Raw genomic sequence first — 113,566 nt, 5'->3', positions numbered from 1 at the left:
CTATCCGCACATCGCGTTCTGCATATCTCCCTTCAGGTTCCAGTCGGTGCAGCGTGTGTAGGCGAAAGCCCTGCTGTGAATTTTGAAAATAGTTATTTTTGTCACTGGCAAAGGAGGCCTGTTAGGACTCGTCAGCTTGTGGATGAGCAGGACGGGTGGGGCGGGGTGGGCTGGGTGCGGTGCAATGGAGGAGGTTTGGGGACAGGTTCCAGAGTGCATCCCCTCTGCAGAGCTAGCTGAGCCCAGCAGCAAGCGTCTGGCCTGGGGCTGCAGGGCCGAGGTGACTGACCATAGCCTGGGCCCCTTCCTCTGCCCCCAGCGGGATCTTTCTCTGTCTCTAGGAGGTTGATGCCTGCACTGTGCGGGGCAGAGCACAAGGGCTGGAACTGGCTGAGGCCTCTGGGTTCCAGCTACCACCAACGCCTCTGCCTCCTCAGCGGGGAGACTGAAGAAGTCGTCCACTGGGATGGTGTCCTGGGCCCAGCATATCCCACAGATGGGTTGTTCAGAGTCTGCCTGTTCTTCAGGACATACCAGCTCCACTGGGTGCTTCCCCAGCTGTAGGGCTGTGCCCTTCCAGAATGGCGTGGCCCCAGGGCTCTCCTGCAGCTCCCGGCTCCCACCAGTTCGCTGGAGGCCTCTCCCAAGACTACCCTTAGGTGGCCTAACTTTGAGCTCCAACCCTGCTTCTCTTCCTGGGCCCCTGCCCTTTGGGGCCATGAGAGCAGGACCATAAAAGACCCTTCCTGCACCTCCCTGGACACCACAACCTACCCCCTCCTGCTAACCTGGCCTTCAACAGAGTCCAGCTGGGCCCTGGGGCTGCCCCTGGGAGGAAGCTCTGCAGCATCTCAAACCCAGCCTAGAGCTGGCCTGGCCCAGAGTCCTGCATAACCCAGAACCCAGCAGACAGCCCAGGAGCCCCACTGAAGCTTCAGCCTGCAACCTGGTCCACAGTCCGGCTGTCCCCAAGCCTGCTACCCAGGGCCGAGACAGGTGGAAGGGACTGGGATAAGGAGCCGCCAGGATTAGGGCTTTGGGAGGAGAGGCTCAGCCTCCTTGTTGTGGTTTCTGTTCTGTCCAGCGGACAGTGTGGCTCCTGCCCACCTCCTCCTGTCTCCCATGGCCCCTGAGATTCTTCCCCAGCCAGAGCACCTGGCTCTGGACTCTGCATCAGGCCCCTGACTGCTACTGCTGAACAGATGCTCATACACCTATGGTGGGGAGGAGTGGGGGGAAGGGCGGACCAGAGGCAGCTCTGGCCCCTTGGGTCACTGATCTGGGGGAATGGAGTCTAGAGATGCCAGACAGACCCTCGGTTTCCCCCTTGGCTGGATCAGATGGCAGCACATCTCCCAGCAAGCCAGGTTAGAGCCAGGGGTGTCCCTATCCTAGCTAGGCCCTGCCTGTGGAGTCTTGAGCCGACGTGACAGTCCCCCAGGAACCAGGAGGGAGCTCCGGACCTGGCTAGAGGGCAGGGCTCTGAGCCCCACCCTGGACCTTGGCAGTGTTTCTTCCTCTCACTTGGTACCGACTGGCTACCCTGGGCCTCAGGCAAGCAACCCGGCAGTGGCAGGAAGGGGGTAGGCAGAGCAGGGTAAGGGAAGGAGCACTGTTCCGGGAGTCAGGAATTCTGGATTATGTCCTGACTCTGGTCCTGACTTCTGCTACTGAGGGAGGGCTGTTTCCTGTCTCTTGGCCTTGGCCTCCATCTGGGCTCTGTCAGGGCCCCTCCAGCCCTCATGCAGGCCAAAGAACATAGGGCGGAGGTGCAGAAGTCACCCAGACCCTACACCGGCAAGTCCTGTCGCATCTCTGCAAAATAGGCGGTGACCGAACCCATCCCACAGATATGTGTTGTGAGGCATAAATTGTGCAGTATGCTTAGCACTGGGCCTGGCTCTAAACAGAAATAACTATTTTTCATATTTTTGGAGTCAGCGAGGGAACATCTTGTCCCCATATTTCTTAGGAGGAAATGGAGGCCCCAGTGGGAAAAAGACCTGCCATAAGCATTCCTAACCAACAGTCGGACTTGAACTTGGGTCCTCTAACTGCAGGCTGTGTCTTCTAACTGCCATGGCCCTCTGTCCCCTGGCTCCCTGCTTCCCTCTGCTCTGCAAGCAGTGCCTCCTACGGGGGACCCCTCAGGGGACAGTGCTGGCCCCTGCCCCCCGACTTCTCTCCCAAGTGTAAGCCTGGCGTTACTTGCGGCCATTCATTAACCAAATGGCCCTCCACCTAGACAGACCCCCTGCAGGATCATTTCTCCCTCGGCCCACTTTCCACCAATTCTGCCCCCCACGCTCACTGCCCTTAGTGGGACAGGCCTCGTGGGGACCCTTCCTATGGCACGTTCTCTGTGGTACCCTGCCCAGGCCCTGTAGGACCCTGAGGCACTTGGGTGTGTGTGTGTGTGAGTGTGTGCATGTGGGCTGTGCAAGGTGGGATGTGAGCAGCTGGCACAATGCTTCCCAAGCTCTGATTCCCCCTGCACCCCCCACCGCTGCCATGGCCCAGGAACTTGGCCCTGGCCCTAGTTCTTTTCCTTCCCATCCCATCGACATGGGGTATAGCTTGTGTTCCCGTTCCCTCTCTTAGCATGCTGGGGCTGTGCTCAGTGACCTCTGGGGCTCCCGCCCCCAGCCACCAGCCTGTGGCGGGCAGGCCAGCTCTCGAGTACCACAGGCGTGTTGCAGATGGGCACACACGTGCTGGCTCGCATGCCTGCCATGGCCCTGGGGAGTGGGCAGTCTGGCAGGAGCGGTCCCCCCCGTGCAATCATCGGCTCATTCTCTCCACATCCCAGAGGCAGGCCTGGCTCCTCACTGCCCGCCACCACCAGGCATAGCTGCCAGACTTGTGGCACAGGGGAGGCAGTGAATTAGCTGTCGTGGGGGACAACAGTCAAATCCAGGATGGGGCAGGGGGCCCATCCAAGGCAGTGCCCATACCCTGAGCTAAGCTCTCCAAGATTCCAAGTGGGTGTGTGCGTAAGAGAGAGTTGCCAAGGAGACCTTTGGGTCTTCTCCCTCCTCTCCAGCCATCTCTCTGGCACCAGGTCCTGCGTGTCGTGCCGTGTCCCAGTCTCCTGCACAGGGTCTGGGCTGGGGAGGGCAAGAGGAGGCAGGAGGGAGAGAGGTAGAAATAGAAGAGGGGGGGAAGGCACTGGAAGAATAGGGAGGATTGAGAAGAAAGCACTTCGGGGAAGCAGGAAAGTGGGGAAAAGGTGGGAAAGAGAAAGGAGAGGAGAAAGAGGAGTGAAAAAGAAGACAGAGGTAGGGAAGGATGACCAACAGGGGTGGGGGATGGGACGGAGTGGTACAGGGCTAGGTTGCCCTTGCTCTCTGAAGTCACACAGGTCACCTCCATGGTCGCTGTCAGAAACAGGGAGGGAGCTGGCCATGAGCCTCTGACCCTCTTGTTCCCCTAGATTTTCCAGTGACCTGAGGGCACGACCTCCAGACAGGTGTTCTGCTTTCTACCTGCTTCTCTTCACCAGTCGGGGTCTGGGGATGGGGCCGGAGCCCAGGAACAGGATGGTCAGGCCAGCTCCCAGCTGAGCAGGACTTTCACCTCCTTTGTCCGGAACTTCAGACTCCCATTCATATAGCCTCAGGGGCCCGTTTGCCATTTGTTTTATGTATTAACTTCTAAAGCCTCATTAAGTGAGCTAAGAGGTCTCTGAGCCCTCTCATCCCAGCCCGGGTCCTTTGTCCTACAGGCATTGCTTGGACCTGGCTGGGGCCAGGTGATACTCAAACCAGGAACTCAACTCCAGTGGGGCTGCAAAGTGCTAGGAGCAAAGACATGATACATGCTTCCACGATTCAGACAGAGCAGAGTGAGGAGAGAAGGTTTCTTTCTGAGTCTCTTAATAGTAATAATTTCCCATCTCTGAGCATTTACAGTGTGTCAGCAGCTGTGCTCATCTGCTCATCTCCTTCTTCCTTAAACAGCCCGGGAGGTAGGGAATATTAGTAACTCTGTTTTGCAGATGAGGAAACTGAGGCACAGAGAAGTTAGGCAACTCATCTAAAATCCCACAGCCTATAAATGGTGGAGTCCCTCTCCTCTCCCCTGGACAGTGACCGAGGTGGCCTCAGAGATCACTGAGGGCTGTTGCAACACCTTCACGAATGGATGCCCTCTCCCAGGAAGGGCTAGAGGGTCTGGGCCGGGTGGTGGCCATGTGGCCCTTCCCCCACTTCCCCTGCATCTGCCTCTCGCCCCTGGCGGCCTCAGCTTTGCATGCCCAGCCCGCTCCCACCAGCTGTGCGGCCCGAGCAAAGGCCTCTCTTCTCTGCCTCTGAATTGCAACGTTGGTGGCAGAAGCAGGAAGCATATTGTGCGCAGAAACAAAACTGAGTGGTTTTCCCTTTTCTGAAGGTGGTAATGGTGCAATTAGTGGCTAAGCCATTACCCCTCCTCCCTGGCTCGCCTCCTCTCCCTCCCCTCAGCCTCCCTCCTGTTTCTCTCCTGGGAAGAAGTGGCTACGTCCTGTGTTGGAGAGCCAATCCCATCATTCTCCCCCACCCCTGATGCCCAGGGAGAGGGGCAGAATTGTGGGAGAGGGTACCCAGATGTCTCCAGGGGCCCCGGGACCCAAGGTAGTGAGTCAGGGACCTGCTAGGGTTGGGGATTACCAAGAAGTGGACAATATGTTCAGCAAGTTAGGTGACCAGTAAGGCAATTGGAAGGTTCAGAGGGGTGGGTTAGCAGCTCAGAAGGTTGGGATCTTGGACCCTTTTATCTCACCTGGGCTCCTTGTGGGCAAATGCTGGCAAGAGACCTCAGCCTGGTGGGCTGTGAAATGAGCTTGAGTGGAGGAGGTGGGTATGAAATTCTGAGTCCAAGCTAGAGTGATGGGGGTGGTCATGGTCCAGCTTTAGACCTTCCTTTTCCTCTTCCAGAAACTAAAAAGAGGCCTCATGTTTACATACTTCCCAAAGGCTTCCACAGCCCTTAACCCACTCCCTCTTCACAGCCTTCCTCTGCAGTAGCAACTTTGTTCTGTTTTGCAGAAAAGGACGCTGGAAGATCAGAGAGGGGCAGTGACTTTCCCAGGGTCACACAGCTCACAAACGGCAGAACTGGAGCTGAACTCAGATCCTTAAACTCCAACCATTTTCCTTCCAAACCACACCCCCCCACCCCCAGGCTTGAGTGAGATCTTGGGGCCATGGATCTGGCTGCTGCCCTGAAGAGTTGAACTTGGCAGGGAAAAAGGGGAATGAGGATTTCAGGGCAGGCCCATGGCCACTCCCCTCCATGGCAGGCCATGCTTCCCTCCCCACTGCCGCCTCCGCCTCTTTCACCTTGACTTGAAGCACAAGCAGAAACTGGGACACGAGTCCCAGGAGACCAGATCTCCATGGTCCCTCTGGGGGCATGGAATGGAGGAGAGGGGTGGGGGTGAGCGGGCCGGCAGGGCTGTTCCCTCCAGAATCCCAATGTCTCCTCTGCACTTGTCCCTCAAACTAGAGCGCCAGTGGGGTGGACAAGGTGGCAGAGAACGAGAGCACAATAAGGAAGCAGAGGCAGAGGCAAAAAACAAAATACAGAGGGGAGCAGAGAGACAGTTACAGACTACAGTGATCCACTGGGAGAGAGATCCCAATGAATTAGCCATCGCTTCCTGTAAACCTTGGAACCCGGCTGTTGCCAGGGCAACGGGGCAATACCTGTCTCTCCAGAGGAGATGAAGTTGCCAGGGTAACTGCATCCTGTCTTTCCTGGGGACCATCCCAGAATGTGGCACCCACTGGACGTTACCATGGCAACTGCCTTTTTGCCCCACTTAATCCCATCCCGTCTGCTACAAGGGACCCACAGTTGGAGGTGGGGGAGGTGGGGAGAGAGACGATCACTTGTGGATTAAGTTTGTTCTTCTCCCCCTCCCCAGACTCCTTGGTCAGTCCACCACCGTGGGGGTGCCGGGTCCACCCGCCCCTGGGCCCACACAGGCCTGCAGCATTGTGTGCGGTTAGGGCCAGGGCGTCCGGGAGCAGGTTTTGCTGTGGAAGGCAGGCAGGTGTTGGGGAGGCAGTTACCCGGGCAACGGGAACAGGGCGTTTCGGAGGTGGTTGCCATGGGGACCTGGATGCTGACGAAGGCTCGCGAGGCTGTGAGCAGCCACAGTGCCCTGCTCAGAAGCCCGGGGCTCGTCAGTCAAGCTGGTTCTCGGCTCTCACTCGGCAGCACAGGCAGGCGAGTGGCCCTTAGTTCCAGGAGCAGAGCAGCAGAGCCCCAGTCCTGGTCCTCCAGCCCCAAGCCTCGCCTGCCCGCCCAGCACCAGGATGGCCACCATCACCTGCACCCGCTTCACGGAAGAGTACCAGCTCTTCGAGGAACTGGGAAAGTGAGTTGCACCTCAGAGAGTTCTGGAGGGTGCAGGGGGTCAGTGTCACGGGCTGGGAGTGTGCACCTGCATGCTTCCTGTGCATGCACAGGGAGGAAGTCTGCATGTTTGAGGGGACACTTGCCCAGAGCTGGGTGTAGGCATGTTCATGGGTGCAAAGAGGTGCCAAGGCCAGCCAGCTGACTGTGTGTGTAGGGGTGAAGGGCTAGTGGTGCATGCCAGTATGCACGCACGCACACACACATACACACACAGACACATGCACCCGAGTGCACACTAGGGGCACGCACAGATTTCTAGACACTCAGGGTTAAAAAGGGATCTTCCCAGGCAGCTAAGTCCGGGGCCAGAACCCCCTGCTGACTTTCTCTGGAGGTGTTCATCTGGCCTCAACTTGGACACCTCTGATGGGAGAGAGTTCGCCATCTCCCAGGTAGACCCTCCTGACTTTAGGTACCACCAGCAACTGTGCAGAGTGGCCAACTTCTTTGTGAAAGCACATCCCCTCCCTCCCTCCCTCCTCCCAGGTCCTCTTAGAGGGAGGGTATCAGTACAGCAGGGGTGAATAACTAAGGGCCTGTGGGGCTCCCGGGGTGTGGAGAGGCAGGGAGGGGCACTCGGGCAAGTTGGGGGGAGCACTACCATTTCAGGGGCTAGTGGTATACCAGCTCTGGTTCCTTGGCAGTGTTGTCCGGCCCCAGAGCTCATTTTATGCCCCCTGATGACTGGTGTGGAGAGAAGGGTGGGAGGATGGGGGAGAGGAGAGCCTCTTGGGGTCGTGAAGTGTTAGGAAAGCATCCTGGACTCTCCCAGCTCGGTCCAGGGAGGCCCCAGGGATGGCTCAGAGGAGGGGTACAGCTCGGAGGCAGAGTTCGCCCCTTGGGCAAAGCAGCTCCCCTGCCCGGGGTGGTCTTTGCCAGGGCAGCAGGAGTGCCAGGGAAAGGGGCGCGGGAGCAAATCTGCACCAGTGTGCCTTTTGATTTGTGCTGTGTAAGGACTGACTCTGGGGTACACTTATGTGCTCCAACAGAGTATGCAAATGTTCACACGGGTGCACCGGCAGGAGGTGCTGGCATGAGCCACATGTGGAAGGCCTGCAACCGTGATGGCGTGCAAGGGGCCCATGGGGTACCGTGGGCCGGTTTGCACGGGGGTGCGGGCGTGAATGTGCGTCACCGTGTGTGCACACGTAAGGCAGGTCAGAGCTGTGTGCACGTCAGCCGGAGATGTGTTTGAGGTCTGGGGCTGTGCAAATATGTGTCTGTGTAAGGATGTGTGTGTGGGACTTGGACATAGTGGTATCCCTTTGAGGTCCGGACATGCACATTTGTGTGGGGATGGGGGGGCATACACATGGGAAGGTTTATATGCGTGCGTGTGAGGCCTGGGCCAAAGGCTTGGGTGGGAGTGTGGGTGTTGAAGGCATGTGTGAGCTCATGCTGGTGTCTGCATATGTGTGGGAGGTGGGCCTGTGGCTGTGTACAAGTAGGCTGCCTGCACACACACACACACACACACACACTCTCACACTCACATACCAGGCTATCCTGGCACTCCCAGGTACACACCAGGTCCCTTGTACAGGTACACACCCACGTGCAGACGTGTAGTCACTCTTGCCTGCAGACTCACTGTGCTTCGGAGTGTGTTTCTGTGCTGAGGGCAGGGGCGGGCTGTAGGCACGAGATTCTCTGGAGGACTGATATTGTCTGCTGTAGGGCGCAGGACCCCTGCCTGGTGGGGTTCCCGCACCCCCCCACAGAACGCCAGGGTTCCTCCATTAGCTGGGAGCTGCCTTTCAGGGGATGACCAAGGCTCAGTGCTGGGAGGGCTGCGTCACAGAGTGCAGGGAAATGGAGTTGAGATGTGACTCAGGCCCTTCAAGCGAAAATAAAAGTGATGTTTTGCCCCAAGAGGAGATGGATATCATGAAGACCGGATGCTTGGTGGAGGGGAGAGGGGGTGACTTGGTGCAGAGAGCCTTCGAGAGTCTTCTCGACCCCACTGCCTGCCAGGACCGGGGCAGGGGCAGAATTCCAGAGGACGGGGAGTCCTGGTGTAGCCATGGCAGGCAAAGCAAGGGTGGCAGGTACGGCTAGTCCGTGTCAGATCGATTTCAGACCTCTTCCTTTCGGAACCATAAGGGCTCCTAACCTTTTTTAGGTCGCGTATTCCTCCAGGAATCTGATGAAAGTCCAAGTCTACATTCTCCGGAGAAACGCATAGATCTACGAAATGTTGCGTACAATGTCAGGAGCTTGCAGGACCTTAGGAAGGCTGGGGATGGGCCTGGGCTGAAGGATGCTTGTACTGGGAGGGAGTGAGGCTCCCCGCCTCTGATGCAGGGGTTAAAAAAGCCAGGCTACCTCAGGGAGCAGCTGGGACTCGTGCTCTGCACGCCAGGCACCCAGTGGGGCGGGTAGGGGCAGTGCCCAGCCCATGGCCCAGGCCCTGGAGCTCATCACCCATAGCTCTGTGACACTTGCCACATGACGCACCCCTTTCCCCCTGTAGTTGCTGTGAGGATGCAGTAAGATGGCACGTGTGAAGACCTAGTGACAAGCCTGGCACACAGTGGGCCTTCAGCAGGGATCACTGTCGGGATCACTGTTGTCCAAGGAGAGGCAGGCTGAAGCCCAAGGCTGGGGCCTGCCACAGGTTTACCTTTTGTCTGGACTTGGCCCAGCTTGGGGAAAGAGCCTGACCCAGCTCCCCTTCTGCGGGAAGAAGCCAGGAAGACGTCTGCAGGGCCCAGCCTTCCCCTGTGGACCCACAGTCCCCGCCGGCTGGGACACTGTGGTCACCACCCAGAAGCTGAGTCCCCATTCCAAGAGCCCACTCCAGATCACTGGCAGGGTGACTTGCCAAGGCAGCTGGCGCCGTCCTGCAAGGGAGCAGGGGAGGCACTGGACGTCCTTCTGCAGGGCCCTGGGCTGCCCGGCTGGAGAGGAGGGCACATGCCTCGAGAGCTTCCTGGCATCCCACTCAGTGAGCCCAGGCTTGTGACTGCAGGCCTTCTGGGAGCCCAAGGTAGGGCTGGCTACGGAACAGCTGCTGCTCTCTCACCTGTGGGCAGCCAGCTGGGTGGGGAGTGGTCCTGAGTCCCCAGGGCCCTCGGCAGTGGCTTCTGAGGCCCCTCGGTGCTCCTGGACAAAGGTCCCACTCTGCATAGGGTGCATATAAGTAGGATCTTGATTCCAGGTCCCCTAGAAGGTTAAGGTGGAATCCAGAGACTGGTTCACTCACTCCTCCCTGACCCCCACCCTTCTTCCTCCCAGAAGATGCAAGAAATAAAAGCCCACAGGAGCACGGGAGCTTGTTGGGAAGCCGGCAGTGGTAAGGGCAGCTTCGTGGCCAGAGCGGGTCTGGGCAGCTGAGCCAGAGCTCTGGGCAGAACCCAGGATATGGGCGGAAGGGGTCTGGTTCTAGGAGGCAGAGAAGGAGGATGCCTCCTCCAGCCTTTGACATTCTCTGGGCTTTGGATCCCACTTCCAGGAGAGGTGAGGGAGGCAGAGAATTGCTCTGCAGCCTGTGTAATCACTGAGTGGTCCAGAAGGAGGTTTTACTTGAGAGAGGGAGAGCGAGGGAGGGAGACCAGATAGAGGGCAGCCCGCTCTTCCTCTAGAAACTGGGATATGAAATCAACTGGAGGGCAGTGTTGGGCTGGGGGAAGGGCCAGCCAGGTGGGCAGAGGGACGGGCGAGAGCTGGTTCTGGAGCTTTCTGCCCCTTTTACCCTCATGGTGTGTGTCAGGAACTGGGCCTGGGCCGGGGTACCTGGGGCCCAGAGGCTGCTCCCCACACTGAGGTACCAGGAACCCAGATGCTGCGGTTCCCTCACGGGAGACAAGCTCTAACACCCACCAAGCCTGTTCAGCAATCCCTCCCTCCCTGGCTGAGCTGTCAGGAGGCTCCATAGGGTAACGCTGGAGAGAGAGAACCCCTGAAGATGGGGGTATGCGGTATGCTTTCATTTTGCTTCTAGTAGCCTCTCACATTCACAGAGCTCTGGGGCCACTGAGGCAGCTCTCCATCCATTAGCTCTGAGGGAGGCAGAGGGCTTATGCGCCGTCAGACAGAGGAACAGACTGAGGCTTGAGGAGGGGGAGGCCCAGTGTGCGAGCGTCCAGCATGCGGCGGGGGGACAGTTCATGAGAGGGACCCCTCTTGCTGTTGTGTCCAAGGAACACTATTAGGGCAGAGGGGCCGCCGGCTTCTGGGCAAGAGAATTCTGAGCTGAGGCTTATTTTCCAGTCATGACTCTGCCTGGGAGTTACTGGATCACCTGGTGTGGCTCCCCTGTCCTTTGTGAACCCCAGCTTTACCATCTTTGAAATGGGGATCAGAATAACTCTGCAGATGCTGAAATGTCCCAGTAGAGGTGCTGCCCTCTTTAGCTTCCCTCTGTGGAAGGCACACTTGGGAAATTTCCGACTCCCAGAACATCAAACTGGGAGGACCCATACACTGTCTATTTATAGCCTAGATGGTGGAACCAACACCCAGAGAGAAATAGCCCAAGGCCATAGGAAGAGGCTGTCCTAAAGTCAAAGTAGGGGACCAGATCCTGTGCAGGAGCCGAAGACCAAGGATGGGATGCTGGGTTAGGGGTGAGGGGCAGGGAGGTCCTCAAGGTGGGGGGTGCAGGAACAGGGAAGGGGACAGACTTTCCTTCCTCCCTCTCCAAGCCACCCGAGCGGCAGGCACGCACGCACATGTTCTGGTGCGTGCCGCAGCCCTCCGCCCCCGCACAGCCGCCCCCACACAGCCCGAGACACACTGACACTCCGCCGAGCCTCCCTCCTGCCCGCCCGCCTCCCCACACAAGCACACAGTGACACCGCTGCCAGCACCCCTGCAGTCTGGGACCCCGGCCTTCCCTGGGTAGGGAGGGTGAGCCTTGGAGCCCAAAGCCTGCCTCCTGTTGCGCATGCGCGCAGGTTCCGACAGAGAGTCCGGCACGAGTGTCCCTCCCAGCGCAGGGAGAACAAGACCATGCTGGCTGGGCTTCTGAGTGTCCCTCAGGGTGGGACCAGCACAGGACCTGCTCCCTGACCCTGCCCTCCCCCATTTGTACACCTCTCCCTGTGCCAGAGTCCACCTTCTTCTGCACGCAGGCTACCCATATTGCCTTCTCTTTGGAGCTTCTCTGGGGCACAGTAGGAAGCTTGCCCCTTCCCCGCCCCAGGCCAGGCCAGCGCAGCCCCCAGGGTAGGTCCCCACCAGCTGAGGCCTAGCCCAGGCCTTCCAGGGTATTACTGCCCCCAAGATGTCTGTGCTGGAGAAAGTAGAGGGCCTTGGGGATCACATAAAAGGAGGAATATGTCTGTGCCTCTTGGATCCACACAACAAGTGTTTCCTGAGCACACGCTCTGTTCCCAGCTCTGGGCCGAGCCCAGGACGTCCCATAGGCAAGGCTTATGCAGTCCCTGCCCCTTGGGGCTCACAGCCTAGTGGGAAGTGGGCATGAGCTGAGAGGAAGGGTCGGATGCTTAACTGATTAGGTCACCCAGGCGCCCCCAGAAGTTGTTACTTAAATGCAACTAGGTAAGGAACACGAGCACAAACACGGAGCTATGAGATGCACAGACCACAACTGTTGGGATGAGGAAAGTATCAGGGAAAGCTCCCTCGAGGAGGTGACACTGGGGAGCTGGAGGTTGAATCAGAGTTAGTCAGAAGGAAGAAGATGGAAGAGTGTGCCTCAGAGTGGGAACAGAACAGGCAAAGGCTCTGAGGTGTGTACTTAGTCCCAGGGAGGTTGGAGATCCTACTCTTCTTAGGCCGGCTCAGTCTGCCTCCAACTTTTGGGTGCTTAGGGCCCAGAGCGAATTGTAAAAGCCTTTCCTAGATGATCTTGAAGAGGGAGCCCGGCAGGGTGGGGCAGTTCTGGAAGCCAAGCCAAGAGAGGGAAAGCTGAGGAGCAGGAGGACTTGAGCAGGAAGAAAGGACCCCTCTGAGTGGGCTTGGGGGGGGCGTGTCCTCTCTTCTCCTCTCCTTCCCCCTCTCCCCTCCCCTCCCCTCCCCTCTCAGCTGGTATCTTCTCCTGTGCAGAGCCAAAGTGGAGAGGAACACAGAGGTGGAGCTCAGCTCAGCATAGGCAGGACTTCTGAATTATGAGAACCGCTCGTCTCCCACCGCCACTCCCCACCCAACTCCAGGCCCCCAGACGGACACGGCCTCAGGAGGTAGGGAACAGTGTGTCCCCAGACAGGCACACACTCACAGCCCTCCCCACCCCTTGCCTCCATCTTCCTCCTGCCTTGGCTGGTGAGATGCCACAAGCATGAAGTGGGAGATGGTTTAGGGGCCAGAATATCCTCAGGCTCACTCGGAATGAGGAGTGCTCCTTTGTCTTTCAGATGGAGAACTCAGGCCCAGAAAGGGCCAGGGTCCTGGGCAAAGTCACGCAAGCCAAAGACACACAAAAGTAGGGCACTCCAGCCTCTTTCCAGTCTGGCGCTTGGCCCCCTTAGCCCTTGGAGCCTCTCTCTCTGAACCTCTGGAAGCCTTCAGGGTGTGCAGGTGGATGTAGCCTGGGGAGAAAGCAGACCTTCCTCATCGCCCCCTGCTCTGTCTGCTCTGGTCCCATCTCCAAGGTCTGAGAATATTTTTCAAGTTCCCTTTTTGTAACCCATTCAAGAAAACCCAGGCACAGCCAAAACAAGAAATATGTTGGGACTTCTGTTGGTTCAATGTTCCCCGCAGCAAACAGAATCTTCCGGTTCCCAGGCCTTCTGTGTCCCCCACGAGACTTCTGCTGGGTTGGCATGGGGCAGGTCTGTGGGGTAGGGGACAGCTCAAAGACACCGAGTCCCTGCCGCATCTTCTGGAGCCTGGCTGTGGGTGGCTGCAGCCTGGGATGGGAGGAGGGAGACGTGTGGCTTCAGTAATAAGGTCCTAGAATTTTCTGGCTATAAAATGCTGTCTTCTGTGGAGTTCTGGGCAGAGCTGCTATGGTGAACTGGGGAGGAGAGAGAGAAAAACCAAACAAATGGGGTCTCCAGCCCCCACAGGCCCTCTCTTCTCTGATCTATTTGCCATTTGGGGACCTGAATAGCTGTGTTTTGTTTGTTATTTTAAAAGGGCATCACCGCTTGAAAAGAAATAAGTAAGGGAGAGTGGGTTTAAAATTGACCCACAGCTGATTTCACAGATAGGCAAACTGAGGCCCAGAAAGGTGAAGGGATTTGCTTAAAGCTCTCAAAGGTAGGTGTTGTGGAAACAGAGTATCCCTTCTATTTCTCAGCAAACTTGACCCCAGCTTTTTAACTTTTCGGGAAATCTAGGACCCCTCAGAGAATCTCATCTGACCCACAGGCACTTTTCCTAGAAAAATGCACACTCATGACAACCTATAGAATGTGTGTATTATTTCCCGTAGATCCCTCTGCCCTAAAGCCCACAGACCCCGGGTGAGGGCCCCTCTGAGCTGAGAGGATGGGGTATTGGAGAGAGCAATGGACGATGAGTCGGGAGTCCTGGGTTCAAGGTCTTGGCCTCAGTTTCCTCATCTGTGAAATGGGGAAAGGGTGGACCTCAATGGGAAGATATCACTGGGCACGGCAGCTCCTCCTGCAGCCACATGTGGCCCACATCCTGGCCCCTCGGTGGAGCTGCTCTGGTGGCCGGCCCCAGCTCTGTCCCTTCCCCCAACATTTTGCCTCCATCTGCTCTGGCTTCCACACCCCTAGGCCTTGCTCTCTGCTGAGTGATCAGATCAGCTAACCTGGGCTGTGAGTTACTGACCACCAAGGGGTTCAGGATACTAATCCTCTCACAGATAACAGGTCTGCCTGCATTTAACTGGGAACTTTCTGGAATCACCCCAGCTCACATCAGAGAGGTAGAATGCTTAGGTGTCTTAACTGAGAGTGGGAAGACTTTCCTGGGGAGACCAGATTTTGGTTCTGAGCTGCCTGTCACGTAGCATCCAGACAAGATGATGAGTGGCTAGAAACTCTGGACTGGAATTCTGGAAAGAGGGGTTGTAGAGACGCAGGTTTCAATTTTGTATGGCAGTCAGTGGCTTTTGCCATTTGCAGGGGTGGTGGGGTCACAGAAAGCTTTGTGAAGCTGATGAACAGAATAATGAACAGATACAGAACCATTTTATTGACAATTTAAGTGTGTTCATGACCACCCAGGGCCTCCCCAGGGATTCCCAGCTAAACCCTGGCTGGAGGAGATGGAGGAGATGGAGGGAAGTGATAAGAGGGCAGGGGAGAGAGAACAGAGGGTAGTGATTTTGGGGGAGAAGAGGCGGGGTGCCAGAGAGAATGCAGCCACCTAGAAACGAAAGGGAAGCTGGGCCTCCAAGCCTGAGGTCAGTGAGGCCAGATGTCGCCTCGTGTGGGGCAGGCAAAGTGGATCAGGCCCACTGTGGCTGCAGGGGCTTGGGGGGGCATTGGGTGGGCGGGCCTGGCACAGCTTCCTTCCAGGGAGCCCGGGGGTGGGCACCAGATTGTGGTGGGTTCATGAAGTGTGGGAGGTGGAAAGAGGAGGCAGCGGATGTCGGACACTTGTTCTGGAAGTTTGGCAGCAAAGAGGGAGGAAGGAAGTGGCCCAAGCTGTTGGGTCGAGAGAAAGGTTCGTGGTTTTTAATTTAAAAACTTTGGGGGAGCAGGATGATGATTTTTCCAGAATAAGGGAGACATGTGTGTGTTTGAGGAAGCAGCCAGTGAAGAGAAGACCCTATAATTATCAGGACCCCTGACCATTCAAGGGTCCAGTGTGGAGGGGGGTTATCTCCAAAAGGCCACCATAAACAGTCTTCTACCTGCTGAGACCCAGGGGTCTGCGCTGAGCTCTGGGCAGCTCAGAGTAAAGGTGGGAAGGTTTACTTTAGAGGAAATTGGCAGGAAGCAGTCTTGGGTAGTAGGAACCTCTTCCCATCCCTGTGTAGGAGAGACTTCTCACAAATGGCCCAGGAAGAAGTGTGGCTGAGGGTCCTCATCCCTATCTTGCAAATGGGGAAACTGAGGCCCAGAGGATAAGCAAGCTGGTAGCCACGCTGGGTGAGGACCCAGCTCTTCCAGCTCCCCGTTGATTGCTCCCAGGCTCACCTGGCTTCCACGTCAGCATTTTGGGCTGTTTTAGGCCAGCAAGAGTGGTGAGCCCCCTGCGGGCTGACAGCCAGCAACTCCCAGGACACTGAGCCTGCCAGGCAGCCAGAAAGCAATTTCCCAGTGTGAATCTTGCTTTTCACGGCCCATTAGCACATTCCCTATGTTCTTAGCCGCGCTGGACCCACTCTCAGAGCGCCCTCTCCATCTGTCTATTGGAGAGCAGGGCGGGGCCTCCCTGCCTGCTCGTGTCCACACCCATGGGGCAGGGTGCTCTACCCTGGGGAGCAGCCCCTCCCCCTCCTCACTGTGGCCACCGCAACCTCCTCTCCTGGCTTTCCTCTTCCCCGAGCTTGGCAAACAAGGTCCATTTTGTTTCTGATGATGCCAGCTGTTCTCATCACTTCGTAGATAATGATGCCTATAAAAGGCATTTCTTGGGCATTTACTAGACCCCAGGGGCTGTGCTAAACCCATCGCATGCCTTATTGTATCTCACTGAATCCTTGGAACAACTGCACAGGACCGGTACTGTTCTCATGTACATTTCACAGGGGAGGAAACAGATTTACGGAGGTTAAGTAGCTTCAGGTAAGTGGCTACCCCATGATTTGAACTCTGGTTGGCCTGGCTCAGGAATCCCTGTTCTTATCCCCATAGAACTTCCCTCTCCAATATGGTAGTCACTAGCCACATACATCTGCTCAAATGAAATAAAATTAAAAATTCAGTTCTTCATTCCTACTAGCCAGCTTTCAAGTTCTCTATAACCATATGAAGCTAGCGGCTGTCACATTGGACAACACGGAATATTTTCACCGTCACAGGATATTCTGGTAGAGAATATTACAGATGGAAAAGGCTCTGTCCTATTTAGCCTCATTCCCACCCAAACTCCCATGTGGCAGATGAAAGAAAGTGAGGCCTGTGTTGGGGCAGGCCCCTGCCCAGGACCTCCCAGCGGGACTGAGAGCTGAGATTCTGTCCCTCCTTCTGTCTGTCTCACACACATGCCTCCCCGCCCACGTTCTGTGCTTACTGATGTGGATGTATATTTCATACCCAGGGTGAGATACGTGCGCCTTGTCACACCCAGAGCCCCGTGGAATCTCACACACAGGGCATTGCCCAGGCTGGCCGCCCACAGCTAGGGGCAGACAGGCTCCCCTTGACCCCTTGTCACCCGGGAACACCTTCACAGACCCTCCCCGGACCGTCTGTGGACACTCACACTGGGTTCTCACACGCAGGCCTCATCCCTTCCTCTCAGGACTCCCGGTCTCAGCCTTCCACCCTGAGCTCCCGACCTTGGCCTCCTCCCCTCCCTGCCCTGCGCAGTTTCCAAGCTCCTGCCCCACCCCATGCTGCCCACCTGCTCGGCTCAGGGCCTCAGGGCCGTGGGAGGACTGGGCTGGCTTTTTTGTTGTTTGCCAAGGCTGCTGGGCTGTGGCCACTTGCTCATGCAGGACGGGAATGCAGAAATAGGCCTTTTTAAAGCAAAAGATACCAGAGAGGAAGTTAGTCTCATTTCTGCTGCAGATTCTCCTCTGCCCCTTGTCTCCCGGACCCCCAGCACCGTGGTGAGCAGGGTGGATAGAGACCCGAGGCTGCATAGGTCGGGGTGAATTGCCTAGTTCAATATCACGTTGAGGAAAAGTCTGGGCTCACACCTTTGTGAGCCCAGAGCCCCTGCTCTAGAGGGTCACACGTTCCTGCCTTTGGTGGAGTCAGAAGAGCAAGTGCAGGTGGCCGGGATCCTCTTCACAGAGGCACTAGGAATATGACTGTTCACTTGAGGCCTCAGTTTCCCCATCTGTTAAATGGGGATCCTAATGCCAACTCCACAGTTCTGCTATGGTCAAGAAGGAGCTTAAAGGTGCACGTGCATTTAAAAGGAAGATACCATCTGGGTGTGGGAGAGGCTAGTACCCTCTGCATCAGTAGCTCTGAACTGGTTTTGATAAGCTCCTCCCTCTGAACAGCTGCTAAAAGCTATGCATCCTTGCCCCAGAAAAAAATGCACATACCTATTCTCAGAGGCACAGGATGTCCTTCTGTGGGTACACGGGCCCTGTGGCTGCCCTCCCTAGTCAGTTCCCCTAACTAGAACCTAGTTAGGACCCCCCAGTTAGGGGCGCCTGGGTGGCTCCATTGGTTAAGCAGCTGCCTTCGGCTCAGGTCATGATCTTGGGGTCCTGGGATCAAATCCCATGCCAGGCTCCCTACTTAGCGGAGAGTCTGCTTCTCCCTCTTCCTCTGTGCTCTCGCTCTCTTGCTCTCTCTCAAGAAAATAAATAAAATCTTTAAAAAAAAAAAAAAAGGACCCCTAGTTAGAAGCTGGGATTTACACAAAAGCTTGGCACTGTGTTCTGAGAAGGAAGTTTAGCAAATGTACCTTCTCTTGTCTTACAGATGCAGCTCTAAGGTCCTCAGCTCCTAAGGCAGAGCCTAGGTTCATAGGGCTGCCAAGCTCCCCTGCAGAGAGTTGTATGTGACAGTCCCAGTCAGTGCCGGCGTCAGAGCCTCTAGCAGGAGACCCCCAGAGGGCAGGCAGGAGACAGTGCCCTGGACCGCGTGTTAAATGAAAATACAGATCCCTTGTGCCCCCACCTAGAAGCTCTGGTTTGGTTAAGTCTGGATAGGGCCTTGGTATATGTGTTTTTAAAATATCCCCAGGGGATTCCAAAGCAGCCAGTTTGATAAGCACGGGTCTAAGATCTTTGCTTGGAATGGAATTTTTCATTTCGTTTTTTACTTTTCACTTAGAATTTGTTTCTTTAGTGGAGAAATTATATCCATCCCTCCTTCCTTGCTTTCTCCCCCCTACTCCTCCCCTCCATCCCTCCAGCCCACATTATTTGAAAGCTCTGGACCAAACACCGGCTGGATGCTGGTGAGTGAGGCAGGACCCAGCCCCTGCACTCAGGAGCTTATAGCCCCTCTCTGCCTGTGCCCCTGCTCTCCCTGGAGCTCTCCAACCTTTCCCGGATGAGGCCACTTTAAACACTCTCACCTGGGGCCTTTGGGGATTGTGGTCTCCAGCTGGGCAGGGACCTGAAGGTCTTTGGGTCCATCCCCACTGTCTGGGTAGGGTGGGCACCTTTGAGAGACCAGTCGTGCCCTACCTTCTTCAGATGCCTGTTCCTGTTCCTAACACCCTGACATAATGTCCACTCCCCTGCCTCGTTCAGTCTCTCTCACTTCGAATTCAATCCACTTCTTGTTTCTGCAAAGTAACATTTATGGAGGCCCCGTGTGTAGAAGACACTAGGGCATGGGGACGTGGGAAAGAAAGTTAAAGTCCTGTCTCTCAGGAAATTACCATCAGGTGGGAGGGACAAACAGGACAAACAACAGAGCAACTGTGAACTTGGGCTAGGTGGGGAGGGGCCGAGTGCTCTGGGAACACAGATGAAGGCGTCCTTAACAGGGAGGCTTCCCTGGGAAGGAAACTCAGGTGTTGCTGCTGTCCTGGGGTGGGAGGAGCAGGGGGTTGGGGGGAAGGACAGCAAGGGTGCACCCCGCCCAGGGAGGGTCCACTGTTACATGAGACGAACCACTTGCTGAGGAATTCTAGTGTAAGTGCATAGCCTAGTGCTTTCCAGTGCTTTCTTACAAGGTCACATTTCCTGGTCTCATGCTCCCTCCTGGCTGGCTCTTCCCCATCCCTTTCCAGTTTTCCATTGACTCCATTCATGGGGCTCAGACATGAAACCAGAGACACTATGCCCAGGGTGTGTGCAGAGACGGCAGGCTTCCTGGGCTTGGACCCGCCCTTGTGCTGAGGATAGGGCATCAAAGTCTGGAGAATGTGATGAGGGGTGGCCAGATCAGGAAGCTGGGGGTGGCAGGCTCCCTTGGGCAGGGTGGGGGTGGGGGTGGTGGCGGGGGCAGTGTGTATGCAAATACCCGAGTTCTAGACCTGGCCCTCTCTACAGCTAGCTACATGAGCCGTCTACACTGAGCTACACTGGGGCTCAGAGTCTTCAGCTCCACTGCTGACGTCAGGAATCAAAACCTGCATTTTAATAAGACACCCTGGTGACTCATATACACATTAAAATTGAGGAAACCTGCCTATAGACCTGTTTCTTGCCATTAGTCTGTGGTTAGGGAGTTAATGACGGTGACAATCATCAGGGTCTGGCTGTTTAGGGGCCTCCTCTGGAACATGACAGAATGCACTAGATGACCTTCGTGGTAGGGGGTATGAGTTCGTTCCTACATGTACCACCTGACCCTCCTTATACTAGGTTTGTTTTTCCAGGCACTATGTTTACTTTTTTTTTTTTTTTAGAATAAAGGGCCAGTATTTAAAAATTGGGAAATTTCACATAAATATCCAGGCTGCAGGCTTTTATCAAAATATTGAACAATTTGGGAAACGGGCCACCTTCCACATGGCAATAATCAGCGTCCCCATGCAAAGCACAGACACAGCCCTCGCTCTAAGTGTTTCCCTACCGCTGGTGATATGAGGATTACAAATCAAACCCAGCTGCTGTTTCCCACCTGTCTCACTAGCAAAGATAAGAAAGTTTGATAACACACTGGGACAAGGGTGGAGGAAAATGGTCCCCTGGCATACCGGGGAAAGTAAGTCGGTACGATCTCTAAGATGGATAATCTCCTATCATCTATCACAATCACTAATAACACCTACCCTTTGACCAAGTAATACCAGTTCTCGAAGTGGGTCCACAGACACCTGCACACGTGGAAAACATAATTCTAAGGCACATGTAGAAGGTTAGTCATTGTAGGGCTGTTTGTAATATGCATGGAACTATGGACTGAACTAACCTAATTGCCCATTGATAGGGGATTGGCTAGATAAATTATAGGACAGCCATTTGATGAAATAATGAGGAGCTCTGTATGTTCCAATATGGAAGGAGTGTCTCCAAAATATTTCCTGGAAAAAGGAGGGTGCAGAACAGCATGCGGGGTCCAAAGCCCTTTATGTGGTGGAGAGTATTTGCGAAAAGATGCTCAAGGAATGGAACACTGGCTGTTCCCGGGGACGGGACCTCGGAGACTGCTGTACAGGGGTGGGAGGGAGCCTTCTTACTACCTACATTTTTATATCTTTTGAACTTTGAGTCATGTTGATGTACTCAAAGCCCGAAAAACTAAAATCTTTTGGAGACAAGATTCTGTGATTCTGACCCTACATGATTCTAATGTTTTACAACCTGGTGGACCCAACTTCTTACACTTCTGGAAGGCTCATCCTGCACGAGGCCAAGGCCTCATAACCTGCGGGCGGGCATTCTCCTGGGTCTCCAGCCCTGCCCTGTCCCTGAGTCAGGCTACTCACTCCCGTGAGCTGAGCAGCCCTGCAGGAGGTCTCCCTAGCCAACGAGGTACAGATGCATGAACTTTGGCATGTCCTAGCGAAGCATCCCATGGGCCCTTCCTTCCCTCCTTCACCTTCTCTGTCCTCCTAGGGGAGCGTTCTCAGTGGTGCGCAGGTGCGTGAAGGTGCTGGCTGGCCAGGAGTATGCTGCTAAGATCATCAACACCAAGAAGCTCTCGGCCAGAGGTAGGTGGCAGATCCATGCCTTGCTCGCCCTCTGGGGCTCTTCTCCCCTCTACGCTTTGGGTTAGAAGCAGGACCTGGGTCTGACCGCCTGGGTGATGCTGCAGGGGGAGATTCTTCTTCCTATGGGTATTATGAGAACAGACCCCTCCATTCTCCTTCCTCATGAGATCTAGACTAGAGGACACAGCCTCTCGGCCTCCTACCCAGGGTGAAGGCTAAGGTGCCAGGCGGGACTTCCTTTCCCTGCCCTTCTGCCACTTGCTTCGTTCTCATCTCCAGACCTGTGCACCCACCATTCCCTTATCTGGCTCCTTGCAAGGCTGACCCTCTTTCAACCTTCACGTCTCAACTCAATGTCACACCCTTTGAGTGACTTCCCAGACCCCTACATCTGAGGCCGTCTCCCCCATCTTATATCGGTTATTACTGTTTACCTTCTTTGTGGTTTTCCCCCAGTCTGCGCTCGTCCCATTTGCTGGCTTGGTCCCTTACTTAACATGCATCTTGGCTATAAGCTCCAGCGGGTGGGGATGGCTCTCATTCCCTGCTATACCCAGTACCTAGGACAGCACCCAGCACATCCTAGCACTCTACCAGTGTCCAGTGAACTCTAGGGGCATCCCGCTTCAGCCACACTGGTCCACCCTCTCATCCCTAACTAGTCCCTAGAACAGGGGCTCCCCAGCCTGTCCTCACCCTGGAACCCCTAGAGAGCTTTAAGAACTCTTGATGCTTTCCTCCCCACCAAGGGGTTGTAACTTCATCCGTGTGGGGTGTGACCAGGATTTGAAAAAAAAAAAAAAATCCCCAGGTAATTCTGGTTTGGAAATGGTCCTAGACCAGCAGAGTCAGCATTACCAGGAGATCGCTAGAAATGCACATTCTTGTTTCCAGGCTTAAGGAATCAGGATCTGCATTTTAGCAAGATACCCCGGGTGGTCCATGTGGATACTGGAACTTGGAAAGCCTGCCCAGGAGCCTGGCTTCTTGCCTTTAGCGTGTGGTTAGAGCAGTAATGGTAGCATCCATGGTCAGTGTGTCGGGGAAGGTTATCTTCAAAAATCTAGTGCCTGCTCTGAATGGTGTCTAAGCTGCCTTGGGGACCCCTGGTGATGGAGGGGGTCCTGCCGGGTGCGGCGGGTACAGGTGCAGCGCAGGAGACATCATTTGAGGAGCTGGCGTCATGGCCAGGTGTTGATCTGGCATAGTGGCATCTGTGTGGGGGCTGGTGCCCAGCAGGTGTGGGGTTCACAAAGTCTGGTACAGGATGTTCACATGGCCCCCCGCAGGCCTCCCAGCAGGCCCCATGTTGGACCGCGCATTGCTGTCTTTCATCTCTCTGGCTCAGTGCTGCTGGGAGCCCAGCACTTTCTCCTAGTTACTGAACTCCCCCGTGGGCAGCCAGTATCCTGTGGGGAGAAGAGGCTGGGTGTGTGGAGGGTGGTTCTCTAAGGGTCGGGGGCCGAGATGGCACAAATTCGGTATGGAAGCTGGTGTGGACGGACGACACCCGTGGAAAGTCTGGAGCTGGAGCCAGGGGCAGGGAGCCAGGGTGGGTAGGGCGGCTGTGGGAGCGTGGCCTCACGTCCAGATGCTGGGACCTGCCTGGCTTCCTGTGGCGCCTTTTGTGTGCTTTGGGTCTCTCGTGATCAAAGGAGATGTTCCAATCCCTGAGATACAGGGCGGGGGCGGGGCAGGGGCAAGATTAGCGCCATGGCTTGGGGTGACTGGTTGATGTTACTACAAAGTGAGGGAGGGTCAGGGTTCAAGGTCCTCCCTGGGCACTGGACCTCTTAAGCCACTTCACAGTATTCTCAGAGCGACACCTCTCCCTGCCTCCTGGTTCTCAGTCTCTCTCTCTCTGTCTCTCTGTCTCTTTCTCTCTCTCTCTCTCTCTCTCTCACACACACACACACACACACACACACACACACACACACACACACTCTGACAGGAAGAGACAGATGTGTATGGGAGGCAGTGGAAGGGGCACTGTCCCTTTTCTGGAAGGTGACTAAGCATTCCTTGGGCAGTGGGGACTCTGGGCAGCGCCAAGGGGAAATCAGCAAGTCCCCTGTCTTTGGCCATTTGTTGAGACTTTGACATCCTTACAGGAAGGCAGCCCAGGCCTAGCTGAGTGTGGAGGGTGCGAGAGGGGAGGTTCTCAGGGGAACCATCTCAAAGAAGTCTGCCAACTGCAAGGCTTCTCTCCCCAGCGGGAGAGGAGGAGGAGAGCTGCTTCTAGCAGGTTCCTTTGTTTGCCACTCATGGTGCCTGGGGAGGGGAGAAGTTTGATGCTGAAGATTTGGCAACATACCCTAAGCTTCCCCTGCTGGCACTCCTGGGGACTTTGGCAGCTCTCTGCAGGGGGGCCTGGCCCACCCGGGGTGTCCGTCCCTCCCCTCACCCCAGGGAGCTTTGGCTTCCCCTTCCCCACCCGGGTCAGCCTCCTGTTCTGTTGAATGGCTCCCCAACCCAGGAGATTATTTTTTTCATATGTATTTTAAAAATACTCTTTTAGATAAAATGCTCATAGTATAAACAATTTCAAGAAGTCTTAAGGAATGGAAAGTGAAAATTTTGCCTGTCTCAGGCCCTGCCAGATCCCCTCACGAGCCTTTCAAAAAAAGTGGCTGCTTTAGTTCCATCCTGGAGGGCTGGAGTCAGTAGGTGAGGCCCAAGCTCCTGCAATGAAAAAACCTCGTCCGCAGCGACCATAGCTCGCTCACTCAATGATAACTCCCTGGCGGGGGCTCCGTAGGCTTCCCAGCCACAGTCTTAGCCAGCGCAGAGAAGAAACTCCTTAATATGTTAGGGGTCGCTGGGCACATGGATGTGGCTGGTGCAGCCAGGAGTGACTGGCAGGGGTACGGAGACCTCCATAGTAACCCTTGGCCATTTGAGCGCTGAGGGATCACCTCCTTGGCTCCCTGGCAACCAGTCCCAGGACACGGGGTGATAAGCGTGGCATGGGCTCATTCATGCTGCCCCTCAGCTTCAGGTTCATGCTCTAAGGATCCGAAGACAGATCCTTCTCGTCTTCCTCAGCTTACTCCCCACCCCTGCCTGGCAACCTTGGCCCTTGGGATTATTCTTCCAACCTCCCAGGAGCAGAAGCCTGGTTGAGGCCCTCTAGAGGGTGGGAGCATTTCCTCTTCCAAGACTTGGAGGTCTATTTTTTTCCCCCTGGTTTCTATTCCTCTGGCCAGAGTCCCACCTGCCCGCTGGAGCCCCCCTCCCCCACCTCACTCTGTAGGTAGAGCCTTCCAGGCTGCCTGATTGTACTTCCCCCAATGCTCTGCCCTGCTGGCACTATCTGGCCCCAGGAACTTCACCTTGAACCTTACTTTCACTTACTCTTGCCTGCTAAGTTCTTGGGCAGGGCAGGGCCCCTTAGCCCCAACACCCTGGAGGTCTGCCCCTAGGGAGGGAGGGAGAAGGTTCACAAGGTATCATGGTGAGCATTAGGGACAATCCTTCCAGGTACTTGGGCAGGAGGAGTCCCTCAGGCCTTTCACCATTGGGAGGCTGTTATCTATCTAGCTGAATGGATTGATTTGTCAATTAATTAATTATGAGAATGGGAGGCAATATGGTACAGTAATTTTGAACATGGATTGAAATCCCAGTTCTGCCATCTCTTAGCTATGAGACCTTGGACACGCTGCTTAGTGGCTCTGGGCCCTGGGGCATGGCTGTGACTGACAGATAACGTCTTGCTCTCATCGCACCTGTTCTCTAGGGAGGAAGACTGTAAAGAACATTAAACATATAAACAAGCGAGGTAATTTTAGGTAACAACGAGTTATCAAGAAAATGAGACCGGGTAGTAGGGAAGTGATGGGGCAGGAGGGACCCTCGGAAAAGGCAGCCGGGGGAGCTCTTTGAAGAGGTGATATTGTGCTGGACCAGCCTGAGGAGAAGGAGGCAGCCATGAGAAGACCCAGGGGAAAAGCCTCCTAGGCAAAATGTCCAGCAAGTGCAAAGGTCCTGAGGTGGGAAGGGGCTTAGTGTGCCTGAGGCCAGAAAGGTGGCCACTGTGGCTGAAGCTCCAAGGCCAAGATGAGGCAGGACCAGTGGGGTCTGCCTGGCCATGGTGAGGAGTTTGGGTTACAAGTACAATGGGGATTCTGAAGGGTTGTTGGAGAGTTTGAAGCCAGAGAGAGATAGAATCTAATTCATATTTTAATAAGAGGTCCCTGGCTACCAAAGACTATTGGCTGGAGTGCGGAAAGCATCCAGGAGTGGTTCCTCAGAGCTGTGGGTTCTAAAGAGGCTTGACCACCTTATTGAGTGACTTTGATAACGGGACTGCTCCTTATCACTGGGCCTCAGTTTCCTTACCTACAGAACGGGGCAAGGCCTCAGAGGTCAAAAGAAACGCAGTCCCTACTTCCTTTGAGGAATGTTAGAAAATAGAAACATGTCAGAGATACAAAAACTGGTGAATAATATATATGTTTACATAACTTCAACAAATTCATGCTAAAAGCCCAGAGAGTGGCAATGTGGCGTGATTGGACAATGCACGAGATGATTGCCAGGTTTACAGAAACAGTTCCTGGCATTTCTGGCAGTGAGGGCTGGCCATCAGGCCCCAGTGTGAGGCTGTGACCTGCGTGTCCTTTCAGTGCCACTCCTGGGTGACGTGATGTGGTGGTGAAACATCAGAATTCTGCGCTTGGGTCCCTCATCCCCTAAATGTACAGGCTGGACCAACCTTGTTCCCTGACCCTATAGCCCCCAGCCCCCTCTGATAGGCCCCACTTGACTGGCCTGGTTTCCGGTTCTGCAGGGGATGGGTGGGGTGGGGGAGACGGTTGTAGGGCTGGTCGGGGGGAGGGTGTCCAGCCGTCCTCAGTCCACTGAGGGCCCTCAGCAGCTCGGGAGGGAGAGGCCCCTCCTTTGTGCGGAATCGGTCTCCTACCATCCTGGAGGCTGCGGAAGGAGGCTGGGTGGGGGGGCAGCGGGAGGGAGGGGGGACCAGGGGGAGGTCGCCTCCCCCAGTGTAGGCAGCCTCCCTTCCCCTAGCCCATAGTCCACCTCCAGCTGGGGAGTTGAGCTTAGGCTCGATGGAGACAGGCGTGGACTTAATTGCTTTGCTGATGAAAAAGCCGCATTTCAGTATTACTCTTGATCTGTGCAGCCCATGGAGGGAGGGCAGGGGTTGCTCTAATGAAGGGACAAGGGAAAGGGGAGCTGCCCTGCCTGGGGACAAGGGCTGGGACTTTCTTCGTCCTTACTGCCTTCCTTGGGGGCTGCGTGCTCTGAAGGGGCCAGTCAGAGACTGGAGTTTGAATCCGGGCTCTGCCTCTGAGTGTCTGCGTGGGGTCCCTCCTATGCACCCTGATTTTCCCATTCAGAAATTGGGGGCTGGTGGAGGTGGGGGGCGATGAGTCAGGGTGCAGAGAGTGCTGCAGCACAGTAAATCTCACGCCTGGAGTCTGACTGCCTGGGTACAGTGTGTGGCTCTGCTGATCACCACGGATCAGGTGAGGCTGTGAGCCCGGTACTCAGTTTCTAGGAACCTCTGTTTCCTCCTCTGTAAGGTCGGAGCATGAAGGGTTGTTGTGAGGGCTTGAGATGGGGTCGAGGTGCTCTGCCCGGTGCCTGGCACGTAGTAAATATTCTACTCGTTCCCTTTGTGTTCTGGTTCTTTAAATTAAGGCGTTAACTATGGAATTGTGAGAAAAGCACCAGAAAGGAAATTGAGAAGTGCCTAAAATGGGGACAGTGATGCCCACAGAGCAGGATGGTTGGGAGGACTGAAGAGAGTCACGGGTAGGATTGTTCCCGGCAGCCCCAGGGCGGGAGACCACAGGACAGATTCTGAACAAGTCCTCCTCCCTGGGGGTCTGGACAGAAATCCTGGAGAGCAGGGGTGAGAGATCCAGGTAAAGCCCAGAGGCTGCCATATTCGGGCTCTACCCTGCAGATTCTCTGGGGTGTCCCTGGCCCGGAGTCCTCTGGAAGGGAGGCGGCCTCTGTGAATTAATACAGCTCTTCTGCTGCAGAGAAATATACACTCCCCTAGAAAGTTGATCAGTCCATGGTTTATTCTATAATTCAATGACTTCTTGAGCACCTACTATGTGCCAGGCATTTGAGTAGATGCCAGGGGTACAACAGGGACCAAGCACTTGCCTTTAAGGGTAAAGGTCCCCATGAGCCAAAGTGAGATGTGTTGTCCTGAGGCCCTGAGAACACAGAGGAGGGGCCCCCTCCTGTCCTGGCAGGACAGGCTGCCAGGAGAGGGCATATCGAAGGACAGGTGGGCATGAAGGAGTGATGGCCAGTGAAGGACAGTGGGAGGTTGAGAGGGAAAAGTTCCAAGCTGAGAGAACCACATGGGTGAAAGCCCCCAAGCCTGAGTGCAAGGACTAAGCAGGGGGGCTCAGGGGAAATGCCATTTAGCAGTTCAGTCTGGCTGGAATGCCCTGCCAGGAGGGGCAAGCCTGGAGACGGGGTAGCAGGAGTTCCTACCCTGGGGTGGGGTAGGGGGTGTTCCAGGCTCTGCAGATGGGACTTGGAGATGCACCTCATTTGAGAACCCCAGAAACAAAGGCCCAGAGAGAAGAAGGGACTTCCAAGGCCCTGCAACCCCTCCCCCCATCCCCCCTTCTCTGCTGCCTCCCACCGCCTTCCTTCCTGGAGAACCCAGAGGCTCTGCCAGAAATGCAAGCTTATCCAGACGGGGTGGGGGGGGGGGTGGGGGGGTGGGGGTGTGTGTGTGGTGGGGTGGAAGAGGCTACCTTGGGGGCGCAGACCATAAGAGGCCATGAAGAGGCGGAGACAGAGTAGGTGAGGTTTCCTCCCTCACCTGGGACTCAGCTGGGTGTCTGTGTTTCAGATCATCAGAAGCTGGAGCGCGAAGCCCGCATCTGCCGCCTGCTGAAGCACCCCAACATCGGTGAGCTGGCGGGGGTGTGTGTGAGGGGGGTGGGTGGAGCCTGACCCCGTGCCCCGGCCAAGCCAGTGGGTCTTCTGGGCAGGGAGGGCAGCTTTTCTCTTCCCTGTGAATGGTGGCAGTAGGGATGGGAAAGGGGGTGCCTTTAATGGTCTCCACATTTCTCAGAGACCAGCTTGGTTGGGGGGAAGGTGAAGAAGGGGCCCTCCCTCCTAGCCCACGCTGCCGGCAGCCTCCTTCAGAAAAGCTGTTTCAGGAAAACTCCCGAAGCTCCGAAGCTCCGGGAGAGACCAAAAATAGGCCAGGCGTGGCCTTGACCATAACGGCCCACTCCCCAAACCTACCCCAAGCTGAGTCAGCCTGGCACTGTGGCCTGCCCACCTACCTAGACCAGCAGCCTGCCTGCCCCCCAGAGGCAAGCTCCAAGGTCCTGCCCCAGGGGCAGACTGAGCACAGACTGCAGGGGAGAGGCTGGGCCTAGACCACGCTTCACGGCCTGACCTCCCCTCCTCCCCCATGCAGGACTGGGGGTCTGCATCCCTGCCCATCAGTGTTCTGAGTTGGGGTGGTGTGGCCAGGGGGTTGGGGAGGGGAGGAAGAGCAGATTCTAGATATAGTCCTGTCAGGGAATGGCTGTGTGACCTTGGGTGGGAGCCCTGTCCTCTCTGAGCCATTTCTCCCATCTCCACAAGGAGACACTCTCTGCATCACGTGGGCTTCCTGTTTAAAGGTGGATTCTGGTTCAGTGGCTTTGGGTGGGGTCCGGGATTCTGCATTTCTGGCACGCTCCAAGGCAATGCCAAGGCTGCTGCGTCAGACCACACTTTGAGGAACAAGGCCTAGGTGCTCTCTAAGGAATATTCCCACTCAGGCAGCCACCACGCCTTTGCCCTTGGGAAGGAAGCATAGCTCAGTGCCCAGAGCCCCAAGGGTTAACCCTCCTGCCAGAGAGAAGCGTCTCAGTCTGCTATTTATACCCCCAAAGGCACCTCCCCTTCCCCGTGCCCAAGGAATGGGAGCAGAACTGCGCAAACAGCAGCCAGAGGCTCCAGGACCAGAATGAGAGGAGGGGCAGCAAGGCGGCAGGTGGGGGGCAGGCCTGCTTGTACCCCGATCCTGACCACCGGCTGACGGACTCACTGTGTGGCCTCAGGCAGCTCCTGCCCTGCTCAGGGCGTCCAGCTGTCCAGCAGTATGACGGACGGGTTGAGAGGGAGCTCTGACTCCGAAGTCCCATGGTTCTTAGAAAGGCGATCAGCGCCAGGGGAAGGAGGCGGGGAGTGTGCGTGCGTGTGTGTGTGTGTGTGTGTGTGTGTGTTGCTGCACACTACAACTGTCTCAGGTCAACCCTGCCTCCTTCTCCCTCTCAGCCTCCCCCCTCCTCGCCCCACTGTACATGGGGAGCAGTACCTTATGGGCTCTGGGGCTGACAGTCTGCAGCTCTGATCCTCTGCTTGATGGCTGTGTGACCCTGGACCCATTGCTGAACTGCTCTGAAGCTCGGTTTTCTCATCTGGGAAATGGCAATGATACCCACCTCGTAGAGTTGTGATGATTAATTAAAGCATAGCCCCAGGACAATCCCGAGGTAGGGGCTGCTCCCCCTTGTCCTCAGTCTACACCTTCGCACAAGACAACCTCTCCCGAAACCTTAACCTCCGTGCAATTCTCACTCTTCTGAGGTGTCATGATGTTTGGTCACCAGATCAGGGCGCTATGTTTAACGTGCTAGTTAAGAGAATGCGGTTTGCTCCCCGGGTCCAATCCCAGCTCTGCTGCTCGCTAGGTGTTGGGGCGCACAGGTTCGTGAGGGCAAGCACAGTAGCCATCTTTTACAATTGCTGGGCAGGTTAAATGAGAAATTGCAAGGAAAGCACTTAGCACAAGTCTGGCCTGTGGCAAAGTCTCAGAAATGGTGCTTCACCATCATCATCATCACTGAGGCCTTTTCTCCTTCCTTCCTCCCCTCCCCTCCCCTTCCCTCCCCCTCCTTCTCCCCTCTTCCTTCTTTCCTTCTTTCCTTCACCTGACGGCAAGGGTATCTGGGACCCAACCATGTGCCAAGGATGAGGATGGGCTGCAGGAGTGAGGATGACATTGGGATGGGATAGCTAACGCACAGAGACGTGGAGAGCAGAGCTGAGCCCCAGATCAGGAGGATTTGGGGAAGAACCCCGAAACTATCTCAGGGATGGAAAGGCCCTGCTTCCTAAACCTCCAAGCATCTCACTTCTATGTAGATTATAATCTCCCAGAAGAAGTGGAGACAGGTGCAGCTGTGGCTGCAGAACCCCAGAGGCAAGCCTGTGGCTGGAGGAGCTGGACTGAGCCCTAGTCAGCCTGCTGGGTGACTCTAGCCATGCTTACTGGCTGCTGTCCACGTGGGGCTGGTGCCCAACCCTGGGGGGGGACCGGGTCAGGGAGGCCCTGGCTCAGCACAGGGGGTCCAGCTGTGCTGCGCACACGGGACAGAAACAATGCCCCACACTGTACCATCACCACCTGCTGATGGGGCCGACACTGAGGCCACCCCAGGGAGCAGGGAACACCCTGAGAGTTTAGCAGGGGATTTGGGGGTAGGCAAGAGGAGTGAAGCTGGTCGGTGAGGTAGACGACAGTGTCCTCATTTGTCAAGTTCTCCCGGTGCCGGGCCCTGAGTTGAGGGCTTTACAAGCATCATCAATTATCCCCCCGCAGCAGGCCAGTAGTGTTAGCACTATGGGTAAGAAAGGAAGCTCAGAGAGGTTACCTAATTTGCCCAAAGTTACACAGCTTACAGGAAGCAGAGCTGGGAGGTGAGCCCAGCAAGACTGACTCCAGAGCCCAGATTCTCACCATTCCATCGAACCTCCCAAGGGGACACCAGGAAGTGTGCGTCAGAGGGCAGAGGCTAGGGCAGCAAGCACTGCCCTTCAATTTCCAAGAAAAAAAAACATCCCTGTTGGAAATATGAAAAGAATGTCAGAAATTCGTGAGTCCAGCTATACAAATGAAAACTAGGTTACAGATTTGTTGGATCTATGGAAATATTTTAAAAAGTCAAAAGCTGGCAACATAGCTCAGTGACCACAGACATGTCAATCTCTACCACGTGGTGAGACCCTTTCATACCCCGTGGTGGCGCTTGAATCTTCCTTTTCCTCTTTGGCTTTGGACTGTTCTTTCTCAGGGCAGCCTTCCCTGATGGGAGGGGAGGTTTTATGTGTCCTGTCTCCTGGGTTCTCAGCTGTGCTGGTGCCCCCTCTCAGGGACGAAAGCCTATCCCAGTGCCCTTATGCAGGTGGCGGCTGGAATCCAGCCTGTGTTCCCCTTGCTGGCTGCTTAGACGGGCAGCCTTCTTTTCCTTTTTTATAAAGATTTATTTATTTATTTGAGAGAGAGAGATCACAGGCAGGGGGAAGGGATAGAGGGAGAGGGAGAAGCAGGCTCCCTGCTAAGCAGGGAGCATGATGTGGGACTAGATCCCAGGACCCTGGGATCACGACCGGAGCCAAAAGCAGATGCTTAACCAACTGAGGCACCCAGGCATCCGGAAAGGGTTTTGTTTTTGTTTTTGTTTTTAACTTTTTCTGGCTACACTAATAATGCAAGTTTATGATAGATCAATGAGAAGACAATTTTTAAAGTATATTCTACAGCCTTGGGACATAGAGGTTATACTGTACGATACATGTTTTCATATGATATGTGATGTTTGTACCTTCTCGGGTGTTTCTATACGCGTTGTGCTCCCAAGGTGCCTGGTCGGTTCAGTCCTGGTGGAGTATGACTCTGGGTCTCAGGGCTGTGAGTTCTAGCCCTGCATTCAGTGCAGAGATTACTTAAATAAATAAATCTTTAAAAATATTTGTGTTCCTGTTCTCCTCCATCTCTAGCCACCTTTTCCCCTGCCCCCATAGTAGATGCCTACTCTGATGTATTTGACACCTGCTTCTCCAAACTTTATGTGCAGATAAGAGGGCCATAAGCCATTGGGGGGACTCGATACTGAGTCAGAAACATGTGCATATGGCCAGAATTCGGATGGCACTAGGACCGCAGATAAAGCAGAGAGTCTCACCCACCCGCCACTCCTGCCCTCCTGATTCCCCTCCCCAAGGTCCCCCAATGCCCACTTTTTTTTTATCCTTCCAAAGACACTTATGCCACAAACAGGCCTAAATACATCTTTTTAAGTACCACACACACTGTTTTGCACTTTGCTTTTTTGCCAAACAACATAATTCAGAGATGATTCGGAACCAGGGGAAACGTAACTGCTGTATTATCTTAACAGCTGTGTGATCTTCCGTTGGGCGACGTATCCTGATTCTCTGAGCATGCACCCCGCTCTGTGGATGTTTTTAGGCTGTGGCTCAGGGAAAGGATGTGAATCTGTCCTGGGAGAAAATGCAGTTGGCTGGCAGGGTACAGCCCCTGAGTCAGCTCTGGGCCTCGGGTCCTGCCCTCCAGAATATCAGGGGGTAATTTTGGGAGCTCTGGGCTCCTGGGAGTCTTGCCCCTGTTCTTGGTAAGTGAGGTGTGAAGAGATGACAGTTTCTCAGCAGGCCTAACCCAGGGACCCCGGTCCTCCCACCAACACCGGCTCTCTTATCTCTCATCTGGTTGCCCAGCATGGATCTTCCCCAGGGTTGGCCCTGGGCGAACACCGCCTGTGTGCCTCATGGAGTTCTCACAAGGAGGCTGCAGGTCCAGGAGTTTCATTCTCATTGTCCAGGCAAGAAAAAAGAGGCTCAGAAAGGTGGAGCAACTTGCGTGGGGTCACACAGCTAGCAAGTGGCAGAGATCTGAGCAATTTCCGTGATGCCAGACTGCCCAGCCAGGAAGCTAAGGATTGGAGGAAGGAAGAGGCCAGACTTTGACCAAAGCCGGGAGGGGTCTTTCATCTTTAAACCTGGGCTTCTTTTGACGATGCCCGAGGTCAGTCATCATCGTTCACTGGCATTTGTCAAGGCACCTGTTACCTGGCTTGTGCTCAGTGACTGAGAAGTTGGTATGTTGGCCATTGGAGGGGTGAGGTGAGAGGGCGGGAGGAGGTGGAAGCAGTGCTTCCGGGTTAACTGGTTGCTTGGGCCCTTCCCACAGTCCGGCTCCACGACAGCATCTCCGAGGAGGGACACCATTACCTGATCTTCGACCTGTGAGTCTGGGCCCACCCTGGGTCGTGCAGGGGCTCAAGGGGCAGCCTGAGCAGGGAAGACCTAGGTGGGTCCCTTGGCCTGAGTCCCAAATGCTGCCAGGCTGGGCTGAATTCCCTTTTAAGACGGAAGTTTCCCGAACATGATAGGCCTGCCACCCAGACAAGGCGGGTGGGTCATCCTGAAACGCCAACTCACACTTGTTACTTCTGCTGTCTTACTGCTTTGTTTCTATTTGTGGCCGGCGGTGCTGGCTTCCCATGTCCAGTGGCAATATAAAGTTTCCTTTTGGAGTAATTTTCAAGTTTTGAAAGCCACTCAATCGAATGACAAACAATAATGAAATGATAGGTTCTCGGGTTGGCAGAGAAACTCAGCGAAGACACTGGCCCCATCTGCCAAAAACAGTTAATCATGGGGAAGGCTCTGCATGTGTGGGTACAGGAGAGCTCTCTGTGCCTTCAGCTCAGTTTTGCTGTGTGCCTCACGTTACTCTAAAAACTAAAGTTTATGAAACAAACAACAACAACAACAAAAACCCCAGCCCCTGGGCTTCCTGATGAACCTGAGTGATACCCTCTGAGTGTCCCACCCCCTGACCTAACTCCAGCGTGGACCCAGTGGGAGAGAAGGGCAAGTGGGGGAGGGGAGGGGAGTCCGTGGAAGGGTGGGATGGGAGCCAGGAAGAGGGCTGCAGCGGGAGGCACCCCGGGGCCCCAGGGATTCCTCCCTTTGGACTGAGATTCTGAGGTCCCTGGGTCACACCCTTAGCTTCCCAGAGACTCTTCCAGAAGAGGCAACCCCAGAGGCCTTCATGGGAGGGTGACTCTGTGCCTGTCTCCACCAGGGTTACCGGTGGGGAACTGTTTGAGGACATCGTGGCCCGGGAGTATTACAGTGAGGCGGATGCTAGGTGAGCACCATGTGCCTGGAGGCAGGGCATCTCCCCCACCAGCTTCCCAGCTCCCCAGGGGATGTCCGCCTTCACAGGGGGACCCTGTCCTCTCTCTCCGCAGTCACTGTATCCAGCAGATCCTGGAGGCCGTTCTCCACTGCCATCAGATGGGTGTGGTGCACCGGGACCTGAAGGTGAGTGATGCACCCAAGGGGGCGGCTCCCCTACAAAGCCAGGGGGATCATCAGAATCCCTTCAATTGCCCTGAGTTGGGCTGGGCCGGGGAATACCTACCCCATGGTTCCGATGAGGAAACAGGGTACAGGGAGGAGTAGCCAAGCTTCGGATCCAGTCTCCTGATGCCCAGGCCCATGTGCTCTGGGCCAGACCAGGTAAGCTGTTGTAAGGTTGCTCCAGGCTGGCTCTGGTAGGGTCCAGGTCCCAGCCAGGCCACTCTCCAGCTACAGGGCCTCAGCTGCCTTGTGGTGGGGTTGCCATGGCAACCTCTGCTGAGGGTTGCTGGTTCTGTCAAAGGAGACAGCACAGTACCCAGGGACACCGAAGTTCTTGTTTCTGGATCCCTGGCAGGTACAGGGAGAAGAAGCACAGGTCTTGGGGCCCCCAGAGTCCTTCCTCTTCCCAATGAAGGAGAAGAACGGCTTGGGCAGATGTGCAATCTAGGGTGGGCAGTAGCCGCATAGCCTTGCCTGGTCGGCACAGACTCCTCACTCCCCTCTGTCGAGCCTCAAGGTCCCCCGATTTTCAGAGCAGCAAACAGAGGCCTACAGAGTCTAAGGGACTTGCCCAAGACTCTACCATTCAGTTGTGCCTGAGCTAGGATGGAGCCCTGGCCTTCTGACCCCAGCCTCTGGGCCTGTGGGGGTCGGGGCCAAAAAGCCACTCAGCGTAGCTCCTGCTCCTGCAGTGGTCCCTTCTAGGTGCCTGTGAACCTCTGCTGTTTGGCCTTCAGCGACTCTGAACTCACTTCTCTCTCTCTTTTTTTTAAAGATTTTATTTATTTATTTGACAGAGAGAAATCACAAGTAGGCAGATCAGCAGGCAGAGAGAGAGAAGGGGAAGCAGACTCCCCGCTGAGCAGAGAGCCCGATGTGGGGCTCGATCCCAGGACCCTGGAATCATGACCTGAGCTGAAGGCAGAGGTTGAACCCACTGAGCCACCCAGGCGCCTCTCTGAACTCACTTTTTGAGAGGCAGCCCCCTCGAACCACTGGGAAAGTCTCTTTTCATCTTTCCTACTCTGGCCTATGAGCCCCGGTGCTGCCCTTGGAGGTCACCCAGATCAGGCCTCCAGCTCAGGCCTGAGGTCCTTGGGCAGCTTCATGGTACCTCCTCCCTCTTGTGCAGGCTGTTCTTCCCCATCCCCACCCAGGACAGGACCCCCCAGGCCCTCCTCAGCCGGACCCCCTCTCTGGACACTCTCCCTGGGCGTCCTCCACCAGGCCTGGGCCCCTCGCTGGGATCCAGCGTTCTGCCCAGAAGCCCTGCCCAGCCCCGACTCTCACAGCAGAGCTCCATGGGGCTCAGTCTGGACCCACAGGCAAGTGTGCAGTCCAGGAGGGTCCTGGCCAGACGGCAGGGCCATTCTCCCAGAGGGCCTGTTCCTATTATAGCAACAGCCCCTGCATGGGAGGAGAAAGGAGGAGAAGCAGCACAAATTTAGGCCACTCTGGATAGATTAATTAGTGGCATATTCATCAAATCAGGGCAGGACGGCTACCAAGACCCAGGACACATTGGGAGCGCAGTCCCTGAAGGATAAAAGAGGGCTTCATGAGGGGCAGATGGAGCTATATTTGTTTGGGTCCCGCCTAGCTTTGGGCAGCAAAAGGTCAGAGGTGGGACCCCGTCAGAAGTCCCAGTGGGGAAGGGGGTCAGGGGAAACTGGCTGTCTCCGGGCATGTGGAGCCCAAGCCCGGGCCCCAGCCCCAGCAGTGATTCTGAGTGCTAATGCTCACCGCGCATGTGCCGTGGGCCACTGCCAAGGGCTCTGCCCGGATTATCACGACTAATCTGTACGCCAGCCCATGAGGTGGGCTCTGTCCATTTTTCTGAGAGGAGACCAAAGCTCAGAGAAGTGAAATGGCTTGTCTAAGTTCCATAGCACAGAAATGTCGGAGCTGGGGCGCCTGGGTGGCTCAGTGGATTAAGCCGCTGCCTTCGGCTCGGATCGTGATCTCAGGGTCCTGGGATCGAGTCCCGCATCAGGCTCTCTGCTCAGCAGGGTGCCTGCTTCCCTCTCTCTCTCTCTCTCTCTGCCTGCCTCTCCATCTACTTGTGATCTCTCTCTGTCAAATAAATAAATAAAAATCTTAAAAAAAAAAAAAATGTCGGAGCTGGGTCAGAGGCCAGGGCTACCCAACTGCAGAATTTATTTCAGCTCCTCTCTGGGGTGAGGGTGGGGGAGATATCCTGTCCTTTACTCCCAGCGGAAGACAGCAGTCTCGGGGCCCCAGAAGCCAGGCGGCATGTACAAGGGCCCCCGTCTCTCAGTCCTGCGTGGTTGAGAACGTGGCTCTTGAGCCAGACTTTGCCTCAATTCTGATTCTGTGCTTTATCAGCTGTGTGACCTGGGTCATGCCACTTAACTTCTCTGAGCCTCGGTTTCCTCATCTTTATACATATGACAAATATGTATGAAGTACCCACTACGTGCTGCCCCCTGCCTTGGGTGTTGGCAATAGAGTGGTGGACAGACAGGGAATTCACTGTCTGTAGAGGTGACAGATAATGAACAAACACAGAGACAGATGGGGGGAAAATTACAAATTGTGATATCTATGAAGGTAACAAGTTACTAAGACAGAAGATACCTGGAGGGTCCTCCTTTCGATAGTCATGGAGGGATTCTTTGAGGGGACGACATGAAGGTGAGAGCAGATGAAGAGAAGACACCAGCTCTGTGAAGCTCAGAGAAGGAGCAAATCAGGCAGGGGGAACAGGAAGTGCAAAGGCCCTGAGGTGGGACCAAGTGTGATTGTTTCAGGGAACATAGGAAGGCTGCTGTGGAAAAACGGAATAATAATGCCCATCCCAAAGGTTGTTGAAGTGATAAGTGAGATGATATATGTAAACACTTAGCTTGGTGGCTGGCACATAGTAGGGGCACAATAAATGTCACTCGTTTTTCCTTATTGTGGTGGTAGCTGTCCCCCACAACTCCCTGACCCCATGTCAGCCTCAGCCCCAAACCCTGAGGAGAGGCAAAGGAGGGGATGGGTGGTGGAGAAAGGGTCTTCCTGTTGCCAAAGACAGAGGTCTTACCCTAGGGTAGTCCCCTCACTGGAGGCTGGAGCTCAGGGTCCTGTGGCTGGGATTGGAGGTGGGGGCAAGGCACCTCAAGATTGTCTAGCTACTCATCCTGTGGGCTCAGGCCACCGGACGTGAGGTTCAGAATCTGCTCACTGCCCTCTGGCTCTTTCTTCCCCCATTTCACTCTTCTCTCTGGTCCTGGGAAGCCGGAGAATCTGTTGCTGGCCTCCAAGCTCAAGGGCGCCGCAGTGAAGCTGGCAGACTTTGGCCTGGCCATAGAAGTGGAAGGGGAGCAGCAGGCATGGTTCGGTGAGTGGGGACGGGGATGGCAGGGGTGTGGGGGGTCCAGGCTTGTGTTGACACATTGGTCCCTAGAAGTCCCAGGCCCAAGCAGGGGCAGGTAAGAGATGGCTGGGGTACCAGCCAGAGCTCCCGGAGCAGAGGTCCCACTGCACAGCCTCTGGTCAGTGGATGTGGCCCATCTTATCTCCACAGGGGTCAGGCTCAGGGACACGGTTATCTTTAAAACAGTACATGTCCTCTCCACATGCACACGCACCACCACGGCTGGCTGGGGGCTTCCGTGGGTTCCCCTAACGGCCTGGGTGCCAGAGCTAATTATCCTGATTTTACAAACGAACGGGGGCTAAGAAACTTGAAAGAGTTCACGGGAGACTAAAAGGGACAGAGCCAGGATTGAAACTCATATGACTCAGCAGACTCCGAGGTTTTGGCATAATTGAGTCCTTTCAGCTAGCTGGGGAAACTTCAGTAGGCACTACTGATCAGTGATTAAGAGACAGAGCTCCGGGTTCAAGTTCCGACTCTGCCACTTAGGAAGTGTGTGATCTTCGGCGAATCATTTCACCTTGCTGAGCCTTTGTTTCCTCATCTGTAAAATGAGGGTGATGATAGCATGGACCTCAGGGCTGTGTGAAGAGTAAGTGAGACCAGGCATGAGCACACATACTCAATAAATAGTAACTGTTCTTATGATTCCTTGTTCAAGTACTTTGGGTGTCTATTTATTTCAAACGATCCTCCCGACACTGCTGGTTGGTAGTAGAGGGAGGAATCCCTAATCTCTCATTTGGCAGATGAGGGAACTAAGGCCTCGAAAGAAAAGAGACGCACCAGGGGACTTAGGGCAAAACCAGAGTTAGGGACTGGCCTCCTGCTAGGCCAGAACCAGCTCCTAGAAGGGTGGGGAGTAAGCGAGGGTTCAGCTCAGCCTTCAGCTGACGTGGCAAGGACATTTTGCCTAGAGTGCCACCAGCACTTGGTAATGGCTGCAGGAAGGCTGTTAGCAGTGTATGACGCTGAGCAGGACCCCATGGGAAGGACTCTGGGATTGACCGACGACTTCTGCCGTAGGCTTTGGAGTGGGGAGCGGGGGGCAACAGGTACCCTGTGCACCTGTCCACCCTGGTCTAGAGGCTTTGCTGCCTTGCTGGGCAAGAACTTCCTGCCCTTGAGCCACTCTTGGGATGGGGAGTGTGTCCGTTCTCTCCAGGGCAACCTCATCCCTCTTATGTGCCAACCTCTATGTGTGCGTCTGCCTGTCTGTGTGTCTGTGGAGCAGGGTTTGCAGGAACGCCAGGATACCTCTCCCCAGAAGTGCTGCGGAAGGACCCGTATGGCAAGCCTGTGGACCTGTGGGCCTGTGGTGAGTCCATCCCAAAGCGTTCTCATCCCTGGGCTCCTGGCCCTCAGGGGCCCTCTCCTTCCCTATCCCTGCCCTCTTCATCACTTCTCTTCACGCGCAGTGAGGCTTCTCCTGGTCCTCTCCCCAGGGGTCATCCTCTACATCCTGCTCGTTGGGTATCCTCCATTCTGGGATGAGGACCAGCACCGCCTCTACCAGCAGATCAAAGCTGGAGCCTATGATGTGAGTGTCCCTCCTCTCTCCAGCCTCCCTGCCATGCCCTGAGTCCTTTCCAGTGAAAGCCAGCACCCAGTGAGGTCAGAGATCTAAGCTGCCTCCTGTCCGCCCTCCCAACCTACTTAGGCCCTCTGCCACTCCCTAGTTGCAGGTGGTTGGAGCTTGAGGACTGACCACACGTGGCCCCAGCCTTATGGTTGGGCCTCAGCATGATGGCACTTAGCCTGGGGCCCTGGAGGGCAGGAGCAGCACCAAAGTGGGGTGAGAGGTGGAGAGTAGGTCCAGAAGCCAGACTCTCACCCTCCCTCTCTCTCTCTCGCAAATAATAATGCACACACGAATAATAATATTAGCTAACACAACACTTTTCTAAATGCTTTATAGATTATTAGAGCTCATCTACATACCCATCTATGACATAGGTACGATTATTATGCCCATTTTACAGATAGGGAAGCTGAGGCACAGAGAAGTTAAATAACTGCCCTTACCACATAGCTAAGAAATGGTAGAGCTGGGATTTGAACCCAGGCGATTTGGCTCTAGCATCCATGTTTCTAACAACCAAGCTATACTGCTTTTCAATGAGGCTGATTCTATCAAGCCCTGTGGTATGCATTTTATATCATAGTTAATCTTCACAGCATCTCTAGGGGCAGCTGGACGATCACCCAAAGTCTTGTCCAAAGTCACACAGCCCAGGAGACAGAGCCAGGACTTAGACCCAGCCTTCCAATTCTGAAGTCTGGCCCATAACCCCTGGCCTCCTGCTCCCCAGATAAGGCACAGCCTCAGAAAAACAGAGGAAGGCCTCCTTTCCCCTTGACCCCAGCTCTGATTTATCCGGGGGACCAAGGATCCTGCCCCTCCTTGGGTTCCAGAGAGGGTCCCTGCATGGAGGATCCCAGTGCCTCCTGGTTGTGGATGCCCAGTGGATGGGCAGTAGGACCTCTGCCTGCTCCCCTGCCAGTCAGGGGCTGGGGGATCGCAGGGGTGGCCTGGGGTAGGCTGGGCAAACCTGGCCCCTCTGCCCCTTCCAGTTCCCGTCACCAGAATGGGACACAGTCACCCCGGAAGCCAAGGATCTAATCAATAAGATGTTGACCATCAACCCATCCAAACGCATCACGGCCGCCGAGGCCCTCAAGCACCCCTGGATCTCGGTGAGCCCTCACCTGTGGGGTCCTTTCCGGGAGCCCCTCCCGGCATCAGGGTGCAGACCCCCATGGGGTTCTCGCTCTGTCCCCGGCCCCTCAGGCCCAGTGGAGGGTCAAGGGGGCTTCACCCAGAAATGCTGCCCTGCTGTGGCTCTCAGGGGAAGTGGAAGTGGGAGGCGTTCTGTGTCAGCATCACAATGGGGGGTGCTCCTGGCAGGGATATCGGGTGCCAGGGCTGCTAAGCACCTGCGGCATTTACAACGTCCGCTAGAACAAAGATTTGTGCTCCTCAAATGCCAAGCACCTCTCTGTAAGACACCCCACTGAAGGGGCTTTGGGCAGGCCTGCCTCCCACTCACAGACCTTTCCCCACTTCCTCCAGCATCGGTCCACTGTGGCCTCCTGCATGCACAGACAGGAGACCGTGGACTGCCTGAAGAAGTTCAACGCCAGGAGAAAACTGAAGGTAACACGTCCTTGCCCTCTATAGGCCCCGGACATGGAGTAGCTCGGTTGGGTCTCCGCAGAGGCCAAGAGATTCACTCACAAGTTCTTTCCTTCACTGAGTCAACAAACATGTCCTGAGCACCTACTGTCTGGGCTGGGGAATGAGTGGGTGGAAAGGACAGGCAAGGACCCTGGACCGTAAGGGGGTGTGGTGAGTGCTGGGATGGTGGGGCACGCCCGGAGGCCGGGGGTGACCATAGCAGGGCCATGAACTAGGTCTGGAAAGACCAGGGAAGCCTCCCAAGAAGCCCTGCTGGGCAGGTGGCTTATGAGGGGACACCGCAAAGGATAAGCAGGTGTTAGTCATGTAGTCAGAGTGGACGGACGTTCCAGACAGAGAGAAAGCGCGTGCCAAAGTCTGGAAGCATGAGCTTGAGCCTGTAGGGGGACTGTAAGCGTTTCAGCGTGGCTGGCGAGAGGGTCTGGGGGGTGAGATGGAACTGGGTAGGAGACCAGGGTGGGTGAGAGGCCCTGGTGCAGAACACTGGAGAGGACAAGCCAAGAGACGCGGACAGGGGTCACAGCCCAGAGGAAACCACAGTGGGACCCAGGTGGGCCAGGAGCTGCCAGCCTCGTGAGCAAGTGGCATGTGCTCTTAACCTGTGATAGCTCCTGGCCTGGACCTCGCCAGGGACCCCATGAACAGGTAGGAAGAGTAACTGAGGAGTCCCCAGCCTGCTGGAACAGAGAAGCCATCAGAACACTGAGTGACAGATGCTGAGGGCCCAGCGCCTTCGGAAACTCCTCACCAGCTGTTCCCAGGCCTGATGTGATGGCCCAGGAAGGGGGCTTGGGCCAGGTGGGTGGTGGCCAGCATGACGCCAGAAGAACTAAGTCCCATCCCACCCCCCAATGGGAGTGGTCACAGAGGAAATCTCAAAATGTCTTAAAATCACGGACAGTCAGACTCGGAGAGTGTCCAAAACAGATAGCATCAGAAGCAGGAGGGCCATCCCCTAGGCCCTTCACTGGGACAGGAGCATTTCTCTATGTCCCCCAGGCTGTGAGCGGGGAGCCCCGGGAAAGATGAGCTAGTGATAAAACAAGGTACTGAGCACCATGACGGAGGGTGAAGGGGGCCCAGGAGGGCAGGGGCTATAGTCTTTGGCCTTTAGGAGTCCCCGCCAACAGGTGTCTCTGAGCCCTTCCACCACCTCTGGCCAGGACAGCAGAACCTATTAATATATTCTGCAGGGATGGCCCTGTTCTAGGAGCTGTGCCAGCTAAGGCCCAGCTCACTCTGACTTCCCCAGGGAGGCAGAGATGGTCTCTGGGCTGTGGGGTGAGGGCAAAGGGAAGGGCAGGGCAGAAGGCTCTGGTTCTGTGTCTGAAGGCAGCACCTGCCTCCCCTCCCCTGCTCATCCCATTTCTCTCTCTCCTCTCCCCCTTCACCTCCAACCTCCTGTCCCCTCCCCCGCTCCTTATCTTTGCAGGGAGCCATCCTCACCACCATGCTGGCCACCAGGAACTTCTCTGGTAGGTGGTGGGACCTCGAAGTCCTGAATATATCCTACACAGGTCTGTTGAGAGCATTGCCCTGTCAATATCTGTGGGGCCTCAGGCCAGGGGCCTGGAGAGAATGAGGGCTACAGAGGACACTAAGACTGGGGGTTCAGGTCGCCTGCACCCAGAAAGGACTGAAGCTGATAGGTCAGCAAGCCAAAGGCCTACAAGAAAGGGTTAGAGGTTGAGTCTGGCTCCCTAACCTCGCAGCAGAGCTGGGGTTCTCAGGTTGGGCCAGCCCGAGGGGGTCCTCCCGAATATTAGGGTGTAGGTTCAGGCAGGACAGAAGCAGGCCCAGGGAGTAGCAATATTCCCATTTCCCACCAGTACCGAGCCCGTGCTAAGCAGTCCCCAAGCTTTTGCTCAGGTGGCCTTGGTGACAATGCAGTGGGGGCCCATGGCTAGGCAGAGAGAGGCAGGGCCTGCTTTCATTCAGCTTTGAACCACCTCAGAGCAAGTGCCCTTAATCAAGACGGGCCACCAGAGAGCCTGGGTAGCAGCCTTCGGCCTGGGCCGCAGCCGGCTAGTTAAGGCAGGGAGTACCCAGCGACCCACAGGCCACAGTGCAGAGCCTCACAGAGAAAAGGAAGGGATTAGTGTCAGGGCTTAGCAAGAAGCTCCCCTTGGCACACTGGAGAGAGCCCAGGCCAGTGCCTGCCAGAGGCTTCTCTCTGGGGAGACAGGACAGCTGACGGGGCTGCTGAGCAGATATAGCAAAGCTCACCCGAGGGGCCCTCTGATGGGCCAGGCAGGACACGTGGCTGGCTCCACAGCAAGGTGTCGGCTCGGGCAAGTTCTGGTTCTGACTTTGCGGAGGGTCCACATGCCCATTTAACCAGCTGGACGAAGACCCAGAGGTGGGAAAACTCGGGAAATTCCGATGCGGGCTGGCCCCGCCGCACTGAATCGCCTTCCCACTGTCTCCCCAGACTAGGGTCCTGTACTTCCTTAAACTGAAAGACGAGCCACTGGACAGTCAGAGTCTTTTTTTAACCTCTGAAGCACCCCTTAGAAACTCGAGTCCAGAGCTCACAAAATGGTGCCCATGGGTCAGTTCCCATCTCTTGATGGCCCTGCGGGACTAGTGGTGTTTTAAAACGGTGGTGTTTTTGGAAAGAGTTTCCAGCAATTAAAAATTAGGAGATTTCACAGAAAAACCCGGATTTCTGTCTTTTCTTGAAAATCGGAAAAAAGAAAAAAAAAGAAAGAAAGAAAAACAGGAAAAAAAAAAAAAGGAAGAAAATCAGAACATGGGACCCCCCCCAGTTCTGTGGTTTCGGGCTGGTGCTGAGAGGGCCCCCTTGAAGCTGGAGGGGGGGACCATTCCCCCTGTTCCACTGTACACCCCAGCCCAGGAAGCTCACAGAGGATGGATAGTCATTCCTCTCAGCTTTGGGATCCAGAGCCATCCACCCCTGCATTTACTTGCCTGGAAGGGGTTGTAGGTGAACTTGTGAGAGGGACTGGGAGCCTGGGCCAGAATGAGCCTGTCCCTCTGAGCCTCCAGGGTGTCTGTGTCCCGTGCTGCCCCTCTTCCCAGGCTCGCCATCCCCAGGCCACCGGGAGAAGGACTTCCAGTGGCTACCGTTTACTGGGCACCTACTATATACAGGTCCCGTGCTGTGCTAAGCGCTTTAGAGATCTCCTGTCTTCTTTAACGTAAGGCATTTGTTTGAGGTCTGAAGCAGCCAGATGCCAAGCTGGGCAGGGCTGGGCATTCATGCCAATTCCTGGCTGCAGCCCTCACCAAGGGCTCTGGCCGGGAGGCAAGGAGGGAGGGAAAAAGGAATGACAGAGGTGGGGCCTCCCTTAGCAGCCCTTGCTCTGCTTTTCCCAGGCACCATGGACACCGCCAGCCCCAGCATGGGGCTGTGGAGCTGGAGGGTAGGGAGGCCTCGGTAGGGGATGGGCACTCTGGCAGGGGTGGGCCCCAGAGTGGGGCATCTGCTTCTTCTCACCGGCAAAACAAGGCTCGCAGCTGTCCAGAGTGAGTAGGCAGGCTGACACATGACCTCGGCAGCAGCGTGGGCCTAAAATTAGAGCGGGCTGGGGCGGGGAGGGAGCGGCCAGCCCTGGGCCAGGCAGCCAGGCCTCCGGGTTGGCCACCACCAGCACGGGTGGTGACCGGGATCCAGAGGGAATCCCCAGGCTGAAACAGCAACCCCTGGGGCCTGGGACACATCGGTCACCTCCTGCCACCCATGGGGCCAGAGGGGCATGCTCGAGATTGCTGAGGACAGGGGAGCCCAGGCCCACCTCGCGGGCCACCTGCAGTCCAAGCCCCAAGGAGGAAGGACGAGCAGAAGGAGGAGGTGTCCCTCAGATCGCTGAGCTGGCTCTGTGCCATCTGCCTGCCCGCAGATGCTGCTCTTCCTCACCCTGTGGGCCTTGGTGCCCTGCCTGGTCTTGGTAACCCTCTACTTTTTCTCCTCCGTAGGAGGGAAGAGTGGAGGAAACAAGAAGAATGATGGTGTGAAGGTAAGCCCCCGGGAGCACGGCAGGGCCTGCCTCTGGCAGCCTTTCCGCCGACAGGGCCTAGTTTTCAGGGCCGGGGCAAGACCTAGGCCTTGCTGAGCAGGTGTGGTCACTCGTGCAATCGGGCTGGTCCCAGGATGGGTGGGGGCGGGTGGGGGAGGGGGAGGTCCGAAAGTCGATGGGAGAGGCAGGTGGCCTGGGGTTGGGGCGGGAACAAGGAAAGGGGCAGGTCTGAAGGAGATTTCTATGGTTCTCTGGGATGGGAGGACTGGAAAGTGAGAGGGTACGAAGAAGAGACAGAGCTATCATGAGGGGTGACCTCCTCCTTCCCAAGTGTGGGCTGGCTGGAATGGGCCCCTGACCCAGCGTGCACCCCAGTCCAACCCACAAAGCCCATGGAGGATGGATAGTCACACCTCTTGGCTTTGGAATCCAGAGGCACTCACCCCTGTCAAGGCCTGCCAGTTGGGTGCCAAGAATCCCCTCCTCCCCTGACCCACCCCTGTCCGTACCCCCGATGCCCGATGCCCGAGCTACTTCCTTCCGCACCCTGCTGACCCCTCCTTCCCTCTTCTCTCTTCTCCCTCTGCTCTCTGGGGCCTGTCCCCCCTCTCTGCAGCTCCCTTCTCCCCTGCCACTGGCTTGCCTTGTGGGTTCTCCTCTCTTGAGACCCTGCCTTTTTCTGGGCTCAGAGCCCTGCCTGGCCAGGACCCCAGGGCTGGGCTGTGCCCAGGATGCTGGAAGGTGTGGGATGCTGTCCAAACACAGCCACCCAGGTGGGCTGGTGGCTTCATGGCTTCATTGTAGCAGTATTTGTGGTCTCAGGCCACTGGCTTTGGTTTGGGGGTCGCATGGGAGGGGATCTGGGCTGGCTGGCTGACTGAGGCCAGGATTTGGGTCTTCCTGCTGCTTTGAGCCCTCTGGGGGCTTGAGTTTCCTTATAGGTACAATGGGTGGAGTGGGAGGAGTGTGGACTCCATGATTTCTAAGATTTAAGCTTTAAAAACAAAAAAGAGAAAAGAAAGGAAACGAAAGGAAAGGGAAAGAAGAGAAAGGAAAAGAAAAGAAAAAGGCAACTAAACCCTACCTAATCACTTTTCCTTCTCCTCTTGGGTACTTGAGGAATACAGAATTACTTGGTTATAGCCAGCGTCAGTGGATTTCAAACTGAACTTCTTGGAGCTGGAAGGTTTGCGGGGAGGCATCCTTAGCAGCGGATGGGGTAGAGTGGGATAATAAGGGGGTGGCTGAGCAGAGAAGATACTGGGCTTCTCGCGCCCACTAGAGCCAGAAGAACTCCGTGTAACGAACCTCACAGTGGTTGAAGAAGCCAGGGTGAACTTAGCAGTTGGAAGCCTCGGCTGGTTATCTGACTCCCTTGAGCCCGTGTTTCCTCATCCGGGCAATGGGGTAAAAGGGTTTCCCACCTCCCAGGACTGCTTGTGAGGATGAAGGAAGATAATGGGTGTTGAAGACTTAGCAGGGGCCCTGGCATGGGGTACGTGCTTTGTGTTTTCTAGATTGGACTTTGAAGTAAGATTTCTCTTGAAAACAAAGTTTGATCAAGGAAGTATTCGGAAACACAGATCTAAAGCCAAACCAATGTATAAAGTGAACACCTGCTTATCCCAAATGCTATGACGGAATCCAGACTTGAGTTCTGACTTACTTGCAGTTTCGGGTTACCCATGAATCAAACTCTCCCCCCTCTAATTGGAAAGGGTAATGGGGGGATGTACAATTTGGGGGGCCCTGTTTGGGGCAGCCGGGGCCCTCTCGGTCATAGCGTGTAGACACTGGAGGTGCTCAGTTCCCTGGGAAAAGTCATATGTGGGGAATATAGGGCGGAGGCCACAGGGGCCTGTGAGCTGTGGCCCGGGTCAGGAGAGGAGGCGGGGGCAGATGGAGGGCTACCCCGTCTGCTTGGCTTTTATGTTGGCCCTGGCAAAGGGTTGACACAGAGCCACGGGTGTGAGGTCAGGGCCTCCCTCAGGCCGGGTCTTGGGATGAAACTCTCTTCCAGCTCCTCTCCAGGCCAGGCCAGGAGACAGAGGCTGTCTGAGGAAAGACATCGCAGAGCGTGGTGGAACTCCGGCTAGTCACTACAGGGCTTACCAGGGGCCACCGCTGAAGGAAAAGCCACTCCTTCCTATAGCGGTAGGAGGACCCTGAGTGACTTCTCAGGGTGGCTTGGGTGTGGATGAGAAGACACCCAAAGGCTCTTCCTGGCCAGACTGTCTCTTCATAGCTCAGCTTCCTGCCCTTTTTTGGGGGCTGGAGGAGAGGAAGCCAGCTGGAAGATGAGAGGAACCAGGGACCCAGCTGGGGTTTGGGGAGCCTGGCCTACAATATGTTGTTCTGGGGGTCCAGTCACGTGCTCCCCTATGAGTCAAGAAGCTGTGGGTTGGCCGGGCCCCATCGTCCCCTCCTTTGGAGACCTGCATCACCAGTTCTGCTATCTGTGCAAGGGGAAGGGCCGGTGTTTGCTGGGCCAGCGAGAGGCTCGCACGAGAGTGGGCCCTGGGGAGTCACACCATGAGCTCCTTTAACCAACACATGCTCGGCCCCAGTGGGGAAGTATTTGTTCTTCTTACAACGTGGTCCCTGGAGAAACCACTGAGGTCATCGGGGGCTTAGCTGGAGGTACAGTGGTTGCCGGAGGGAAGACGGGTTGGTCGGAACGCAGAGGATACTGGGCTTTATGGGCCTGTAGAGGCTTTTTGAGGCTAATTTTGACCCTACTTGATTTCTACCATCTTTGCAAACCCTAGAGCCATGCTTCTACATGTGGTTCTGAGAGATGTGACTCTACTTGTGGTGAAAGACCCCGGTCGGTATGGGGTTATTATTAGCACCATTGTCACTGGTGATCCAGGGAAATCGAATCTTTCTGTTCCCGAGGAGCACTGACCCCCCCACCCCTGCCACCTCTAAGCCTCTACTTCTATGAGGAGCGGCCGACTGCTCCCACCCCTCAGCCCCACTCACTGCCCCTGTTGGTGTCCCATCCGTACCATCGTGACTCCTCTCCCCGATGTCCCATCCTGTCACTGTATGTCCGACTCTGATGCAGTCTCTGCTCTGTGTTCCCTCCTCGTGTCCCGCCTGGAACCCTAGCCCCTGTGTTCCTCAGGTTTCTGCTGACGGCGAGCTGGGAGGGCCTGTCCCCTCCCACGTACACTGTGCCTGGCCAGGCTCCTGCCAGGAGTGAGGCCGACCCTGGGGGCTGGCTGCAGGCTGCTGGCTGCGGGAGTCTCACTGTCCACCCAGCTGGGGCAGAGGCAGAGGCCGTGAGCCCTTACACAGGCCAATGCCCAACAAGCTGCTTCTGCCACGTCTTTGGGGTCCCTGGAAGGAGAACTCAGGATCTTGGGCTCCTGGCGCTCATAAACTCCTGGATCTTGGAGTCAGAAAGTCCAGAATTAGACCTAAGGATCCTCAGAGAATAGCCAGTGCCTCCCCCAGGGCAAAGGCCCACCCTGAGGACATCTCAAGTTCTTCCCTAAACACACACACACACACACACAACACACTACAGCAAGGATAACAACCTCCAGGCCTCTCAGAAGGAAGGGCGTCCGTGAAGGACCAGCCGAGGCAGAGCAGTCAGGTCGCGGTATCTGGAGACCTGCACAGAGGGGAAAGCCTGCACTCGGGGTTTCCCGCCTCCGCTCTGCTCCCGGCTAGCTGAGAGACCTCGGACAGGTCACTGCCCATCTCTGGGCCCCAGCTTCCCATCCGTGCAATGCGAGTGTCAGTATTAGACCCGTAGCCTCCACAAAGGCGAGTCTTTACGACTCCTAGCTTGCAGTGAGAGAACAAGAAGACAATGTGTCCTCTGTCTTTCTCCTCTCCCTTGGTTCCACGGCCAATAATATGAGTGAAGCTGCAAATCCTCCAAAAGCTGGACTAGGTGGGATGGCAGGGCTCAGCTGTGTGTCTGGCCGTGCCTCAGTTTCTCTGTCAGCCTAAGGGAGCTGAATAGGCCTGTCACTGGGAAGCTGGGACCAGAGGCAGGATTTCAAAGGCCACTTAGAGGACTGTCCATGCCCAGGGCTGCTTTGAAGTCACCTGGGGATACTGTTTAAAAAGCAGACACCCCACCCCAGACCTAGTTATTGAACTCCTTGAGGGGGCCTGGTTATGTTTCTTTTCTACAGGTTTCCCAAGGAACTCTGACATCCAACCAAACCAGGAGTGGGGTTCTTTCAGTAGAGACACAAGGGGAGGCTAGGAGGAGGCATTGGGCCTCATCTCCAGAGCTGAGCACTTTTGGTCCTGCAAGAACTTTGGCTTCCAGAGGCCTCTGGCAACTGGCGTCCAAGACCCCATCAGAACTTGATGTAGAGGGAGCGCTGGTCCAAGGGAGGCTTGGCCCAGAGCTTGCTGGTCAGATGGTGAGCCCCAGGCAGCTGTGCATGAGGCCCCCAAGAGCTTCAGGCTGAGAGAGGACTGGCCCTGCTAGGGCAGCTCTTGCTCATGGCCCTGACTTCTTGGCCCACTGACACGCTGGCAAGGAACCTTAGAGGATGACCGTGAGGCTCATCATCCTTCCAAGCCCCCCTCCACTGTCGTTCGTTTCTTTGCTCCCTGCCGTTTCTCTGCTCCCTGCCGTTTTCACGCTGTGTCTTTTCCTGTCCCATCTCTTCTCCTTGTTTTTCCAGAAAAGAAAGTCCAGTTCCAGCGTTCAGTTAATGGTGAGTGTCTGCCGTCTCCCAAACGCCGGTAAATGCTGGGCCTCGAACCCTCGCTCCTGCCTCCCTCCTGCAGGCTGCACTGGGAACCCGGGGCGGGGAGAGGCTGCTCAGGGCGTGCTTGGTACGTGTGCCTCGTGTGACAGTCTGCGTGTTGCGTGTGCGTGTTGTTTGCGTGTTTCTGTTGACACCTCCAACTCCATGGCCCAGACCAGCAGCCTGGCCGTAGACCTGAGGACCTCCTCAGGTATGAAGGTTGATTTGAACCCCATCCCACGTCCAGCCCTTGGCTTCTTGCTTCTCCCCGCCCTCTGCTCTGGAACTCATCTCAGGGCTTGGTTTGTGCCAGGTGCGGCGCGGGGGGGCTTGGTTTGGCCAAAGGAGTGGGCGCCCGAGAGGCCCTTCTTGAGCTTCTCGACGCTCCCCAGGGCCCGCCGGTGGCAGCGGAGCCACCAGCCCCTGCCTTCTGTCCAGGGGTCCCAGTGGTGGCATGGCGGCCCACATCCCTCTTCTTCTGATTCCATGGCTGTCTCCCCCAGCTGTGCGGTTTTTCTGCCCTCGAACAGCCCAGCCTCTCTCACACTGGGCCTCCCCTCCTCTCTCTCTTCCTCTCCTGCCGGTGTGTGTATCCCTTCCCCATTCTCTGGCCACCACGAGCCTCTCTGCTCTCCCACACCCTGTCTTGGCTCCCTCAAGCAGACAGGGCCGGGGAGCCCTCCCAGCCCTTCCAGAAAGGCCAGGGATCTCCTCGCACCCGTCCCTTCACCCATGCCCCCTGCCACCCGCCACCTGCTTAACTGGGCCCTCCCCCTCCTTAGGCTCAAGAGTCTGGCAGGGTCTTCAGGGCAGCATCTGGATGGCAGAGCCAGCGAGGCCGACAGAAGCCGGGCCGCCGCATCAGGCAGCCGGGGGGCAGCCCCCAACGGGCCGTGCCTCTTCTGCTCGCCAGCGGGCCCTCACCGCCTCCCGTGTTCTCTTTGGCAGGAATCTTCCGAGAGTACCAACACCACCATCGAGGATGAAGACACCAAAGGTAGGGGGGGCCTCGCCTTCAACGTCTGGGCCCCCCGGGCCTCCTGGCAGGCCCCCTTCCCTGACAGCCCCAGCTTCCAAGGGCCCCAGGGCCGAGCTTGTGTCCTGCTCCTCCACAGAGACCCTGGCTGTCGCCCCCTGCGGACTGGGCAGTGCCACCGCAGGACACTGCTTCCCCCGTGAGGTACTCGGGCTAAGGGCGGCGCACAGGCGGACTTTGCTTACTGCAGGGGTGGTGTGCTTAATTTTAGGATGTTTTAGGGGGCAGAACATTAACCTATTCAGGTCACAAACGTATCACGGTGGCAGACATTTTCTTTTTGAATTTTTTAAAAAATGAGTTGATTTTAGGGGGCACCTGACTGGCTCCACTGGTGGAGCGTGCAACTCTTGATCTTGGGGTCATGAGTTCAAGCCCCACGTTGGGTGTAGAGCTTACTTTAAAAATAAATAAACAAACAAATAAATAATAAACATGAGTTGATTCTAAGAACGTAAAGTGAAAAGAGGAAGGGAAGGGAAAGCAAAAATTCCGAAAATTCAGTTGAACTGGAGTGTTGCCTAAGACCAACCCCTAGTGGTTGACAGTCCCCACAAGCCTTCAGATGGAGGAGGGAGCAAAACCCTGAAGTACTGTGACCGGCTGAGGGGAGCTAATAAGGATGATAAGAGGAATCATGGACACCCTTTTCAGGGCACTTGCTATGGGCTAGACCGGGTCCAAGTGCTTTATATCTACCTGAGCTGTGAGGTAGGTACTGTGATCGAGCCCATTCTATAGCCTGGGAAACAGAGGTTGAGTAAATTGGCCCAGGGTCCCCTAAGCTCCTAAGCTGGAATTAGGATTTGAACCCAGGCAGCGTGGCTCCAGGACTCCACGCCTGGTACCCGTGGTTCACAGGTTGGGTGTGTGGAAATCATGCTTGGAATTGGAGGAGGAAGGCTGAGGGTCGCCTTCTGCTCAGGGGACCCCAAATCGTTGGACGAGTTAGCGATGTCCTGCTGTCCTGTCCACACCAGCCATCCTCGTCCCATGGGACAGGGAGACTAGCCGGGGTGGGGGTTCTCACACTCAGCACATGTTGGAGACCCCTGGGGAGTCTTTGCAACTTAGAAGAACATCACTGACCCGGAGAGATTGCAGCCGTACCAGTGTAGACATTTTTCCATTTGGATATCGACCCCTAGAAGAGCACAATGAAGGGGCATTTTGTTACGTAACAAATATTTCTGCACAATTGCACAGTCCACCTCTTAAGACAGTTTGGCACGCTGAACACCATGACTCCCTCCACACACTGCCCAGGGGCCGCAGAAGGTCGGCTCCACACCGTGTGTGTCCCTGTGCAGTCATTCCCTGCCGGGCCTTGGGGCCAGTCACTCCATCACCACAGCCCAGCACTAGAACACATCAGTCTTCCACGACGGAAGTAGGGATGACCTTTTAAAAACCGACAATCTTATAGAAAAACTCCCCACTGGGGTCAGGTGTGCATTCTAAGTCCCTCAGGTGTGGTTTTCCAAGCACATCCCTGGCCCTGCCCCTGTGGACCCTGTGGTGAGCCAAGACATGGCATATCCAAGACTGTCCCCACATTTAAGGCTCACCGTTCTAATGATAAAAGGCACTGGGATTTTGAGAAGACCTGTTAAGGCCTTGTGATGCTGGTCTCAGAGCAGACAGGGGTTGTAGAGGTGAACTGGCTCTATGCTTCTTCATGGCAGTCCATTTGCTGGGTGACTTTGGACAACTTACTCAACCTCTCTGAGCCTCAGTTTTCCTTCAGTAAAGAGGGGATGATAATGGTAACAATCTCAGAGGACTGCTGTGCGGATGAGATGAGAGGCTGCATATACAGTGGTTTCACAGTGTTTGGCACTAGTCATAGTTTAATAAATTTCAATTTCTTTTTTTTCAAACCGGAACTTATGGCTGAATGACAGGAAGCCACATGGAATTTTCTTGGAGCCTCAGTTTTACTCAAAGATTATTTTAAGACAGATATTTATATGTTAGAAATATTTGTAAAGGAATATGAAATTTGTATGTGTTATAAATGTGAACGTGACCCATCAAAGACATTCTCCCCCTGGGGTGATGGCTCTGGGTGGCATCCTGAGGCCTCACACTTGCTGTCATTAGATTCCGCTCTGGAGAGATCAGGATGGGAAAAGTTGTGGAGTCTTAGATTTTAGTACACCTGTACCCCTGTTACAGAGGAGCATCTCAGACCCAGAGAGAAAGGGCAAGTCCAGGTTATCGATGGCAGAACTGGGGCCCTGTTCCCTTCCTCAGTTTCCCCCATGTAAAAGGCCATGTCAGATAGCAGAGACTCTGGCTCAGCCAAGAGCTTCTCCCTGTGTTTGGCAGGAAAGAGGAGCCCCGTGCCTTCCCCAGCTTCTTCAGACCTCAGAGAAAGTTTCAGAAAAAAACGTTTTCTGGTGTTAATTTGTTAAGTCTTCTCCCTAAGTGAGAATAGCAGCTGGTGGGGTAGATTCTGACCTAACATTAAAGTTAATTAGAAATGTCATCCTCCAGGGAACAATTTCCCCTGAGCGAAGAAAGAGACATTAATATTTCAGAGCACCTCAGGCTTAATGCACAGGCCTCTGGCCCTCTGAGTTGTGTGGACGGGGCTCTGCCAGGATTTCTTCCCACTTCCCTAACTCCTACTGGTCAGCACCATGAAAAATTAATTTCTTCCCCAACCCAAAGAGCTGCCTCAGAATCTAGGCAGAGACCTTCTGGGAAATATTGGCCAGGAATGCTGATTCCATTTTAGCCTCAGCATGCTGTGAGACCTTCAGAGAGTGCCTGTATAGGAGCACTCCTAGATTGCATGGGTGAACACCTGGCAGATGAGAAATGCCAGAGGTTGCTGCTGAGAAGCTGCTGAATGAATCTCTCACATAGAAACAGGACTGCTGAGGACAGGGAAGGGAACCAAAACCAGAGTGAATTTCTCCAGCTCTAGGGAGCACCAGACTCCCAGATCTTCTGTCCCACAGATGAAGCTACTAGGGAGATTTCTGCCCACTAGACTTCCACTGTTGTTAAACTTGATGTTCTGAGTGGCTAGAAGCACAGCCAAGTTAGGCATTGTCTGTGGATGCGTTAATAGAGATATAGTGTCCAGATTTGAGGAGCGGATAGAGAGTGCTACCCCAGACCTGATATTCTGCAATATTCAAGCCACATTGAGGATTGTGTGCTGACACTCAGAGAGGCATTTAAACAGCTCAAGGACCCTCAAAGAGTGGATGGCCAGCTTAAATCAAATCCTGCAAACCCTATCCTGGAGGCTTTCAGCCTTAGAAAGAGAAGACTAGTAGAGGGGAGAGGGCATAGGGTCTGAGGAAGTGGTGCATACTCTGGGGCCCCAGGAGGCAGAAAGGGGAAGAGAACCATAACAAGGGGCTTTCAGAGGGGAGAGTCTGACTTAAAAGAAGAAAAAGGTGGGTGCAGAGGGAGAGAAGCCCAATAGTGTGTGTCAGGCTCCCTGGCAGGCTACAACCCCCAAAGTTCCAACCAAAAACGGAACCATCATGTCTCAGGCTGCTGGGAAGCATCCTGGCCCTGGTTAGAGACCAGATGCTGTCCTCAGGGAGAACTTCCAATTCGGAGATTTCCAGATGATAATAATCATCGCTCTTATTCACGGACTGCCAGGCACGGCTCTAAATGCTTTATATTGTGCACCATTATTGACATAAATGAGTTGATAGAAAGGGCTTGGAACAGTAGCTGGTTCTTAATGAGAAGCATACATGTGTTTGTTATTTCTACTGATGCATCCTTGACTCGGTTCTCAGAACCACCTTGTGAGGTAAGTACTATTAGAAGCTCCATTACATATATGGGGAAACTGAGGAACGGGGAAGTATAAGCAGCAGAGTCGGGCTCCAAACCCAGGGAGTCTGGCTCCAGATTCTAGGCCCCTGACTGCTCTCCTAGCGTCTCCAGGATGGCAGTGAGAAGGAGCCCACAGGAGTTAGGGAATATCACGGGCTCATGGGATGTCAAGCTGGAAGGAGTGTTAAAGTCTGTGCAGAGAAAGCCAGGAGGTGGCCCAGGTCCCATGTGTGGACCGCTCTGGATCACCACCCTGCTTCTGCATGGGAGTGGACTGCCGTGTCACCTGGTAGAGATGGGTGTCTTCCTGCCCTCAGTCTCCATGAAGGAAGGCAGAGTTGGGCAGCAGGCCAGGCTTTTGGGCTCCAAGGGACAGAGACCACCTGGCCACTTGGTAGATTCCAGCACACAGGGCAAAGACAGCAGCCCTAGGCCCGGTCAGTCCACTCACTGATTAGCTCACCCCTGCCTCCTCTGCCCCCACCCCAGGCGAGGCCCCCCAGTGTGAGCCGGCAGAGCTCACGGTCCAACACAGGCTCATTCCCAGCCCTGGTAAATCTGAGCAGAGCCAGGAGATCAAGAATTAGCCCCTCACTGTGCTACTGACATTGAAGATGGTGATTGTTACGTCTATGAGACACCCACCATGTGCCAACAGGCATGCTGGGCACAGGGACCCCTGCCTTGAGGAGAGTGTGATGGGTTTTGGATCCGCAGACTCTGGTGGGATCGGTCAGCCCGCTACAGCAGACAGTCACCCTCTCTCACCCGTGCTTTGCTCATCTCTGATGTGGCAGTGATGGCCACATGAAGTCATGCCGTGAGGCTTCCAGATGCTTCAGGCTGAGCACACGGCACAAAGGCTGGTGTGCTTGTTTGTACGGTGGGAAACGCCCGTGGGGCCAGGTCTGTTCCAGGCCCGGGCATCCAGTGCGACAAAGGCAGCCACAGCCTAGCTTCCACGGAGCACGTATCTAAGTTGGGAGATAGACAAGCGTACAGGCCTAACTCATCAGGGAGCATGGGGTGGGGAGCGTAGGGGTCCTGGGGAAAAGGCCCTGGGCTGGGAACCAAGCCCTACACCAAGGTGTTCTGTGTCCTTGGGCAAGTCAACCCCTTCCTGGGCCTCCATTTCCCCCATCATCTGAAAAAAAAAAAAAATGGTCATCCATTTCCATCATCATCTGGAGGCTGAGGCTCTGGTCCCCAAGGTTTCTTTCAGCTCAGATGTTGTAGGATTCTGTGTCCTCTGAGCCCGAGGTGAGCTCCCCGGCATCAGGGCTGGGGTGGCACAGGCGGTGATGAGGAAAGGGGCAGGGACAGGGCCTCAGCCAGGCGTGTTTCCCCTCCTTCCGTCCCAGACTGAGACATGGCCACGTGTCTCACCAGAGGCTGCTCTGTAGGCCAGCCAGCTGACTGGGTTGGAAGTGAAGCATGGGCCCGTGTGAGGAGAGCCTGGCCCAGGGAACCATGCCAGGCTTCTGGTGGGACAGTCCTGCTGGGAACCAGGACACTGGGCTCCAAATTCCTCCGTCAGTGAGGCTCAGTCTCCGCATGTGTCATATCGGGGGCGCTGGCCTTGCTGACCTCCTGGGGTGTCTGGGAGAAGTGGGTGAAGTCTGTCTGGTACGCCAGTCTGGGTTCGGCACTGAAGGGATGAGAGGTGGTGCTGTTTCCATTTCACAGCTGGGAAAACTGGGGCTCAGAACAGAGCCCTTGTCATGAGAAAGCTGATGGCCTAAGCCTCTACCAGAAAGAGCCATTCGTCATGTTCTGGGGGTGGACAGCGGAGGCCGGGTCTCAGCAACTGGGATTCATGATGCCTAGAAAGTTCTGAATCCTTCAGTGCCTGATTCCTACAGGCCCCACATGGAGCAAAAAGCTCACCCAGACCTAAGGGAGCAGGAAGCCCTAAGACCTTTAAGGCCCCCAGTTTGGGCCCAGGGGGAGCCCTGGTTCGTGGCTGCTAGCGACAACCACCACTGTTGACCCGGTTTTGATTCAGGTGGCAAAGCAAGGGGACAGAGTAGTGTATTTTGGAGTCAGCCTGGTTTCCCATGAGGCCTAACGTCAGAATGTCCGCCATGCATGATTCACTGAAGCCCAGGCTGCCAGCCGGGACGCTGACTCTGCCCTTTGCAGCTGAGGGAAATTTCCCACTCTTCTCCACCTTTCTGGGCCTCAGTTTCTGCTTCTGTGAAATGGAAGTAATGGTACCTGTTTCCCAGGGATAATGTGAGGCTAACCGAGACCGTCTGTACAAGGCCCTCAGGTCCCCACACAGGGTCTGGCACATGACAGGGACTCAGAAAATGGTAGCTGGTGCTTCGTTATATTACTATCATTTCTCTGTGTCTCCTCCTGCCTTGCAGTGCGGAAACAGGAGATTATTAAAGTGACAGAGCAGCTGATTGAAGCCATAAGCAATGGAGATTTTGAGTCCTACACGTGAGTCGGCTGGGTCCACTCTGCATGTCCTGCCTGGATTGTGGCTCAGGGGGCGCTGATGGCTAACTTTGGGGGTTCTTGTCTCCAGTCCTCATTCACTCCTTCTGCATGTGCCATGAACCAGACTGAACTCGTATGTCTGTTTTGCATTTAGACTTTCTGCTTTAATGAAGCTTTCTGTTCACAATATTCTGTATCTCGATCCTCCCTCTTCTCCTCCTCCTCATATCCTCCTCCTCATCTCTTGTTCCCCAGAAGGAACTCCAACAAAACTCCTTTGCTTCCCCCACCACAGCATGGGCCTCCTCAGGAGATGAGCGGGGAAGGAGGGGAGGGAGGCGGGCCTCTCCTCAGACCTGCTGCATGGGCCTGTTCCTCAGCCTGGACCTCCTCAGGCCTCTGACCTCAGGTGGGCAGAAGCAGGCAGGAATCCACAGGGTGCGTCCTCCAGTGAGCAGGGGTGAGGAAACGAACCTCGAAACAGAACCTTAAATCCTCTGGGGAATAAGGCCAAGTGCCCAAAAATAACATAACATGAAACAGATGGTATGAGATGTCCCCTACCCATCTGGACCAGCCTTTCAAGGGGCGGCTGTGTGCGAAGGCTGGGCTGGAGCGCCCCCTAGTGTCCACCCAGAGCCTGCATGGTCTGGCCCAGAAGCGGGCCCCACCGCAGGGAGAGGGAGGATTCTGGGCTTAGCCCTCAACCTTTCAGCTAGGACTGACAAGACCCCACATATGATTTTTGGTGGATAAAAGCTGCCATCTAAGGTAGAATGACCCTGCCTTGGGCTCGGGTGAGGTGGGAATAATTTAACTGGGATCTGGGTCTTGGGCAGCTGGTTCCTGGTTTCCTCGGTGCCCAGGACCTTAAGTTTGTCTCCCAAAGGCTTGGCAGGCCAGGTGCATTTTAATTGTGGGAAGGTTTCAGCAGCAGCAGGTGGCAAAGCCCCAGCAACCCACTGCTTCTGTTGGAGGAACAAGGACTCTGGAAGGTACAGGTGTGGGATGGAAGCTGCATGGATGCGTGTGTGCACGCACCTGTCCACATGTGCACGTTTGTGACTGTGTGCATAAGGGGTGTGGCTAGGCATGTGTGCACACGTGCACCCAGGTAAAGCCTAAAAGCACAGAAACACAGCACTAAACGGGTCTTGCCGGCAGCCCTCCTCAAGAGAGCTAAATCAGACCCAGGAAGAGCCCAAGACTATCTCTGGAAGGATACAGCCAGGGAGGGAGAGAAAGAGAGGTGGTTTCTATGGACCCCAAGCCCCTCCCTGCAGTGCCATTTCTGGGGACCCCCCCACCTCTGTGATGTCATTCTCCTGGCATGTGCAGCCTACCCTAGGTTCTGACCCCGTGCCATCACCTCTGGAGCCTCTGGTGTCCTGAGTCTGGCCCTGAGTAACCCACGCTCACTGAGCCTCAGAGTCCCTAGATGTGTAATGGAGTTGGAACAGGTGGTCTCTGAGTCACTTCAGAGTCAGGGACCCCAGAGACTTCCTGGAGAGGGGCTTCTCCAGTGAGGGGCTCAGTCTCCCCAACACTTGGGGCTCAGAACCCCAGACTTGAAGACTTCTGGAACTGAAGGGTCCTGAGTATCTCATATGGTCTGAGCTGGATCCCCAGCCCCCCACTGAAGAATTTGGGCTGCTGAGCCGAGAAGCGAGTTGTTTGGGGTCACACGGAGAGGGACAGTCAGGGAAGAGCAGGGATAGAGTGGCCTACACTCCCCACAGTGCCCAGATCAGACAATGCCGGACCCCATACCTGTCCTCCCGCTGTCTCCTGTTCCTCCCCGGCTTGGGATCTTTGCTTGTCCGGAGGTACTTCCTGTCCCCGGCTGCAATGCCACTGTAACGGGGGTCTGTGTTGTGCCACAGGTCCCAGAGGCCTGGAGGTGGGGGAGACAGTTTTTCCTTCCTCAACCTGACTGTCAGGGTTCCCCCAGAAGGCTGAGACCTGGAAGGGAGCTCTGAACTGAAAATACATGCCTTCCTCCCAGGCATGACTTCATGGAGGGCTACTTTCCTCACATTACAGAAGAGGAAACTGAGGCTCATGCTGAGGGCAAAAGGGGCACCTTTAAAGAAGCAAAACACACTCCCTCCAGGGACATAACCTGCTCTGCGAGCAGAGGTCACTTTCACGTGAAGGAAAAAGTACTCCCCTGCCCCCCCCAGGAAGGCAGATTGGCCTGGCTGCCCTGGGCAGGGAGATGTGATGTAGAGACAAGCCTGCAGGCCGAGTGACCCGCAGCCGGTGCCCGAGGGCTGCCCACAACGCTTCACGGCCCCTCGCAGCGCTCTCGCTTGGTGCTGGGGGGTCTTATAACCAGTGAGTGGCAGGAGCTGGACCTGCACCCAGGCTTCCCAGTTCTATGTGGCACCCCTAGTGGGCGGTGGGTGCCTCACGGTGCAGTTGGCAAGCCTGTTCCCCCCCCCACTGACCGCACCGATCCTGGGAGTCCGGCGTGATCACTTCAATGTCACAGCACCCCCCCTCCAGCCCAGGCCCCTGGAATGAGAAGGTGGTCCCAGGAGGCCAACCCAAGCCCTCTTTTCTCTGACTTCCTCCCCCTAGGAAGATGTGTGACCCTGGGATGACGGCCTTCGAACCCGAGGCCCTGGGGAACCTGGTCGAGGGCCTGGACTTCCATCGATTCTATTTTGAAAACCGTGAGCAATCCCTTCTCTCTGGGGTGCCTGTTGTCTGCTCTCGTTCCATGTCCTGCCGGATGGCACAGCAGGGTGACGGGCAGGGCCCCCGGGGCAGCTCAGGAGCCCGCGAAGAGGAAGATCCCGTGTGGACAGGGGTTGGTACCATCTTGGTTCCCTCTCATAACCTGGGCCCGTCCAACCACCAGTTGTCCCTCCTGTGGCTGAGGATGGGGACCTGGGACAAGGGTGACAAGTCCTCCCAGCCCTCTCCTGCCCCTGCCCCTGCCCCTGGGAGGGTGTGGGGATGGCCTTTATTCTCAGTTTCCAGATGAGAGAGCTTTCCTGCCTGGGCATATACCCATGTCACAGCCATCTAGATGTCTGGGGCCACCCCAGCTCTCCCAACTGGTCACAAGCTGGCTGGTGAGCTGTTATGCCTGTGGGTGGGCAGTCTGGGGAAGAGGAGGGGACCCGAGCTCACACTGCTGTGCCCCTGCCTGTGTGTCTAGGTCTCTGTCCGCATGTCTGTCCTTCCTGGGCCTCTCCTCTGCAGGAGAGACCCTGGCAGCTTTGCAACTAGGGGCTGTCAGGGGGCTGAGGCTGGGCCTGACCTAGGGCGCTTTCTGCCTGTGTCCATGTCTCTCCTTGGCCAGGGGTCAGACAGGGACAAACCAAAGCACGTGCAGGGTAGACTCCTCTAGCTCAGGACCTACAGGAAGGCCCTGAGTGGCATATCAAGGTACCCCAAGGGGAAGGCATATACCCCTGAGGCTATGCAAGATGGTTTCTGGAGCACGTGGGCACCGCTTGAAACAGCACTGGTTCGCACAGTGAGAAAGCTGGTACCTTGCTCAATTCTCTTTCAATACGTGCAGCTTCATCAGGGGGGCAAGGCTCAGCTGGGCGCTAAATCAGACTGTACCTTACAGACCAGAGGGGCCAAGAGCCCCTCAACAAGCTGAGAAGGAAGTTACCTTTTCTCTTGATTCATCAAACTCTGATGCTCCAAGGATAGCAGGGGAGGTTAAATTTTCATGTGAAGACGGGTGGCTGGACCCTAAGTTTTCTCCATCACCCTGGAGTTCCCTGGCTCCTCTCTATATGGGTCTGTCTTCTGGAGGTGCTGGTTTCCCAGTGTCAACTCCCCAATCCCCACTGAGCAGAGCAGAAACCAGGCTGAGCTGTCTCTAGAGGCTCTGAGATGAGGAACACAAAGAGAATGCTGAACTAGCTCTTGGCCTGGGTCCACACCGAGGGCCTCATCACAACACTGGCCCCCTGGACTCTAGGTTTGAACGCCAGCCGGCCCATGAGTGCAAGACCCAGAGTGACTTCTTGGCTCAGGCCAAGTCCCAGCATCCTGCCTCTTTTTCCCTGCTAGAGGACCTGGCCCTTTCTCCCGTGCTGCCTATAAGGGTTGGCGTTAGAAGGTCACGGTCTCTTCAGAGATACCACATTAGGATGATCCTTTTTTACAAATGTCCCCCAGAACTCCAGCCCCTGCCAACAACAGCGAGGCACCCTCAACAATGCTGAGCTCGTTCATCTCTTCTGAGATTGTTCTAGATTGTTCTAATTCAGTCCCATCTGGAGACTGACTTCTTTTAGGTTCTATTGCATTTCATTAGGGAAGTGACCCAGCTTGGGACAAGTCAGATTGCTTTTCTGGACCTCAGTTTCCAGATGTGTTTAATGGAGGCATTGACCTAGATGGTCTTGGGTGCCTCCAGCCCTGGTTGTTGTCAAGGATGCTTATGGAGGCCTCATTGCATTTTGTAGGAGGGCCACTGAGGGACCTCTGATTTCTGAGGTTACTCCCAAGCCTATAATGCAAAAGCTCTACCTTCACTGAGAGCCCAAAATGGTCACAGTCTGTTAGTCTACATATGTAAGTTTCAGTGATTTGGTGTTCTGCAGACAAAGCCTGGGTATAGTGTGATTATAATATTAGGGATGCTTTTGGTAGTTCAGGAAAAAAAAAAAAGACATTTTACATTTCCCAGGAAACCCATGGCTCACAAACCTGGCTGGGCATCAGAATCTGAGGGTGTGGAAGGGGAAGGAGGCTTTCAAATAATATAGATTTTTGAATTGTCATCTTCAAGAGAGGAGATAGGCAGTGTATTTTTTAAACTGGTCCTCTGTGGGATTTGAACCTGCCTTTGGGCTACACAAAGAGAAGGAATGAGGGTTCCTCTGAAGCCCGGGACCCTCATGACCCCAGTCCAGCCCTTCCCTGGGTCGTCTTTCTGTGCTTTTGTTTTCTATCTTGCTGAAAACATGGAGAGTTCCTAGAACTAAAATAATTAATAATAATAATGAATAATTGTAATAATAATAGTGGCTCACATGCGTCATAGAGAAAGCTGGCTTCAGGTACCTTTCTCAGTTCTGTCATGATTACAAGAGTTATGCCTTTCTGCTTGACTCTGGAAATCTCCATGACCTCACCCCATGACCACCAATTCTATCCTCATGATTCCAAGATCCCAGGATTCCTCAATTTTAATATGAATCAGGTTTCCATAATTCCATATGTCAGGAGTAGGGATTGCAGATCAGTGGTCCATAGGCCATATCTAAATGACATATATGCTTCGCGTGGCCTGCATGAGGTTTTAAATTTGAATTAGTGGCCAATAATAAAAATGAGGCATTTTCACATAAAAATTCAGATTTCTAGATTCTCCTCAAAAATCAGGTGTGGCAATGTGGGTTCCATTAAAGCTGACACTTGAATAACACGGGTTGGACCTGTGTGGGTCCACTTCTACACACATCTTCCCCAATAAGTACAGACCGGCCCTGTAAATGCATTTCCTTTTCCTTGTGATTTTCTTGATAACAGTTTCTTTCCTCTAGCTTACTGTATTGTAAGAACATAGCCCATAATACAAATAACATACAAAATGTGGGTTAATCGACAGTTGATGTTATCGGTAAGACTTCCAGTCAACAGAAGGTTGTTAGCAGTTAAGTTTTGGGGAAGTCAAAAGTTATATATGGATTTTCAAGTGTGCAGGGGGGTGGGGTGGGGTGCGTCTAACTTCCCTCCCCCTCATTGTTCAAGGGTCAGGTTCTCACAGAGGGCCCCCAGGGAAGCTGTGGACAGGGCGCCCTCTGCAGGTGTGACAAGGTGTGCTATTCACCACAGTCTCCACCTCTGACCCAGAGGCAAAGGGTCTGTTGCTATTTAGCATCTTATACCCTGCTCGCCCCCCTCGTTTATGTACTTGTCTGGCCTCTGTAGGGAACCTGGTTTTGAGACTCTGGTCTAAGTTCATCTGAGTCCACAGTCATAGCCGTATACTTCCATGCGTCTGAGATCCCGTGATTCTAAAATCCCATTCCCCTGTGTTTAAAGAATTGGCATGTCTGAAGTTCATTGTCTCTAAGCTGGGATCTGCTCTAGCCATCTGGAAGTTCTGCCTGGACTCCTAGCTGAACCCCTCCTGTGGAAATGAGGCAGGCGGGGGGTGCCTCTGCTGAGAGGGTCGCTGGGAGATGGGGAAGTGAAGGAAGGGATGCAGGAGGCCCTCCGTTGCATCTCCTCTGCCCCCTCCCATCCCCACCTCCAGTGTGGTCTCGGAACAGCAAGCCCGTGCACACCACCATCCTGAACCCCCATATCCATCTGATGGGTGACGAGTCGGCCTGCATTGCCTACATCCGCATCACGCAGTACCTGGATGCAGGCGGCATCCCCCGCACGGCCCAGTCCGAGGAGACCCGCGTCTGGCACCGCCGGGACGGCAAATGGCAGATCGTCCACTTCCACAGATCTGGGGCGCCCTCCGTCCTGCCCCAGTAAGATCTCCTCCTTCCTGCCATCTGTCGTCTGGGACAGTCTAAAAGAATGGGGGGACGGTGTCAGTCTGGAGGGGGCCATGTTGGGGAACTTGGGTGCTGGAAGGCCATGGGGTGGGGGCTGGAGACCACAGGGAGGAGAACAGACCTGCAGGTTCCTGGGGTGGGGTGGGGGGCTGAGCGGGACCCACCAGAAGCAGCTTCAACCCCATCTAAGGATGGGGAGGGGGCTGCCCTCAGAAACACTTGCATTACTCCCAACACATACAATTTCTTACAGCTGAAGGACCAGGCCGGGGGCCCTGGACCGCAGAGATTTACTCTTCGTTCATGGAATGTGGCTGCTGGTTCTCCCACTTGGATTTTGCTGGAATTCCCCCAATCACGTCACCTCACTACCACCATCATCACCATCACCGTCAGAGCTACGTCAAAAAATCCTGCCTGCTCACAAAAGCTATCACGACTTCCGAGCAAATGGCACATCTCCCTGCCACCCCCTGTCCCTTTTGCTCTGTGTCACCTGCCAGGGCGGGGCCTCCTCAGGACTGGGTGCCCAGGGAGGTGGGGGGGCTCCCCTCTGGGTGCTGGCTCCGAGGGCTCCCCCTCCTGGCTGTTGTCGGCCTGGTCTTGCCTTGGCTGTAGGCCAGAATGCCCAGCTGTGTGTCCCCCCCAGCCGCTGAGGAGAAGGAGGGGCGGAATCAGGAGGAATGTGGCATCCGCCCCCATCTCCCTGTCTCTCCCTTCCAGGGTCCCCCAGCCCCGTGAGCCAGCCTCCCCTGTGGGAGAGGGTGAGAGAGGAGCAGACGCCAGGAGCCCCCACCTCACACTGCCTCCCTAGCTCCTCCTTCTCCAGTCCTGCTCGTCCTCCTGTCCATGCGGACCCTTCTCCCTCCGTGTGTGGAGTGCGATCCTCTCAGGGTGCCCCCACTCTTTCCTTCTGCCTTCGGCTGATGTTTACGTCCAACAGTAACGCCCATTCCACCTTTCCATCAGTCCCGGAGAATTCCAGCTTCGTCCCATCAGAGGGAGAGAATCTGATTGCTTTTTGGGGGCAAAGAAGGCACGTTTAGGTACCACTCCTACTTGGACCGCATGCCTTTTTATAGCCAAACTCCTTTGTGTTTCGTAAATGGATTTTGCGTTCATGGATATTTATGTAATAACTAAACCTCTCAAATTATTGTGAGGAGGGTTGGGCCTGGTTGGGAAGGGATGTGGGAAGAGGGGTGAGGGGTAGATTTTTTTCTGTTCTAGGTCTTTTTTTCTTCTTCTTCTTCTTCTTTGTGTTTTTGTTTTGTTTTGTTTTGTTTTGTTTTTTTGTTTTGTTTTGTTTTTGTTTTCATGTCATCTCTGAGATTCGCTTTGTCACCTGTGGTTATCTGGGTCCGAGGTGGACTCAGCCCTGGGTGGGGCGGAGGGCCTCGCTGACATTTTGGTCCCAAGGTTCCTTTCAGGACTCTAGAAACACCAGATGTTAGTGCTAAGAAACAGCAAATCAGGGCAGAGAGAGTGGGGGAGGTTGTCAGGACAGAAATATCTTTTTTTTTTTTTTTTTTTGCTTGCCTCCCAAACTGAAGTTCCTACTAGGACGCTTCCCAGCTTCCCAGGATTTCATCCCACCACATCCGTGTGTGCCCCCCCCCCCAGCATTCCCCAGTCTTTGGGGGTTCACGAGCATGTGTCTTCATTGCCTCTCCCCTCCTCATCTGCTGGTTCAAGCAGAGCACTGGAATTTCTCCTCTTCACGCCTCGTCCTGCAGCCGTGGGTTCGAATTTCTTTTCTTTTCTCTTTCCCTCTTCCCCGGGATTGACTCTGATGTGGAATGCCTTGGCACGTCCACTAGGATCTACTGTCTGCACTGTTTTCTTTGCATGACTTTATATGCAGTAAGTATGTTCAAAAAAAAAAAAAAAGAAGAAAAACATTCAGCAAAACCAATCTACATGTTTTGGACAAAAAAAAAAAAAGAGGTTGTATTCTCAGTGTCCGACTCGGAATTATGTTGCCGCCTCTCTGTGCTTTTTGGCCTCTGTGTGGCCGTGTTCTGCCAGCATGAGATACTGTCCCCTCTGGAGGATTTTAGGGGAGGAAGAGCCACATCCCTGGGGATCTGGAGGAGGCTCTGGTTCCCCTGAACCTCTGGGGAGTCCTGGGTGTTGGCTGGAGGACTGATGGGGATGTTTGATCTGGGACTTTTTGAGTCCTCCCTGATCATGAGATGTCTGCTGGGCCCTTTTCTCCATAGCTGCTGCCCTGGGGACAGGTGAGGCAGGCTGGACTGGGGCCGCAGGCCAGGAAAGAGGCTGCCTGGGCTTCCTGCTCTCCACATTGGTTGATCACTGGCCTCTATCCTTGGCAGACACCCTGCTGCTGAGGCCCAGGGCGTAGGAACTTGGCCTGCCCCGGGTCCAGAGGGCTTCCCACTAAGGCCCAGTGATCCCAGCGTCCCAGCAGTAAAACCACCTGCCTCCCTTGTGAGCTGCCAGCTCCCACAGCAAGCCCCAAGCCCAACGTGAAGGTGTGGCCTTCACAGGGGATGCTGCAATTACCAAGACCAAGTCTGGTCCCCTTCTCAGCCTCAGTTTCCCCATCAGTTAAAGGGTTAAATATTCCTGCCCAGCCTATGCTGCAGGGCTAATGGGGGAATCCAACGGGACAGTGAAGTGAAACCCAATGTACCTGTGAGAACTGACAGTGTTAGTCACTGGCTAGACTCCTGCTTCGTTTGGAGCCTGGCCAGCCCACCACTCCCGCACCTGCCCCTCATTCCCCTCTTTGGTGCCTGTCAACTGCTCATTAGCAGTGGACTGCGGGCAAAGAGCCATGCTTTGGGGGTTACTAGGATTAGGATTCCATTCCCAGGTCTTACCAGACTTGCTGTGTGACCTTGGGCAAGTCCTTTTCCTGCTCTGGCCCTGGGTTTTTCCACCAGGGGCAACTGAGCTGGAGGACCCCAGTGTCCTGATTCTCATTTGCTGGCACGCCTCATGCCTCCTATCCACTGTGTCCCATTCCAAGTGCCAGAGAAATGGAGGCAGGTCCCTACCCCAGGAGGAGATGGCTCCCCCGGAGGAAGGCCACTCCGGTTGGTAGGAAGTCAGCCAGCGTGGACCACAGGGCATTGGTGCCATCCTGAGGCCCAGGCAGGGGAGGCTGGCAGACACAGCAGCCCAGAGCCCAACCCCAGCAGACAGTGAAACTCTGCTCCTCTAAAACATCCTGTAGATGCAAAAAAAAAATCCAGACCTAAGACTAGACCTAGGCTCCAGCATGCCAACACCTCTATAGGAAAGTATTCTCCCAGGACTGTGCGCCCCGGGGCGCTAATCCTGGCCTCCTGTCTCCCAAGGGGAGACCCTTTGGGGGATGTGTTTGCCAGACTCCCCGTGCTGGTTTCTTTGTTACTATTTGTTTGGGGATTTGTTTCAGTTCTTCCTTTCCTTTCTTTCTTTCTTTCTTCTTCTTCTTCTTTTTTTTTTTTTTCCTTTTTTAAAAATATGTGGCTGTGAACTTGAATGACCACTGCTCAAAACTTCTGCTATTGGGTGGGAGGGGGGAAGAAGGGGTGTCTGTTTTACTGGTGTTTTCAGTGCAATAAATAGCTGCCAACTTCTGCGCACCTGCTTTCTCCCAGTCTCTGCTGAGCAACCACACTGGGTTGGGTTGGGGGGGTGTTTGTTTCCTGTTCCAGATCTCGCTATTTGCAAAATAAAAGCCAAGGTCTCCTTTCTGATTGGGCCAACTTGGTCTCATGCTCAAGACTGAGCTAATTACAGTGGGATTATGCCTGGACACTGTGGCCTGGCGTTAGAACCAGGGACGGGGCTGGTTTTCTCTCAGCCACACCAGGGGCCCTGTATCCAGAGGAAGGGGGAGGTTGACACGGGTTGCCGCAAACAGCTGGCCAGCAGTAAAGTCTCTCGAAGGGGGCCTGGGGGCAAGGCTCTTCTCCTGTAGGCCTTGGATTCCTTGTAAAATGAGAGTTTATTCCAGAAGAAGTCCCTCCACACCTATTCTCCTCCCTCAGCCCAACCCCACAGACAAGCCGCCAGGCCTTAGAACTCCTGGAGACTAGTTTGGAGAAAGGGGTAAGAGAAGAGGTCCCTCAAAACCCACACACTGTGGACTGAGTGCTTGGGACAGGAGCCCTGGGGCTGGAGAGAGGGACGGGATGAAAGGCTCCATTGGCCAAGGGGCAGCCCCCTGCCACAGCAGAGGCCAGTGTGGTTCTCTGCGTCCAGGCTGTCAAGGTGGAGCCAACGTGTGGATGCAGAGGCCTTGGCCCTTGGGCCACGGCGAGGTGACCACCCATCCTGGTTTGCTGACACAGGACAGTCCCAGGCAAAGCAGGTGAGCTGGTCACTCAGCCACGCGGCCCCCTAAGTTACCTGGATTCCACAGCGCCAGGGGGATGTGCCTTCTGGAGCCCACAGTCCCCTCTAGACCATGCTCAGGGTGTCTGGGATTCCAGATTCCTGCACCAGCCACTTCCAGAGTCCATCCCCACTGCTGGTGTGCAGAGGGGCCGCGAGGCGTGTGCCCTTTGCACACACAGGACGATCTTCACAGTGAGAACAGAGGCCAAGGATGCGAGGGGCCAGAGGGTGGGTTGCAAAGGGATGTGGGGCCTTGCATTTGCACTCTTGGCCTGGAATCGGGATGCTACGCCTTAGAGCGGGGACTTCTCTCAGCTCCACCCTCCCGCAGACTAGAGATCTCCATTTGGCGGGAGGAAGGGCCTGAGGGCGGGCCAAGGGTTCATGCTGCTATGGCAGACACTCGCCAGCAGGTGGCAGCGCAGGAACAGATTACAGGCAGGCCCTGGGCCCTGAGCCTCGAGCTCCCAGTGAACGTCAAGAGGTACCCTTTGACTCTCAGAAAGTACCAACTCCACCCAAAACGCTACTGTTATCTGACAGGAGCATGACCCCTTAGAGTTCACAGAGTGCTTTCACAATACCTCTTGTGTCAGAACAGCCCTACCCTGAAAAGGAAGACAATGACACTCAGAGGCAAAGACGGAACCAGGGGTCCCTCCAGGGCCTCCAGTGTCCCATTGCTTTTCTTCCTGTCTCTGAAGAGCCAGCAAATTGTGACTTGGGTTCTTAGGAATCTCCTCTCTTTGACCCTCCGTCCCTTCCAGCGACCGCCCGCAGTCCCTACCTCCCCACTGCCCATTTACTATGAAACTCACTGACTCCCTCGAGCTAACTCTTCCTTCACGCCAAGGACCAGGAACCCCACGCCTTTGTGTGTGCTCGCACAGTCCTCAGTTCGCCCATCCACTGGCCACTGCGTTTCTCTTCTGCTCATTCCACGTTGTAGGGCAGAGGGAGGGAACCTGACTGGGATGGCCCAGGGTATGAGGAAGGGGGGTGGGTTTCGGAATTTTAGCCCCTCCAAACACCTGCTGGGTCTGCTGCAACCAGCTGGGCTCTAAGTAGGACCCAGTGATGAGCGGGACCTGTCTCTTGTCCCCAGAGAGGCCACCCCAGAGAGTGAGAGCCACGTGGCGACCCGGAGTGCACGGTGGGCTGGGGTGGGGGCTGGGCCTGGAGATGCAAGGCCTATCAGAGCCAGAGGAAGGAGCAGAAGCGTGGCAATGACTGGAGGTGCTGGGGAGGCCTTGTGCCCATGCTCAACAGGGTGAAATGGGGGGTGGGGTGGAGGCAAGGCAAAGTCTGAGAGCCCAGAACAGTGGATCAGGTAGGGGTGGGGAGAGACGAGGCTAGGGAGGAGGCTGTGGGAGGCCAGAGTGTCAGAGTGTGTGTGCCAAATAGCCTTTGTTGTGGATGTGATTTTCTGGGGCACAGGTAGGTCCCCAGCAATGGAAATGGCCTTCCCCAGACCCTAAATCCTTTAGGAAACACCCCCCAGCAGGTGCTGGCAGTGTTTGCACAGGGCAGGGTAGGGCAGGACCAGACCTGTGGGAATGGCCCCTGCTCCTTGTCCTTCCTCCTGGGACGAGCCCCACCCTCCCTCCTCCATCTGGACCTACCAAGGTCTTAGAAGCCACCTTCCTCTGGGCATCCTGGCCTCATCATCCTTTCCTGGGCTTTGGGCCACAGCCAGGGGATGGATGGAACGATCTAGAAGTTGACTACTTTCACCCAAGCAAAAAGGGAGAATTACCATCATTCTCTCCCGGTGTGACCTTGAGTGAGTTCCTTTCCCTCTCGGGACCTCAGATTTTTCACGTTACAATAAGGGGGTTGAACCTGTGGTTCCCCAAATACGGGAACTGTGCTGGCTGCTGCAGAATCCCCCAGGGAATAGGCTAAAAATACAGATGTTTAGACCCTACCCTCAGGGGACAGGATGCAGGAAGACTGGGCAGGCCTCCAGGCAGCTGTAGTTTCAGTAAGCAGTCAGTTCGGGAATTCTGCACCAAGCACCCCATTCCCAGTTCCCACAGCCACACTGGGAGCTGGAAGACCAGTTATCAGCGAGCCCCACCCCAGGCTTCCCGCTTCCCCACCCACTCTCTTGAAGCAGCTAGATCAATATTGACCATTGGCCCCTCCCCTGCCCCTGCCTCCTGCCATCCCAATTCCTAAAACTCTGTGAGACCCTGACCTTGGGTCAGTAGAGTCAGGGTCAAAGCCAGCCTTGGGGCCTGGAGGATTTTAGGGCTGCCCTACTCCTACATTTCATCAACACCTCCTGCGGCCTTGGCAGGAGCTCCCCGTCCATCACAGAAGCCATTAGAGCCCTTAATCATTAACTCCATCCAGCAAGAGGGGCCAATCCCAGAACCCAGCTTTGAGGAATGGACACTGTTCCCCTCTGTGGCTCTCCAACCCATCCATTTTACAGATGGGGACACCAAGGCCCCGCCTCCAAGGCACTCTGCCATGGAACGGGAAGGTGCCAACTCATCCTCTGCCTGCCGTCATTGCCTGACCCTGGCTCTGAGTGCACCCGTCCCCGCCCTCCTTCTCCCTTTACTGGTTGGAGGCAGGAGCTGGGCCTCAGTTTCTTGATCTGCACAAGGGACAGGAGGTTCGTGAGAACCATCCCATTACAGGGCTTCTACCTGCCACGGTTTACACTACGCACTGATTTTTTTTTTTTTTTTAACTATGCACTGAGCACCTATATTATCCCACTTTATTCCCCGAAGTGGGGAAAGCCATTGTCCACATCTTCCGTCTGAGGATGCCGGGGGTCAGAGGTGAAGCAGCAGATCCAGCTCTGCTCTGACAAGCAGAGTCCAAGCTTGCCTTGGCTCCGGTTGGCTCTTGTTCTCAAAGGGAGGCTGCTCGCAGATGCCATGGACATCAGGGGCAGAGGCTTTCTTTCCCTCAAATAGAAAGCAATCCTGGATGGGGCACTGGGAGGAGGCCTCAGCATAGCCAAGCGGGGTGGACTGCTGTCCTGGGGCAGAAGATCAGGCTGGGGGAAGTCAGGCGGAGACAGAAGGGGGGTGGGGAGGGGGACGGCGGGTGGAGTGCTGGCCAAGGATCCACGGGCGGGCAGGCTGCCCTGGACGTCCTTCCAGGGTAAGACCAGCATCAACAAGGCCTCAGGCCCCAGAGGGAGTGGCCTGGAGCTCAAGGAGCCAAACTTTCCATGAGCCACCAGCAAAAAATGAGTTTGGAGAAGAGTGTCCACCGCAAAACCGTAGGCTCAGCAACCCAAGGTCACGTGAAATTCAGAGTGGCCAGGGCTGTCTTAACTCTTTGCTGGCTGTCGCTAGAGCCACCCGCACACTGCTTTCAGTTGCTGCTGTGTTGGGCAAAGTGGTGAGCAGGTGCTGTGGGTCCCCAGGGCCACACAGCCAGGGAGGGGCAGAGCTGGGAATGGAACCAGGCCTGCGTGGCTGAGTGGTCTGAGCCCCCTCCTTGATGCCCTGCCATGATCCCAGGGGCCAGGGGTCCGGGGGAAGTGCTACAAGTGTCTTAACTGCACAGAGATGAAGGGGGTTGTCTCTGGGCTGTCGTGCCTCCCCAGGGCTGAGCCAGGCTCCCTGAACACTCCAGGAGCCCACACCTGATGGGGAATGGAGGGCATGTGGAGGACAGACCTAAAAGGATGGCTCGGGGTCCCAGGGATGAATGGGGAAGACACTGGAACAGGAAGCCTGGGCCTGCTCAGGGCACCACAAAAGGTGAACTTGGCTGGGGTGGTAGAAGGGAACACAGAGGGCAGGACCTACTGAGAACCAAACACAGGTGACTGTGTGGCCCTGGTGCTGTTGACCCTGACTTGACCTTGGTAATATGGCTGACCCTAATGCTGTGGGGCCCTCTCCCCTGCCCTCTCCTGTTCCCCTTCCACCTTCGGCCGCCGAGATATTTGTTCTCACGGATCATAGGCTAGAAGGGACTGCGGATGATCAGTGCCCCATCTCAGGGCTTCCCAGGGATCCCCAAGAGCACACCATCTCTCATGAGTCCTAGAACATTCCTAGAAGAGGAATGAAGGGCCCCAGGACACTCTCTCCACATCTGAGCCAGGCACAGATGCTGCCTCCCAGCCCTTCGCTGCCCCTCCACCCGCCCTGAGTCTCCCCAGGTCAGGGGGCCACGGACACAGAGATCAGCTGAGAAGGAGAGCAAAACACTGATTAGGAGTGGGGACCCCGGGCCTGGCCCCAGCTCCCATACGTTGTCACCATGGTCCACAGCCCTGCTAATCCCCAGTCTCTGCAGAGCCAGAAAAATGAGACATTTCTCACAGAAATCCAAACTTCCAACTTCTCTTAAGAAGCTGGGCTATCTGGCAACCTGGGTCCATGCTTGTAGGGGCAGCCTTCCCGGAAGAGAGGCAGGCTTTCTTCTCTCATGTGCCAGGTCCCCACCACTGACTCATCACGGCCACCCTCTCTGGGGACCAGTCACCACCTGCTCTCCCGCTCACACCTACGGCTTCGCTCACCTGGCCGCTTAGCCTGGTTCTGCAGGCACTGGGCTTGTCACCTGCTAGGCCATTCTAGCATTCCAGGCTAGGGTTCTACTCCAAACAGGGCTGAGGTCTTCCGTGGACTGTCCACCATGCGGCCATGGGTTCCTCTGATCTGCTCCCACTGCCGTCAGGCCTGGCTGGGGTCTGCTCTGAGCCAGGGCCACCTGAGGTCAATAAAGGGAGGGGCAGGGGCTGTTGGGAGGTGGCAGAGGTGGGAGAAGGGTGAGGTGGCAGGACAGCCTGTCTGGGAGTAGTGGGAATGGGAAAAGCAGGACAGATGGGAAGATGGGGCCCAGGGAGGACAGACCAGGAATCTCAGGCCCCGGGGGGCCAGGGCAGTGAGCGAGTGCAAGGGTAGCCAGAGGCAGCAAGGCAGGGGAAGTGGGGGGTGGGGTGGGGAGGTGAAGCTGGTGGGCTCCCTAGGCTCCTAGAGGCCTGCAATGGCCAACTGGGAATCTGGCTGAAAAGAAGGCCAGACTTCTAGGATCACCCATTCTGGATGCCCAGGACCCCAGGCTGCAGCCAAGAGCTTGGGCAAGGAGTCTGCACAGGACCATGGCTGGGGCCTGGGACCTGTCCTAGAAGAAGCAGGGAGGGCCTGGAGAGGGCTCCCCCTCCCCCTGACCCCCTTTGGGACTACGGAGCTGGCGCCAGGGGCTCTGTGAGCAAGGCTGATGCCTGCCCCCAGGGTGTGGGAAGAGGCACCTTGAATTGTGAAGGCCATTCCTGAGCCTACAGCAAATTAGCAATCCCATGCTCTTCCTCCATCTAGAGCCCCAAACAAAGAGGGGCAGGAGGGGGCCTGGCCTTTTGTTAGGGGAAATTTATTAATATCTAAAAGATGCAGCAGCCCTTCCTCTCCAATCCCCCATCAAAGCCTTCACAAACACCTGGGCCTCGCATTTGAAAGGCCCTGGGGCTCTTTTATGTGGCCAGGTCCTGCCAGGAGGGGGTGGGTAGCACCAGGAAATTCTTCCAGCCTGGGAAACTCAGGGCTTCTCCCAACCCCGGGCTTCCAGCCTCAGCTACACCTGCTGGTAAGGCCGGAGAGCAGCTGGAGCCAGGAAGGGGAGGGCCAGCTGCCCAGGTGTGCCTGCCTCCGCTGGGTACCCTCGAGCAAGTCTTCCCTTTGGAGGGCCTCAGTTTGCCCATACATATAATGGAGGCAAAGTGGCTTCCTTGTCTTCGCCACCCTTCCTCAACCCCACCGTCCCCACCACTGCCCCAGAGAAACGGGACAGCAAGTGTCAGAAGCTGGGAGAGCCAGGAAAGCAAACAGTTGAGCCTCAGTTTCCTCGTCTGTCCAATGGAAGCTGGAAACCCCTGCGTTGTCCACCCCCTGGTTCTCAGCAGTAAGGAGAAGGGGTGAGAAGGATGACCTCATTGGTATTTATTAACAATAAACCAATAGGACATGGGTGGGTTGAGGGGATGGCAGGAGAGAAAGAGGGCATGCAGCCCAGCCCAGCTGCATGAGGGTAGCCTGTCACGCTGGGGCACACTTTCACACTCCACCCTCGTCTCTCAGGGAAGGACGGATCTCAGGGCAGCCCCCCTTGTGCTTGGAACCGAAGACGCCGAGGCCTCTGGCCACAGGCCTGAGCTGTTGGCTGCCCTTGGTTCTCTGCCTCCGCCCTCATGCCTGGGCCCTGAGGGGGATACATCAGGACAGACAGCCACGTGTGCAGACCACCTCCAAGCCTCTTGGTTGCCTTGGTGGCCCACAGCCAAGGTCAGTTTCCCAGCAGTGCCTGGAGCTGGAGGAGACAGTGAGGGCCACCAAAACAGGGAGAAGGGAACAGAGGGGCCTCAGGTCCCGCTAGGGGCCCTCACTCCCACCTCTCCACCTGTTTGCTCTGTCCTAATCATGCCCATGGCTCCCGACATGGGAGGGCACAAAGTCCAGTGAGGGAAGCTGTGGGCCCTTCTCAGAAGTGTGGGGTCAAAATAAAATACATTAGTTTCTCTTGGGGGTGGAAAATGTGGAGACCTCCTCCTTTCCTCACCCCTACCACCTCACTCAGGCCACCAGCCCCCCTTGCCTGCCCTCCAAAGGCCTCCCACCTCCACCCCGTCCCCTCTAATCCACCCTGCACACTGATCCTGAAAGCTAGTCTATCTAAAGCACAACCAGATCATGCAAACCCCGGCCCGCCCCTTGTCCCATGCTCCCCTGGCCCTCCTTTGTCCTTCCCGCCTGGCCCCTGCTGTAGCCTGGTAACACCGAGGGCTTGGCCCTGGACTCTAGGGGATACATGGGGGCCTCCACACCCTGCCCTCCTCTTCCTCTCTCCCTCCCAACTTGCCCATCCTCCAGGGCCCTCAGACCCCGCCTCTTCCAGGAAACTTGGCCTAAGCACAGGAGCACACGGGGTTTTTGTCCCCCTTCACTTGCTAAGCCTCGAGGCCTGGGGCCTTGTGGGCCTTGCCACACCCTGAGCATCCCTGCCCAGCTCAAGATTCTGGCTGTTTGAAGTATATGGGGGACAGGCTCCCCTAGAAAAGAGAGGAGTCTGGGCCCTGAACAGAGGAGAGAATGACGCCAGCTGCCACGTAAGAAAGGGAACTGGTTGGCCAGGAGGTCTGGGGTCCAGCGCCCTCCACCAAGTGACCTTGGTCAGGTCCCTCCTCCCTGGCCTCAGTTTATCCATCTGCACAACAAGGACTGAGCTTTGAGCGGGTCTGTGTGCATGTGGGGAGAAAGGAGACAGAGGAGAGGCAGAGGCCACGAGAAAGGACTAGCCCTGGGGACCGGCATCACTGTGGCGACTGCCCACGGCCTTGGGCCTCTCGGGACCCCACAGGGCAGGGCTACCCCTCCGCAGCTGGGCAGGACCTCCAGGCCACCAGCCTCCTGTCTCACATCATAGATTCCTCCTCTTCGGCGATCTCGCGGTCCACCTCGATGGCCGTGTTCTCAAAACTGGTGATGCCCCCGTATTTGCGCATGTGCACCATCAGTGGCTTTGGTGACTGGCTCCCCGCTAGCGTGGCCACATACATGCCAGTCCGGTTCTCCTCCAGCGACGGGCCCCAGTCCATGGCTGGTCGGCTGGCCTGCTGGAGCCTCTGTGGCAGAGCAAGGACAGCGGTGAAAACGGTGGGCGGCTGGTGCTTGTGGAGTGCTTCCTGCGGCCGGGTACCAGGCAAAGACCTCACCGTATCCCTGGTGTCAGCCCTGGCGACAATCCTGGTGGGGGGGGAGGGCAAGGGCGGTGGCACTTCCCCAGGGGAGTAAGTCCCACTTGGCCACTCACAAGCTGGGTGGGGACATGGGATTTAAGCTTTTGGTGCTTGGTTTCCTCCTCTGTCACTTGGGGACCCTGCCACTCCTGCCACTCTGAACCCCGTGAGCAGGCACTGAGATGGAGCACTTAACAGGGGCGCTGAGGACAGGCTACAATTACATGCCAGCCAATCCAGGAGCCCACTCTTGGTCCCTTCCCCTAAAGGCTGAGTCCTAAACAGCCGGGAGCTTTGGGAAAGAGTCAGGAGCCGGGAGCACTGAGGCAGGGAGTGTCACTGACCCTCCAAGTGTTTCCCACTTGCTTCGTCCTGACTCTGATTGACCTTTCCCTCTGCAGCCCCAGTTTCCATGGAAGGAGAGAGGTGACTAAGATAATGACTAAGTCTGGACATTCTAGAGTTCCTCCCCTCTCAAACCACATTCCCAAAGTCCTCTGCCCGGCCTGCACGGAGAAGAGGCCCAGACCCTTGAAGGAGGATAGATGACCAACATTAAGTGGAGCCTACTGGGTGTAGATTCAAGGAGGATAGTGTGCACAGAGCCCTTAGCCCGGGGCTCAGCATGGCCCCACTCTCAAAGCCTGGGGACACTTACTGAACTGTTGTAGAGCATCGTACCCCCTGCCCAGAAACCTGCCTATGGCTTATCTTTGCCCTTGGAATAAGACCCAAATTGCCCACCACAGCCTACCTGCCCATCTACCTCCCTGACCTCAGCTCCTGCTACTCTCCCTCTACCCACCCCCACTCTGATCTAGTCTTGCTAGCCTCCTTGTTGCCTTCAGACATGCCATCCCCTCCTGCCTCAGGACCTTTGCACTGATTGTCCTTCTGCTTGGAATGCTCTCCCCTTAGATATCTATTGATCACCTTGTGGGTTTCGGTCAGATGTCTGTCACCCCCTCACCAAGGTCTTCCTGGCCACCCTGGCCAAAATGTTTTCCCTTCACTCTCTAGTCCTAAACTTTGCTTTTATTTCAGGGTTTTTGTTTTTTTTTTTTTAATTATTTTTTAAATGTAGCACTTACTACTACCTTTATGTATTTGTTTATTGTCTGCCTCCCACATTAAAATTCAAGCTCCTTGAGAACAAGCACTTAGATTTGTTCCCAGCTGAACACCAGAACCTAGATTGACGCTTCCTGACCTGAGTACTCGGAACATTTTGGCTGGAGAGTCGCCGTGTAAGAGCTCTCTGCATACGAGGAGAGTTTGACAGCATCCCTGCTCTCTTCCCACTGGAAGCCAGTATCATCCCCTGTGCACACGATCCTCTTATGACAAGCAAAATGCCTCCAGACACTACCAAATGGCCTCTGAGAGCAGAATCACCCCCATGAGGATCCCCGAAGTGGAACAAAACATTCCCTGTGCTCCAGCTCTAGGCTGTGTGGTCTTCTTGAGTCCTCGGTGTCCCCATGAGAGGGCCATTAGGACTTTCACCCTCCACCCACACAGATATTATCTGGAAGCAAAGTTCAGCAAGGTGAGCCAACTTGGCCAAGGTCACACGGGTGACAAGTGGTGATGCTATTTGAACCTGGGCAGTCTCACTCCATCCTAAACTTTTAAAATACTCTGCTTTTCCTGCCCTTCACAGTTCTGACAACATGGATAAGCTTCTTTTCTTCTCAGAGCAACCCTCAAGGGAGGAGTCTTTGTCCTCACTTGAAGGACAGAGAAAAGCAAGGTTCAGAGAGGGGCGTTAACTCGCTTAGGGTCACACAGCTGGCAAAAAGGCAGAGCCCGGATTCCTGTGACAGTGCCGGAAGCCCCGGTCTCTGAAGATGGTACTCCAGGGCCCGTCAAGGACTCCTCCTGCAGTGCTCCCCACCCAGCAACATGGCCCTAGGCCTGGCTGTTGGTGGCTGTAGCAATAGGGCAAGAGGGAAGCATAGCAAGGTTTGGGAACCATGAACTTCCAGGGGACTGGAGCCCTCTATCCTGAGCGACACCCCTCTCTTCCTTTCCTTTGCAGACACCTCGGCTCTCAAGCAAGGAGACGCGTTGCCCTTGGCAGCACAGGTGGGGCCCCCCAACGTTGAGAGAAGGCTGGGGGTTTGCTCCCCATCCCCCAGCAGCTGGATCCAGAGCAGGGCCTGGGTCCAGGACTGCCCTGCGGTCTGGGCGCTGTGGCCACAACCCACTTGTACTGGGGACGGACTCGGAGCCTCCTTCCAGGTGCAGATATGAAGGTGGGGTTAGGGGACAGCTGAGGACACAGTGGCACTGTCTGCGGAGTGGGGGCAGTGGTTGGAGGGGTGCAGGAGGCTTGATATGTAGCCAGTTCCAGTAGTATAAATATTCCCACCGAGGTCGATGTCAAGTTATCCATGAGTTAACAACCAGCTCACAACATCCCTGAATATATAACAATTAGCTATCATGAACCAGTACCAGCTGGCTCTACCATACGCCTGATGGGATATGTGGGGTATGTATGGGGATCCCAAGGCTCTCTCCAGGCCCTTGCAGGCTCACTCAGCTCTGCTCATTGTGACAGCCTCTCCTCACCAAAGGGGCTCCACATTCCATAGCCTTAGAAGGACAGAGTGTGGGGAGGCTCAGAGAGGGGTAGAACATTGCCATGGTCACACGGCATCACTGCACACCCACTCCCCTCTTCTGAGACCGCAGACCCCCATGCCCAAACAGCTTGCATTCTCTGTGCTTCCTGGATCTCTTCACAAAGCCTGGCATGGGCAGGGCTCCCACCATCAGCCCATTCCCAGGTCACCCACGGGCTGTAGCCCACTCTCTAGGGTCCTTCAGTCCTGCCTTCTGACCCTGAGTCAGGGGAAACTCTGGGCTGGTGACCGGAGTTCCAGTCTGGACCCGTGACCAACTTGCAGTGGGACACTTGTCCTCTCCCTATGGCATGTGGGCAGTGGGACATCCCTCCGTCAGAGACCCCATGTGGTGCCAGAGACCACAGGGCCGGACCCTAAGCCCCCTGAGCCTGCCTCACCCCCAGCAGGTCTGAGAGGATTCAGAGCTCAGGGTACTGTCTGGAAAGGCCTGTGAGGCCCTGGGTAAGGTGCTGCGGCAGATGTCTTCTGTCCTAGCATGTGGGCTTGGGGCAGACAAGGCAGCCCAGACTTACCTCCCAGAGCGATCCCTCCTCCCGAAGCACGGCCACCAGCATGCCGGCTGGGATCATGAGGCAGGACAGCAGACCCATCAGGATGCCCAGCAGCTCCGCCCAGGCTGGGAACCGGTAGCTGCCATACTCCGAGGGCTGGTACTTGACGATGCTGTACACCAACAGGGCCTGCAGACAGGGGCCCCAGCATCACGGTGGGCTTTGGGCAGGCCCCAGGGCTTAGGCAGCCCAGGTCTGGGACAGCCCAGCCCAGAGCCACCCGGTGTTGAAGAGAACCCCATCCTAAGCTGTATAGAACCTGAGACGGTCCCTCCTCCGGGCCTTTGTGAGGCCTGAGACAGCCCAGCTTGGAAGCACCCAGTTTCTAAGACAGCCTGGGCCTGGACTCCAACTCACCAACATACCAGCCTAACGCCCCAGCCGGAAGGGCCCTGAGGAAAGGCCCTGAGGCCTGGGAAAGCCCCACTCATTTGGCTAGCTGCATGGGAGGCTAGACCCAGCATGGCTCCAAAAGCCGGGGACATTGAGGCGGAGGGGAGTACACCCACATCCTGGTGCCCACCTACCCCTCAGCCCTGACAGAGGTCCGCTCTGGGCCAGGGCAGCCCTGATGGACTGAATGTCCAGAGGGGGCCCCTCCTTTCAGCTCTGGGCCCCAGCCCTCCTTCCCCCCGGTTACCAGGAGCGTGGCCGGGGACAGGAACAGCCAGCAGGCCCTGAAGTAGAGGCCCGGCTTGAAGCCCAGCATCATGTGGATGTCCCGGCAGAATCTCTGGATGCCTGTGCGGGGGAGGGGGGAGGAGGATGGCCCCACCAGCATCCCCCACCAGCACCAGCGGCCCCTCCCCCTCCACCCCCGCTGCCCCCATGGGAGACCCTGGCCCTTGGGACCTGGGACCCAGTGTAGGGGGGCTCCAGAGCAGACTCCCAGCCTCCCACCATGGGGAGCCTCAGTCCCCTCTCCCTCAGCGCCTCTCACCATACACCCGGGTGACGGCCAGGCATGTAGTGATCACCACCACCATGAGCCCGAAGCTGGCGCTGTAGTCATCCAGAAGCACCAGCCAGTACATGCCTCCCTAGAACACAAGTCACAGCTCTGGGCTTCCCTCAGCCCAGTCTCGCTCCCTGGTGCAGCCCCTTTTCAAGGCGGGGAGCAGCCCGGCCAGTGGTGATGGCAAGATGGTGGCCATGTGACCACTGCCTAGGCTGAGCCCTTCCCACACACCATCTTACAGGAGCCTCACAACAACCCTAGATGTAGAGCCCATTTTATTGGTGGGAACGCAGGCTGAAGAAGGTGAAGCCTCTTGTCCTGAGGTCATCCAGCAAGTGTAGGACCCAGGCTGGAAGCTGGGTCTTCTCTGTACTTTGAAGCCAGGACCCTGGGCCATAGGCCACGCTGTCCTTGGGGAGTGGGCCTGGGTGGCCTCCCAAAGCAGCAGCAGGGAGCCCCGGGGCAGAGTCACCTTCCCCCACCCCAGCCTCCTGGCCTTGCCTCCACCCATACCCGCACCACCCCACCCGCGGGCTGCCCTCCCTCCTCACAGCAGCACTCACATCGGTGGTGAGGACCAGCCCCATCAGGTACATGGCCACACAGATGAGCCCCGAGAACACAGCCTTCTTGGGCCGCAGGTAGTACGGGAACTCATCTGTCACAGCTGTCACAATGGTCTCCAGGAAGGCAAACTGGGGGAGGGTAGAAGGGGGGAGGTCAGAATTCAGCCCCCACCACACACCTGTACACATGTGCATGGACACACTCACTCACACAGATACACACGTCACACAGACACACACAGCTACATCACACACACAGCTACATACACAGATACACAGAAGTACATCCCACATGGACGGACACACACACACAAATGGACACCCCCCCAACAAGGTGCCTGCTGGCACAGACCAGGCTCACCTGACTATCCAAGCCCAGAGTCAGGAGCATAAAGAAGAAAAGGAAGGACCAGAAGGGCGACAGAGGCAGCATGGTCATGGCCTGTGGGTAGACGACAAAGGCCAGGCCAGGGCCTGGGCCAGGCGCACAAAGGGTCAGCAGACTGGGGCACAAGGCAGGCCCTCACAGGCACACTCAAACACACACGGTTGCTTCCATCCCCGTGGGCACACTCATTTAGTCAGATCCAGACATGCATCCTAGTGTACACTTCCAACACTGAACCCCTAAACCCCGGCCAGGATGCCGTGGCTGCTCAATGAACACAGCTTGACAAGATAAATGAACTGATAAGGAGTGCAGGAAGAAACATAAGACAATATAAAACCTCATTTGAATACACTTCCGTATACCATCATCCACACAAACAATCCCACTAACACACAGACGTGGACTTGTCCTCCGGCACAAGACACTGATTCACATCATTGTCCACCCCCCGCCCCCCACCCCGAGGCTGGCCTGCCTGCCCACCTGCTTTGGCTACTTGGTCCACAGGCACACCCAGCTCCTGAGACATGTAGCCCAGCACAGAGAAGATGGCGAAGCCAGCCAGGATGCTGGTGATGGCATTGCCCAGAGTGACGATGAAGGTGTCTCTGTCGGGGGGAGTATAGGCACACAGGAGCAGGCCAGAGTGAGCTGGCCCTGCCCCCACAACAGGGCCTGCTCTGGTCGGCCACTCTCCTCCCCACTCCCGACCTGGGGTCTGGGAGGCTACACTGACCTGTAGATGTTCTGGTGAAACGTGTTATAGGAGGCGAAGGTGAGGAGACCCCCGAAGCCCACACCCAGGGAGTAGAAGATCTGAAGAGCAGCTTCAATCCACACCTGTGGCAGGGAAGGATGCAGATGGACAGCAGAGAGAAGGGGCTGGCACACCGAGGCCCTGTCCAGAGGACCACGGAAAGAGGAGGGAGGAGGTGGGGTGGGAGCTAGTCCACAGGTCCAGGGACGGCATGGTGGAGAGCCTGGCTCCAGGTGATGTGGGCCGGGAGCAAACCCCGTTCCAGCACTTACACGGCGGGACTTGGGTAAGTCCCTTTCCCTCTCTGGGCCTCAGTTTCCCCATCCAGGATCTAGATGATGGCTATGCTTGGTCCAATTCTGAAGGAAGTAGTGTCTTATGTAAATTTCCAGTAGATCCGTATTGACAACAAGCCCAAGGAACCCCTTTACTTCCTCCCTGGAGTTGGAGGGACCGGGATTTGATTCCAGCTCCCCTATTTTGGGGCTGTATGGCATAGGCAAACCACATCACCTCTCTGAGCCTCGGGTCCCACATCTGTAATGCAGGGATAGGAACACTAGCTCCCTTATAGGGTTGTGGTAAGGGTTAATGACTGCATATGTGAGAAGTGCCAGGGCAGGGTAAGGCAGTCAGCAATTAATAAGTAAGAAATGTCAGCTGTCAGCACCACTGTTTCTGTCATTACCAATGACTTCTTTGGGGGTTGGAATTCCAAATCTGCCTCCCCTTAGCTGTGTGATCTTAAGCTTATCACTCTTTCGGGCCTCAGTTTCTTCATCTATAAAACGGGAGAAAAATGTCTACCTTTTATTTATTTATTTATATATATATATATATATATATATATATATATATATATATTAGTAATCTCTACACCCCACGTGAGGTTCAAACTCATGACCTTGAGATCAAGAGCCACACCTCCTCTAACTGAGCCAGCTGGGGCCCCCAGAATAATGTCTACTTTGTAGGATAGTGAAGAATAAGAAATGAAAAGGACATACACTGTTGAGTGCAGAGCCAAGCACAAGGTCTGGTACTGGGGACCCTCCACAGGGAGGATTCCTAACCATTGCCCTTCTTTTCCCCAGGGAGCCCTCCTCCTTCTACTCCCTGGCTCAGTCCTGACTCCTCCCTCAGCACCCCAGCCCCAAGTGCCTCACCTTGGAAGACAGCAGGTGGTGGAACTGGGGGGTGAGATAGAATTGGATGCCCTTCCAAGCCCCTGGGAGGGTGACTCCTCGGACCAGCAGCATGAGCAGAATGAGGTAGGGGAACGTGGCCGTGAAATACACCACCTGAGATGTGTTTAAAGGGGGATGGAAAGCAGGGGTGAACTTCCTTCCACCCTGTTCCTCTTCCAGAAATCTCCATCTTACCTCACTCGCCTCCCCAATATTTGGGGAGGCTGAGCTGAGAACAGCCATTATCCATGATGCTTCTCTTTCCCTCCCCACCTCTCTCCCTCTCTCTGCACATGGATCCCTCATTAAAGTTCTGTCGCTGCTTCCCAAGGCGTCCCCAGCCCACCCACCCCCTCCAGCCCTGCTGCGCCCCCCTCCAGGCCACCCTGGGCCTTTGCCTGGAGGGCTTGCCTAGGACTGATGAGAGTCTCCCCCTTCCTTTCCCCGCCCCCGCCCCCTGCCCATGCAACCCCTCCCTCCCTGTGTGGTTATCTGCCATGGTACATTCCCAAAGCCCCCTCCCCATCCTGACTCACAGACCCACCTTCCAAACATTCACCATGAGGAGCCTCTTCAAAGTGCCAAGCACTTGGTTAGGATACAAACCTGAGTCACCGGTAGGTCCTGTCCTTGGAAGGTTTCCGGCCTGGTGAACCAGCCTGGCCACCGTCCATCCTTACCTCCACATCTTTCTTCAGGCAGTGCCTCCGATGCCTACTCCCCACCCCTACCCTCAACCTCTGCCCCGTTGATGTCTGTTCATCCTCTCCAATTCAGTCCATGCCCTGCCGCCTCCTCCAGGAAGCCCTCCCACCTCCCAGCCCCTCGGGCCTCTAGGACCTCCCAGGCCTCACCTTGCCCGAGGACTTGACCCCCTTGAGGATACAGAGGAACACGATGACCCAGGCCAGCAGCAGACAGAGGCAGAGGTTCCAGCGGATCTCCCCAGGACTGCCAATGCCCTGGCTGCCTTGGATGTGGAGGACGTAACGGCTGTGGGGAGAGGAAGATTTGAGGGTCCTCAGGTCACCCTGCCACATTCCACGGGCATGCGGGAAAGCTGTGGCCAGCAAGGTCACTCTTACCAGTGTCATCACCATCACAATTACAATTAGCCAGCCTCTACTGAGCTGGGTTACCCAACAGGCTGGTGGCACGTTCTCTACTTTCCTTCCTTTAATCCTCACAACAACCCTCCGAATGCCATGATCACACCCACTTCATAGACAAAGCCCCAGAAGCCAAGGACATTGTGTAAAGTCACACGGCTGGTGAGTGAAGAGCTGGGATTAGAACCCAGGGCCCACCTAACACCAGCACCTGGACTCGGCCTTCCAGGTGCACACTGAGCCCCCTGGGGACGCTGGCCCATTCTTGCCCCCCCACCCATCACCCCCAGCAGCTTGGGGCCCCTCCCAGCACCCATTCCCCACCCCCCACACTCCCCCCACTGCCCCCAGCAGCTCGGGGCCCTCCCAACCAGCTGCAGGCCGGCAGTGGCCTGACCTCCAGTACTCCTCGCTGGGGCTGACGGTGCCCGTGAGGTTGAGGGGCAGGGCCCCGTTGCCGTCCTTGGAGCCTCTGTGCTCGAGGCAGAGGTCCGTGTTCCACCAGTTGCCACAGTGCTCCCAGGGCAGGTTGCTGGTGAGGGAGGCGAAGAGGTAGAAGAGCACGTAGGCGATGATCATGTTGTAGTAGATGGCCACCAGGCCTACGATGAGCAGCATGGCCGCGCCGGCACCTGGGCATGAGGGACAGGGCGCGGCCCTCAGGTGAAGCCTTCCTGAGGCCAGGCCGTGTGGCCTCCGGCAGCCAGCCCCTCTCTGGGCTTCACTTCTGTCTCTGCCTAGAGGCTGGGGCATGGGAGGGGGTCAGCCTCCCTGTCTCCCCGGGGCCCCAGCCCCTGCGGAGACTAGGAGGCCTCACCTTTGAAGAGGGGGCTGATTTTCCAGACGGCCAGGGGTCCCAGGCTGGAGAACTGGCCCAGAGAGAGCTCAAGGAAGAAGAGGGGGATGCCACAGATGGCCAGCATGAGGAAGTAGGGCACGAGGAAGGCACCTAAGTGGAGGGGGAGGGCGGTCAGGGAGGGTCTCCAGAGGGTGGGTGCGTGGATTCCTCTCCTCAAGCCCCGCTCCTCCCCTGACGGCAGACACCTGCGACCCCAGAGAGTGCCTCTCCTGCAGATGGGGACGACCTTTCACACCAGATCACTGAGGGCTGCGGGGGCTGGTGGGGATTTACTCACCTCTGCAGCCCCGGTGCCCAGGGCAGGGCTGGGCTCAGGGCAAACACTAAGGGAATGAAGGGATATACGAGTGAATTCCTTGTCAGAGAAAGTGCAAACTCCTCAGTAGGAAATGAATGCCCTTGGGATTTGACCTCTGTCTACTTCCCCAGGTCCTCTCTGCCAGGCCACCTGGGGTACTTCTAGCTGCCACCATTGGTCCCAAGTACCCAATATCCTTCCCCATTTGCTTCCCCTATTGACAGCCAGCTCCTTTAGAAGACTGCCTACCACTGTAGGGCTTCGGAAGGGCCGTTAATCACGCCAGCTGCCCCCACAAACCCACCCCTTCAGGGGCTCGGGTCCCAAGGCAGGCCAGTTAGAGACCTTCCCTGTGGTCCTCTATAGCCCCATCCAGAGACAAGAGCTCTGGGGATGAAGTCATTGTCCCAGGAGAAAAGGAGGTCAGCACCGGGAGAAAAATAGATTTAGGAGCCAGGGAAAGGGAGAGCCCATAGAACTGTGGCCATTAAGGAGTTCCTAGAGTGTCAGAGATGGGCTCCAGTCCCACACTTCCCGGTCACGGCAATTCATCTTGTCCTCGCCCTATCCCCTCCTGTTAGGATTTCTGCCACTCCACCAATAGACACCAATAGGTGTCTCTTCCACGAGTCTGGCCAAGACAGGAGGAGGTTTCAAGGGTGGGCAGGAGCACACTGGCTCTGGAGAAGATAGTCCTGGAGGTAGAATGTTGGGTCGGCCACCAGATGACCTTGGACAAGGAATCTGGCCTCTCCAAGCCCCGGTTGTCACATCAGGACAACCATGCCCACCCAGGAGAGTTGTCATCAGGGTTAAATGCCTGGGGCTGGCAGATGGTGAGTGCTCACCCCAGCTATCATTAACGAGACCCAGAACAGTGACTTGATGGTGAAGCAGGGTCAATAGAGGATTTGTTTAAGATGGGACAGGCTTCACATTTGTAGTCTGAACAGAAGGAACCAGGAGAGGAGGACAGACCGAAGATTCACAAGCAGGAAGTTCTGGTGGGGTGAGGTCCTGGAGAGGGTAGGGGAGGAGGGGGTAGGGGACAACTGTGAGAGCACGGTGATTGCTGCCAGGCAGGTACAGCCTGCCGTCCTGAAGCAGAGGCAACTTCTCTGCCCATCACTCAGAGCCCCGGAAATGCCCAGGCTTCGGGGGAGATATTTGGGTGATGATACAAGACAAGGCAGAGAGAGCAGTCTTCTCCCAGCCCCAGTTCACTGCTTTCAGTGAATTCTGCTCAAGGCCATATAGGAGATGGTGGCCAAGGCCGCTAAAACCTCACTCCTCCCCAAGCCTTGGCCTACAAGCCTAGATGCCCCTCCAGCAGGCCCTCCGGCCCCTACCTCCTCCATTGGTGTAGGCGCGGTAGGGGAAACGCCAGACATTGCCCAGGCCCACGCAGTAGCCAATGCAGGACAACAGGAAGTCCAGCTTGCCGGTCCAGTTGCCCCGGTCTGCGGCGAAATCCACATCCAGGTCTACATCGCCCTGGTCACTGGGGGTCATCAGCAGGTCTGGGGTAATGGGCTACCGGTAAAAGAGACCAAAGAGGTGAGGCCAGGTTGGAACTGTGACACAGCCCACTCCACCCCCAAAATAAGAAGATGAAATCAAACAGGGCTGATGCAGAGATACTCTATGGGTTGAGAAAATCCACTGCTCTTACCTGGGCTAATATTTGCAGGAGCTTCTTGGGGTGGTTGGTCGCTACAAACTTAGGAGGCCTGCAAGGTGGCTCGGGCACTAAGAAAACCACCTTCATCTTTGTTCGGTGAACACAGAGGTCAAATCAAGGGATGGTCCTTGATTGATGACGACGATGACAATGATCTTCATAACATTTACCCTATCTTGAGCTCTTATTACGTGCTCAGTGCACTAAATGTTTTACCTGACTTCATTTTCAAAACAACCCTATGAGCTAAGAACTTGTCCAAGTGCTGTTTCAATCATGAGGCCCACTGAGGCTCGGAGAGGAGTCATGACACACCCGAGGTTTTATAAGGCTGAGGGGTGGAAAGCTAGGTCTCATGCCCGGAGCTTCCCAGCCTCGAAGCCTGCATCTTCAGCCTCCAGTGGTGGCCTTTTGGCTACTCCATTCCGGGCACCGTATTTTGAGAGACACACAGATAGCTCGGAGCATATTTTCAGGGCAGGCGGCCAGACAGGAGGGTTTCAGGAGAAACAATAACAGGAGGACAGGGGAAGGAGTGGGGGCCCTCAGCACAGAAAGAAGAGGACTTGGTGGGAACATGGCCTTCCCCGAGGGAGGAATTCGATTTATGCTCTGGTGGCTCGAGGAGGCCTACAGAGGACTGTGAATCATATACGTCATGAGCAGGAAGAGGCTACTGAGTTCGGATCTATCTCACAAAAGTCATAATCTTCTTGTCACTGCGGGAGAGATGCAGGCACAGAGGGGAAGAGAAGCCAGCTGTCCCTAAGATCCCTGTCTGCCATTCAGGGAGGGTGGGGAAGTCCACTGGGCCTTCTCCCTCCAGACTGGGGCTGGAAAAGTGAAGCCCTCCTCCAACTGCTTGAAATGCTGGCTGGGGGGATGAGTTGGTACATCTAGGAGCTGCCCAAGCTGAGGGTCTGCAAGGAATCCCAAAGATATCAGGTTAGCTATCTAAAATTCAGAGAGAGATTCCCCCAAAGTGTCTTCTGGAATGGGTCACAAGGAAAGGACAGCCACACCCTTCCCACTTGCCTCTGAAATTCACACCCATAACAAAGAAGGATGGTGAAGCAAAAAAGTCCAGCTGTCTAATAACGTCATGGTTCTGAGACAGGAGAAAGGACCCCCTGCTTCTGCTGGGGAATAGTTATAAGAAAACAGTGATACCTCTGGACTGAGTGTGAAGAGACTACAATTCTCTTGCCATGTCTGTGTCCCTTCATGGTGTGACTAGAGAAAAGAGTTTTCTGAGCCTCAGTTCCCCATCTCTACACTGAGGGGGTTGAATAGATCAGGGTCTCCAAAAATATATCCCTTATGGTGTTCAGAGGTACTCAGTGTAAGAAAAGGATTTTTTTTTTAAGATTTTATTTATTTATTTGACAGTAGATCACAGTAGTATTTATCCGCTCAAGTAGGCCGAGAGGCAGGCAGAAAGAGAGAGGAGGAAGCAGGCTCCCTGATGAGCAGAAAGCCCGATGCGGGGCTCGATCCCAGGACCCTGGGATCATGACCTGAGCCGAAGGCAGAGGCTTTAAACTACTGAGCCACCCTGGTGCCCCAAGAAAAGGATTCTTGAGTCAAAGAAGTTTGGGGGACTCCAAGTTAACAAAGCAAAATAGTTTTATTTGCTGCAGGACTTGTCAGATCCTTTCATGCACCAATACCCACAATGACTGCCTAGAATAGACAGTATTCTGCAATTCTATTTAAGAAAAGGGTTTTAAGAAGCTAGTATGCTGAGATTTACTCAGAGAAATGTAGGTCTATCTGTTCGTCTTCTGGCTCTAATGGTTTGTGAGGAAAGCTTCACCAGAGACTCCCCTAAAGACATTTGGCAGTGGATGAAGACCAGATCAGATCCTAGCACAAGGACTTGGTGATTGTCTACTGATCAGATTTTTTTTTCTCCTATAACTGCCCTTCCTGACACGAGTCAAGTAGGTGTCTACACACAAATTGGGTGGTGGCAGAGGAGGCTTTGCGGGGAATTTGTCCTATGAGCATTGCTGGGATAAAGACGGTGAAAGGAGAGTGCAGGTGTCATAGGACTGGAGGTGTCTCGGGACAGTGACAGGGTCGGGGCAGTGAGTTGGGGGGAGCAGAATGGAGGAATAGTCTTGGATTGGCTCTCTGTCACAGTGGCGACCATGACAACGATCCTGCCCTAGGCTGGCTATTGGCCAGAGGGGCAGTGGTAACAAGGACAGCCTGGCATTATTATGGGTGATGGCGATGCTGGCGATAATGAACGTGGGCTTGCGGTAATTGGGCTTGCAGTGATCTCAGACATCCTGGGCTGAGGGTATCGGCAGCCCCCAGACCTATCTGAAACCCACCCCCAGCCTCTGATGCCGCTTTCCATGAGGTTCCTTCCCAGCTGAGTGAGCATTGGCCCCCTAGAATCACTCCCTGCCAGGTGAGCTCCGGGAGGAATGGAGGACCAGCCTGTTGACACTGACCCCTGAAATAGGGTAGTATGGCAGGCTGGTCACCCTGTGAGCCCCCAGCCCTGTTCAGGCCAGCTGGCAGGAGGGCCCAGTAATGAGGTTCCTCTGATCCCTCCTGAGAAGCTGCTGCCCTTTCTCTGCTCACAGAGCAGTCCCGGCTCTCTGTTTCCATGGTGACAAGAGTTCCAAGAGCAGGATGCTGCCAGCTCTCCTGTCCCCCTCCTCCCCCAATCAGAGGGAAGCCTGATCCTGCTCCAGGCACAGGGTATTGGGTCCTCCAAAGATGAGCCAATCCCAAGACCACCCGGAGCCCCCAATCCCACCATGGAGTGAATCCCAGGAGGCCGGCACGGACAGGCTGCGACTGGCTGGGAGACAAGCACCCTAGTCAATGGGGCAGGTTTGGAAGGAAGCTTAATGAGTCGCTTCACACTTCACACGCCTGGGTGTGAAGATCCCACCCCCGATTCCCCCACTGCCTATCCCAAGTCACGCAGAAACATAATCCTGAGTTTGCCAGACCTGCACCCCCTCTTTTAGGCACCAACAGATGTAGGTCACCAGCAGTGGCAGGTGCTGGGAGAGGTTAGCCTGCCCCAAACCAAGGCTCTCATACCTTCTTCAGGATGAGAGAAACAATAGAAATCTGGAGTCCAACTTCATTGCTGTGCAGATGAGGAAACTGAGTTTCAAGGAGGGGAAGGGATGAGCCCAAGGTCAAATAACAAGTTAAGGGCAGAGCAAGACCAGAATCCACACCCCTGACTTTCAGCCCAGTGCTCATCTCTAACAACACGGCTCCTTTGCTGATACCTGGCATTTCCTCCCTCCCTGTCCCCTTCACCTTGAGACCAAGGGAGAGGACACTGAGGCCAGGTGGCCCCACCCCTGCCCTGTGGGCCCCTGGGTCACTCAGTCCATCTTTAGGAAAGGAGCAAACTGCAACCCCCATGTCTGTTTCCCCTTGTCTATAAAATGGGGATAACAAGACCCAGCCCCTAGAATTTAGGAGGCTTACACGAGATAAGGCTTTACAGAATATGCTGTTTACACACCGTGTGGCACCATGGCAGTGAGGGGCAGGAGCTCTTGGGAGAGAGAGGAAAGAGGAGAGAGTAAAAGAATGGACAAGAATGGCAAGCAGGACCCAAGAAGACCCAAGAGACCCACAAATGGCCCCAAGAAGTAATTCGAGGCAGTGAATAAAAAGACCCACTTAGCCACTCCACGCCCAGCTGCGCAGGGGCAGAAGGCTTGAATGGGGCAGGGGATGGTCAATAACACCAGCCCCTGTGAGCTCTCTCTCCCATCTACATCTACCAGCCCCTGTGGGGTCACTACATCCCCCAAACCCCACTCAGGGACAGTGGGGCTTGCTTTGGTGCCTTGATACTGGAGCTGGATTGGGAAATAACAGTCCAGCTTAGAGAATGGACTTGCCCAAAGTCACAGGGTAAGTGGTATCTGCAGAAATAGTGCCCAGGAGTTCTGATTCCTTGGCTAGGACTCTTACTTTTAAGCCAAAAGCCAGAAAACTTGACCCAATACTCTCCCTCCCCACTCCCCGCAGGCTGGGAGGTCTAACCCCACAGGAAGGGTGGGGAGGGGCTCCAGAAACACAGATTTGGCCCCCTCTCTCATGCCAGCTTCCACCCACCCCCATATCCCTTGGGTCTCCCGTTTCCTTCCTCCCCCGCCTTTGCCTCCAGTCAGCCCTACTGACGGGCAGCCTCGGGTCTTAGCAGGGAAGCTAAAGCTGGTTCGAGGGAGCAGGTGGCGGCCCCCGCAGGGCAAAAGCTCGAGCAGGAAAGACATAGTCCCCCTGCTGGTTCTCGGAGGTTGCTTCAGTGTAGAGCGCGCGGCTGAGGGCCAGAGCGGCTCCCCGCCCCCACCCCCGAAATTAGTGCCCCTCAAGGCTGGCGCTCAGTTATTCTAACACCCCCAACCCCAATCAGGCCCTGGGGGAAATGGGTGGGGGACTGGGAAGGGGCGGGCTCCTGGCCCCAGCCACCCCTACCCTATGCCTCCTGGGGTTGCAGACACCTGTTCGAAGGACCTGGCCCAATGAACCTCAGCCCCATCACACAACACCCCGACCCCCAGATGGGGAAGGCCATGTCGCCACCCTCCACTCCACCTCTGCAGGCCGTGACCCCGCCCCTCCTTGCCACCTAGCTCAGCCCGGCCTCCCCCAGAGCCCTGAGCCGGTCCATGTGCCCTCTCCCACCCTCCCCGGGCCTGAATGGGGGCGGGACCCTGCACCCCTCCCTCAGGTGTGCCCCCTCCCTCAGGTGTGCCCCCGCCCCCGTGTGCGCCCGGGTCTTCCTGCCCTACCTTGCGCTGGTGAGCTCCCTGGAGCTTCTTCATCTTGGAGGGCGGGTTGCCGGGGCTCCCCGGCTTGGCTTCCCCTGAGAGCAGAGAGCGAGCGACGGAGCCCGAGATCGCGCCGCCGGCCGGCCGCCGCGACTTTGCCCCGGCGGCTCCCGCGCACCGGCTGGGGGTGGGGGGCGCGGGCGCGGGCGCAGGCGCTGCCGTCTGTCGGCTGCGGGCGTGGGGCGTGGGGCGCGGGCCGGGCGCTGCCAACGCTCTGCTTCTCCCTGCGCAGCGCCCGAGCCTGGGGAGGGGTGCACGGCTGCGCCCGCGGAGACACCCAGACAGACTGGCTGACGGACGGACAGCCGGGGGATGCGCGCGCCCCCGCACGCAGAGCTGCGGATTGGAGGGGCCCGAGCGCGGGAGGAGGGGGTCCTGCGACGGAAACCGTCAGAGGTCTGGAGGCCTCGGCCACCGTCTCCTGCGTGACCTTGGGCAGGTAACCTGCCTTCTCTGGGCCTCCCTTTCCCTAGTTGGGCGATGAGAGGCAGGCCACGTGCCTGGACACCAAGGGACGAGTCCTGGGTTCCAGCGATCCAGTGCCTCCTCTTCTTTGCTGTGTGACCTTGCCCATGTGACTCAAGCTCGCCCCGCTTTTCCAGATGAAAGCTGCCTTTTCATCTGGAAAATGGGGATAAGAATCTTACGTCCCTTACCGTGATGTGAGGAATCCAGGGAGATTGTGCAACACATAGTACAGGGCCTGGCACGTAGAAGGGCTCAGCTGACACTATGAGTTGCCCACTCCTGCCACAAAGGAATGGCGGCCATGAATCCGGTACATAGTCAGTCGTCCAAGCGCCCAATATTTATTATGCCAGATCCCGGGCTAGGTCTTATTGTCTCAACACAGCGACCTGGAGAGACAGACGGCGTCATCCCTACTTTACAGATGAGGAAACTGAAGTCAGAGAGGTTAAGTTCCTCGCTCAAGGTCACAGAGCTAGTGAGTGACACCAGTGACAGTCGGGCCTCATGGACCTTCCGGGTGGTGTGGAACATTTATCCTTTTGCTGGGATGAAAGAGATACAAGGAGGTTTGGGCAAGAATAGGGCACATTTTCCCTGTGTGTTGTGATGGCTTGTGACTTAGATCATGAGCACCTGGGGTCCTCTCTGCTAGCAGTAAGATCTCAGGAATATTATAATTTTACATCTCTAAAATGAATTTACATCAGGGATGCCATGTCTGACCGACCTCTCTGAATGTTGTGAGGGTCTGTGTGAGCCTGTGACTAGGAGGGGAAATTATTAGCTGGGGTGTTCATACCCATTGTTCTGGTAGATGCTAGTGGACCCAGCATATTTATTATAAATCATGCACCTTTCACCCACAAGTGTCGCAGTTCAGACACTAAATCATAGCGTTGCCCTACCATTAACCAACACGGGGAAGCCTTTGGGGAGAGTTGAGGATAAGGACCTGCTGCCTCTCATACCCCTGGAGCCTGGAAGGAGCCAAGAAGGGCTTAAACTGAAGCACAGGCCTGGGTAAAGGGCCTGGCTGGGTCCTGGAGCCGCCTCTCCTCCCAAGGCCCCACCCAGCTGCTCCTTGCTTTAAGCCTGGCCTCAAAGGGCAGGCCAGGGGCTCTTCAGAAGCAGGACGAAGGAGCCCTTTGGGCATGAATGTGAAGGGAAGGAGCATTCAGGAAACCCTACTGTGTTCATTGGATGAAGACTTATATCCAATATCGGATTTGTAATTCTTTCCAACAGCCTGGGAAGACCGTTTCTGCACCCCCATTCTGCACCTTAGGAAACCATCTCAGAGGAGGGAAGTCGTATACCCAAGGTCACATGGAACGCAGAATCTCTGGGCTTGGGAGAGGGCAAAAGCCCATGGCTCCTGAATCCAAGAAGGCCCAGACAGGACCCCCGGCTCTCCCCCAGGACCTGTCACCACTTCTGTCACAGGACAGGCTGCAGCTTTGCTGAACAACCCCATCATTAGACACATGGGCTTCATTAGACCCTGTGGAAGGTCCAGAGAACCCCAGGAAGAGGAAATAGAGGGGAGGCATTTGCTCAAGAGCCCTGGGAGCCTGGCCTCTTTATGGTGCCTTCCCAGTTGCACCTGCTTTCCCCAGACTCAGCCCTTGGGGGAGCCAGTCTTGGGGTTGTAGGAGGGACTAGGACTGAATCTTTCCTTTAACCTTCTTGAAGCAAACACATCATGGGGTGACCACTGAACCTGAATGTCAGTGGCTGTCACTGGGGCTGTGAGTGCAAATGGGTCCAGGCTCACACTTTTCAGATGGGGAAACTGAGGCCCAGAAAAGGCAGGACTAAAAAAAAAAAAAAGACTTACACTATCACTGAATGAAGCAGAGGTGGGGTTAGTTCCGACATCCAGGAATCTGAGCCCACTCAGGTTCTACTTTCCCCTTCCTGCCATCCTCTGCCCTAATACCACAGCCCTTGTTGGAAAAGTCTGGTTGTCTGCAAACAAATAAACAAAACCGCAACATCTTCTAGAAGCTATCGTCCACATAAGCCCCCCTGCCCACTGAAGCCCCAGTCTTATGATCACACAACTGGTCACGAGTTCAGGCACCAAGCACATTTGACGCCATTCCTTCTGTCTTATCCCAGAGCAACTTTGGGTACTCCTGGGCAGAAGAACTACCTAGGAATCCTAACCAGTAAATAATCTATCTCCCTCCCCCACCCCTTCCCACCTTTCTCTCTCTCTCTCTGTTTCTCCTGGTCTCACATCAAACCAGAATGGAGATGTGTGCTGATTTAAGGAAAGTGTTAGATGAAAATGTACTTCCTTTTATTATATAGGGAGATATTTTTAAATGCGTATAAATAAACATTTTTAATTTGCTAAAACGTTCAGACTTTATCGTTGCCGAGCATGTGTTTTGTTACACCACCGAGCGGCGACTGCGAGAGATGAGGAATCAGACTGCTGGTCCATCTGGGATGATTCAGAGAAAGTGGCTCCGGAGCAGCAGCTCTGGGATGGGATTGCCCTCCAAGGCCGCCCTGGCTGAGGCCTACGCACCCCGTGCATCCAGAGCTGGGGCAGCTTCCTTGGAGCTCCGCAGTCCTCCTGCCTCACCCCTCCCCATCATAACACATTACACACGCATGCACACACATACCCTGGGTGACAGGAGACCTCCCCTGTTCCTCCTGCTGGGCTGAGTCCTCCCCTCAAGCTGAGCTGCGGCCCTCTCTGCTCTACCCACTGCGATCCCTTGGCAGTCAGTGGGATTGGCCCCTCCACAGACCGTGGCTCTCGGCACAGGATCAGGGGGCCATAGGGAAGTTGCTTGCAAAATATCGTGCTGTTGTGCCTGCTTCTGATTTGCTAGAGGCCATGACCAGGCCAAGCCGTATCCGACGTTTGTCCAGACCCCCGGTCTCCAGCACCAGCTCAGGGCTCACCACCTGGGGGAGGATGGCATGAAATTGCCGTACTCACGACAGAGGCCACAGCAGCTGTTTCTGGCAGGAAGGCTGGAATACCTCTCAGGCACTGGGTGGGCTGTAGGGTCTGACGGGACACAGAGGGTCCCTTTCCTGAGCCATAACACCCCAGGCTCTGGTGGAACTCTTTTGAGTGATAGGGAACTCACTCTTCACAAGGCAGCCCATGACACTGCTTACAAGTCATTTGAGATCAAATTTCCTTCTTCCTGGAGCTCAGACACCAATTGACAGGTGATCACCAACCAACTTGTGGGCCCCACCTGGCCCCCTGACCTCCCATGTGGGCAGCAGCCGCAGCTGACCCAGCCTGCCAGACCTGGCCACCGACCTCCAGCCAGACAGAGGTTTTCCTGTGGCAAGGGACAGGCTTGTCCTGCCTCAGACCTCCCAGGCTGCCATCTGCCCTCAGCACTGGGGTGGCGGGAGGGGGGAGTTTGAACATTGGGCAGGCCTGCCAGCATCATGCACCAGGGATGCGACTGCCCGTGAGCAGGTGGCTAAAACATAGCACCTACCCTAGACACAATTCTGAGATAGGTTCAAGGACTTTATTTCCACTTGATGAATGAGGAGGCCAAGGCTCAGAGAAGCTTAGTGACTTGCCTGAAGTCTGAGCTGGGAGGCAGTAAACCGGAGGCCAGGCCATCTGACACTGGAGCCTGCAGCCCATCGAGTCCTCCCAGGCCACAGCAGACCCACACTCTGGAGTGTGGAGTGTGTGGTGTGCAGTGGGGTGCTGGCAGGCACTAGTAGGGGGCTCCTGGGTAACAAAGCATGGAGAATGCCGGATTAAAGAAAATTCAAGGGGTTTCTTTGCTGTAAGGCTTGTCAGAGCCTTTGATGTGTTAACGTGCCGCTGGGACTCCCCCAGAAGGGTCGAGTCTTCAGGAATTCCCAAACTTACTGGACCTGAGTTATATTTCCTTTTGGTAAGCAAATTCCTGTTTTACAGATGGGGAAATGAGGCCCAGAGAGGGGAAGAAGTTAAGCCGGGGTCACACAGCAAATATTTCTGAAGATCAGAAAACTATATCCACTCACTGCCAACCACCGTCACACCAACCCTTTTCCTCTGATCTTGGAACCATAGTCCTTTTCCAGGCACCACCTTGCTCCCATGCCTTAGACGTCCACCATCTTCAGGGAAGCTGCTGGGTGTCCCAGACCACCAGCAGGAGGAGAGAGGGAAGTGCCTGCTTCTCTTCAGGGCCTAGTGTGGGGCTGGATCCACCTCGTGTGTTGTTGTCATGGGTCCCAGGAGCAAAGGGCAGGCAGGATATGCACACTTTTTTATGGCTGGGCCACATCCCAGAAAAGTAAACAGAGGGGCAGGCCACTGGCACCAGAGCCTTCTAGGGAGAAAAGGCCCCAGGTGGCAGACTTCTGCCTACCTCTGGAAGGGATGTGAGAACAGTAGCTTTTCTCAGGAGTTTTAAAACATACTTTAAGTTCCTATTGTTCATATTCTTTTTTTTTACCATTCCTCTTTTCTTGCTCTGACAGCACCCCTAGATCTTTAGGACTCAATCCAAATTATCACCTCCTCCAGGAAGCCTTCCAGACCTTCTGCCCTAAGATGGGAACCCACTCTGGGCTCCCTGGAGGCTCTGTTCCTTTGATGCCCAGAGCAGAGCTCCGACTGGGAACTGCTGTGAGGCAAGGACTGTGCATTCCCTACACTTGGCCATGCCTGGCCCATGGGAGTGCCCAGTGAATATCAGTTGTGGAGTGGAAAATGAGAGCTGAAAGTGCTTGAAAAATTCAAAAACTAATAAATTGGGTCTGATGACTCTGCTTACAAAATGGACTTACAATTTTACGTAGTCTCATAGACTTACTCTAACAATGTCCTGTTTGGATCTTTCAAACACATTTTAAAGGTGACCTTGCTAGAGAAATACAGAGACTGGAGGGGACTATGCAATTGTTAGGGGAGGGTGAGGATGGTTTACACTTCTTTAGCATCTTCTTTTAAGGCTGGGTATAATGATTTTTATACCTTTTTTTTTGAAAAGAGAAAAAAAATTTATTCTTGAAGCTGCATCCAAGAGGTTCCACTCTATATACAACGTTTGCCCAGTTATGAGCTCTGTTTGGTCCAGAAAGTCCCCCAGGGACTCCCTGAGGCCTGGGGCCTGGGGCCTAAGGGATAGCCTAGGAGTGTAGGAAGTAGGCAGGTGGACCCCTCCCCCCAACCCCTTTGCCTGTCCCCGTCTGGAGACCCCACAGAGAATACTAGTGGGGGCATATGGCTTTGTAACCCAGAGGGGACGGTCATCAGAGCCTCTTGCTCTGGCCCAGGCTTATGGGCTTTGTGCTTTGCATCCAGCCTAGAGAGGGGTCAGGCTAACTCGCCATGGGGACAGTTGGAGGTAAAGCTGCAGGAAGCGGCAGGTGGAAGCTGACCTCACCCCTTCCCCTCGGGTCATGGGCTGCAACATTCCATCTTTGCTGGGCTCTAACTCCTTCCCCCTGAGTTAGTCCGGTCCCTCCAGCAGCCTTCCACCCTTGAACCCATGGAGGAGGAGGTAAGGCCTGGGGACTTATCATGGCGCCTCACTTAGCCTTCTAGGGATCGAGACCTCCCCCCTGAGGCCTAGAACACAGGAGCTGGAAAGGTCTTTATCCCACAGCCTCTAGGCATAGATGGGCCAAGGGGATGCAGGGGCTGGATTGCAACTTGTCCAAGGTTACCCAGGAGATCAGCAGCAGGGCTGGGGCTCAGATGAGGCCTCCTAGGCCCTAAGCCACATGGCCCACACCTGAGTCCCCAGGGTTTCCCCTCCCCCAGCTCGCCCCCCATCCCCGCCCACAAGGCCGGGCACAGGGCTAGGGCAGATACTCCTCCTTAACAGGCATTGGGGAGGTGGCTCCCAGGAGGCTGGCAGAGCTGGGGCACAGGCCCCCCAGGGGCGGCGCAGCTGCGGCAGGGGGTACTTCATGGGCTGGGGGCTGGGGGGGTGGGGGCTGCTGCTGCTGCTTCTTATTCACTTTGCGCTCCTTGGCTCGCCGGTTCTGGAACCAGATCTTCACCTGTGGTGTGGGAGAGCAGAGATGGGTGGTGGGGTGACCAAACGGCAGGGCACGAGGAAGAAAGGAGGGACAGCTAGGCTCTTATTCCCCCATGTGGGGTTTATGGCCTCCCTCCTGCCTCACCTCCCAGACAACTCACATCCTCCCCCACTGCTCTCGGACCCTAAAGACAATTTCTCTGTCCCCATTTTGTAAGACGCCTCCTCCAGGAAGACTTCCCTTTGTTTCCTGTAACTGCTCCCCAGCTGGGGATTTAAACAGCCACCATCCCAGCAGCTGCAGTTTATAGCTAATTAGATCCCCCATCCCCCTACTGGGGTCGGGGATATTGGGTTTTGTTTCAAGTGGGAAGATTTGGCAGTGCCTCAGTTTCTGCTGTGCCATGTGACCATGGTCAGGAAACTCAACCTCTCTTTTCTCCTCCCCGAGTCTATAATCTGCCTGACACCCTGGAGGACAGACTCCCAGTACTGCTCCCCTGGTGACAGGGCTGGTGGGGGCGGGGAGGGGCCCACACACCTGCCGCTCAGTGAGCCCCAGGTTGGCAGCGAGCTCCGCCTTCCGCCGGATGGTGATGTAACGGCTATAGTGGAACTCCTTCTCCAGTTCCAGGCGCTGGTGGTCGGTGTAGACCACGCGGTACTTGTCCTTGGTCCGGGTCTTCCCTGAGAAGCAGAGGGGCCAGGAGGGGAGGTGAGTGGGTGGGGTGGGGGGGTTTCTGCAAATCTCAAGCAGGGCCGCGGGGAGGACACAATCCAGAACCCTGAAAGCAGGACCCTGAGGTGGGGAGGGACGCCCACTCGGTCCTGGGGGTAACGATCGTTCCCCCTGGGGGTCAGGCTCGGAGACCCCCAACCTGAGAGGCAAGCGCTGCTCTCAAGCCTGTTCGGGGAGGCACGAGGCTCAGAGAGGAGAAGCAGTCTGCTCAGGGACCCACGGCAAACTGCTGGTGGAGTCGGGGTTTCAGTCCAGCTCCCCTGACCCAGAGCCCTCTGCCAATCCGCCAGCTCCACCAGCTCTCCCCACCCCACCCCACCCCCGCAGTTTCCAGGTGCAGCAGGGCAACAGACACGTGGGGGGCTTGGGAAAAACACAGCTTTCTGGGCACCCCTGACCCTGTGAGCCAGAAAGCCTGGGGAGTCGAGCTGGCATTTTCTTTTATTTTTTTAGATTTTATTTATTTATTTTTTTAAGCAATCTCTACACCCCAAGTGGGGATAGAACTCACAACCCTGAGATGGAGTCGCAGGTTCTGCCGACTGAGTCACCCACGGCCCCCTAGAATCTGCATTTTTAATAAGCTCCCCGGGTGGTTCTGATTCAGGATCCTGAGACCATGGGTCCTCACACCAGAGACACAGGGACACCGGGCAGCCCAGGGTGGATAGAGACCAAGGACAAGTCAGTGGCTCCTCTCTCCAGGATAGGGGGGAGAGTGGGGAAGAGCCACCACGGACAGAGGTGGAAGCTTGCCACTCAGTCCTGGGCTGGCTGCTCCATACTTCCTGTCAAATGCCTGGCGGCTGCTGGCCCAACAGAAAAGCCGAGGGCCTGTCAGCTACCTGAAAAGGCCCCAGCCCTGGACACCAAACCCCGGGTCTGCCCAGAGCCATCCACTCCACTCCACTGCCTCCTCTGTGGACACAGAGCCATGACTCAGGCTCAGGTGACAAATATTTACTGAGCTCCTGGTGTGGGCCAATCACTGGGGTACACCAGCTAGCCAAACTTAAAAAAGTCCCTACTCTCAATGAAATTAGGTTCTCTTGGAGCCTAGTCAAAATAATCAGAGATCCAAATACTTTGATATGTTAATGCTAAGTATTTGATATGTTAATTGATAAGTATTCCTGAGAAGAAGGAGGCAGGAAAAAAGGACTGGGAATTTGGGGGAGGAGAGAGTATACGATTTTAAGAAGAGTAGTTCAGGAATGACTTACCAAGAAGGGAAATTTAGGCAAAGATCTAAAGAAGGTCAGGGGAAGGGTCATGCGGTATCTGGTGAAGAGGGCTGCAGGTGCAGGGAACAGCGAGTGCAAAGGCCCTGTGGTGGGACCATGCCTGACACCTGATGTGTGAGGAACAGTGCAGAGGCTGGTATAGCCAGAGTACAGTGAGCAAGGACAGGGGGGCAGGTTGTCCAGGGCCTTGCTGGCCATGGAAAGGACTCCAGGTTTTACTCTGTCTAGGATGGGAGCCATTGCAGGCTTCTGAGCCCAAGAGAAAGCAGGTCTGATGTAGGTTTTAATCTGGCTCTGGCTGCTGCATGGAGGACAGACTGGCAAGAAAGGGGAAGCACAGACAGGCTTGCAACAACCCAGGAGAGAGAAGGCTGTGGGTTGGCTTCTCTACAGGGCTCAGACTGAGGGCGGGAGTGGGATTTGAGGACTGTCCAGGGTTAAAGTCAGGACTCTTTGGGGCTGGGATCAGAGGTCTGTCTGGAGAGCATATTAAGAGTCATGCTTGGCCCGGACTGGTGCGGGGGCCTGACTAAACACCAGTTTCCTTTGTAAGAAGCTCAGTACTCGGCTATAAATAGGAGGCACACGCAAGCACTTTCAGACCTGCACATGTCCACCAGGGCATGGCAGGTCTTGGAATAACCGAGGACCCTGTTCCACCTCAATCAATTGCCCCCACGCAGCCTGGACCTCACCTCCCAGGGTCACGGCTCTGGCTCTGCCTGTCCCTTGGCACCCCCATGCTAACCACCCACCCCCTCTTCCAGCTCCTGCCCCACTACCAAGCCCACGCAGCTTGGCAGGACAGCCGCTGGGCTCCCCAAGAGCCAAATGGTTTTGCAGAAAATGGGAGACAACAGATGTTTCTGGGCTTTTTTTCCTTGGATTTCCTGCCAGAGCAGCAGAACTTCACTGGACACTTCCATATCCACTGACCTCAGCCTACCACCCGATGTAGCACGGGACAACATCGGCCCTCGGCCAGGCCTGGCCCAGGAAAGGGACAAGGGAGTGGCTGCTGAGGCCTTGGCTCCAGATGGGTCCTTCCTTGGCCTAGAAAATTCAACGCCGACTCAAAAACAGTTCTGCCTAATGTGCCACCCCCAGAGCCCAGCAGAGCTCCGAATCTTCACTGGGCTAAAGCCAAAAGGGCTCAGTTTAGTCTCCTCCCATTTTACAGATGAAGAGACTGAGGTTCAGGCAGCTAATACAGATGCTGGAGGTCCAAGTAAGAGAGGCTTTGTAAATCCTTCAAGTCCGAGCTCCCCTGCACAGTTAGGGTCACCGAAGCCCTGGACAAGTGTGGACCTGCCCAAAGCCATGTCACCCGGTCTAGAGTTCCACTCCCTACTCTTGGCACAACTCTTCACCCCATCAGGCTTAGAGTCCATAAAGCCCCCTAAGAAGTCTCCTGAGCCTTAGCAACAGAAGCTCAAACAGCAGACCACCTGTCTGTTTGTACTTGTGGGAAGGGAGGGGCCAGATCATGGGGAAGGTGGGCCCCAGAGAGCTCTGGGCCGGGGCTAGATGGTCCGCAGGCTGGGTGGGCCCTTGGAAATGCCTAGAACACTCACAGTCTAAAGTGGGGGGACGAATCTGCCTTCCCCCCAAACAGCCTGAGAAATTACAAGTAGGGCTTGTGAAAGACCCTTTTCCTCAGGCACCCAGTACTCACTCCCATCTTTTCTGATGAGCAAGTGGGGCTCCATCATACCCATTTTCATAGATGGGGAAATGGGGGCTCAGAAAGGGACCCATCCTTCTTGAGGGCCATCCTGCCTGGTATTGCTATCAACCCTGGGCTCAAGTGACCCCAACTGTGGCCTGACCCTTCCAGATTTAAGGAGCGGGGACCTAGACAGGGGATAGCACTCTAGCTGCATAATTATTTCTCTTTGTAATAGCAGGGCTGCCAGGGAGATCCCAGCCCACAGGCCCCGTCACCTCCTTGCTGGGCCCAGGAGATGGGCTGGTGGGCTCAGGTACCACTGACCAACTTTTTCCTAGTGGAGCTCTCAAATCACACCATTTCATGGCTAAGAAAATGGCTCTGCCAAAGAACAAAACATTTGGTATCTTGCTGTGGTCCAGGAACCGAGAAATCCCATATGCTATCCAGGGGGTAATAAGGCAACATCCTCCTTGGAGCCCAACTTGGTAACATCTAGCCTCCCTTAATACGCACTCACCCTCTGACCCATTAATCCCACTTCCAGGAAGTGATCTCACAGAAAAATGCCCAAAGCCATTGCTGTTTCAAAAGGCACAGGACTAAAAGCAATGTACATGTCTACAAGTAGGGTACTTGTTAGAGGTGCCTGTGGGGCTCAGCGGGTTAAGCGGCTGCCTTCAGTTCAGGTCAAGATCTCAGGGTCCCGCATCAGGCTCCATGCTCAGTGCGGGGTCTGCTTGTCCCTCTCCCTCTGCCCCTCCCCCCAGCTCAGACTCTCTTTCATTTGCCCACTTTCTCTCACTCAAAAAATAAATAAATAAAATCCTAAAAAAAAAAAAGTTAAATAAAAGATGGCACATTCATGGACAGCAACATTATGCAGTCATTAAAAAGAAATTATAAAGCTCCCCACATACTAATATGCAGCAATTTCTAAGATATATTGAGTTTTTAAAAAAAAAAGCCAAGACATAGAATGTTGTGAATTTTATGTTACTCTTTTTGTGTAATAGCTCGACACACACACACACACACACACTCATACATGTGTAGGTAGAGTTTTTTCTGAAAGGAAATATAAATCAATAACAAGCCTATGGAGAAGGAACCAGAAGCTGTGGGGCCACAGATAAGTGAGAGTCTTTGGGATGACCCTTTCTTCTTCTTTCATTTCTTTCTTTTTCTTTTCTTTTCTTTCTTTCTTTCTTTCTTTCTTTCTTCCTTCCTTCCTTCCTTCCTTCCTTCCTTTCCTTTCTTTTCTTTCCTTCCTTCCCCCCCCTCTTTTTTTTTTACTGTGTGCGAGGTGAATTTGTATTTTTTTATGATTATTTTTTTAAAAGAGAGAGTAGGCTCCATGCCTAGCACTGAACCTGGAGTGGGGCTCGATCTCATGACCCTGAGATCATGACCTGGGCCGAAATCAAGAGTCGGGCACTTCACCGACTGAGCCACCCTGGTGCCCCTGAGTTTGTATTTTAATGACAGTCAGGAGCCCTGGGCTCTAGCCTCTGAGCCAGAACTCTCAACTGCCCCAAGCCGCCCTCCCTTCCCCCTTCTGTGAGCACCTGTGCCACCCCAGGAGCCTAGGAGGGAGGGGACAGGGAGGTGCGTGAGAGCAGCGGGTAGGGAGAGGGCCCCAGGATGAATGATTTACAGGCCCCTGGGACACTGGTGTGGAGAGGGAAGTCTGGGCTCCTGCAACAGGTGTCTGATGGGGGCCAGCCCCTCCCAGCCACCTAATGAGTAACCCTCTGGGCCAGATGCCAGTGCAAGGGGGCAGGATGGTGGCAGGGGAGCCCCCTCTGGCTCTTCAGTGGTAAGTGCAGCAGAGAAGACGCTTGGATAACTCACCCGAAGGAGAGGCTTCCTCTTTGCTCTGGCTTTGGGATTCGAGTAATGGCCCATCCACATGCATCAGGCTGCTGGGAAGATAGCACATTTCCCTTCTCCTAAAGCATGCACAGTGGAGGTCCTGGGAAGCTTTTCAAAAGCACAGATTCTAGGCCAGAAATTCAGATTCAGTGAGGCTAAAATGAGACTCACGGATTTGCTACTTGATTGGCTGTCCTGGGACCCTGACACTTGGCTGTTGGGACAAATAGACCTCTGGGATTGGGCAGGACAGCTTCTCACTGGCTAGGTGACCCAGGACTGGTCACCCCATCTTTCTGGGCTTCATTCTCTGTATCTATAAAGTGGAGATCACTATTATTCCAATAGTGGCCAGCCTGTCCTTGTGGCAGGTACTTGTATACACCTCTCAACAACTTCTGAAGCTGGGTAGCTGGTACCCCCTTTTTCCGACTAAGGCTCTGAGTGGTCCACACATCTGGAGGGTGGGATTTCAACTTGGGTCTGTCCAGCCTCAGAAACAGCACTAGAACCTCTCACACAGTGTGAGGTCTCCCGTCATTACCTCCAACCTCCAGGGGCACGGGGACCGCTCCAGAAAAATGGCACACATGGATGGGAAGGTCTTACTCATCCCCACCAGCGGCGGGCCGGCCATGGGGCAGAAATGGATCTGGGCAATGGGTGATGTGTTGGATGAGACTGTTTATTTATAAGGTCCCTTCCAACTTGGAAACATGAAGCTCCCAATGTTTGTTGATTCTCTGGTTGGGTTTGTTATTTTTGCTGAAAGAATTCTAAGACTGATTTCCCTGTCTGAGAGCCTAGATACTGGGCCTGCCAAGCTGAAGGAGAGGGGGCAGGAGGCACAGTGGCTGGCAATGGGGCCTCCCCATCCAGCCTGGGCCAGGGGAGGACAGGGTTCAGCCTCTGCCCCCAGGGCGGGGTGGGGTGGCTCCAAGAAAGTCACATGGCCTCTGGGTCAGCACTTCCTCTGCCCTCCTCCTGCTGGGTCCCCACAGCCCTGGGGGATGACACCACCAGCTCTGGCGCCCAGGACTGGAACATCCTTCCCGCCTCAACCCTCCATGTCCCCTCTCTGTGTGGTCCAGCCCCAGCCTGACTGTGCATCCTGATCATCCTGATCCCCCCCCCAACACACAAATACACATGCAGTGTGCACACAGGCATGCATACCAGCTTGTCCGAAAAACTCCCTCCCAGACCCATTGCATTCTGCTCTCCCACCTTCTTTAACAGCCCTTGGGGTTTCTGAACCACTAGTTGATGTCAGTAGGTCTTGGTCCCAGTTCTGTGCCATCTGTGTGGTCATAAAGAAGTCCCTTCTCCTCTCTGGGCCTCAGTTTCTCCTGTGCCTCAGAAGAAGGGCAGCCCCGAGGGCCTGGAGATTCTGAAGTTCTGTGCAGCTCGGAGCCCTCCTCTCAGGCCTTGGGCCTGGATATGACCAATCCTTAGCTAATGGACTTGACGAGCAAATGAACTTCTTTAGGCTTTGGACATGAAAGCAGTTTATAGAGGGCAAAGAGCTAAGGGGATGTCAAGGAGAGCTGAGCTATTTGCGGAAGCGGAGGTTAGAGGAGTCCCTTGGGAGAATGAGGAATGCCGCCTGATAGGGAGCCGCAGGGTAAGGAACACACTGGCCTGGGAGTGGGGAGACCTGGCCCAGCCACCAGCTGGACAGGCCATGTTCAGTTTGGACTAGATTCCCCATCCCACTGGCAGGAGGTGGACTTCTGCGCGGGGCCGCCCAGACCCAGCCAGTTAGATGCTGACCTAACTGGTCAACAGGGAATGGCTGTCCCTTGCCGGACCATGAAGCTGTCTACTGGGCCCCGACTGGATCCTTGTTCCAGCTAAGTTGCCAGTTCCAGGCAGCTCCTTCATGGTTCCTCATTCAAGCCCTGGAGCAGGGGTGAGGCTGGCGTGGGGGTGAGGGGTCCTGCAGCCTCAGGCAAGCTTCTCCTTCCCACCACTGCCCTCCTTTCCAGGCACAGCGCTCAGTCAGCACTGCGTCCTCTCCTTCCGGGCCACCTGGCTATTGTCGTCTGTCCCCTGCCTCGTCTTCTCCATGGAGGCCCACGGTCTGGCTTGGCTGTGGGAGGCAGCAAAGAGGACAGAAACTGCAGGGGCAGGTAGACCTGTCTGTTCTACCCCAGCCTGGCCACAGGCCAGTGGTGTGAACCCAGCAAGGCCCTACCCCTCTTTGGATCCCGGGATATTCACCTGTCAACTGAGGACATGGTCCCCCTCAGAGGGACGTAGAGATGAGGTGTGGGAACCTATTGAACAAGGTAATTATTAATAAAAGCTAGTCAATGATGATGAGGATGACCATAGAGACAGAAGAGGCCTGAGAGGCCCCTAGGTGGAGAATAAGGAGCCCATCAGGAACAGATGACTATTCTAAGAACTCTTGAGAGGGCTTGTCCTGCATTGTCCCAAATGACAGCTCCAAGCCACATGTGGCTACTTAAATTGAAATTAACCAAAGAGAATTAAGAATTCAGCTCTTGAGTCACATGAGCCATCTTCCAAGGGCCAGAGAGACTCGTGCTGCTGGTGGTTGGAACCCTGGACCAAACAGATTCAGAGCATTTCCTCCATCACAGAAAAGTTCTACTGGACAGCCCCGCTAACCCAAGCTCCCCCCCGAGCCAGAGGCCCACAGCGGCATCGCCTCCTAACCAGACTGTGCCTGTCCTCTCCACAAAGCAGTCTGGTCTCCCAGCGACAACCCACTTGTATTTTTCCATAAAAAAAAAACTAAACAAAACACAAGGGTCACCCTTGGTCCAGAACAGCCCTTCCAAGACTAGCAAACAGCAACTGTGTCCCTTCAAGTCTCTCCCTGACCTGAACAGCCTGAGGCCCCCCTGAGCTGTTTCCCAGGGTGTGTTCCAGCCTTGCCCTACCTGGTCATCCTCGGCCCGGGTCCCGAGGTCTCCCATTCTGGGTGAGGTCCAGGGAGGGGCTCTGGATTCCAGCCCTCTCCTAGCTCCCTAGGTGACCTTTGCAAATCTCCTCCCCTCAGTGCCCTGCTCCAGGTCTGGTGCTCACCCAGTCTCATGATGGTGCGTGACACACAGGGAGTACTGGATGAGTCCTTGCGGAACATGACGCAGACCTCCTGCTTCCCAGCGGGGCCTCCTCTCAGTAAATGGCCACCACCTTCCCGATACTCAGGCCAAAAGCCGAGGTGGCACGTCCGGCTCCCACAGCCAATCCGTCAGCTGGTCAGCTCAATCTCCAAAGGACATCTTCCTGGAGGCTTTCTCAAAGCCACGAATCTAATGCAGAGGTGTGCACGAGATCCTGGGGTCAGAAATACCTACACTTGAGAAAATGCTGGGCACGGGCTGAGTACTCAGTAGATCCCGCTTATATCCTTATTGCTATGCTGGGTGCTCGGGACCTGTTAAATAGTTCATTCCCCCCTTTTGTGGTGGGGTGCAGATTAAAAACAAACTAAGAAAATCTTCACAAACGTATTAGTATGAAGGAAAGTAAGTCTAGAGCTGAGAGCTAGATTAAGTGGCAGGGGCAGGGGCTGGGGGGACCTACTCTAATTAGCTTGTCTCCTCCAGGAGGCGACATCTAAGTTGGAACCTGAAGGTTGGAGAGGTTTCTGTGTCACTAATGAAGGGGATGTTCCAGGAACGGCATGTGCAAAGGCCCTACGGCACAGAGTAGCGGAGGAAGGAGCAGCAGTGCCAGCTCCCCGAGAGGGCCTGTCTGCCTCATTCTGGCCCAAATCCCCAGCCTGCCTGAAGGAATGAATGAATGAGAGAGGCACGTGATCAGCCTGGAGAGACCAGCAGAGCTCTCTGCCCTGGCATGAGGGGTTTGAATTTGATTTCAAGAGCAATGGGAAGTCACCGGAAGGTGCCGAGCTTGGAGCATCAATCTTGGCTTTCACTAACGTCTGCTCACTCATCTGTGTTGATGCAGAGGGACCTATGCACCCCTACGAGCTTGGGGGCTGAGCATGGCGTGGGGAGTGTTCGACAGGTTAACCCATGTTGACTCTAAATGCACCCAGTGTTTCCAAACCCCAGGAGCTCCAGGACAGAAACTAGAGGGCCAGCGCATTAAGATAACTTGCTACTGACAAGCCAGACCCTGCCGTTAACAAAGCCATTTTGGACCTTCACAGTGATTCCCTAAGCTCTCAGCCGCAGTAGCTACCAAAGCCGGGGTGGGAGGGGTGGTGGTGGTGGATAAAACACCCAACCAAAAAAAGCCTTCTGCCACCTTCTAACTGGGTCATTCCCCTTCCCAGCTACATCTGAGAGATGAGGTGTCAAACGCAGCTTCTGCCTAGAGAACCGGTTTTAAACAACCTGGCCCCTGCTGGGCCCACCCTCCCCCATCATCTTCTCCCCGGCTCTTCCCCAACCAGCCTCCTCCCCCCACTGCCCCCCTCCCCCACCCTGGGCTGGGACATGCATGGGGAGGGGTCTGGGGCTGCTGTGTGTATTGCTTTATTTGACAGAGGCTCCTTAGGCGGTAGAGTCTGGGTCTGGACCCCACACTTCCGCATCCTGGCTGTGTGAGCTGCAGCAGGCACCCTACCCTCTCTGAGCCTCATTAACTTTATCTGTAAGATGAGGCCAATAATAGATCCTCACACCTCTGAGTGTTGTTAGTTGTTATGAAGCTTGAGTGAGAAGACCCATGTGAGGTTCTTGGCACACTGCCTGGCATGCGGTAAGGACTCAGTCAACACCACAGTTCCCAGCTTTATCATGGGCTCCTACTTAGCATGAGGCCTGGTGAGAAGGATGGGGCTGACCACAAGTCCTTGAGATGGAAGCGATAAACAAGACAGCGGTGAGCGTTGTTACAAGAACCTGACACAGTGCTTGGAGGGGAGGGAACCCAGGAGGGCTTTCTAGAGGAGACGGCCTTGGTGAAGGTACAGCGTTTGAGCTGGTGAAGATGTAGGAGGGTAGGAGGAGATGAAGAAGGGTAGTTTAGATGGAGGGAACCAGACTGGAGAGGCGGGGAGTGTGAGGTGTGTGTTTCCATGCACCTGCTAAGGACTGGTAGAGAAGGTCATAGGCACAGACACTCTTCCTACCTACCATGCCCCAAGCATAGGGGCTGGGCTTGATGGGCACCATGGCTTCAAGGTGCAATCCTATTGTTATCCTAATGTTAGAGTAAAAGAAACTGAGGCTCAGGGAAATGATCTAAGTTAACTTGCCCAAGGCTATGCAGCTTCTAACAGAAATGCACTCCCAGGCCTGAGGCTCCAAAGCCCAGGCTTTAGCCATCCCCAGTAAGCACTTCCATATCTAGACAAACTAGTTGGGACAGTGGCATCAAAAGTGGGTTTGAGCCAGTTCTCAAGTGCCACAGAAATGGGGCTGGATCTGACAGCAATGTAACGGCATATAACAAAATGGGAATTCCGTAGCAATGGGGAGCCATGGAATGTTGAGCAGGAGATGTGCCTTGAAAAGGCAAATCTGGTGATGACTGTGAAGATAGCTGGGGCATCAGAGAGAGGCTGAAGGAGAGAGGCCAAGCTGGTGGCTGTGGCAGTGGGCCAAGGGAGAGGGTCTAGAATGTGGGGGGACAGGGCAGGGCTCCTCCCCTCCCTGGGCCTCAGTGTCTCCATCTGAAAGCTGAAGGGACTGGACCAAGACCTGAACCCTACTGCTATAGTCTCATCATCTCAACAAGCATCTTCCTCGTTGTGTGGGACCTCAGCCTACCCCAGAGGCCACTGACCTGGGAAGTACTGTTTATTCATAAGGAAGGGATGCTGGGCCTTTGACAGGATGATGTCTGACCCCCCCCCTTTTTTTTAAGATTTTTTTAAGATTTATTTGACAGAGAGAGATCACGAGCATGCAGAGGCAAGGCAGGGGGGTGGGAAACAGACTCCTGCTGAGCAGAGAGCCCAATGCAGGGCTTGATCCCAGGACCCTAAGATCATGACCTGACCTGAAGTCTGAGGCTTAACCCACTGAGTCACCCAGGCACTCCGATGTTTGACCCTCTTAATGAAAATGCTGCTATTTGTAGATGCAAACAGGGAGGACCACAAAGGAGAACCCCTTGTAGTCTTTTCCTATCCTGGCCTCAACCAGGTGATGGTAATCCCTCAGAACTGGGTAATATTTTGATGACGGGATGAAGCCCAAGAGCCTCTCTCTCATCTTTCTGGTTCTCACTGTCCCTCCTTAGGATAAACCTGGGTCATAGGGGCACCTGGGTGGCTCAGTCGGTTAAGCATCTGCCTTTGGCTCAGCTCATGATCCCAGAGTCCTGGGATCAAATCCCGCATCAGGCTCCCTGTTCCACGGGGAGCCTGCTTCTCCCTTTCCCTTTGAGTGCTGCTCCCCCTGCTTGTGCTCTTTCTCTCTCTGTCTCTCTCTCTCCCCATGTCAAATAAATAAATAAATAGATTCTTAGGTGGGGGGAACCACAGGTCATAGTTCCAGTCCTAGCCTCAGCTACACCGAGTCCTCAGCTGGGGAGGGAGGACCATCCCAGGAGGGAGAGGGGAGCAACCAGTCTTCCACCCCTGCCATGAACTTGCTCAGCTCAAAGGTCAGGGGTCCTATCCCTAGGGCTGGGACCACAGAAACATGTCAAAGCCAAGATCTCATCTCTTCCTTTTCCTCTTGGTTGTCGTTGCTGTTCCTCACACTTGTCCTGTTCATTCATTCAACAAAATGTACTGAGTCCCTACTAAATGTCATGCACTACAGTGGTGCCTGGAAGGTAGTGATGGGTCAAATGGATGTGGCTCTGGACCTCATGGGTGCTCCTTTGGTGGGTGGGCGGGTGGGTGGGGAAGTAGACAGCGCACAGACACACAGATAAGGAAGTAAGTTGAAGTCAGGGTTGGTGCTCTGAAGGAAACACAGTGAAGATTATCGATATGTATGGGGGAGCCTTCCTTGGGAAATCATGGAGTACCTCTCTGAGGAGACAGCCATTAAGCTAAGACCTGAAGGGTGAGAACGAGGTAGGCCTGCAAAGAGTTAGGGTACAGGGGCTTCCAGGAAGAGGGAAAGCAGCTGGTAAGAAGACCTGGTACCACAAGACCAGGTGGCTGGCAACACTTGCTGTGGGGGGCAGGGGCACAGGGTGGGCGCTGGCGTGTACTGACCTTCCCTTTGCCATCCTAGAGAACAGCATTATACAAGCACCATCCTAGAGACCCTGGGATCTTCATTGCCCAGAAGGAGAAACTGAGACCAAAGTTGGGGGGGGGGGGCACAGCCTGGCCTCTCTCTCTCTGAGAGGGTCTGTCACTCCATCCTGATTCTGCCAATTTTGCCCCATCTCTGGAGCACTGGTTGGAATCAGATGGCCCTGGGCAGACAGGCAGCAGCTTCTAGCTTCTAGAAAGCTGATGGTCCTGAGTCCTTGGCAGAATGGGTCTAACCTGGTTTCTGGTGCAGCCCCTTTCCTTGGGAGCCTGCAGACTTCCCTGGGCTCTCTCTTTCTACTTTCTGGGAATAAAGGGGGAAAGGTTTTTTTGGCATTTGGGCAGACGTACTGCTAGGGCCCCATCTGCCTGGGGACAACAGTTTCCAAATGACTTTTGAGACCAGAGGCTGGGTGGTGTTCGCAAGAGGCTCCTGTGTCCAGAAAGAAAAAGGGTTTTGGCTGAAGTCACACAGCCTGAAAACTCCCCCACGCCTCCCACCAGTCCTCTGATGTCCACTGGTGCACTCTCTCCAGGTCCTTGCTCCTGAGGAACTCCTCCTGCATTTGGGACTCATCTCCATCTCCAAAGTTGCCTGATCAGCAGGCACAACACTGGAATAGAGGGGCAGGAAAAGCAGGCTTCCCTCTCCAGGGGACGGACACAGAACCAGGGGGATGGGGAGGTCAGTGGCCCCTGACACCTTCTCTCATTTAATCTCATGCAGGGTTCTCAACCAGAGTTAATGGAAAATTTTTCAGAAGCTTCTAGAACCCCTCACTTTGTCTGCGGAATTAGGCAACACTTTCTTTCTAGACAGAAGACTTATATTTTCTCCACCAGATTTTTCAAAAGCTCCTTTTATAACTTCAGCAAAAGTATAAGACCCTTCCCTATCATGTCACAGATGGTAAAACTGAGACCCAGGAAAGATGATCAATTAAAGAGAAGCTATTGTTGAGAGGGTGAGAACACAGGCTTGGCGATCAGTCTGCTGGGGTTCGAGTCCCAGCCCCACCCCCATTTACTGGTCATATGGCTTCGTGCAAGGATTTAACCTCTCTAGGTTACATCCTCAAGGGTTTAACCTCTCTAGGCCACAGATTTTTCACATTAAAAATGGCTATGATAACGGTACTTACAATAACGCTGTGAGAAATCACAGCAGTGCCTGGCCCGTTAGTAAGTGCCATAACATTAGCTGTCCTTATTTAGCCAAGGTCACGCAAAGGAGAGGCCTCCGGAGGCCGACAGGAGCTTCTGTGTCCCCGGGACTCCCAAGAAGGTGCTCTGATTATGGCCAGACCTCCCCAGCATCTGCCCCGGGAGCGAGGAGTGTGTATGGGGACACGGGATGGAAGAGAGCGAGGAGGTGGGGGAAGTCCCAGGCTCCCTCCCAGCTGGGGGAAGAGGGGGAGGGGACGGACATCAAAGGGTGGGCAGGCCGACTTCCCGCCCCTAAAGCCAGGTGGCCTTTGTCAGGACAGGCCGGACACAGTCGGGACAATGGGGTATCGTGTTCACTTTCCGGCCAACAGGAGTCACTACCGAGCTAAGGCGCAGTCTGTTACATGACAAAGGGGGGACCTATAAAGGAGGTCAGGCCGCCCCTCATTAAAGCCAGCCCTTTGTCCTGCCCCCTCCTCTGCCTTTGAAGAGGGTGGATCAGAGAGGCCTGCCTGGGGGCAAGAGGCTCACAGTCTCAGGAGCCAAACAGTAGCCACCTTCCCAACTGCTCCTGCTTGCCCCTCCCCCAGGGTCAAGAGTTCAGGGAGGGCCCTGGGATGGTAAGGTAGGGAGCCCCCACACCAGTGTAACCGAAGAGGGCTCTGTTGCAGTCCAAAGGCTAGGAGCCACAGTCTCTCCCCTGCACCGATGGGGGTGCTGAGACCTGGACAGGAAAGTGGCTGGCCTGTGTCAGCAGGTCGCCCCTTCTGGGGACCGTTGGCAGCTAGCTTCCTCTCGGGGCTGGGACAGGGGTGGAAGCAGCCGATGACGAGCGGGGCCAGGGATGCTCAAGGGCCCTGGGCTCAGTCTGGGATCTGCGCTCTAGTTCCCGCCTGGCCAGGCGACCACAGGCGCGTTTCTTCACGTCTCGGGGTCTCTGTTCCCTTAATCTACACAGACAGACGGGCCGTGCTTACCGAGGCTCAGCAGGCTGGGATTCGGAAGGGACAGGCTGAGGGACAAGCGCCCCACGACCAGAGTGGTCAGGGAGGCCCCAGTGGGAACCCTTCCAGAGCCGGGGCAGGGGTTAGACAGGGGGCCACTGGGCCTCACCCTAGCACCTGCCGGTGCCCAAGGGAACGGTCTGGAGGCGCCGGGCGAGGGAGGGATCCTTACCGCTGCCACCGCCGCCTCCAGCCGCCACGCTGCGCCGCATCCACTCGTAGGGCGTCCGCCTTTGCGCTCCGGGCGACGACGGTGCGCCCGGGCCGCCGAGGGGCTGCGCTAGGAGGCTTGGGCCCGGCCCAGGGGGCGCGGGCACCGGGCTAAAGTCCGGAGGGGGCCCGAATGCCAGCGGGGCTGGGCTGGCGGCGGGGGCCGCGGGGCCTGGGCCGTAGGCGGCGGCCCAGTCGTCCTTGGGCGCGGAGAAGGGCGCGCTCCAGGCCGCAGAGGGTGCCGGGGCAGGCTCCACGTGAGAGTAGCCGGTGAAGTCGGGGTACTGCGGGGGTCCCTGGGGCGCAGGCGGGGGGCCGTAGGCTTGCGCGCCCAGGCCGAGGCTCGCGGGCCTGGCGGGGCCGGGGTAGACCGGAGAATCCTTGTCCAGCACATAGCCCACGTACATGGTGGCCGCGGGGGCCCGCGCGCATGCTGGGCCCTGGAGCCGCCGCTGCCGGCCGCCCCGACGAGCAGACTGCTCACCTGAACTCTCGGGCCCGGCCGCCGCGCCCGCCCCACCCAGGCCTTTTATAGCTCCGGGCGCCCGCGGCCCCAGCCCCGGCGGGTTTGCATTTCAAAGCGGGGGGAGCCTCAGGGCCGCGAATCAAAGGGGGAAACCCGTCGGGGGCGGGGGGTTCAAAAGGAGACAAATTGCCGCCCCAAGCGGGAGGTGGACTGGCCGGGGCCTGGAGGGGGTGGGGGCGCGGAGGGCGCGTCCCGGGCGGGAGTCCGAGGCTTCGCTGGGTGCGGGAGTCTTCTGTGGGCCCGACCGCCTAGCGCCACCAACGCTTCGTCCTCCCCAGGCCTGCCGAGTGCACCGCCCGTGGCCCCATTTTACAGGTGGAGAAAAGGGATCTGAGGGGCGGCGCGGGGGGCCCCAGGCCAGCGTCGCACAACTGCGTGGGCCC

General features: G+C 55.5%; 4 protein-coding genes and 1 long non-coding RNA gene across 13 annotated transcripts; 2 read left to right on the top strand and 3 right to left on the bottom strand.

Annotated features, from left to right (window-relative positions):
* The first annotated feature begins 6,134 nt into the window (after positions 1-6,134).
* CAMK2A (calcium/calmodulin dependent protein kinase II alpha) lies at positions 6,135-66,691 on the top strand. Of its 2 annotated transcripts, XM_047730019.1 has the most exons (19): positions 6,135-6,361; positions 20,876-20,970; positions 27,821-27,880; positions 32,963-33,017; positions 33,863-33,928; positions 34,032-34,104; positions 37,387-37,489; positions 38,763-38,846; positions 38,974-39,068; positions 40,103-40,225; positions 40,602-40,685; positions 42,160-42,202; positions 44,667-44,707; positions 49,369-49,401; positions 50,383-50,431; positions 56,656-56,731; positions 59,315-59,409; positions 62,970-63,198; positions 63,479-66,691. In XM_047730019.1, exons 1-19 carry the CDS (start codon positions 6,300-6,302, stop codon positions 63,480-63,482), a joined length of 1,470 nt encoding a protein of 489 aa, XP_047585975.1. In that variant the 5' UTR covers positions 6,135-6,299; the 3' UTR covers positions 63,483-66,691. The 2 variants fall into 2 exon arrangements, with proteins under 2 accessions (XP_047585975.1, XP_047585976.1); XM_047730020.1 differs by lacking the exon at positions 49,369-49,401.
* LOC125100121 (uncharacterized) lies at positions 12,558-43,141 on the bottom strand. 8 transcript variants are annotated; one of them, XM_047730021.1, is made up of 5 exons: positions 42,954-43,141; positions 30,713-30,815; positions 16,798-16,912; positions 15,426-15,519; positions 14,545-14,930 (listed from the first exon to the last, which is right to left on the bottom strand). In XM_047730021.1, exons 1-5 carry the CDS (start codon positions 43,058-43,060, stop codon positions 14,732-14,734), a joined length of 618 nt encoding a protein of 205 aa, XP_047585977.1. In that variant the 5' UTR covers positions 43,061-43,141; the 3' UTR covers positions 14,545-14,731. The 8 variants fall into 8 exon arrangements, 2 of the variants coding, with proteins under 2 accessions (XP_047585978.1, XP_047585977.1); XM_047730022.1 differs by lacking the exons at positions 14,545-14,930; positions 15,426-15,519 and adding an exon at positions 13,218-13,324; XR_007127456.1 differs by lacking the exon at positions 30,713-30,815.
* Positions 66,692-73,491: 6,800 nt separating the features above from the next.
* On the bottom strand, positions 73,492-92,007 carry SLC6A7 (solute carrier family 6 member 7). The gene is made up of 14 exons (XM_047731510.1): positions 91,091-92,007; positions 85,972-86,155; positions 84,283-84,414; positions 83,863-84,097; positions 83,211-83,349; positions 82,336-82,470; positions 81,149-81,252; positions 80,896-81,020; positions 80,383-80,495; positions 80,019-80,150; positions 79,438-79,537; positions 79,138-79,238; positions 78,459-78,626; positions 73,492-75,178 (listed from the first exon to the last, which is right to left on the bottom strand). The coding sequence occupies exons 1-14, from the start codon at positions 91,121-91,123 to the stop codon at positions 74,969-74,971; spliced, it is 1,911 nt and encodes a 636-aa protein (XP_047587466.1). The 5' UTR covers positions 91,124-92,007; the 3' UTR covers positions 73,492-74,968.
* LOC125100953 (uncharacterized) lies at positions 80,312-83,146 on the top strand. The gene is made up of 4 exons (XR_007127711.1): positions 80,312-81,014; positions 81,179-81,455; positions 82,264-82,440; positions 83,055-83,146. It is a non-coding gene; the product is annotated as an uncharacterized LOC125100953 (long non-coding RNA).
* Positions 92,008-96,325: 4,318 nt separating the features above from the next.
* On the bottom strand, positions 96,326-113,211 carry CDX1 (caudal type homeobox 1). The gene is made up of 3 exons (XM_047731897.1): positions 112,620-113,211; positions 98,123-98,268; positions 96,326-97,603 (listed from the first exon to the last, which is right to left on the bottom strand). The coding sequence occupies exons 1-3, from the start codon at positions 113,062-113,064 to the stop codon at positions 97,400-97,402; spliced, it is 795 nt and encodes a 264-aa protein (XP_047587853.1). The 5' UTR covers positions 113,065-113,211; the 3' UTR covers positions 96,326-97,399.
* Between the last annotated feature and the right edge of the window lie 355 nt (positions 113,212-113,566).

This window comes from Lutra lutra, chromosome 5 (genome assembly GCF_902655055.1).
Source record: "Lutra lutra chromosome 5, mLutLut1.2, whole genome shotgun sequence".
NCBI lineage: Eukaryota > Metazoa > Chordata > Mammalia > Carnivora > Mustelidae > Lutra > Lutra lutra.
Note: the sequence above shows the minus strand (reverse complement) of the source record. Positions and strands in the feature narration are given on the sequence as shown.

Bases quoted from the DNA above. Each gene is read 5' to 3' on its own strand.
- CAMK2A (XM_047730019.1), top strand. From the start codon at position 6,300: ATGGCCACCATCACCTGCACCCGCTTCACGGAAGAGTACCAGCTCTTC. The intron at 20,971-27,820 runs GTAGGTGGCAGA...TCTGTGTTTCAG, and splicing joins CAAGAAGCTCTCGGCCAGAG to ATCATCAGAAGCTGGAGCGC. The intron at 44,708-49,368 runs GTAAGCCCCCGG...TTGTTTTTCCAG, and splicing joins AGAAGAATGATGGTGTGAAG to AAAAGAAAGTCCAGTTCCAG.
- LOC125100121 (XM_047730021.1), bottom strand. From the start codon at position 43,060: ATGGGCATGTGGACCCTCCGCAAAGTCAGAACCAGAACTTGCCCGAGC. The intron at 16,913-30,712 runs GTGAGAATCTGG...TGCTTTAAAAAG, and splicing joins TTGGGAGGTTCGATGGAATG to GCCTATTTCTGCATTCCCGT. The intron at 15,520-16,797 runs GTGGGCAGCATG...GCTGCCTGGCAG, and splicing joins TGAGGCCCTGAGCCGAGCAG to GCTCAGTGTCCTGGGAGTTG.
- SLC6A7 (XM_047731510.1), bottom strand. From the start codon at position 91,123: ATGAAGAAGCTCCAGGGAGCTCACCAGCGCAAG. The intron at 84,098-84,282 runs GTGAGGCCTCCT...CCTCATGCCCAG, and splicing joins AATCAGCCCCCTCTTCAAAG to GTGCCGGCGCGGCCATGCTG. The intron at 79,538-80,018 runs GTGAGTGCTGCT...CTTGTGTTCTAG, and splicing joins GGCTGGTCCTCACCACCGAT to GGAGGCATGTACTGGCTGGT.
- CDX1 (XM_047731897.1), bottom strand. From the start codon at position 113,064: ATGTACGTGGGCTATGTGCTGGACAAGGATTCTCCGGTCTACCCCGGC. The intron at 98,269-112,619 runs GTAAGGATCCCT...TCTGCTTCTCAG, and splicing joins TGGAGGCGGCGGTGGCAGCG to GGAAGACCCGGACCAAGGAC. The intron at 97,604-98,122 runs GTGTGTGGGCCC...CCCACACCACAG, and splicing joins TGGGGCTCACTGAGCGGCAG to GTGAAGATCTGGTTCCAGAA.